Consider the following 144,179-nt stretch of genomic DNA (forward strand, 5'->3'; position numbering starts at 1 on the left):
AAGGACAAGGCCGTTGCCTGCTAACACCCTACTGAGCTTTGGGCCATCCGCCTCGAAAGGACACAAGCCCTGCGAAGAAACTAAGAGGAGTGCCACACAAGAATCATCCAGCATCCATCTTTTAAGGACAATTTCGAGTCAGTTGAGTCCTCGAAACACATCCGGCTGCACTGCTGACTGTTGTCATGCCACAGCTGCCAGAGCGTACAAGAAACCTCGACCAGCAGTCCAGATCCACCAACCAGTACCGAGACAACAATTCTTGGCCCTGAGCTGCCGCGCCGGCCAACCTGCAGACATCTATCCAGCTTCGCTTGCCATACTGCCTGCAACCTGGTACCCACAGCTGTCTCCCGCCACTAACTTTGTCTCAAGGGCTGCAAAGTGCACTGGAACCGCCTCAATGCTCTCCAGCACCAAGAACTTCTTCAGCACCAGTTACATTGTGGTTCAGCCCCCCTGGTCCTTCTCAGAAAGCCCCTAGAGACGGTTAAAACCCTTTGCCTCTTGGGTGTTGAAACCAAATATTCTTGGACTATAAGACTGATTACATTACCAACTACCCTCCTGTCAGTATCCAGAGTGCATCCCTGTCCTTCGTGAAACTGTCTGTCCTCTGTGTTCCTTTACAGTGTGGGTTGTAATTGCCGTGTGGTAGAACTGTCTATTGTAGTAATAATAAAGTAGATATTTTTATACAACCTTGACTGGATAGTTCCTTTCATCATTGGGTAATTGTATTTTCGCTGTGTTGCAACTGACCAACGATCCACGACCTTGCAGAGACAAGCCTGCTGTTCCGTCCACGTTATAAAAATTGGACAAAGAGGTCTTATAATTGACTTGTGTTCCAATCTGTTCAGATCCCTTCTGGTGTACTAGAGGTGTGGGGCTGATTGATGGTTTACAAACCAATATTCATCCCTGGACCACTGGTGCGTCGGAAGTCGATTCGAAACATTGGTGGCAAGCGGTCAGATCAGTTGAAGCCCTGCGAACAGCTTAGTCACCCAAAGATAAAAGTTCTATTACAGGCAACATTTAGTCACTGCTAGGTAATAGTAGTAGTCATGGAGCTTGACATGGAGACTATAAAAAGGCATGACCAAGTATGTCCTGCATGTCTTATGTCAAGAGAGGGGTCTTCCCCAGAGCACTAAGGTTAATAAACCTGAGTTGCTGACCAGCCTCCAAGCTTGGGTACCCCAGGGGACGGACTAGGCACTGTGTACCCGAACGGACAAGACCTTCCAGAGGGGGTAAATGACGAGGACGACTGCACGAGCAGTGTCTCTCGCCAATCATCCCACTGGGGGGCAAGTGTGGTTTCTCTACACTCAAGAATGTCAGTGAGGACGGGCTAGTGCGGCACCCAACAGGTCCCAGGCCTCAGCACAGTCTCTAAGTGGCCCAGTAATTGTTCCGGCTGTAAATGACGTAGCAGCTAGGAAGCTCCTGCTCGAGGAGAGGAGACTAGTGCTAGAGGAACAGAAACAGCAGGACAATGTCACCACAGAGCTGCGCAAGCTGGCGCTTGAAGAGCAGAAAGAGGCCAACAGGTCCGCCTCTAGCGAGAACAGCAGTAGTTGCTCAAACCAGAGTGCCCGGGATAAGCCCAGATGTCATATCTCCAAAGATTTAGTACAGGCTTATGAAGCAGGGAAGAATATTTTTGACTGGTCTGAAGCACTCAAGCTGGCATTCCAGCTGCAGGTGGTGGATGAGGTACTGTAGGGTGCAGCCCATATGAGTCGCTTACTGACACCAGGGACTGATGCAAAACTTCAGTTAACTCCTGAGGAAAGGCCAGTTTATGAGAGCATGAAGGCAGCCCTTCTCAGGAAGTTCTGTAAAACCCCAGAACAGTATCTAAAGAGCTTCAGAGAGCTCAGAAAGAAAAGTGGGCAGACATTTGAAGCGTTCACACACTTGTTGAAATATCTGAGAAGGTGGGTGATATCTGTGTGCGTGGGTGACTGGTAACAAAGTTGACACATTTAAAGGGGTGTACAATTTGATTGCATGTGAGCATGTGTTGAAAAATTGTGAGGCTGACCTACCCCAGCCTCTAGTGCATGGGTGCACAACATACGGCCCGCCATGCTCTTTTGTCCGGCCCACGAGGCACAATGACTTTCCTAATGGAGGGCGGCCCGCGGCCGCCCTCCATTAGGAAAGTCTGTTGTCTTCCGGGCCGGACAAAACACTGGCCCTCATTGGCTCAGCACACACACGCACCACGTAATGCGTGTGTGCTGCACTAATGGAGGGCCAGCACTATGGCTGGCGTGTTCCATAAGGCTTGATGCCGGAAGGCATTTCAGCCTTGGACCACGCTAGCCGTAGTAAGATTCCAGCGTTCCAGCTTACCAGCCACTTACCTGCCTTCCAGCACGTCGCCGGTAAGTGGTCTGTTTGTGTTTGTGTGTCGGGTCTGTTTTGCTTTATGTTTGTGTGTGTATGTTGCGATGGGGGGGTGTTGGATGTGTATGAATGTTTGGATTTGAATGTATTTTGTGTGTATGTTGAGATGCGGGGGTGGGGGGGTGTCGGATGTGTATGAATGTTTGGATTTGAATGTATTGTGTGTATGTTGAGATGCGGGGTGGGGGGGGGTGTCGGATGTGTATGAATGTTTGGATTTGAATGTTTTTTGTGTGTATGTTGAGATGCGGGGTGGGGGGGTGTCGGAGGTGTGTCGGATGTGTATGAATGTTTGGATTTGAATGTTTATTGTGTGTATGTTGAGATGCGGGGGTGGGGGGAGGGTGTCTGATGTGTATGAATGTTTGTATTTGAATGTTTTTGTGTGTATGTTGAGATGCGGGGGTGGGGGGGTTGTCGGATGTGTATGAATGTTTTGATTTGAATGTTTTTTGTATGCTGAGTTGGGGGTGGGGGGTTCGGGTCTGTATGGGTGCATGTTTGTGTGTGTGCTGAGTTGGGGGGTGGGGGGTTCGGGTCTGTGTGTGTGCTGATTTGGGGGGTGGAGGTTTGGGTCTGTATGGGTGCATGCTTGAGTGTGTGTGCGCTGAGTTGGGGGGTGGGGGGTTCGGGTCTGTATGGGTGCATGTTTGTGTGTGCTGAGTTGGGGGGTGGGGGGTTCGGGTCTGTATGGGTGCTGGTTTGTGTGTGCTGATTTGGGTGGTGGGGGTTTTGGAGTTGGGGGAGGTGGGGGGTTCTGGTCTGTATGGGTGCATGTTTGTGTGTGTGCTGAGTTGGGGGTGGGGGGGTTCGGGTCTGTATGGGTGCTGGTTTGTGTGTGTTCTGATTTGGGTGGTGGGGGTTTTGGAGTTGGGGGTGGGGGTTCGGGTCTGTATGGGTGCATGCTTGAGAAAGTGTGTTCTGAGTTGGGGGGTGGGGGGTTTGAAGTTGGGGGGTGAGGGACATGGGGCATAATGTTTGGTTGGGGGTGAGGGGCCATGGGGCATAGTGTTTGGTTGGGGGTGAGGGTGCCATGGGGCATAGTGTTTGGTTGGGGGTGAGGGTGCCATGGGGCATAATGTTTGGTTGGGTGTGAGGGGGCCATGGGGCATAGTGTTTGGTTGGGGGTGAGGGGGCCATGGGGCATAGTGTTTGGTTGGGGGTGAGGGGGCCATGGGGCATAGTGTTTGGTTGGGGGTAAGATGGCCATGGGGCATAGTGTTTGGTTGGGGGTGAGAGTCATGGGGCATAGTGTTTGGTTGAGGGTGAGGGGGCCATGGGGCATAGTGTTTGGTTGGGGGTGAGGCGGCCATGGGGCATTGTGTTTGGTTGGGTGTGAGGGGGCCATGGGGCATAGTGTTTGGTTGGGTGTAAGGGGGCCCTGGGGCATAGTGTTTGGTTGGGGGTGAGGGACATGGGGCATAGTGTGTGGTTGCGGGTGAGGGACATGGGGCATAGTGTGTGGTTGGGGGTGAGGGTGCCATGGGGCATAATGTTTGTTTGGGTGTGAGGGGGCCATGGGGCATAGTGCTTGGTTGGGGGTGAGGGACATGGGGCATAGTGTTTGGTTGGCGGTGAGGGGGCCATGGGGCATAGTGTTTGGTTGGGGGTAAGGGTGGCTCTGGGGCATAGTGTTTGGTTGGGGGTGAGGGTGCCATGGGGCATAGTGTTTGGTTGGGGGTGAGGGGGCCATGGGGCATAGTGTTGCACTCCAAGAGTGAACCCAATAATAAAGCTAAAACAGGCACAGTTAGGAGATGTTCATCTTTTGCTTTTTGAGGAAACCTGACTCAACGAAGGCCACACTCCTCTTGGGCAACCCAAAGGGCAAACTGTAGCAGTCCAAAATAACGGCATGTCCAATCTAGGGACAACATAAGTTAATTAAACAGGCGAGATACAATAACTATATAGAAATAAATTATAACGATGGAAAATGTGTAGTACAAAATGTAAGTTTGAAATGCAAATAAAAATTGTTACCCCTCAAAAACATTCTTTTTCCACGTGTTTAGTACAAATTGGGGGTTTAAAAAGCCTCCTGCCACGCCCCGCCTACCGCCCCGCCCACATTTACTTTTCGGCCCACTATAGCCCTCGAGTCCAGAAGAAGGCTAATGCGACCGCACCCAAACTGGAAGAGAAATCAGCAGACAAAAAAGTAAACAAGGATGGGAAGGACAAAGGTCGAATCCTATTCAAAGTCATGTCCCCAAAAGATCCCCAAACTCTAGTTCAGCCATGCACACCAAAAAGAAGAGCACAGGCACCCCTAACACTGGGACACCTGTGTTCTCACCACGGAAATGTTTTTTCATGTGTAAGGCAGGGCCATAGGAAAGGGGTTCCTGCTTGCAAGGGCTTATCCAGGCAAGCCATAGTGAATGTTGGACTCATGGAGGAGGCCATCATTAGTGTGGGCCTCTCAGAGGAGGATTTCCCACTAGGCCAGGGAGTGGCCAAATGTGGATCGGTTATACTGAGTGGGAACGGTACCAGATCTCCAGAAGAGACCCCCGTTGCTAATAATACTCAACTATCTGGAGCATGTGTACTTCAATGGACACAAAACTCCTGCGGTCAGAGGCACAGCGGCTAGCGTCACCTCAGTCACCCGGCAGTGGGTACAGGCAGCCAGTATACTGATGGGCCAGAATTGTGCGTAAGTGGATTTGAGGGTAAGAGTAAGTGCCCCTTGGCAATAGAATTTAGTTGGCGAGGTGTAACGACCCAGCGATGTGTAGTGGTGAAAGACTCCATCCCTGTCCCATGTCTGTTGGGTAATGATCTTCCTGATCCCAAAATAGTCGCAGCGGCTACACGATCGAGGGCCAAAGAGAATGCCAGATTGAACGCTCTGAAAGCCTTAAGGCCTGGAGTGCTTCCAGGGGGCTTGTTGGAAGGACCAGCTTGGCCGGTAGCCCCTAGTCCAGTTCCACAGACTACTGAGTTGCCTACTCCTGTGGGAGAGGGGCTAGTAGCCAAGGAGGACCCTACTTTGGTAGCAGGGGAGCCAGTGACTTTAGAGTTGCCTGACGCAGTGCAGGAACCTGAGGTGGAGGACCAGATGGGTGCAGATCTGAAGGGTCTGCCCAAGCTGGATGAGTTTGCATCAGCTGGGGGCCAGATCAGACTGACTTCTACAAAGCCCAGAAAGAGTGTCTCAATCTGGCGGGTCTGCGGAAGCAGGCGTAGAAGCAGGCTAAGGGCGAGGCCACGCAGTTCGGCGTAAAAGGTAAGGAATTTGTCCGGTCCTGACCGACTTGTCACACTTCTGGCAAGTTGGGTGGTGCCACAAAGGCCCCCTTAATTCCACTACCGTGGTTGAGTGGCCTTTCGAGAGAATAGGCATGGAGATTGTGGGTCCTTTGAATCCTCAAACCAGCTCACGGAACCAATAAATCTTGGTGGTGGACCACGCCATGAGATACCCTGAGTCTGTCCCTCTGAGGAGCATCAAAGCCCCCATGGTTGCGAAAGCTCCGATTGGGATATTCTCCCATGTTGAATTCCCCAAGGAAGTCGTTTATGACAGGGGATCAAACTTCATATCAGCAAATATGAAGGCTATGTGAGAAGAGTGTGGAGTCACCTACCGGTTCTCTGCCTCCTCCATCCACAAACCAATGGGCTTGTTGAGCGGTTCAATAAGACCCTGAAGGGCATGATAGGTGGCTTGGAAGAGAACCTGAGGAGAAAATGGGATATTCTCTGCCATTCCTTCTGTTCACCTACAGGGAGGTGCCACAGAACGGAGTAGAGTTTAGCCCCTTTGAGCTTCTGTTTGGACACCTTGTACGAGGTCCCCCTCAGTCTAGTGATGGAGGGATGGTAAAGCAAACCCTCATCCCAGTCACAAGATGTGGTGGACTATGTACTCAGCCTTCGGTCTAGAAGGGCAAAGCACATGGAACAGTCGACAAAGAATCTAAAGGCCGGTCAGGTGCCGATGAAGCACTGGCATGACCAAAAGGCCACAGTGACAGTCTATTCTCCAGGGCAGTGGGTGTGGATTATGGAGCCTGTCAAACGCAGTGCTCTTCAAAGTTCAGTGAGGTGAATTCTCTCATTGATGTGAAAGGACCTAAACAGACGTGCAGGGTCTTTCACGTCAACCGGCTAAAACCCCATTATAGCCGGGATGACAAAGTCATAGCGTTAGTGACTGACGGAGAGACTGACAAGGAGACCGATCCCCTCCCAGACCTCCTGCACACTGAAGCCACAGATGGGTCAGCTGAAGGTGTCAACCTTGCAAAAGACTCGTCAGAACACCAACTGATAGACTGTCATCATTTACTGGGACAGTTCGCCAGTCTGTTTTCGTGGACTCACAGTCACGCAGATTGGTGCACCCATGATGTGGACACTGGAGACAGTAAGCCGGTGAAGACTAGAATTCACTGGATGTCCGATAAGGTCAGGGAAACCATCAAGGAGGAAGTTTCCGAGATGTTGTCCCGAGGAGTGATAGAGCCATCTCACAGCCCCTCGGCTAGCCCAGTGGTACTGGTCCCTAAAAAGATCAGTAGTGGGAAAACTGAAGTTCGCTTTTGTGTGGACTACAGAGGGCTCAATTCTGTCACAAAGACAAATGCTCACCCCATTCCTTGGGCAGATGAGCTAATTGATAAGCTCAGTACTTTTGACCTCACAGCAGGGTATTGGCAGGTTGGCTTGACAGATGGAACGAAAGAGAGGTCGGCATTCTCAATCCCAGAAGGAAATTATCAGTTCACTGTGATGCCCTTCGGATTGAAGAATGCCCCTGCCAGGTTTTGTCCAGACAGGAAAACTTCAGCGTCGCCTATCTAGACGACAATGCTGTGTTCAGCCACACCTGGGAGCATCATGTATCCCACCTGAAATAAGTGCTTCAGGCGCTGCAGAATACAGGCCTGACTATCAAGGCCATGAAGTGCCAGATAGCGCACAGTACCATGACTTACATATGCCACCTGGTCGGTGGAGGGAAGAAACAACCTTTTGAAGCGAAGGTACAGGCTGTGAAGGATTGGGACATCCCCAACACAGACACAGGCGAGAGCCTTTCTAGGTCTCACAGGATACTACCGGTCATTCATCAGAGGGTATGGGACCATTGCCATGCCCCTGAATGATCTAACATCCAAAAAGATGCCAAAAAAGGTAAGGTAGACCCCTGCCTGTCAAACCTCCTTTCAGGATTTAAAGGATGGATTGTTCAGGGCCCCAGTTCTGAAAGTGCCAGACTATGGTCAGGAATTCATTATCCAGACAGGCGCCTGCGATTTTGGGATTGGAGCAGTGTTAGCGCAGCTGAACTCTGAAGGGGCAGAGCAACCTGTCGCCTACATTAGCAGGCAGTTCACAAAAAGGGAAAGGAGCTGGGCGGTCGTAGAAAAAGAGGAGTATGCAGTTGTGTGGACCGTAAAAAAATCACAAACCCTACATCTTTGGGTCTCACAACACGATCCTGATAGACCACAAGCCTCTGCAATGGTTAATGGCCATGCAAGGGGAGAACCCTAAGCTTTTGCGGTGGACCATATCCCTACAGGGATTAGATATGGACATCCAACACAAGCCAGGCTCCCAGCATGGAAATGCAGATGGCCTCAGCCGGTACATTCGCCTTGATGACGAACCAGACACTCAGTAGGGTGGTGGCTGACATGTTGAGGCTGGGGGCATGTGAGGAATTTGACCATCTACACAGGGAGAGTGTGCTCGCCTAGGCTTTTTGATTTATTTAAAAGAATGAATGATGGGAGATCAACCTCCGGAAAATATGTGGGGCCATTCCCGCAGATATTTTCCATGCTCACTATACAGCAGAAAAAAAGTCATGTATTCCGGAAGGACACAGCTTACCAGCGCCACCCTCCCCCCATCACGTGTAGCTGACACTTGGCAGCTGTGGGTACATCAAAAGCCTCTGGCCGTGGGCAACCTGATTAGCATTTCAAGGCCACATAGATTAGCATCTCCATTGTTAAACCTTGCTGGTGGTGGCGAATACTGAAGAATGTTAATTATCATGCCTCAGGGAATGCCTGGGTGCAGGAAGTAACAATGGAGCCCAGAGACCAACACCTCTTTGTAATGCAATGTGTCAACTTGGTACTAACACCCATCCTTGGTATGAAAGGGCAGTGAATGTCCTGTCTGGAACCACTCCTTTCAGAGCAGGGAAGTATGTGAATTCTAGGAGACGAAAGTCTGCCTGCAACCCCCTACTTCAAAGGAGGCCCATGATGTGACCAAGAACTGCATATGGCACAGTTAATTAGGGAGACGCTTTGATGTACAGCATACAGCAAGATGGGTGGGACTTAGAAGAACAAGTTACTTACCAACTGCAACGTTCTTTCGACTGGATGTTCCTCCCACATATTCCTCATCTATGATATTCGTATCTCACCAGCTTCGCTGCTTCGGAATAAGAGAATTCGGCAGAGAGCGCTGTGCACATGGTCGTGGCATTGATGTCCCTCAGCGGTCTCCCTAGTGTGTCGACATCAGTAGTCGTATAAGTAGCTTGTGCTCGCCCGTTGGATTCAGTTCTGTTTTTTCGTGGTATAATTCGAGGAACACCCAGGCGTGCCTCAGACTGTAAACTCTTTGTGAACGAGAAGTTTAAATAACGTAAACTGTACTGCAGGGTAGGATGGGAGGGGCGATGAGGAATATGTGGGATGAACATCCAGTCGAAAGAATGTTACATTTGATAAGTAACTTGTTCTACGAATGGATTGTGTCCTCCCAAGTATTCCTCATCTATGATAGACTCCCATAGCAGTAGTAAAATTTGGAGGGGGGAGTATGAATTATTTTTTATCATGTACGGAATGAAGTACAGCTTTTGCAAACAGGCCTTCCTGGGAAGAAGAGGCATCAAAGCAATAATGCTGAATAAAAATGTGCATTGATGCCCATGTTGCAGCTGAACAAAATGTCAATTACAGGGACTCCCCTCTGCAGAGCCGTGGAAGTTGCCATACCCCTTGTGGAATAGGCATGTAGTCCCTCCGGTGGGTCTTTCCCAGCTAATCTGTAGCACTCTACTATAGCCAAAGTAACCCAGTGGGATATAGTTTGTTTTGTCACCGCTAATCCCAGTTTATGGTCAGTGTAACCCACAAAGTTGGTAATCCTGGCGCAACCTTGTCATTCTTGAAATATAAAAACTCAAAGCCCTTTTTGGGTCCAGTCTGTATAATCTCTCTTCTCCTTTGCCCAAATGAGGAGGAGGATAGAAGGTTGGAAGTGTGATTTCTTGTGACAAATGAAAGTCAAACTACTTTCGGCAAGAAAGAAGGTTTAACTCCAAGTACCACCTTATCCTTGTAAGAGGTAGTATGCAGTGGTTTGCATGAGAGAGCCTGCGATTCACTAACCCTGCGGGCTGATGTTAAGGCCACAAGAAGGACAGTTTTGAGTGTTCAAAGACTTAAAGGACAGGAATGTAGGGGCTCAAAAAGGTATACAGGTTAGGAATTTCAACACAAGATTCAAATCCCAAGTAGGGACATGAAAAGGTATTGGGGGTACACATTTGTGAGCCCCTTCAAAAACTGAATAATCAAAGGAATCTTAAAATAGGAAACTCTTCCGGGGAGCGCTTGAATATAGAAAGCGCTGCCAAATATCCTTTTATTGTCCCAATCTGGAGCCCCAGATTGGCTAGATGTAATAGAAAAGATAGCACTGTAGGAGTGCCACATTGAAAAGGGTCCACATTCTTATCTATGCACCAGTTACTGAATTTATTCCAATGACACCGGTACAGAGATTTAGTTGCTGGCCTTCTGGTTGAAAGCAAAATCTCCATTACGTCATCCGTGAGGTCCCAATACTTATATCTCAACCCCTCAGAAACCATGTGTGAAGGTTGAGTGTCTTGACCTCTGGATGGAGAACTCGACCTTCCGCTTGCGAGAGAGAAGATCCTCTCTTTGTGGAACACATAGTGGAGGGCAGATGGACATGTCTAGAAGGTCCGGGTACCACGTCCTCCTGGCTCAGTCCGGGGAAATTAGGATCATGGTTTTCCTGAACTTTCTCAACCTCCGGATTACGTGAGGAATCACGGGGACTGGAGGAAACACATACAGAAGTTGAAATTCCCAGTCCACTACGAATGCGTCTCCTAGAGCTCCTCTTGGGGGAAATTCCCTTGAGCAGTACTGATCGCACTTCGGTTGGCCGAGGTTACGAACAGATCCACCTGAGGGGTTCGCCTAAGGGTGAAGATCCCTTGAAGGACTCCGTGACCCAGTTCCCACTCGTGGGAGACTGTGCTCTGCCTTCTCAGAGCGTCCGCCGCTGTGTTCTGCTCTCCGGCTAGGTGAACTGCCGACAGAGAGATTTCTTCTACTATTGCCCAGAACCAGAGTTGCATTGCCTCTCTGCACAGTGGTAGTGACCCTACGCCTCCTCTCTTGTTTAGGTAGTACATGGCCACTGTGTTGTCCGTCATTATCAGGACATTCTTTCCCTGTACAGAGGGCAGAAAGGCCTTCAGCGCTAGTCTGATCGCCCTCTGCTCCAAAAGGTTGATGTGTAGTTTGGACTCCGATGGAGACCAACGACCGCTGATTGTTAGATCGTTGGTATGGGCTCCCCACCCCGTGAGTGAGGCATCCGTCACTACTGTAATCTCCGGCCATGGTTGCCAAAAAGATTCTCCCTTGAGGATATTGTCATTGCAAGCCCACCATAGTAGTGCCTGAGCAACTGTGCTCGGGACTTGCAGAAGATCCGACATAATCCTCGAGAATTGGGACCACTGAGTTCTGAGGGCCCATTGAAGAGATCTCATCCTCAGTCGAGCCTCTGGCACCAGAAAAATGCAGGACACCCTGAGGCCGAGCAACCTCACAAAATCGTAGGCCATTAGACGCTGGCCATTCTGGAATTTTGTTACCATCTGCAGAATGTGCAGGGCTCTCACCTCGGGAGGCGAGGCTTTGCACGAGGAAGTATCTGGGACTGCGCCGATAAATTGGAGTCTTTGGAATGGTATCATACGGGACTTCTTGTAATTTAGGGAGAAGCGCAGCTTCTGTAGGGAGTGGCAGGTGATTGCAAGATGTTCCTGAGCTTGTTCGGGGGAACAAGCTCTTATCAACCAATTGTCCAGGTAGGTGTAGATGTGAATTCCACCCCTCCTGAGATTCACTGCCACAACCACCATCAGCTTGGTGAAAACCCTCGGGGCGGAGGTCGGCCCGAATGGCAGTGAGAGCCGCCAACCGCGAACCTCAGGTACTTTCTGTGCTTGAGATGGGTTGGCACATGAAAGTAAGCATCCTGAAGGTCCAACAATACCAACCAGTCTTGGAGTTGGAGAGCCTGAAGGATTTGACCATCTTGAACTTGTCCTTCCTGTGGAACTTGTTCAAGTTTCTTAAGTCCAAGATGAGTCTCAGTCCTCTGTCCTTCTTTGGGATGAGAAAGTAAGGGGAGTACCAACCCATGTTCCTCTCCGCTACAGGTACATGTTCTATTGTACCTTTCTCTAGCAGGGTTAAGATTTCCTGCAACAGGAGCGTATCTGGAATTTTGACAGAGTTGGTTCCCGGTGGATGGTTCCGAGGCCTTTTTAGGAAGGGAAGGCAGTAACCTTGAGATACTGTTTCCAGTGCCCAAGCATCTGAAGTAATGCCCCGCCATTCGCTCAGATGCTGGGAGATTCTGCCTCCCAATAGGGTCTTGTGTGCTAAGGTCTCAGAGATTTGGAGGCGGCTGCAGGAGTGGCGGAGGGCAAAGATGCCGCTGCTGAGGCTGATTTCTCACCTCTTCCTCATCCACTACGAGGGAAATTTCTTTTACCTTTCTGTGCGGCCTGTCCACTTCCTCTACAAAGTGAGTAGTAGTATCGAAAAGAATTACCTATCCAGGAAGATGGGCCCGAATAAAGTTTTTGAGGCTGTCGCATAGAGGCGCTAAGTGACTTAGCCGCCGCCTTGGAGGTCTGTAGTTTTTCTTAGTGCCGAACAGCCTCGAGCCATCGAAAGGCATGTTGAGTAGCCTGGCCTGCACGTCTGGTGCAAACCCCGACTTCCTCAACCACGCAAATCAGTACTGTGCTTGCAGCAAAGGATCTGCTGATGCTGTCAACAGTATCCAATCCAGATTGGAGACATTCCCCCATTGCCTCCTTAGCATCGTTCACAATATTCAGAAAGCCTTCCCTTTCTTCGCCTTCCTGGAATATGTTCAGCCGCCGCCTTTACGTAATCCCGCAGGGTATGGGTAAACCTGGCCATGGTACAGGTAACATTTGCTGATTTAAGGGCCATACTGCCTGAGGAAAATACCTTGCAGGCCCAAGCGTCCACCTTTTTATTCTCTCTATCTGGGGGGATAGATGGATAAGCTGATTGCCTCGTGGAAGTAGCAGCTTGTACTACTAGACTTTCTGGCGTAGGGTGTTTACTCAAAGTCAGGGTCACTACGTGATGGCCTATATTTTTTGGGAAAGTCTTTATTGACTGCTGCAACAGACTCGGGGGTCTCCTGACCTCCTTCAACCACTGTCCTTTTAAGAGCCCTATGAAAGGGAAGAACTGGGTCCTTTTGGGGGCCCTGGTCCAGGATATTGGTCATATCATCTTGTTCAATGGTTGGTAAAGACCTACCCCAACCCATATATTCCACAACTCTGTTCATCAAGTTCCTGTACCCAGAATCTGCATGTTCTGCAGGATTAGGTTTTTGAAACTCTAACTCAGGTGATGTATCAATGCCACTGGCAGAGTGAAGGGTGTCACACAGCTCTCTCAATCTTGACTCAGGGTCAATCAATTCCTCTGGCACATTTCTAGCACCAAATTTTACTCCAAATGGAGAAATTTCTTCCTCGGAGGCACTTTCTTCCTCAAAAATAGAGGATCTGGACTTTATAAAGTCTGATTTGGGTAAAGGTGTATACCATTTTTCCTGTTCTGGAATTTGCCTCGAGGGAATCGAAGGATTCTTCGAAATCGTTGACGCCGACTTCCATAAAGGAGCCAATATCTCCTTTGGCTTCTGCGTCGAGGTAGTTGGCACCGATGGCGTCGATGAACTCGCCGAGTGCTTCGACAGTTTATGCTTTCTAGCCATTACCGGGGAATCACTTGAATCTCGAGGAGCCTTCGACGTTTTAACGTTGGGCCGAGATCGTCGAGTTTCCTCCTTACTGCTGGACTTGGCCTTAGTAGTTTGACTCTCCTGCGTCGTCCAAGGGAGCGACCGGTGTCCGGCTCTTACGAGGTTTCTTTGAGGGGGTCGGGCCGCATTCTCAAAGACCTTCATCATTTGTTTTCTGAATTCTTCCCATTTCCTAGGAGAATCCGACTTAGTCAGACATTTTAACATCTCAGTAGATGTGTCTGACGAAGAGGAAGGAGATCTATGTCTCCTCTTCGTCATCTTAGTAAAAGACAAATGACGTCTCGATCTACTCCTAGATCGAGACCTCTCCGAATGTTTATGCGTATCAGAGTCTCGATTCTCCAGACTCTCTCTCGAAGAGGCCCTCTAAGATTCCCACCCCACCGCTAGTTTACCTTTTCGTTCGCAAAGAGCTTTCTTCGTCATCGATTGACAGGAGCCACAGTCGCCGGTCCCAACTGTTAGGGAGAATTCTCATTTCATGGCTAATTTCCCTTACCTAGTGAGTCCCTCAGCAGCTTTGCTGGATCTCTGGAGTTATTTCTTTCCACTTGGTAAGAGTGTGAGATTTTCACCACTCTTACTTGTGTTTTGCTATGTGTTTTTACCTGTTTTTGCGATTGTGGACTCTGGAGTGCACCACTTCAGTAGCGCCCTTCTTTTGTGTCACACAGCACAGTCTGTGCAGTGACACAGGGTTGTCGTTCAGACTTCCCACCGACTCCATTTCTGAGGCTTACTACTGTCCCCCAGAAAAGGGTAAAGTTACCATTAACTTTACTTAGTGTCATGATGCCTACCTCCAAGGAGCCAGGTCCGACCCAGCAACCCCAGAGGCAGGCATCATCCCCCCCCCCGCCCCCCCCCCAGGGAAGTGCCAGCGGGCCCAAGCTGGAGCCCTTTGGACACAGTCCTGGCGCCTTAGGCGCCAGGTTCATGTTGGACCCCTGTCCTGGCGCCTTAGGCGCCAGGCTCATAAAGCTAAACATGTTTTCAAGTGTTTTAATGTGCACTTACCTGATGCAGACCTTGCTGCTACATCCAGGCCCTCTTGAGGCCTGAATGGAACTACTTTACCTGTGGGACTACTTTCCACCTGTGTGTGGTCGGGGAAGGATACATACCTGATCGGTGGAAGAATACATGTCTGGAACTTCTTCCAAAGCTATTTAAACCACGCCCGATCAGCAACTCACGCTTCGCGTTGTTCTGCTCCTCGCAGCTGGACGCTCACTGTGTCAGCTCCTGCATCTGGACTTCAGCCACGCCTGTCAGCATCCTGGGTCGCCTGCAAAGGGAGATAAGAGAGAATTGGAGAGAAAGAAGACCTTACCTGCTAAAGCTGCATCACAGAGACATCACACCGACGATCCTGAAAGGGAAGACATCATTTTAAAAGCATTTCGCTTCGATCGCTGCAGCGCTGCATTTCACTCACCTTTCCTGGGCGCCTCCATCTTCAGCAGCGATCATCCGGATTCGCACCCACTTCCCAGAGCCTAGAGAGAAAAGACAAGAAAACAAGGTGAGAGAAGGAAGGGAAATAGGAAAAGCTCAGTTTCCTTCTAAGACTTACCTGTTGGGTCATTCCCATTTCATTTCGGGTCCTGCCGCTTTCTGGCATTCCAGACCCCGGCCCCAATGGGGAAAAAAGACAAAGACATTAAATGAGCGAATGTAAAGACATTACCTGAACGCTCATCCAGAATTTACACTTTGGGTCGGCGCCATATCTCCGGCATTCCGAACCCGGGCCCCTAAGGGGAAAAAGACATAAGCATTAGCGCTTGCTGCAATAAGACAATGAACATTATTATTAGGCTTGAACTTTTGAACTTGCAACAGAACTCTTACAGCGCCTCACCTGAATAGTCAAGCTTATTTTGAACTCCCATCAAACCTCAATCCAGTGAAGTAACTGGGTTTCAACGCGCCCCTGCATCAGAAGCAGGATGGAGTACTCATCCTTCCAGACCCTAAGGTGAGACTTCATGGGGAATTTTTGGAAGGGTACCGAGGAGGGTTGGAAGGGAGTGGGAGGCTTGAGCATTATTCCGTCAGTAGGTAATACTCCCTTTTCACGCACAGGGGAATATTCCTGCGAGCCAGAAAAGCCAGAGTAGAGGGGCCCTTCCTGTCCATCATCAGAGTCCTGCGCTTCACCATTGAAGAAGCATCAGCACTCGAAGCCAGACCTGCACCTCCGTGGGAATCAGGTGAGCGTGACAGAACGCGAAGCCTACCCACAATTTCCCACCCGGGCGCTATGGAGACTTCCGAGACAGATCAGCTGGCCCAGCTTTTGGGGGAATTACGGGCAGAAGTGCACTCAGCCCGCCAGGAGACTAATGCTCTCAAAAGAGAACTGATCCTATCCAAGGAAAGAACTGATGACCTGGCCAAAAGGTCATTGCAGGCCCAGGCAGGGCACACTCCTTTACCTAATTCCGGAGGTACTTTCACATCAATGGGTTTGAATAACCCGGTACAAATCAATCTACCTGGACACATGCCTTTGGCCCCGCCTGAACGCTTTGCGGGGGATCCCAAGAAATATGCCGTCTTTATGAATCAATGTCATTTACACTTTCTATGCATACCCGGGGCCTACCCTAACGACCAGACCAAGGTAGCCTTTATACTATCTTACCTCAGTGGCAGTGCTGCCGATTGGTCTATTCCATTGGTAAATCAGGATGATCCCATTCTCCAGGATTTTCAGGGCTTCCAGGCTAGCATGGAAAGATTGTTTGCTCGACACTCTCAAGGACAGGCCCTTGATAACAAACTGCTATCCTTACGACAAAGTAATCAGGATCTCCTGTCCTACGTTGCCACCTTTAATAGGCTGGTTGTGGAAACTGGATGGCCAGAAAACAAAATGATCACATTGTTTCATCAAGACCTGCGCGGAGAGCTTAAGGATGTTCTAGCTCAGATAGTAGATCCACCCCATGTCTGTGCAGACTACATAGACTTGGTGGTTCAACTGGATCACAGACTTCAAAATAGAAAAGCAGATCGATTCAAGTACGAAACCCGAGTACCGATCAAAACCCACGCTAACTCCAAGAGTACCGACGTATCCGAACCTATGAAAATCGGCAGTGTTAAAGGACCATTAACGCAGAAGGAACGAGCGAGAAGGCGGCAAATGCAACTTTGTCTGTATTGCGGGACTTTCGGTCACTTTCTTCTAAATTGTCCGGTTAAACCACCTAAGAAGGTGGTTGGAGCCACTGATAACGATTTATTGACACCTGATTCGGGAAACAACCTAGCCCGACAAGCGTAGGGGTCCGCTTGCCGAGCTTGAAAACAAACTCTTTGACCTCGCATTTTGTTATGCCAATGGTGCTCGTGGACCCAAAACAGCCTCAGCAGTTGCATGCTGTAAAAGCATACATCGACAGTGGAGCTATTGGAAACTACATAGACCGTGAATTGGCTTCCAGGATTAAGCTCCCTCTCCGCCCGAAAGTAACTCAAGATGTCATTACTACAGTAGATGGAACCGAAATAGCCTCAGGGCCTGTAACGCATTCCACTGTTGAAATGACACTGGTGGGACAGGATGGACATCGGGAAGCAATCGTGTTTGATGTGATCAAGGCCCCACAATTTCAAGTAATTTTTGGAATTCCTTGGTTAGAAACACATAATCCCAGAATCGACTGGAGAGCAAAGAAGATAAGTTTTCCTGATTGTGAACCAACTTGTTATCCAAGAAATCCAGTTATGGGTCTAGCCTCAGCAACTTCCACCCCTGTAAAGCTACCGTCAGAATACCAAGAATTCCAAGACGTTTTTCAGAAGGAACAGGCTAACACGTTACCTCCCCATCGGTCTTATGATTGCCAAATCGATCTGGTACCCAATGCACAACTACCTTGTAGTAGGATTTATGCTCTTACGGAACCTGAGAACCTGCATTTGCGTCAGTATTTAGATCAGTACCTAGCCAATGGTTTTATTCGCCCGTCCAAGTCTCCTGTCTCCTCAGCTCTGTTCTTCGTGCCGAAAAAAGAGGGCGACCTTAGAACATGTATAGACTATCGTGCCCTAAATCCAATAACGATTAAGAATCGTTATCCTCTGCCCCTGATCCCTGAGCTTATCGACCAGGTGAAAGACGCTTGTGTGTACACCAAGTTAGATCTCGGAGGAGCTTATCACCTGGTGCGTATAAAAGAAGGCGACGAATGGAAGACTGCATTCCGCATCAAATTTGGGCTCTTCGAATATCAGGTGATGCCCTTCGGTTTGTGCAATGCACCTGCCGCCTTTCAGTACTTTATGAATGATGTTCTTCGGGAACTTATCGATGTCTGTGTCATTGTTTATATTGACGACATCCTGGTGTACTCTTCAGAATCCGATCACAGAAAACATGTTAGGGCAGTTCTTGAGAAATTGCGCCAGCACAGACTATTTGCAAAGCTCGAAAAATGCGTTTTTCATACCACAGAAGTTGAGTTTCTCGGATTCATCCTGACACCTCAAGGAGTCCGAATGGACTCGCGAAAGGTGGACGCCATCCTCAAATGGCCATCTCCTAGCTCGGTGAAGGGAGTTAAGAGCATGCTCGGCTTCGCCAATTTCTATCGAAGATTCATTCCGGAATTTCCCGACCAGTCCAACCCATCACAGCTCTCCTAAAGAAAAACAAACGCTTTGAATAGACTCTTGAGGCCGAACAAGCCTTTCAGGACCTGAAAACCAAATTCACCTCTGCACCTGTATTGAAGCACCCGCGCCCAGATCTCCCTTACATTGTGGAAACCGACGCATCCAGTTCGGCCATGGGAGCTGTCCTGTCGCAAAGAGACCCAGAAACTAACCAACTACACCCTGTGGCCTTTTGGTCCCGGAAATTTTCTCCTCCTGAAATCAACTACGCAATTACCAACAAGGAGTTACTGGCTATTAAATCTGCTTTCAAGGCTTAGCGTCACTACCTTCTCGGGGCAAGACACACCATCACCGTAATTACGGACCACAGAAATTTACAATATTTAAAGACGGCCAAAGCTCATTCTTCACGACAACTCCGATGGGCTCTATTCTTTGCGGAATTTGATTTCGTAATTACCTATCGCCCTGGCTGCAAGAATGGTAAAGTGGACGCCTTATCCCGGATTAGCATGGAAGAACCCAATTCGAGTTTAGAACCTGTGCCAATCATACCTGAACAAAGAACCTTAGGCCTAACTTCATTGCAAACTATTGAGGACATCCAAACGCAAGTAAAACAACTTCTAGACTCTTCAGCCTTACTGGAATGGAGTCAAAAGGGTCCTAAAGAATTGCAAGAACTTGTTATTGCCCATCATCATGAATCATTAATGGAAGGACACCCTGGTATCGCTAAAACAGAGGAAATATCAAACGCCACTTCTGGTGGCCTTCTTGGAGAAAAGACAAAGACTTTTGTATTGTCTTGCGGAATTTGCGCCCAAAACAAGTGTCAAAAGAAAAGGCCAGCCGGCCTACTTCAACCCTTGGATATTCCACCGGCACCATGGCACACCTTGTCAATGGACTTTATAACTGACCTGCCTCCTTGTGCTGGTTACAACACTATCCTTGTAATTGTGGATCTATTCTCCAAAATGGCCCACTTTATCCCTTTAAAAGGTTTGCCTTCAGCTTCCACCTTGGCCAAGGCATTTCTGGAGAATATAGTTCGCATACATGGTTTTCCTTCCATATTAGTCTCGGATCGTAGAAGTCAATTTATCTCCCATTTTTGGAAGAAGTGTTGCCAACTAGCACAAATAGATGTGCGGTTATCCACCAGCCACCACCCCCAGACCGACGGACAAACCGAGAGAACCAATCAGACTCTCGAGCAATATCTTCGGTGCATGTTACACCAAACCGAGTTAAATTGGAAAGACATCCTTTGGATCGCAGAATATGCATACAACAATTCAGTGCATTCTGGAACCGGACAAACTCCTTTTTATACTTTGTATGGTCACCATCCTCGGACCTCTGACCTAGATCCACCTCTGACCCTGGAAATGCCCGCAGTAAATCATCTGCATTCCACAATAACCCGAGCCTTCAAAGAAGCTGCAACTCATTTACAGCAAGCCAAGAAAAAGTATAAAGAAAACGCTGATTTGCACCGAAGTAAAACTCCTCCTTACCAAGTAGGAGACCAGGTATGGCTAGCAAAGAAACATTTACCCCTCAAGGGCCCGCGAACCTTCAATCCCAGATTCATAGGACCTTATCCCATCAAGGCTATAATCAATCCCGTGGCCTTTAAACTGGATTTACCGTCTAACATGTGTATTCATCCAGTTTTTCATGCATCACTTTTGAAGCCAGTACAACCAGGGACACGACTGTCCAAGCCTCCAGACCCAGTTCAAATTGAAGGAGAATTAGAATTCGAAGTTAAAGACATTTTAGACTCCAAGGTGTTAAAGTCAAAACTCTTCTATCTTGTTGACTGGAAGGGATATGGACCTCAGGAGAGATCGTGGGAGCCTAGTAACCATGTTCACGCACCTCGATTAATACAAAGGTTCCACCGGAGATTTCCGAACAAGCCAAAACTCCCGGAGGGAACAACCTTGGGAGGAGCCTTGAGGGGGGGGTACTGTCATGATGCCTACCTCCAAGGAGCCAGGTCCGACCCAGCAACCCCAGAGGCAGGCATCATTCTTCTTCTTCCTCTTCCTCTTCCTCTTCCTCTTCCTCCTCCTCCTCCTCCTCCTCCTCCTCCTCCTCCTCCTCCTCCTCCTCCTCCTCCTCCTCCTCCTCCTCCTCCTCCTCCTCCTCCTCCTCCTCCTCCTCCTCCTCCTCCTCCTCCTCCTCCTCCTCCTCCTCCTCCTCCTCCTCCTCCTCCTCCTCCTCCTCCTCCTCCTCCTCCTCCTCCTCCTCCTCCTCCTCCTCCTCCTCCTCCTCCTCCTCCTCCTCCTCCTCCTCCTCCTCCTCCTCCTCCTCCTCCTCCTCCTCCTCCTCCTCCTCCTCCTCCTCCTCCTCCTCCTCCTCCTCCTCCTCCTCCTCCTCCTCCTCCTCCTCCTCCTCCTCCTCCTCCTCCTCCTCCTCCTCCTCCTCCTCCTCCTCCTCCTCCTCCTCCTCCTCCTCCTCCTCCTCCTCCTCCTCCTCCTCCTCCTCCTCCCCCCCCCCCCCCCCCCCCCCCCCGCCAGGTTCATGTTGGACCCCTGTCCTGGCACCTTAGGCGCCAGGCTCATAAAGCTAGACATGTGTTCAAGTGTTTTAATGTGCACTTACCTGATGCAGACCTTGCTGCTACATCCAGGCCCTCTTGAGGCCTGAATGGAACTACTTTACCTGTGGGACTACTTTCCACCTGGGTGTGGTCGGGGAAGGATACATACCTGATCGGTGGAAGAATACATGTCTGGAACTTCTTTCAAAGCTATTTAAACCACGCCCGATCAGCAACTCACGCTTCGTGTTGTTCTGCTCCTTGCAGCTGGACGCTCACCGTGTCAGCTCCTGCATCTGGACTTCAGCCACGCCTGTCAGTATCCTGGGTCGCCTGCAAAGGGAGATAAGAGAGAATTGGGGAGAAAGAAGACCTTACCTGCTAAAGCTGCATCACGGAGACATCACACCGATGATCCTGAAAGGGAAGACATCATTTTTAAAGCATTTTGCTTCGATCGCTGCAGCGCTGCATTTCACTCACCTTTCCTGGGCGCCTCCATCTTCAGCAGCGATCATCCGGATCCGCACCCACTTCCCAGAGCCTAGAGAGAAAAGACAAGAAAACAAGGTGAGAGAAGGAAGGGAAAGAGGAAAAGCTCAGTTTCCTTCTAAGACTTACCTGTTGGGTCATTCCCATTTCATTTCGGGTCCTGCCGCTTCCTGGCATTCCGGACCCCGGCCCCAATGGGGGAAAAAAGACAGACATTCAATGAGCGAATGCAAAGACATTACCTGAACGCTCATCCAGAACTTACACTTCGGGTCGGCGCCATATCGCCGGCATTCCGAACCCCGGCCCCTAAGGGGAAAAAGACATAAGCATTAGCGCTTGCTGCAATAAGACAATGAACATTATTATTAAGCTTGAACTTTTGAACTTGCAACAGAACTATTACAGCGCCTCACCTGAATAGTCAAGCTTATTTTGAACTCCCATCAAACCTCAATCCAGTGAAGTAACTGGGTTTCAACGCGCCCCTGCATCAGAAGCAGGATGGAGAACTCATCCTTCCAGACCCTAAGGTGAGACTTCACGGGGAATCGTGGAAGGGTACCGAGGAGGGTTGGAAGGGAGTGGGAGGCTTGAGCATTATTCCGTCAGTAGGTAATACTCCCTTTTCACGCACAGGGGAATATTCCTGCGAGCCAGAAAAGCCAGAGTAGAGGGGCCCTTCCTGTCCATCACCAGAGTCCTGCGCTTCACCATTGAAGAAGCCTCAGCACTCGAAGCCAGACCTGCGCCTCCGTGGGAATCAGGTGAGCGTGACACCTAGTCAAATTTAACCACAGATCCAGTACACACCATCTTACATGGAGTACTGGAAGGGTTAATTATTAGCGCTTTTTATCTGTACCTCGTAGAGCATTGTTTCGCTCTTTTAACATTTAGACATGGCTGGTGGCAGTGGTATCTACCCTAATTTTCTACCGCGGTTATTTTATATAACCGTGGTAATATTGTAGGCTATTGTGTTAGCCTCGAACTTAAACCCGCTCGACCAAATACTTTTTCTTTTGGCTCCGGTGCGGTTTATTCGCCATTTCTTTTTGTTAAAATCCTTCTTGTGTTTTACTTTGCGTGGCAAACCAGGTTTGCCCTTTTTATTCTGTCTTTTGGTGGGCGTCTGCCAAGAAGCCCTCCTCAAGGCGCCTGGGTGTCTAGGTGGGCTGAATGTAAGGGAGGGGTGTAGTCACCCCCAGCACAGGGTATCCTAGGAAACTCAAGTCGCACTTTTTCATGATTGGCTGAGGTGATTGTCTGGGCTGGACAACCCCCCTGCTGGGCGATTGACATCCAGGCTGTGTGAAAGGGGGATTTTCGCATAAAAGGCAGGTCTCTTGGGCTGGAAGTCAGAGAGTCGCCACTGGAACTACAAGAACTGACGAGAAGTGGAGGAGAGGTTGACTGCTGCAACTACCCCGTACCGGTGAAGCCCTGCTGCAGTCCATAGCTATCTACCCTTCAACGACTAAGGAGATCCAGTCCGGAGTCTTCTTCCCTTGAGCCTGGTGGGGATAACCAGCTTGTCTTCTTCAGCCAGAGGTCGCCTTCGTGGTCGAAATCGCTGCACACTGCTGTAGTGGTCCGGATAGCCACCTGAAAAGCCTCTCCTGTTTTTAAGAAGCACACCTTTTATTCATTGTCGCTGCTGCCGGCCTCATCCCTGTGTGGTGTAGACCCCCTTCATCGTCCTCCTTCATGCCGAAGCCAAGAATCGTCGGTCTATGGGAAACTACCAGGAACAACTGCCGTGGCACCAGCTTCTTCTTTGAAAAGGTACTGTGTCCTGCTTGAGGAATTTTGGGTGAAATCCCTATTTCTCGCTTATAAGGCTTGCCCTTACTTTTCCCTCCTTCTTATAACTTTTGCTTCCGAACATTGACAATATCAAAGTACTCTTGGCAACGTTGAATCTCGAACTGTCCGACTGTGTGATCCTCAACCACAGGCACCCGGTGTCACTTGACTTTGGCTCCGGCCCTTTGACTATTGAATTACTGTCTATGTGTGTTCTTCGATTCTGACTGCCTGACCAACATATTGCCTGTGATTTTTGCCCCCGACTCGCTCTGGGTATCTCGGGTGCTAAGTGTGTTTTTGCCCCGTTAGCATTTCTTGCCGCGGATACGCGTTTATCTAGTAGACCAATCTCTGCTACTGCTCATATACTCTTGAGATAATCCTGGCTGCTCTGCTACTGCTACCACTATAACCTAGTAGTACAGGGTTGTACCAAAGGTAAAACTTGTATTGCCACCTGTGTTCTTAATTGTGTGTAGTGGTCCATAAGGGCACTGCACAGGATTCTGCCCAACACTGGTGTACAGCGGTGAGGATTTGAAAGTAGAGTGATTACACTTAGAGTGCTGCTATTGCTTGGGTTCAACTAACCACAAGGTTAACACCACTAATTCTATTTTTCTGAGAAATCATGTCAAATATGGAAAGCTACACTGAAGAGAGTCTCTTGAACTACCCCGCTGAGGTTTTGAGAACCATGTGTAGGGAGAGGGGTCTTTCTGGTAAAAGAAAGAAATCTGAATTGATTTCAAAGTTAATAGGAAAGCAAAGTTAATAGGAAAGCAAAGTCTGGAGAGTGGGTCAGAAGGGCCTACCCCTCCAGCAAATGTGGATACTGATGTTTCTGATTCTGAGAGTAGTATCGATTTGGAAGAAGTAGATGAGTCCTTGTTAGGTAACCCTACAACTCCTTTGCCTGCTCAGAAAGCACAACCTCTGTCCACTGGGACCCCCACAGGTCCTACACTTACTCCTGAATTTATTGCACTTGAGAAAATGAGACTTGAATTAGAAGTGAAACGTATTGATGCACAAACTGCCATGAAACATCAAGTGTTAAAGCTCAGAGAAATGGTGCTGAATCATTAGTTAGAGATGAAGAAATTGTCTGTAGAAAATGCTTCTCTCCCCGAGTCTTCTAGGTCTGCCAGCCCTAAGAGACCCTGTATGCCAAAGGAGATGATTGGTATGTATGAGTCTAAACTTGACGTTTTGGATTGGTTAGCACTGTTTGAGTACAATCATGGGATTCAAGGTATCTCAGGGAATCAGTTGATTCCCTGGCATTTCTCCAGGCTTCCCCCTGTTGAAAGTGATTCTGTAATGGAGTTGGGGGAGGAGGAGAAGCAGGATTATCAGTGTGTGAAGCTAGCTTTAATAGCTAGATTTGGGAAGACCCCTTCCCAGTACCTTAAGCGGTTTAGAACCCTCAAAAAGCATGATGGTACCCCTTGGGCTACCTGGGTGTGAAAATGTTTGAAAAACCTAGATGGTTGGGTTAAGGGTTACAAAGTGAACACTTATGAAGGTTTGAGGAATCTTGTAATTTTGGAGTCTATTTTTGATGTCTGTTCCCCTGAGCTTAGACAGCACTTGGCTGATTCAAAGGAGATAGATCCTAAGAAGCTGCTGTCATGATACCTGCCCCTCATCTCCCCAGCCCTCCAAGATGTCAGGCCACAATCACCTACATGGCCCTCAAGGGCCTCTCCATCCATCCAAAGACCCACTTGGAGTCAGAGTTGGCACTTGTGGCACCAGACTCACTCACTCCCATAGGATAACATTGGGGATTGGACTTGTAGTGCATTGATGGGGACAAGATGGATACCCCCACATATTTCAGTTCCCAGAACTGCATGTGCAGTCTAGTTTTCTCTGGGCGTGCTTCAGCCCAGAGACACCTGGAATACCCAGAGACTATTTAAGCCACGCCCAGACTGAGAAACATGCTTTGTGTTTTCTGCACCTGCAGCGTGACACTTGCTGTGTTCGGATCGGTCTCCAGTAGGCCTGCATCTTTCTTCTGCGCTCAGCTCCTGCAAGAACAAGAACACTGTTAGGAACAGCCTTACCTTGCAGCTCTTCTGCCCATCATTCATCGCTCCTTCTGTTCTGCGGGCATCTTCAGCGGTGTCATTCCCATCCTGGCACGCAGCTTCCTAAGGAAAAGGGAAAAAAACAGAAAAAAGGCATTAGTAAGCATTCAGCAAATCTTCGCTTATTTTTAAAGACTATACAAGCTTCAAACGCTTACCTGAATCCCAGCCGCTCTGGGGGAACTATGTCTCTGGAAATTCCCATCCATCTGCAAGAGGGAAAAGACTCCAGGTTAGTGTAGAAACATCTGGAGGAGCTGCATACCGCACTTACTCACCGCATTTCTTCTTCATAACCGGCATCCACGCTGAAAACGTTGTGGCACCTAAAAGACACTGAAAAATAACTCAGTTTAATACAAATACAAAAGGGTCGCATCACGCTCTCACTCACCTTCAGCGCTACTCATCTCAGCAGCACGTCGCCATCCCCAGACGCCGGCCATCATCTAAGGAAGGAAAGGAACAAAGTTAGAGAACTGTTCAAAAGACTCATTATACCTACCTGTCGGACTCTTGCCAGTGAAGTAACTAGGCAGCAACGGGCCCGCATCATTCAGCGCGCCCCTGCGCTGAAAGCAGGATGGAGCGCACACTTTCCAAGAAAACAAGGCCCAGTCTCCATTCGAGTAGACTCCAGGGAAGGGTACGAGGTCGTAAGAGGTCAGAACAGGCTGAGTGACGTCCCCGTGGATACCAGGTGAGTGTTACAGCTAGCTAAGGCTGTTGACGTGTGGGTTGCCAACAGGGCTACTCACAAGGATTCTGGGGCAACTCAGAAGAAGGATGAGGGAAAGCAGCCAAAGAAAGACAACAAAGAATTCCAATAATTCCAATCCAAAAGAGGGCCCCAAACATAACCAGGGTAGCCACCTGACCATGTGAAAGGAGATCCCAGATGAAGGGTAAACCTTCAGGGATCAACACGGTCTCCTTAGCCTTCTCTCAGGTGGATGAAGTATCTATGACCAGTGTAAACTTTGTTACTAGCTGATGAGCCCATAAGAGTCTCAGCTAGTGTTTCTTAAGTGTTCTTGGGTCTTTGGGAACAACAGAACTTAGATGTCTATAACTCAATCCCAGATAACACTAGAGAGTATTACAAAGATAGTGTTCTTGTGAATGGTCAGGAGACCCCTGCCATCCGAGACACTGGAGCCAGCATAAGGGAATAGTTTCTTACCTGTAACTCCATTTCTCCAGCATTGGTATCTTTCATGGATTCACATGCTTAGAATATTCCCCATCGACAGACTGGGAACCCTCGGTACGCATATAAAGACGTTTCCCATAGGAAAACATCCGACACTTTTGTGTCCTATCTACGTCGTTTTTGAGGCCGCCCACGCACGCCCCACTAGGACGTAGCGGTATAAATGCCCCGCGGCTCCCTTCAGATTTCGACCCCTCCAAAGCAGAATGGGGTGAAACCTAGTTATACAAGTAGATTGCATTCCGGGGAGGCCAGGGGGCGCATGTGAATCCATGAAAGATACCAATGCTGGAGAAATGGAGTTACAGGTAAGAAACTATTCCCTTCTCCTGCATTGGATCTTAGATGGATTCACATGCTTAGAATAGAATACACAGCAGTGATCCTGAAAAGGGGAGGTGTGAATGCATTCCGGCACCCCCTAAGCATACGTATACCGAACTATGCATACGTAAACTGCCAATTTATAAATACGCAAAAGTACATGCATATATATATATATATACACATATGATACATTACTCACCGTAATCGTATATTTCTGATGCTTGTATCTGCTTAGATTCACATGCTGTGCATAGGCCGACATCTAGTGGAAGCTGCGGAGTATTACAGTTTGTTTTTCGAAACTCGAAAATGGACGTCGACACAGGGCGTGCCAGTAATACTATCCCTAGTGTGACGTCCAATGTACCCAAGATCCCTCACGCGTCTAGGATCCTCAGATTGTATTTTTTCTGACTTGAGGTAGCATGAGGAGTAGCGTGAGTACAGATAATGCAAGCAGATAGACAGAAAGGTAAGACTACAAGCAATCATGCGCCTTCTCTCGGAGGGGAGGAAGGGTGGGTCGCATGTGAATCTAAGCAGATACAAGCATCAGAAATACGATTACGGTGAGTAATGTATCCCTTCTGAGGCTTGTGGAATCTGCTTAGATCACATGCTGTGCATAGATTAGCGAGCAGTACCAGAAGAAGGAGGTGGGATGTGAGAAGGGTCATGAGCAAATAAGTGTCTTAGAACCGCTTGTCCCACTTGTGTATCTGCCTTGGAATGGGTGTCAATGCAGTTATGCTGAGTAAAAGTGTGAATAGAGCTCCAAGTAGCTGCTTTGCAAATGGTGTCAAGGGGTACATTTGCAATGAAAGCCAGAGTGGCCCCAATGCCTCTAGTAGAGTGGGCCCTTGGCGTAAAAGGCAGAGTCTTTTCAGAGAGTGAGTAACACAGCTGGATACAGTTAATAATCCACTTTGAGATGGCACCTTTAGAGACGCGATCCCCCTCTCTTCCTGTAGCTATGGAGACAAACAGTTGATCTGTTTTCCTTAGCGGTCTTGTTCTATTTACATAGTAGAGGACCGCCCTACGCACATCTAGGGTGTGTAGTTTCACCTCAGCCAAGCTTTGCGGGTTCTGGAAGAAAGCCGGAAGCTCGATGGACTGGTTTACATGGAATTTTGATATAAATTTAGGTGAGAACCTAGGGTGTGTGCGTAAAACCAGTTTGTCTTTATGGATAGTAAAGAAGGGATCCTGCACTGACAGAGCCTGAATTTCACTGAGCCTTCTTATAGAAGTAATAGCTACTAAGAAGGCCGTTTTATAAGTCAGGTGTTTGAGACTGCTTTTATGCATGGGTTCGAAGGGGGGGCCCATGAGCTTGGCTAGCACCACATTAAGGTCCCACCATGGTGGTGGGTTTGAAATAGGAGGGTGAAGTCTCTTTACTCCTTCCATGAAGGCTTTAACTACTGGTACTTTCCACCACGACACCTTGCTATGGGAAGTGGTGTAAGCCGAGAAGGCTGCCGGTGTACTTTCAGTGAGTTAAAAACCAATCCTGCATCTAGCAGGTGGAGCATGTATGTAACAATAGTGGAAGGAGTGCAATCAACTGGGTTGATTTGTCTACTCTGGCACCAGATAACGAACCTCTTCCACTTGTCAAAGTAACAGTGCCTTGTGTTTGGTTTCCTAGATTCCTTTAGGATGTCCATACGCCTCTGTGGCAAATTGAGGTGTCCAAACTCTATGACCTCAGGAGCCATGCTGCCAGGTTCATTGAGTTGGGTTGCTGGTGCACTGTTTGACCTTGGTGCTGGGACAGTAGGTTGTACCAGGCTGGAAGTTTGATGGGCTCGCACACCGCCATCCTGCGTAGGTGTGGGAACCAGGGTTGTCTTTCCACACATGGGAGCAACTAGGACGAGCGTCATTGATTCCCTGTTCATCTTGTTCACCACTTTCCTGATGAGAGGAGTTGGTGGAAAAGCGTACGCAAACATCCCTGACCAGTTCATCCACAGGGCGTTCCCCTGGGAGTCTGGTTGGGGGAACCTGGATGAAATCCTGGGCATTGTCTGTTTTCGCTTGTGGCGAATAAGTCTATAGTGGGGAAACCCCACTGAGAGAAGAGATCTTCTACGACCTCTTTGTGAAGAACCCATTCGTGTTCCTCTGGGAGGGAGTCTCTGCTCAGAGCATCCGCTAGGGAATTGAGCTCCCCTGGAACATGTTTTGATGACAGGAAGATGTTCCGTCTGAGTGCCCATCTCCAGATTTTCTGGGCAAGCTTGGACAGATTTGGCGAGCGAGTCCCTCCTTGCTTGTTCAGGTAGAACATGGCTGTAGTGCTGTCCGTCCGGATTTGCACTGACAGGTTTAGTAGGTGGGGCTCGAACGCCTGAAGCGCTCTGAATACTGCCAGAAGCTCTAGCAGGTTGATGTGGTTCTTGGCCACTGAGTGAGACCAGAGATCCTGAGCTGTGTGGTGGTGATGGTGAGCTCCCCACCCCGTCAGACATGCATCTGTAGTGACTACTGCCTGTACTTCGGGATCGTAAAAGGGTTTCCCCTGTGTGAGATTTCCTCTTGTCCACCAGTGAAGGCTTTGTACCAGTGTTGGCGAAACAACCACTAGATCGTCCCACTGACCACTTGCCTGAGACCACTGTTTCGCCAACCATTCCTGCATGGGACGCATGCGCAGGCGCGCATGGGGGACCAGGTAAATGCATGACGCCATCATGTCCAGTAAACGCATTGCTTTGCCTACCGTTATTTGTTGACCGGACTGATAATGCGGAATTTGCAGTAGTATATTCCAAATTCTTTCTTCTGAAGGAAAGGTCAACCCCTCCTGGGTATCCAGGATTGCTCCTAGGAATTGTTTTGAGGTGCTTGGCACCAGGCTTGACTTCTTCTCGTTGATTGAGAAGCCTAACTCGTGGAGGAGGTCGATAGTCCTTTGAATGTTTGTCCTGCAAATTCTTGGGGTTTCCCCCATTATGAGCCAGTCGTCCAGATAAGGGTACACTGGGATTGCCTCCCTGCGTAGGTGTGCAGCCGCCACAGCCAGTACCTTGGTGAATACCCTTGGTGCTGAAGCTATCCCGAAGGGCAGTACCTTGAATTGGTAGTGCCGACTGTCCACCTTGAAGCGCAAGTACTTTCTGTGCGCTGGGAACATGGAAATATGAAAATAAGCATCTTTCATATCCAAGGTTGCCATGTAATCCCCCTTTTTTAGGAGGGGGATTACCTCTTGTAGCGTGGTCATACGAAATTTTTGGGGCTTGACATACTTGTTGGCAGGCCGCAAGTCCAATACTGGGCGCATTGTCAAGTCTTTCTTTGGCACAAGGAAGTAAGTTGAATAAATACCCTTGTTTACCTGGTGTCCTGGGACGAGTTCTATCGCGTCCTTTTGTAGAAGAATGGCGATCTCTTCAAGGAGAATCTTCTGATGTTCTAAGGAGTGTACTCTTTCTCGTGGAGGATGGTTCCGGGGACGCTGCAGTAGCTCTATACAATATCCCGTGGATACTGTTGACAGCACCCATCTGTCTGATGTGATCCCTTCCCAAGCCTGGGTGAAGTTTGAAATGCGTCCCCCTACTGGGGTTGCGTGAGAAGGGACCCTGAACTGAGCATCACTGCTTTGATGGAGGCGTGCCGCCTCCCTTGCTGGGGCTGCCTCTGCCTTTACCACGACCTCTCCTATTACCTCTGCCGTAACCCTGGGTAGACTGTTGGTTGTTGTTCCACTGTGTACCCTTGCCCCTGGGAATAGTTAGATCCTCTCTGGGAATTTTGGCCGCGTGGGCGACGAAAATTACTATTCCCTCTCTGGTTAGGGGGTTTATTGGTTAACTGGCCAAGGGATTTGAGTGTCTCGTATTCGTCCTTGGCATTTTTCAGTGCGTCTTCGACCGCCTTACCAAACAACAGATCGGCTTCCACCGGTTTGTCTAACAATGATGCCCGAGTTTCTGCCTTAAAACCAGACTGCCGTAACCACGCATGTCTCTTGATAACAGTACCTTCTGCTATCAATCTGCCTGCGTTGTCCGCGGCGTCGAAGGTTGCTTTCAAAATGCAACCAGACACGGCTCTACGCTCTGCGGAAATCCGAGCGAATTGGCCCTTTAACGGTTCAGGAGCAGAGGCTATGAGAGCCGCGACTTCTTCCCACTGATGGCAGTTGTAGCTGGCCAACAGGGTGGTGGAGTTAGCGATCCTTGCTTGATAGGCGGACGTTGAGGCTACCTTCCTGCTGAAACCGTATAGGAGGAGCTTCTGACGAAGACAAGGGTGTCCCAGCCCTCTTACGAGTGTTGGTGACAACTAGGGAGTCTGGCTTCAGATGTCCTCTTATATAGAGAGGGTCAGACTGAGCTGCCCTGAAAGGTTTTTCAACCCTGGGATTGACTGCTCTGGTGAGGTTTGGGTTCACCAGGGACGGATCTATTCTCCGCTGAATGGATTTAAGGATAGGGATGGTCTGGGCAACAGGCCTCCTTTCTCCCACTAACTCTTCTGCGAAGTCCCTTTCCTCCTGTACACCGTGGGTGTCAATGTGGAAATGTTGTGCTGCGCGAGCGAGAACCTCATTTAGGAGGGGTTGGTTATCGACCGGGGAGTCGGTAACCGGGGCTTCGTTCTCTACCAGTGAATCTACTCTGTATGTTTCCGGGTCATCCTCTTCTTCTTCCTGGTCCTCATCATCCCCATAGTAGCCCATCCCGGTTTGCTCTTCTATCATACCAAATTCTTGGTCTCCACAAAAGGAAGCCTCTCCTTGATACCGTGAGTATGGTGTTGCATAAGGTTGTACCTCGAAGGTTTCAGACCACATCGGGGTTTCAAACCGGGCCTTCTTACTCGGGGGGATCGGATCAGTAGAGCCTGAGGGTGTGGCCCCTTGTGGATCATACAAGAGGAAATGTTCTGGATTTTTATCATAAAAATCAGCCAAAGAAGACATTCTTGACATGACCCTATCTATGTCTTCACTGGACCATTTTTTGGAACTGGGAATGACTCTCTCAGCAAGTCTATGGGATTTATCTTGAGTAGCTTTGCTGGTTGTGGACCTATCAGCAGACCTGGGCTTGTCTGTCTGTTTAGGGGGGGTGGATTGTTTCACAGGTGTGGAAGAATGTACAGGTAGTTTCTTCTGCTGGCGTCGAGGATCGGGAGAGGTGTCCCTTACCTTCGAGCGTGGGGCCTCGCTGGCTTTAATTGCGGGCTCCGACTCCTGGAGCGTGGCCTGGGGGTGGAAGTCGTCTTCGTCTTCCGACGATCGAACTTCTGTTAGCCTAGGGAGCGAGGCACTCTTGGCAAGAGTGGATGATTGCCTGGGTTCATGCAGCGATCTTGATCGAGAGCGCCCAGAGGACACCGAATCGGACCGTTCTGTTTGTCCCTCTTTCCGAGAACTCGACGTCGTCGAGTCTCGGTTGGACTTAGTGTGTTTAGTGTGTGTAGTATGTGAAGCGCTTGTGTCGCCAGGGGTCTTCCCCATAGCCGCCCTGCCGGACGACCTTCCGAGGTCGGGGACCTGCGCTCGGCTGTCTTTCGACGCCGTAATGCCCTTGCCGTCCGAAAGTACGGCGTCGCTGCCATCGCTGAAGGCGGCCTCCGCTGCCATGGCCGCCTGCCTGGCGTGGTGGGCCCAACGCTTCGTCATACGGTCCTTAAGTGTCTTAGGTTTAAACCTACTACACGCTCTGCAGTTCGCTTCGGGGTGGTCCCTCGGCAAGCAGAGATTGCACGTGGCGTGCCCGTCGACCCAAGGCGATTGCACTTGGGGCAGAATTGAAAAGGGGTACCCTCCATACGCACCTTGAGGCAGCGGGCTGTTAAGTGTAGGAAATGTATAAGGTGTACCTATATACCAAGAGTGTAGAGTATGTACCACCCCCCACTCTCCCTACTTGCAGGGCCGAGGCCAGCGGCCTACCAGGCCCGGGCCGAGGCCAGCAGCCTTCCGAGGCCCAAATCCGCCATGCAGCAGCCGACGGTCGATTTCTTCTCCAGCCGGCGTCGAGTGTCGAAGTTCGACGTTGGGGTGGGGAAGGATGTCAATAGATTATTATTTTAAATTTTAGCAAAAGTATGGCTAAGGCCAGGGGACTCCGCAAAATGCTTCCGACCAGTATGGCGGAAAAAAACAATCTGAGGATCCTAGACGCGTGAGGGATCTTGGGTACAGTGGACGTCACACTAGGGATAGTATTACTGGCACGCCCTGTGTCGATGCCCATTTTCGAGTTTCGAAAAAACTGTAATACTCTGCAGCTTCCACTAGATGTCGGCGTATGTACAGCATGTGATCTAAGCAGATTCCACAAGCCTCAGAAATATATATATGTTAAAACAAGTACAGAACCTTCTTGAAAAGGGCTTACCTTATTGAAACAGATGGCGGAAGACTGCTCTTCCCATTTGTATCTCGTCCGCATGCTGCCATTCGAGGCAGTAATGTCGGGTAAACGTGTGAGGCATTGACCATGCCGCCGCCTGGCAAATGTCTGCCAACGGGATTCTTGCCCACAACGCCGAAGACGAAGTTGCCCTCGTGGAATGAGCTCTCGGACGCCCTTGTAGCGGTTTTCCCGCTTTGGAATGACAGAAGGCAATCGTCGACGAGACTCATCGGGCCAGTCCCTGCTTTGAAATTGCTTTTCCTCTTGTCGACGGGCCATATGCAATGAAGAGTTGCTGCGTAGATCTAAGTTGCTGAGTCCGATGAAGGTAAAATTTCAGAGCTCTCTTCATGTCCAAGGTATGGAGGACTTTTTCCGCAGCTGATGAGGGGGTCGCGAAAAAGGTAGGCAGGACAATGGATGAGTGTTTATGATAAGCCGTAGGAACTTTTGGAATGAAACGAGGATTAGTTGACAGAACAACTTTGTCCTTAAAGAACCTTAGGTACGGCGGGTCCACGACCAACGCTTGCAATTCTGATAGCCGCCTAGCTGATGTTATAGCTATTAGAAAGGCCAATTTCCATGACAAGGACTTCATCGATGATGTGGCCATTGGTTCAAAGGGTGCTTTCATTAACCCTTCTAGCACCACATACAGACTCCACGTTGGTGGAAACCGTTTAACCGGCGGGAATGTTTGGAACAGACCCCTCATGAAGTGTTTCACCAGCCTGTCACTAAACAAGGGAGACGACAGCCTCCTTCTCGTGAACCTAGAGACGGCCGCCAGGTGTACCTTTATTGATGAAAAGGATAATCCGCTCTTCGCCAGGTGTAGCAGATACGGTAGAAGTTGCTCCGGAGTTACCCTTAGAGGTTGCACTCCCGGCTGTCCTTGACACCACGTACAGAATCTTCTCCACTTACACGCGTACGACTTGTTGGTGGAAGGGGCCCGTGCTGCTTGCAGGATTCTCCGACAATCCGACGAAATGCTCAAGGCACCAAATTCCGAAAAGTCAGGAGCCAAGCTGTGAGGTTGAGACTGTCTGGATTGTGATGCCACACTGTTCCTTCGTCCCGGGACAGGAGATTGGGAACGATATCGGTTGATCTACTGACAGGTGAAGCAGGTCGGAAAACCACAGCTGCCTCGGCCAACACGGTGCCACTAGGATGACCCGGCACCTGTACCTGCGTATCCACTGCAGAGTTCTCCTTATAAGAGGGAACGGCAGGAAGGCGTAGAGGAACTTGTCCGTCCACGGGAAGGAGAACGCTTACCCCAGAGAACCTTCCTGTGGCCATCTGCTGGCATACATCTCGCACTTCTTGTTCCTCTTCGTTGTGAAGAGTTCAAGCGGAGGCCGTCCCCATTTCTCAAAGACCTTCGACAACTGAACGCGGTCTATCTCCCATTTGTGTATTTGGTCCATTTTCTGCTGCGTGAGTCCGCTTACTCGTTCCTTACTCCCGGGAGATGATGAGCTATGATGGATATATCGTGTTTCAGAGCCCAATGCCACACCTTCTGAGCCTGAGTGGAAAGGGTTCTGGACCGGGTGCCTCCTTGCTTCCTTAAGTAAAACATTGCCGTCGTGTTGTCTGTCAATATTCTCACTATGGACCCTCTGATGTGCGGCAGGAAAGACTTCAAGGCCCAGCGCACTGCTCTCAGTTCCAGAACGTTGATGTGCAGGAGTGACTCCCTTCGAGACCAACGACCTTGCGTTTGTAGGGGGCCCATGTGCGCACACCAGCCTGTCAGGGATGCGTCCGTCACTATGGTTAGCCGAAACTCCAGCTCCTGTAGGGGTACCCCTCTGGATAGATTCTGAAAGCTCTGCCACCACTGAAGAGCTAGTAGGATCTAGTCGTCGTCGACGGTCAGTTTGTCCGACCAGAGTCTTTGGGCCTGCGTCCACCGGTCCGCCAGAAACTCTTGAACCGGCCTCATGAACAGGCGGCAGTTGCTCACCAGAGGAATGCAGGACGCCAAAGCGCCCAGAATCGACACATATTTTCTCACTGACAGTCTGGTATTGATTCTCGGCCGACCTGCCAATCGATTGAGTTTGAGGATTCTGTCGAGGGATGGCTTCACTTCACTAACCCTGACTGAGTCTCGAATTGCGCGCCCAGGAATACCAAGCCTCGACGGCGTCAACGAAGATGTCTCGAAGTTTACCGCAAACCCCAGCTGTTGTAAGAGTTGCATGGTGGCCTGCAAACTTGTGCGAGTCGACATAGGGGATGACCCCCTCACCAACCAGTCGTCGAGATACGGGTACACATGATGGCCTTGCCTTCTCAGCCAGGCCGCCACCGGGGCCAAACATTTCGTGAACGTTCTGGGAGAGGATTTTAGCCCAAAAGGAAGTACTGTGAACTGGTAGTGAGTACGTCCTACCACAAACCTTAGGAACTTTCTGTGTCGCCGACACATTGGAATGTGGAAGTACGCGTCCTGCAGGTCCAGAGACGCCAGAAAGTCCCCTTCCTGAGCTGAACGGATCACTTACTGGAGCGTGAGCATCTTGAATTTTAGGCTTTTCAACGTCTCGTTGAGATCGTGCAGGTCTAGAATGGGTCGCCACTTTCCGTTTGGTTTATTCACCACAAAGTATCGGGAATAAACCCCTTGACCCCTCTGTGACAACGGAACCAATTCTATAGCACCTTTTTGTAGCATAAGTGCTACTTCCTGTTGCAACACGCTCAGATGGGGTTGAGCTACAAACGCCGGTGGAATGTGCGGAGGGTTGCTTTTGAATTGCAGGGAATGTCCGTATCTTACTGTGTCCAACACCCACTGATCCGTTGTTATTTGTTCCCATTCGTCGATGTAGCACGATACTCTGCCTCCCAGAACGTTCCGATGCCCGTCATTGCTGGTCCTTGGTCTGCTTATCCCTCGTCGACGACGACGAGTAACCTGTTCTCTTCCTGGAGGTCTGGTAGTCCCGGCGTCGTTTTGCCACTTGAGAAGGCCGTCTGTATCCCTGGGAGGGGTACGCCGGCCTACTGAAGGATCTGTCTCTCGATGCCGAGAAGCTGGAGTTTCCCGATGCTCCCCTAAAGGGACGAAAAGACCTGAAACTCCGACCACTCTGGAGGGCACCCAAGGAACACGCCGTGTCAGAGTTCTCCTTCATACCCTTCAGGGCCTCGTCCACCTTCTCGCCGAACAGAAGGTCTCCCTTAAAGGGCATATTCAGCACCTTGTATTGCACCTCTGGTCTAAAGTTGGTGCATTTAAGCCATGCTTGCCTCCGTAGAACCACCCCTTTGTTCACTTGTTTAAACCCCGATTCTGCGAGGTCCACAGCGATGTTAATAGCATGATTGGAAGCCTCTTCGCCTTCCCGGACGAGTAACATCGCCGCCTTCCGATGTTCTCCTGGAAGATGCTCCAGCATAGGTGCCAGTCGGTGCCACATCTCTCCCTCATATCTGGCTACTATAGCCAGAGAGTTGGCCGCTTTCACTGTGGTTGCTCCTACCGACAGCACTTTTTTGCCAAAGGCATCCTGTCTTCTGGCCTCATTTTCCGGGGGGGTCGTGCACTTGTGCTGGGCCCTCGCCTTTCTCGCCGTCGCCGCTGACACCACCGAGTCAGGGGTCGGTTGGGAGGACAGACACTTGGGGGTAGCTTCTGGGCCCTTAAATTATTTCTCCAGGCGACCTTTTATTGCCGGTTCCGAGAAAGGGTGACGCATGGTCTGTAACCCCTCCTGTCACACATGATCCAGGATGGGTACCAAAAACACCAACCTTCTCTTTCCCATGTGGTCGAAAAGAAAGCAGTCCTTTTTTTCCTCTTCCTGGGCCAACCCGAATTCTGTACACGCTTTGGCCATCATTGCGTGAAATTACCCAATGTCGTCCAGGGGAGACGGCTGAGCCGGGCTTCTCAGGGTTTCTAATTCCACCTCAGACTCCCAGGTTGGATCCCTGGAGGGGGAAAGTGAGACATCCGATAAGGTTCTTCTGTCCGAGTCCGAATCTATCAGTTCTCCTTCCTCGTGGCGTGGAGCCGAGAGGTCTCCACCCGCTGGCACTGCCGTGGGGGTTGACGTAGGTGGCCGACGAGACGAGCCCAGTTCGTCGATGGCCGACCTGGCCGGAGTTGCTTGAGGTAGCCTCTCGTCCAGTATCTTCAGCAACGTTTGTAACGTGGATAAAACCTCCAGCGACAAGAGTGACTGCGGATTGAGAAGAGGGGTAGACCCCGGAATGCTCCCGGAGAGAGGCCTGGGAATCCCTCGTAACCCGAGGTCTGCAGGGCCAGCTACTCTCACATCCTCATCTCCCGAGGACACCGACAAGGCCTCTTGCTGCAGTAGGGTCTCCGGCAAAACCGGGTCGAATACTTCTGGTCGCCAGGCCGCTTGTGGGATCTCCGTCGACGAGGCTAAAGCTGGCCCCGTCGTCGTCGCCATCTGCGGCCCAAGAACAGTTGAGACCAATTGTGTCAGTGGCAGAGAGGTGGTCGACGACTGCCCTGCCGTCGACGACGGTGGTGGTGGTGGTCGTGTAGGTCCCTGAGGCGTTCCCGCCTTTTCTGAACTTGACCTACGCTTCTCCGCTTCTCGACTCGAGGTCGATCTATGATGATCGCCCGAGGAGGATTTTGACTTTTCCTTTCTGTCTTTTTTCGTCGAAGATGAGGATGACGGGGCTTTCTTCGACAAAGACTCCTTAGAATGGCTTCTCGATGATTCCTTTTCCACTGGTCGTGATTTCTTCACCGGGGGTTCCGACGATGTCGAGCGGCGCGGGCCCCTGAAGATTTTGACGCCGAGGCCACGCTGCGCGTGGAGCCTACCTCCGAAGGCGGGTATGCCCCCGCTCCATCGTTTAACCATGACACTAGTCGTTGACTTCGATCTTTAAGAGTCTTCTGGGAGAAGCCCTTACATATGTCGCACTTGTCTGCCGAATGATGAGGGTGTAGACAATATATGCAATCCATATGTCTGTCCCCCGACGTACACCTTCTTCAACCCGCACGTAGCGCACGGGCGGAACAGCGCTTTTCCTGACATCAGGACAAAACTCCAACAGCACAACCTAGACAAAATAGTAGACTACACGAGATGCTCCCACTACTTTTGAGACGGTTGAAATCTGAAGGGAGCCGCGGGGGCGGGGCATTTATACCGCTACGTCCTAGTGGGGCGTGCGTGGGCGGCCCCAAAAACGACGTAGATAGGACACAAAAGTGTCGGAAGTTTTCCTATGGGAAACGGCTTTATAAGCATACCGAGGGTTCCCAGTCTGTTGAAGGGGAATATTCTAAGCATGTGAATCCATGAAAGATCCAATGCTGGAGAACTGTGGTTGATGAATGTTTTTTCAAAGTGGAGGATGTTGCTAAGGCACCCAAACACTTAACCAAGTTAGCTGGAGGCCCTGTGCAAATGGTTCCCCAGTTACCAGCTCTCATCCAGTGTAATGACATGACTGTCAGGATACCTGTAAGTGTGCAAAATAATGTACCTGGGAGTGTCCTGCTGGGTAATGACCTTAAAACTCTTGGAGTTGTGTCTAGTACCCCCAGTCCCCCAAGCAGAAGGAAGCAGGAGCTCACAAGGTCTGCAAGGGAGAGAACCCTGAGAGGCTCTCCTGGAGACATGATAGAGGAAACTATCACCCCAAGTCCACAGAGCTTACTTACTGCCATTGCAGGGCAAGGAAAGACCAAGCGGAAACCCAAGTCTGCCAGCAAGAAACCAGCAAGCACTCCTAAGCCCAGAAGGACATCTCCGAGACTGTCCAAAGTCACATCTGTGACTCCCACACCAGCTGAGGCTGAGTGTGAGGTTCAACCCTGTATGGTCAAACTAGATACTGAGGAATCAGATCTAGACGATGATCTTACCTTGGTAGGCGATCTAGACCCTGTTGACCATCCTGAGCTGCAGTCTTTACTGGCAGAAGGTGGACCCAACAGAGAAGATTTCAGCAAGGGACAAAAAGAATGTCCTACCTTGGAAGGACTTCGCCAACAGGCAACTTCTCAGCTCAATGGGACTGAGCCAGGGAAGTATAGGTTGCACTGGGAAGGTGGCCTCTTCTACAGCGAACCAACTGAGTCAACGCCTGGAGACTGCAAAAGACTTGTAGTACCTCTAGTGAACTGACTCCAGTCTCTACAGTTAGCCCATGAGATACCTTTGGCTGGTCACTTAAGTTTTAAGAAGACCAAGGAAAGGCTCTCGCTCTACTTCTATTGGCCTAAAATGGGTTCAGAAGTAGACAAATTCTGCAGAAGCTGTCATACTTGCCAAACTTCTGGCAAGAGTGGATCCAAGAATGTGGCACCCTTAGTGCCTCTCCCAGTAGTGGGAGTTCCTTTTGAGAGGGTCGGGATTGACATTGTTGGTCCTCTAGATCCTCCCACATCTTCAGGCAACAGGTTTATCCTGGTTGTAGTGGATCATGCCACTAGGTTTCCCGAAGCTATACCTATGAGGACTGTTACGGCTCCGGCTGTGGCTAAGGCCCTACTTGGTATTTTTATCAGAGTAGGTTTTCCTAAGGAGGTGATATCTGACAGGGGATCAAATTTTATGTCCAACTAAATGCCAGCCATGTGGAAAATCTGTGGAGTTACCTACACGTTCTCAACTGCCTACCACCCCCAAACCAATGGGTTGGTAGAGAGGTTTAACAGAACTATGAAAAGCATGATAGGTGCTTTAGAAGGACCCCTTGAGAGAAAGTGGGACCTTCTACTGCCATGCCTTCTCTTTGCATCTAGAGAAGTCCCTCAGGAGGGAGTAGGGTTTAGCCCCTTCAAACTTCTTTATGACCATCCAGTCAGAGGTCCATTGGCCCTGATTAAGGAGGGGTTGGAGAGTGCTCTTTCCCCCAAGCCAGTCAGAGTGACTGACTATGTGATAGGTCTCCGGAGGAGAATGTCACACATGATGGCAGAGGCAACTGATAACTTGAAGGCTGGTCAAGCTCTGGTCAAACATTGGCATGACCAGAAGGCTAACATGGTTGAGTTTACTCAAGACGAGCTTGTTCTTGTTATGGTCCCCACAAGGCAGAGGGCCTTGCAGGACAAATGGATAGGACCCTTCAAGGTTGTGGGTAAACCTGAAGAGGTGAACTATCTGGTGTACTTGGATAAACCTAAGGAGGCTCACAGAGTCTTTCACACCAACCGTTTGAAGGCATATGCCTCTCAACCTGGCATAGGAGCTTTGCTTCTAGCTTCATCTCAAGAAGAGGAGGAGAGTGAACCTCTGCCTGACCTCCTCAGAGGCTTACCTTTAGATGAGCAAGAGCAAGTGGAAGGAGTTAATCTCTATTCCAGTCTCACATCTAACCAACAGGATGAGTGCAATTTACTGTTAAATCAGTTTGCCTCCCTGTTCTCACTTTCACCAGGCTTAACCCCTTGATATACTCACTGGTCACTGTTTGCCTGTCAAAAGTACGGGTTATTGAATGTCAGACAATGTAAGAACCCATATAAGGAATGAGGTCAACAAGATGCTTGATCTCGGGGTTATAGAGCCCTCTACTAGCCCATGGTCTAGCCCAGTTGCGCTTGTGCCAAAGGCAGGATCCAAGGAGTTGAGATTCTGCGTGGACTATAGAGCTCTGAATGCAGTCACCACGACTGATACCCATCCTTTATATAGGACAGATGAGCTGGTGGACAAACTCGGTGCAGCCAAGTACCTCAGCACATTTGACCTAATGTCAAGCTATTGGCAAATAGCCCTGACAGACCATGCCAAGGAGAAAACTGCATTTCCTACCCCAGCTGGCCTCTACCAATTCAAGGTAATGCCTTTTGTATTAAAGAATGCACCTGCTACATTTCAGAGGATGGTCAATCAAGTTCTGAATGGGATGGAGGACTTCTGCATGGCATACTTGGATGACATTGCAGTGTTCAGCCCTACATGGAAAGAACATATTGAACACATAGGCTATGTATTGCAGGCTCTGGAAGAGGCCCATCTAACCATAAAGGCAAGCAAATGTCAAATTGGTCAGAGTTCAGTGGTCTACCTTGGACATGAGGTAGGAAGAGGTGAAACAAGGCCACTACCTAGCAAAGTACAAGCTGTACAAAACTGGACCACCCCTACTACTCAAACCCAAGTGAGAGCCTTCTTAGGTCTCACTGGGTACTAAAGGAACTTCAAAGAGAACTATGGGAGCATAGCTTCTCCCTTGAATGTCATCTCCTTTCCCAAATTTCCTAAAAAGCTCAAATGGAATGAGGAGTGCAATCAAGCATTTGAAGGTCTGAAGAAAGCCCTTTGTCAAGCTCCAGTCCTAAGAGCTCCTGACTACCACCAACCCTTCATTGTACAAACTGATGCTTCTACTGTAGGTATAGGAGCAGTCCTTAGTCAACTGGATGAGAACACCCCATTTGTTTCATCAGCAGGAAGTTAAAGGATCCTGAGACAAGGTGGGCAACAATAGAACAAGAATGTTTTTCTATTGTGTGGTCAATGAAGAGGTTTAGACCATACTTGTATGGATCTACCTTCATCATTCAGACTGACCACCAACCCTTGAGATGGCTGATGCAAATGAAAGGGGAAAACCCAAAGTTACTCAGATGGTCAATCTGCCTGCAAGGATTTGATTTTTCCATTGAGCACAGAGCAGGAAGTCACCACCAAAATGATGATGGTCTCTCTAGGATGTTTCTAACCGACTAGAGGTATGAGAACCATCAGGAGTAGATGAAATCCTCCTGTCCCTTAGTCTGGGGGAGGAAGGGGGGGTGAGTGTTAGGGAGAATTCTCATTTCATGGCTAATTTCCCTTACCTAGTGAGTCCCTCAGCAGCTTTGCTGGATCTCTGGAGTTATTTCTTTCCACTTGGTAAGAGTGTGAGTTTTCCACTACTCTTACTTGTGTTTTGCTATGTGTTTTTACCTGTTATTGTGATTGTGGACTCCTGATTGTGGGCTACTGAAGTGGAGTACACCACTTCAGTAGCCCCCTTCTTCTGTGTGTCACACAGCACCGTCTGTGCAGGGACACAGGGTTGTCGTTCAGACTTCCCACCGACTCTATTTCTGAGGCTGACTACTGTCCCCCAGAAAAGGGTAAAGTTACTATTAACTTTACTTAGTCAAATTTAACCACAGATCCAGTACACACCATCTTACATGGAGTACCGGAGGGGTTAACTCTTAGCCCTTTTTATCTGTACCTCGTAGAGCATTGTTTTGCTCTTTTAATATTTAGACATGGCTGGTGGCAGTGGTATCTACCCTAATTTTCTACCGCGGTTATTTTATATAACCGTGGTAATATTGTAGGCTATTGTGTTAACCTCGAACTTAAACCCGCTCGAACAAATACTTTTTCTTTTGGCTCTGGTGCGGTTTATACCCCATTTCATTTTGTTAAAATCCTTCTTGTGTTTTACTTTGCGCGGAAAACCAGGTTTGCCTTCTTTGGTCACTGTCTTTTGGCGGGCTTCTGCCAAGAAGCCCTCCTCAAGGCGCCTGGGTGTCTAGGTGGCTGAATGTGAGGGAGGGGTGTAGTCACCCCCTGCACAGGGTATCCTAGGAAACCCAAGTCGCACTTTTTCATGATTGGCTGAGGTGATTGTCTGGGCTGGACAACCCCCTTGCTGGGTGATTGACAGCCAGGCTGTGTGAATTGGGGATTTTCGCATAAAAGGCAGGTCTCTTGGGCTGGAAGTCAGAGAGTCGCCACTGGAACTACAAGGAACCGACGAGAAGTGGAGGAGAGGCCGACTGCTGCAACTACCCTGTACCGGTGAAGCCCTGCTGCAGTCCTGAGCTATCTACCCTTCAACGACTAAGAGGAGATCCAGTCCGGAGTCTTCTTCCCTTGAGCCTGGTGGGGATAACCAGCTCGTCTTCTTCAGCCAGAGGTCGCCTTCGTGGTCGAAATCGCTGCACACTGCTGTAGTGGTCCGGATAGCCACCCGAAGAGCCTCTCCTGTTTTTAAAGGAGCGCACCTTTTATTCTTTGTCGCTGCTGCCGGTCTCATCCCTGTCTGGTGTAGACCCCCTTCATTGTCCTTCTTCGTGCCGAAGCCAGGAATCGTGGGTCTAAGGGAAACTACCAGGAACAACTGCCGTGGCACCAGCTTCTTCTTTGAAAAGGTACTGTGTCCTGCTTGAAGAATTTCGAGTGAAATCCCTATTTCTCGCTTATAAGGCTTGCCCTTACTTTTCCCTTCTTCCTATAACTTTTGCTTCCGAACATTGACAATATCGAAGTACTCTTGACAACTTTGAATCTCGAACTGTCCGACTGTGTGATCCTCGACAACAGGCACCCGGTGTCACTTGACTTTGGCTCCGGCCCTTTCACTCTTGAATTACTGTCTATTTGTGTTCTTCCATTCTGACTGCCTGACCAACATATTACCTGTGATTTTTACCCCCGACTCGCTCTGGGTATCTCGGGTGCTTAGTGTGTTTTTGCCCCGGTAGCATTTCTTGCCGCGGATACGTGTTTATCTAGTAGACCGAACTGTCAAAAAGTGATCGCAATTGTATTCACGGTAATGTGTTCTGTTTCGTAACACTGGTCCATTCAAACTCAGGGGACTTACCTCGAATAGTACTGTACAAAGTGAATTGGTTAGTTGTAGTGTATTTTACGTGTGGTTTTAAATTTTAATAGAAGTGTTGTATTAATAACAAGTGGTTTAAAAATAAATGTACTTATATTTTTTACCTGAAACCTTGTGTCAGTGTTTGCTTGAGCCACAGTAATTGTGTCCCTTTGTGTAATCTCTGCTACTGCTCATATACTCTTGAGATAAGCTTGGCTGCTCTGCTACTGCTACCACTATAACCTAGTTGTACAGGCTTGTACCAAAGGTAAAACTTGTATTGCCACCTGTAGTCTTAATTGTGTGTAGTGGTCCCTAAGGGCACTGCACAGGATTCTGCCTAACACCAACCCAGGCATCAAAGGCAGAACACAGTGAGGGTCAGTTGTCGACAGTTTAGAACCACAGTCGACACTTTTTGAACCCAGTCTTAGGAGTGGAAGGGGTTGAAAAAGATGACATTTTCTCTGAGGAAAATATGAAGCGTGCCGTTAACTCGAGCGCAAAGCTTTCGGAAAAACAGAACTGAAGCCAGCGGGTGCGGCATGAGCTACTTATACAAGTGACGTCTATACGCTACGGAGACCGTCGAGGGACATAGACGCCACAACCTCGTGCACAGCGCCTTCTGCCGAAATTCTTTTTCCGAAGCAGCAAAGCTGGTGAGATACGAATATCATAGATGAGGAATACGTGGGAGGACACAATCCATTCGAAGGATATGTTGTCATCCTTCCCCTGTCTGTTGCGAAGCACTCTGATTCTGATCTGAAGCATCACTGAAGATTGTTGGTGGGGACCCAGGATTGGTTCATTAAAGTGGGCTTAGTCTACACCAATCGCTGGGGCCCATTTGGCTTTAAAAGAGGGCTGAACCCCTCACTCATCAGATCATCTGAAGACTTTGCAAGGAGTAACAGGAAGGACTAATTTGGACCCGAGCTGAAGGTACAGTCTACCTTACATCTTCCGCCAGTGAAGGAAGGCCAGGAGTTCCAAAAGGGAAGCAAGATCCCTCCCCTAAACATCTCCCAGGGAACATAGGGAGATACTGGACCCAGAGGACCCGTCCATTAGCTCCAGAACCGATACCCAGGCAGCACACAGTGTGCCCAGCTAGGTTCTGACAGCAAACTTCATAGGTGGGAAGTGCCGGAGAGTCTCTGGACAAAGGACAAGGCTGTTGCCTGCTAACACCCTCCTGAGCATTGGGCCGTCCACCTTGAAAGGACACAAGCCCTGCAAAGAAGCTAACAGGAGTGCCAAACAACCATCATCCAGCATCCATCTTTTTTAAGACAATGGACACAGTCAAGTCCTCGTACTGCATTCGACTGCACCGCTCACTGTTGACACGCCGCAGTCGCCAAAGCTGTCCGAGACACCTTGTCCAGCAGTCCAGATCCACCAACTAGCACAGAGACAATGATTCATGGCCCGAGCCACCGCGCCGGACAGCCTGCAGATGTTTGTCCAGACTCGCTTTCAGAACTGCCTGCCGCCTGGTACCCGCCACTGTCTCCCACCACTAACTCTGTCTCAAAGGCTGCGAAGCGCCCTAGAACCGCCTCAAAGCTGTGGAGCACTAAGAACTTCTTCAGCACCAGGTACATTGTGGGTCTGCCCCCTGGTCCTTCCCTGAGGGCCCCCAGAGACAGTTACAAATCTTTGCCCCTTGGGTGTTGAAAACAAATAAACTTGAGCTATAAGACTGATTACTTTACCAGCTACCCTTCTGTCAGTATCCAGAGTACATCCCTTTCCTTTTTGAAACTGTCTGTCCTCTGTGTTAATTTACAGTGTGGGTTGTAATTCTAGTGTGCCAGAACTGTCGGTTGTTGTGATAATAAAAGTAGATATTTTTATACAACCTTACCGGGACAGTCACTTTTATCATTGGGTAATAATTGTATTTTCGCTGTGTTGCAACTAACCAACGATCCTTGCGGAGATAAGCCTACCGGTCGGTCCAAGTTATCAAAATTGGACAAGGAGGTTTATCATTGACTTGTTTTCCAATCTGTTTGGATCCCTTCTGATGTACTAGAGGTGTGGGGTTGATTGATCGTTTAGAAACAGTTATTCATCACTGGACCACTGGTCCTCGGCAGTTGATTCATCACAAAAGTATCCTGGCTGCTTTGCATAAAAACAAAGTGCATTTTGGGAACATAAGAATGACCACCAATTTATCAAACATATCTGTGATAGTAATTCTAATGTGTATTCCTTCTGAGCATGCAATGCACACTTGGAATGGTGCACATTTCCTCTGTAAGAATAGTCACCCTGAGACATATACACAGCTTTGGACAGTTTCATTGTATACGTTTGCACTTTTGAGCAAAGGACGACTGACACGCAGTCTATGAAGACGTGCCCGTATTGAGACAGTGTTCAGCAGACTCATGCAGTCATGGGCAGAGAGTTTTATGAACTGGGAGGGGTTTTGGGCCTTGCGTTTAAACAAAATGGCACTCCGGCAAGACAGTTTTTGCTGGCACGCAGCTCATCTTATTCCACACAATTTCCACCCATGCCATTACTTACTCTGGGACCCCTGCCTCCTGGACTATTTCTTAATTTCCTTAATCTTTGCTTGCCCAACCCCCTTTCATTGGGTCGTGAATATCCCGTCCTCTCTGGCCCCCATCCAGTCCATTTGTTCCTGCCTATGGTAGGCACCCTGTGTGTGGATGGACACACCTATTAGCCCCTTTCTGCAGAGCTGAGGGGCACGGTTTGGGGCTGTGCTAGATAAAAAGGGACCTCATCAAGATAACCCATGTCCCCATCCAATACCCACAGACTATACACATGCCCCCTTGTGCTGATCAACCTTCAATCAGCAGTCGCTCACGCCGCAGAGATCGCCAACCTCATCTTGTACAACAATCTTGATTTCATCACAGAAACACCATCCCCCGAACGCCCACGTTTTCAACATCCTTCTAGCCCCAGGCTACAGCACCAAACATGCCAACCAGCCAGGAAGGGAAGGAGGCAGAGTGGCAATCATACGCAGAGCCAGTTGGCCATGCTTCACCATCCCCTTTACCTAAACAAGCTTGTTCGAATCACTCACCTGCTGGTTCCCTCTCTCACAAGGAATCCATCACCTTCCACCTCACCTACAGACCGACTCACAGGAGTGACTCATTGCTGACCTCTCCAACTTACTCTGTCAAATTAGTATACACTGTCTTTCCCAGGTCTCGCGTCAATCATACTCGAAGCATGATTTTCACACTGATCCATCGACCATAAGCAAATTGTGCGCCCCCCTATGTATAACAAAGGCAACGCCCTAAAATGTACGCAGTCCTTCCATATAACCTGCACAGACCCTATCCCACTCGACTAATCTGACCATGCCACCATCCCATTGTCAATCCACCATGGCTCACAGCAGTCAGGTGAACCGCCCCCCTCATTCAGCACCACTCATCCAAAAAACTTCCCTGTCCATGAGACTTCCCTACCACAGGGAATACCTCAGTCCTCCTAGAATCATTCAACAACGCCACTTTGAAACAGGTGAGCATGCATACCCCCCCTTAAAAACACTTGCTCTAATACCAAACCCCCACCCTATGGTAAACCACTGAGCTTGCCTCCAACAAATGCTCAAACAGGGCTTGAGACACACAGTGGCGCAAAATCCTAACTCTTGAGATCTCACAGACCTCATATCTTTCCATGGCAAATGCAGGATTCGTATTACTGAGGCCAAAGTTGCTTACTACTCCACCACAACCGAGGCAGGAACAAAGCCCTCTTTAAAGTAGCAAACAATTGTACCAAACCCTCAACAACCCGCAGCTACCAGCAACCCAGGAAAAATGCAACAGAATCACCAACTTTTTAAATTGAAAAAATACTTCCAACAGATTATCCAATCAACCACCAACAGCATTGGCTCCCACTGCACCACAGCATGCACACTGCCCCTCCTAACCAAATGATTTCCCCCAGACATCCTAAAAATACTAGTCTCCCTCAAATCTACCTCCTAGTCCGACGATATCATCCCGGCCTCAATCATTAAACAATGAATGGGCCCTGCGCTCAATGCACTACTCAGCATCATTAATGCCATCCTGACCAAAGGGTAATTCCAGCACATCCTAAAGACTGGCCTCATAGGATCCCTTTTGAAAATACCAACACTAGACCCAGACGACCTGGCCACTACCAGCCTATTACGAACATCCAGTTTAGTGGCAGAATCCTGGAAAAAGTAGTCGTTAAGCTCACCAGAATCAAACACCTACACCACCCAAACGACTATCTGTTGTTGTTCCGGCAAAGTCCCCGGGGAAGCATCAAGATCGTCGCAATCCAGATGGTGGGCGATGCCCTCCAAATCATGGATAATAGCGACTCATGCCTCCTCCTCCTAATCGACCACTGGGTTGCATTCGACACAGTTGATCATTGCATACTCCTTTCAGACAGGATGGGATTCTCTGGCACTGTCCTGAATGTATTTATTTATTTATTGAACATTTGATGGTGCCTAAACAGCATAAAGTGTTTCCATGCATCACAAGACAAAGAAGGGGAAAACGGGAGAAAAAAAAACCCAACAATAACGGTCCTACTAGGCCTTGTGACATTCGGATTGTGCAAGTGCAGTAACAAGAAGTGCAGTGGTGGGGTTGATACGGAGGAGAGATGGAATAAGGAGGGGAGGATAAAGTGCAGGAGTATGGGGTCACATGGGCTGACCAAGTGCTAGTGGGAGCCCAGGAGGATAAGTGCTATGGTAGGGGTAAGCAAGTGCGAGGGCGGGGTGGACCAGAATCATAAGATTGGTCAGGGAAGGGTGCCCGGGGGGCAAGCGCTGGTAATTGGTAAAGGGGAGGACTGGTTAAGGGCAGGCCTGGCCACAGTAAGACTCATAGGGCACACAGGAAACCAGTCGCTGTAGCAGGTGGAGATCAGCAAAGGAGGGGGAGAGTGAAGAAGGAGGAAAAAGGAAGGTCTTGAGAAGTTTCCAAGAGAGGGGCAGGAGGGCATTCCAGAGGGAGGCTCCTGCAGAGGAGAGATCTACCACCCACTCTCTGCTTAAAGAAACGTCTGAGCTAGAGAACCAAAGGACTCTAGCAGGGAGGTATTTAGGGAGAGAAAGTTGGATGTAGTGTGGTTTCAGACCCCAGAACGCCTTGTGGATGATGCAGAGGGTCTCTAAGAGGTCCTGGATCTCACCAACATGTCTGGCAGAGGTGATGGACCAAAGGAAAGCCATCCTCCACGAAAGAAACTTGAGTGGGGCCCGACGTGTGGGCTTGAAAGGTGCACCATGAGTCTTGAACCCTGTTGAGTTCCCACGCCGGGACAGGAGCCTTCACCGGCGGGAAGAATCGGAAAAGCCCCTTGAAAAACTCGACAAGTCTGTGGGACCACAGTGAGGATCTCCCCGGGGATCTGGTGTAGCAAGAGATGGCAGCCAGATGTACCATGATGGATGCATGAGCCAGGACAGCAAGTATGGAAGGATCTGTGGAGCCGTGACCCTCAGAGGGGTAATCTTCTGCGACCAGCAGCATGTAGCAAAATGCGCACACATATGGCCATAGCACTTCATAGTCGACGGAGCCCTGGGCCTTGGTGAGGACTTTCCTGCAGCCCGCTGGTAACCCATAACCTCCAAACTCTAAATTGCAGGAGCCAAGCCTGCAGGTTCAGCAATCCTGAGTCTTGATGAAGGATTGCGCCTCCCTCTCTAGTGAGAAGATCCTGAAACACCAGCAACTTGACTGGAGGCGACGCTGATAGGCCGAGAAGAACCGGGTACCAAATCTGCCTCGGCCATGCCAGGGTGATGAGCGTCATCTTGCATCGACACGGAGTGTGCTAATGACACTTAGCAGGTCTCAGATTCTGTAGGTTTATCACTCACACTTTCCTTCCCACTAGCCCACTCCTCACCTGATGATTCTGTGTGGGTCTTTACAGATTCGTCTGATGAGCTTTCCGGCTTTTCCCTCCAGGCTGTCTTTGTCTTGACAATCTTATTCTTCTGTTTGACGAAATAGGAGCGAGCTCCCCTGGAGGCCACTTTGCCTATAAGCAATTAGCCCGGCAGCGGGGACTCCGGGGAGCCCACCCCAAACCAGGGAAAAGCCTTGCCGAAAAACCCTGGAAGATTGTGTAGCTGTAGTAGGCAGGAAGTTGTCAGCGTGTATCCATACTTCAATAACCAGCATGCACTGGTAAGTGTTCTTTGTGAATAGGAAATAACGATCCAGTGCGGAACAGCACAAACAGTACAGTACTCCAAAGAACTTGGACAACGAAGTGTTCCCAGCAGAGAGCGTCCGATGGCAGATGAGACGCTGAAGCAGGTGTGAGTATTAGAAGGCAGCGCGGAGCGCGGATAAACAGCGGAAGCAGAAAACAAACAGGTAAGCAGAATAAACGGGAGGAGGAAACCGCGAACAGCGGTAACGGAAAGGCATGGGCAGACAAACAGGGAATGAAGGCAAGGAAACACAGAGAAACAACTGGAGGCAGAGCACAAGCGAGGTGTACTCACATAGGCAGCAAGAAAGTTGCAACGCACAGGTGCTCTCCATTTTCAGGTACTTGTAGGCAGTACAACAGAAAGACTAGACCGCACCTTGCAGTGACTCAGAGTCTAGTCCTTCTTCCATAGCGCCCATCTGCTCCATACTTTCCATGGGCGATAATGACAGTATGACCCCTTCTCAGCGGTCCTCCTCCCGGTTTACCCGGGTGTAGCCGATGAAACCTTCGGATAAGTTGGGCTGCAGAGATGTGACTGACCGGTTCCCATGAACTCTCTGACCTTGGGTATCCTTTCCATAATACTAGGTACTGTAAGGTGCCTTTCTTGTATCTTGAATCCAATAATCTGGATACTTCATACTCCTTCGATGTTTCAATGGGTAGGTTACCGGTTCCTCTCTTCCTTCTTTTTCGAGGATCTTCCACATATTCCTTTAGTGAAGAGGTGTGAAACACTGGATGTATCCTTTGGAGCTTTGCAGGAAGAGCCAATCGAAAGGCAACTGGATTGATTTTGGCAGTAATCTTGAAAGGTCCGATAAAACGGGGAGAAAACTTTCCTTGATGTACCCATCTGGGCAAAAACTTAGTGGATAACCATACCTTGGTACCAATGTCCCATTGTGGATTGGGTCTTCGCTTGAGATCAGCCCACTTCTTGTTCTCTAGACGGGAGGTTTCAAGATTAGACCTGGTTCTTTTGTGAAGGGTCTGAAGGGTGTCCAAAAGATGGGCCACAGAGAGAATGTTAGTAGACACTGGACCAAACAGGGGAATGTGTCTAGGATGAAAACCGTAGGTACAGAAAAAGGGACTCATGCCTGTCGAGGAATGTCTTGTATTATTATAAGAGAATTCTGCCATAGGAAGTAGGTGAAACCAATCGTTTTGCTCCTGATTACAGAAGCACCTAATGTATTGTTCCAATGTTGCATTAAGATGTTCAGTTTGCCCATTGCTCTCAGGGTGGAATCCTGATGACAGTGATCTTCTTATACCCAAGGTCTTGCACAAGGCAGTCCAAAACTTCGAGGTGAATTGTGAGCCTCTATCCGAGACTATGGATTGCGGAAGACCATGTAACCTAACCACGTCTTTCAGAAACACCTCCGCAGTGATACTAGCTGTCGGTAGACCATTCAATGGTGAAAAATGCGCTAGTTTACTGAATGAATCCACAGTGACCATTATGGCCGTATGTCCATTGGAAACTGAAGGTCTACAATAAAGTCTGTGGAAATGTGTTGCCACGGCCCATCTGGTAGAACGTCCTGTTGAATTAAGCCTAATGGCTTACAGTAAGCATATTTATTCGTAGCACATATGGGACACATAGCCACATATTCTTTGATGTCTTTTTTCATGGTAGGCCACCAAAACTGTCTAGACACCAGTTCCATGGTGGCAAGTTGACCTTTGTGTCCTGCTGATGGGATGTCGTGACACCAAGCCATGGCCTGTTCTTGTAGATCCTGAGTGGGTAAGAATAAAGCATCTTTCATAAACGTCAGATTTCCTCTTTGGGTCATTCCATAGTCGCCTATCTTTCTGTTATTCTTTTGGGCTTTCTGTACTTGTTGAAGGAACGTATTAACCATATTGATGAACCTTTTCCCTGCTAGAAGAATTTCTGGACCTTGATATCCTCCACAGTCACTCCCTTGACTGCGGGAAAGGGCATCTGCTAATGAGTTATCCTTTCCTGGTAAATAGGTGATTACAAAATCAAATTGAGAAAAAAAATAAGCCCATCTGGCATGTCTGGAATTTCGGCATTCCATTTTCCGTAACACCTTTAAATTCTGGTGATCTGTACGAACTTGGAAAGGACAAACAGCTCCTTGTAATAAGTGCCTCCACTCCTCACAGGCCTGTCTTATGGCCAGAAGTTCTCTTTCCAGCACTGAGTAATTCCGTTCACTGGGACTAAGGGTTCTGGAATAATAAGCTATAGGGTGTTCCAACCCATCTTCTTTCTTTTGTAACAAAGCAGCTGCAAACGCTCCTCCTGAAGCATCGGTCTCCACAATAAATGGTAAGGATTGATCCGGTTGTCTCAGGATAGGCGCTGTCACAAATGCTTCCTTAAGCCTTTGGAATGCCTGATCCGTCTTCTGGTCCCAGAGAAACTTGACTCCTTTTTTTAAGGAGATTTGTAATAGGAAGGATGATGTCCGAAAAGTTTGGTATAAATTTCTGATAAAAGTTTGCAAGTCCCAAAAACCTTTGTATATCCTTAACTGAATTGGGTGTGGACCACAGTGTTATAGCCTGAGTTTTGGCTGGATCCATCTGTGCCCGATCTTCGGAGAGGATGAATCCTAAGTAGGGTACCGTAGTAACTTCAAAAACACATTTTTCAGGCTTGGCCAATAGACTATTGTGTCTTAACCTGTGGAGAACTTCTTTGACGTGTTGACGATGTTCAGTCAGAGTGTTTGAGAATATGAGAATGTCGTCCAAATAAACCACAACTGAGGAATACAACATATCTGCGAATATCTTGTCCATGAAGCGTTGAAACTGGGACGGTGCATTTACCAAACCAAAGGGCATAACTCTGTACTCGTAGTGTCCCAGGGGAGTCCTGAAAGCTGTCTTCCATTCGTCCCTTTCACGAATACGAAGTAGGTGATAAGCTCCTCGAAAATCTAATTTGGTAAAGAGGTGTGCCCCTTGGACTGCCTCAATAATGTCTTTCATTAAGGGCATAGGATACCTGTCTCGTATAGTCACACTGTTCAAACCCCGGTAATCTATGCAGGGTCTTAGTTCTGTGGTTCCTTTTTTCGAGATAAAAAAAAAAGAGATGCCCCTGCTGACGATGAGGATTCCCGTACGAGGCCATTTTGTAGGTTGGTTGACAAGTATTCCCTCAATGCCTCCTTTTCAGGTAGAGATAAAGGGAACATCCTTCCAAATGGTACTTCAGCCTCCGGAATTAGTTCGATTTTGCAGTCTTCTTTCCGATGAGGAGGAAGATTCCTCGGTTGGGTGTCTAAGAACACGTCCTCATATTCCAGGTACTGGATGGGAATTCTATTGACACTGAGGACGGTATTTTGTATTGTTGGAGCACACAGGACAAAGCGGGTTCATTAGTCAAACACTGTTGAGAGCAATACGTGGATCTGAACTCTACTGTGTTAAGTTGCCAGTCAATTGCCGGGTTGTGTTTTCTGAGCCATGGTATACCTAATATGACTGGAAAATGAGCCGCTCGAATGAGATCGAAAGATAGGTACTCAGAATGATTTGACACTTTGACCCGTAATTCCTGTGTTTCCTGACAAATGGGTCCGGATGTCAAAGGTGTGCCATCCATGCCTTCTACTGGAATTGGTTTGATCTTAGGGCGTCGAGGCAGGTGGTGTTCATTAGCCCACTTATCATCTACAAAGTTGCCCGCAGCTCCACAGTCCAGCATAGCTAAACATTCAACGGGTTTGGTAGAGTGCCAGTCTAACGTAATCTTAACCACCATCAGTGTGTTATTGCTGATCAAAGCTGGCTGAGCATTAGCACAGGGATGCATAGATGTCTCCCCTTCCTTATCCCTGTTCAAGGTTGGGGTCTTTCGTTTCCCTGCTTTCTGGGAGGGACTTCTGGGCAATTTCGCAGCAAATGTGTGTTGGACCCACAGTACATGCAAAGTCCAAGATCCTTGCGTCTCTTCCGTTCGTTGGCTGTAAGTGGTCCTCTAGCAGTTCCTATCTGCATTGGTTTTTCGTGTTGAACCCTTTCAGGAACTGAGGGTAGGCTACTGAAGGGTACTAAAGACCGGGGCTGCTTCTTCTCAGCTTTCCTTTCCGACATGCGGAATTCTATCTGCAATACCAATGACACGAGTTCCTGAAATGAAGCAGGTCTGGCTACTCTGGCCAGTTCGTCCTTTATGTCTTCATGCAGACCCCGACGGAAAATAGCCTGCTGTGCCGTTTCTGGCCAACCTGCTTCACTTGCCACCTTCTGAAAACAGGTAACATATGTCTGTATGTCTGAGTTTCCTTGGCGTATGTCCAACAGGTTTTGAAAGGTGGAGAATAAGACTTCAGGTCTCTCGAATCTTTCTTTGAAACGTGTTACAAAGGCACCATAGTTATTTAACGTTGGGTCTGAGTTTGTCACTAGTGGGGTGGCTCAGGCTAGGGCATTACCAGCTAAGTTCGAAATTAGAAAACCCACTTTTGTTCGATCCAACTCGTATGTCTTGGGCCGAAAAGTATAGTGTATTGTGCAGGCATCCAGAAACTCCTTTAATTTCCTGGGGTTTCCCTCAAATTTACCGCAAGGTAGGGATAAAGGAGGTAGTTCTCCTCTGGAGTCTTCTCTCTGTTGCCTCAATGCAGCATTATCAGTTTTTAGGGTTTGTACTTCAACCCTCAGAGCTTGTATGGCGTTAACCATCTCCTGGTACTGTTCAAGACTAGCCATCTTCTCTTGGCGTTGCAATCTCTCAGATTCTGTAGGTTTATCACTCACACTTTCCTTCCCACTAGCCCACTCCACACCTGATGATTCTGTGTGGGTCTTTACGGATTCGTCTGATGAGCTTTCTGGCTTTTCCCTCCAGGCTGTCTTTGTCTTTGTCTTGACGATCTTATTCTTCTGTTTGACGTAATAGGAGCGAGCTCCCCCGGAGGCCACTTTGCCTATAAGCAATTAGCCCGGCAGCAGGGACTCCGGGGAGCCCACCCCAACCAAACCAGGGAAAAGCCTTGCCGAAAAACCCTGGAAGATTGTGTAGCTGTAGTAGGCAGGAAGTTGTCGGCGTGTATCCGTACTTCAATAACCAGCATGCACTGGTAAGTGTTTTGTGAATAGGAAATAACGATCCAGTGCGGAACAGCACAAACAGTACAGTACTCCAAAGAACTTGGACAACGAAGTGTTCCCAGCAGAGAGCGTCCGATGGCAGATGAGACGCTGAAGCAGGTGTGAGTATTAGAAGGCAGCGCAGAGCGCGGATAAACAGCGGAAGCAGAAAACAAACAGGTAAGAGGAATAAACGGGAGGAGGAAACAGCGAACAGCGGTAACGGAAAGACACGGGCAGACGAACAGGGAATGAAGGCAAGGAAACACAGAGAAACAACTGGAGGCAGAGCACAAGCGAGGTGTACTCACGTAGGCAGCAAGAAAGTTGCAACGCACAGGTGTTCCATTTTCAGGTACTTGTAGGCAGTACAACAGAAAGACTAGACCGCACCTTGCAGTGACTCAGAGTCTAGTCCTTCTTCCATAGCGCCCATCTTCTCCATACTTTTCATGGGCGATATATGACAGCAGGAGAGAGAACAGAGGGAGCGCGTACAGAAAAAGACCTTCCCATAGGAAGGAGAACGTGTCCCCCAAGCTCCTCAACTGGTGGAATCTGCTGGCAAACCTCTGGCATTTGGAGTTCACCACCGTGACAAACAGATCGATCTGGGGTCCACCCCATTCGACAAACAGAAGGTCCACCTGATCCCACTGAAGTTCCCACTCAAGGCAGGAGTGCTGTTCCCAGCTGAGGGAGTCTGCAATGGGGTTCTCAAATCCTGCCAGGTGGAGGGGGGCGAGGAACATCCCCTGTCTGATGGCCCAGTGCCACAAATTCTGAGCTTCCTTGGAGCGTGCTGGAGATTGCATGCCCCCTGCTTCCTGATGCAGAACATGGTGGTGGTGTTTTCCGTGAAGATCCTCACCACCTGAGATGGTAGGAAAGACTTGAGGGCCCAAAACATTGCCGTAGCTCCACGATGTTGATGTGCAGATCCTTCTCCTCTGGAAGCCACAGGCCTCTGGCGTGTACATGTCCAGTGTGTCTCCTCCAACCTCCCAGGAAGGTGTCCGTGGTGATGGTCTCCTGTTATGTTTTTTTTTTTATCTCGTGCCTTGGGCGCTGTGGGCACAGAACCCCCCACCACTATCGCCCACCGGAACGCCTCATTGAGAGGGATCTTCTCCGTGAAGCTTCTGGACACCTGCATCCAACGGGCATCAAGAATTCCTGTAGGAGCCGCATCTGCAACCTGCAGAGACGGACGAGGTAGATACAGGACACCATGCCCAGTAACGACCTGATGGCCTGCACCGTAGCGATCTTTGCTGACGACAGCCGCTGCACCTTTCCTTGAATGGCTGCTAGCCTCTCCTCTGAGGGCGACGCCAGGCAAACCACTGTGTGGAGCCTGGCGCTGAGGAACAATGCATTCTGTGATGGCGTTTAGCAGGACTACGGAGTGTTGACGGAGAATCCCAGATTCGTCAGCAGTCAGAAGGTTGCCTTCATGTGTTCGTCGGCTAGCTTCTGCGAACGGACGCGTATCAGCCAATCGTCCAAGTATGGGTATACCCTGCAGATGTAGATGGTGCCAGGCATTTTGTAAACACTCTTGGGACCGACTTCAAGCCGAATGGTAGGGCCTTGAACTGGTAGTGCTGGCCCTGCACCACGAAACATAGAGATTTCCGATGTTTCTTTTGATTGGGGACGTGGAAATAGGCATCCTCAAGGTCCAAGGACGTCAAGAAATCCCCCTTTCCAGTTGGCCAAGCACAAGTTGCAAGGTGACCATCCTGAATTTTTGGGATTTTAAGTATTTGTTCAGACTGCGTAGGTCCAGGATGGGCCTCCAGCACCTTGTCTTCTTTCTGACTCGAAAGTATCTGGAATAGGGCCCTGGAGCCGTTAGGGAACTAGCTCTATCGCCCCTTTTTGTAACATGGCTCGTACCTCTTCCAGGAGCTGAGGGACATGCCACTCCTGCCGGGGAACGAGCGGAATGTGAGGATACCTGCATTGAAACTCCAAGGTGTGCCTCTGGGCAAGAGCATCCAGCACCCATCTGTCGGTGGTGATCTATCACAACTCGCTGATGAACCTGTAAACGAGTGGGGGCCAGACGTCTTGGACAGTTCAGGCTTGCTTGGGCGCCGGCACCCTCCCCTGTGACGACAGCAACACTGTCCTCCGCCACTGCAGGCCTGGGAGCGGCCTCTGTAAACTTCTTGCATTGAGGAATGGGAAGGCTGTCTGTAAGACGTGGAGAAACCCTTTGATGACCTGCTCGATTTAACCCTGGAGGAGCAAAAAGAAGAGGAGCAGTGCTGCTGGAGAGTGCCAAGGGAACATGCTGTCTCCATATCTGTTTTGATGGCCCGGAGGAACTCGTCGACCGCCATCCCTCCAGTAGTCGCAGGCAGTCAAAAACAGGCTTTCATGTCTACCAGACCCAACTAGACTCATCCTATGAGCAAACCGGGTCAAACAGGAGGACAGCAGAAGTTCTGACGCCAGGCCCAACATCAGTGGTTTCACAAGGACTGGAAAAGTATTTCATTGGATGTGTGGCTCAACAATATCATATGCAAGTATGCCCTAATGGAGGGTATAAAGATATTACTCAGAAATAAGGCCAAATTCCGGATCCCGCATTGAACAAAATGGAAGCAGGTTTTATGCAATATTTTTGGGTGCCCAAGCCAAATGGGGCATTTCGACTGCTACTGGACCACAAGAATTTAAACAAACGTGTAACCTCCGAATGGAAATGAAGATGCAGGACTGTATACTTGTAGGACGCCTACTACCATGACCCAATTCAATGGATGCATCAGAAATATCTGAGTTTGAGTGGCGAGTACCATTTTCGGTTTTAGGTCCTTCCCTTCAGATTGAAGATGGCATTGAGTGTTTACCGAAGCCATGAGTCCAGTGGTGGCCCAGCTGCACAAATAGGGGATATATTTTCCCTAAGTAGATGAATGGTTGTTGAGACCTCCTACATAATGATTGCTGATGGAAGAGAAGAAGGAAATGTATGACGTGTTACAGAAGTTTGGATTCTTGATCAAGCGTCAGAAGTGAAATCAATTATCATCACAACATCTCCAGTTTATTGGGGCCAGGTTCTGGATAGCAACAAATCTAGTACTGCTTCCAGAGGACGGGGTGACCAGGTTACAGGACTTGTTGGCCTACATACTCACAGACAAATGGGTATTGGTAAGGCAGATTAAGCAGCTGCAGGTTCATATGGTAGTTTATGACTTTGTGGTGCCATGGGCAAGGCTCCACCTGCAACCCCTGTTCTATTTGTTACATTATTGGGATCCCTAATCAAGCAACTTCGATGGGGTGATTCAGATGCCTTCCACCCTGAAGATCAAAACTGAAGTTGTGGATGGACACACAAAAAAACTTTAAGAGTTTTGGGAAACCACTCTTTTAACAGATGCTGGCAGAGTGAGGTGGTGGGGAAACTCTGCGGAAACTACAGGCTCAGTGTGGATGGGAGGTTCAGGAAGAAAATAGGTCCTCCAATTCGAGGGAGCTATGAGAAACCTTCAAGTTACTACAGTTTTCATCCCTTATGTCCAGGGAAGGTCGATAGACAGGAGGCAGGACAACCTCGTGACCATGCCATATGTGAATCACCAGGGAGAGTCTCAGTGAAGGTCCCTGAATCAGGTAGCAGATTAGATCGGGACATGGGCATAGCACAATCTGTTGCATTTGAGAGCTACACATGTTAGGGGGGGACGGACAGCAGCAGGCCGGATCGATTGAGCAGGGTATGCCCGTACTCTTGGGCACGCAATCCAAGGGTGTGCCATAAGATTTGCGGGTGGTTTGGGGGAACGGGTACTTTTACCTCCCTGAAAAAGGCCATGGATCCCATATTCTTCTCGAGGTATCAGACAAAGGGATCTTAGGGATAGATGCTATGACAGCCTAGAGGCAGGAGGCACTCTTGTATGTCTTCCCACCCATGCCTCTGTTATCCAAAGTCCTGATAACACCACCCTACAACCCAAGTACATGACTTTTATCAGCCATGGTGTGGCCCAGGAGACGACTACGTTCCCTCTTCTTGATGTTATCCTTGGCGGAGGAGCTGGGTCCAGTAGTACTAGGAATCTCCCCACCCCAAGGCAAGGTGGTGGATGCAAGGGTTGACGTCTTAGCTAGCATACTATTGCAGGACCCCAGGAGGGCTACTACTAGAAAAGCTTAGGATCGACACTGGTGCTCTTTTGCATCAGGGTGTGCATAGTTAAATACTGATCCACTTAAGTTGCCCAATTACTACTCATTTTTTCTCCTTCAATTTTGAAGGAAGGCTTCAACATAGGGCAACATAGGGCTTTCAATCTCATCACTAAGAGCTTACTGGGTAGCCATAAAGGCAGTACATGAACCTTGTGGGTCATGGCGGAGAAGGGGAGATTATGGGGTCAAAACTGGAGATTATGGGGTCAAAACTGTTAAAGAGCTGCACTCGGTGCACAGGAAGAGTGCTGACATTGGATATACCTTTAGTTTTAAGGGTACTACGGGGTTCTCCATATCAGCCTCTGGGGTCGGATGCTGTGAAATGTCTCACTATGAAGGCACCTTCAATAAAAGAGGAGCTTAACAACTGCACTTTCAAAACTCAAACTATATAATCACTCACTAGAAATATATACTCGAAAGTCTTTGAGTTTACTTTCATTGCATCAAATTCATGAATGCTGATTATTGCACATATTTTTATAGAAAGTTCTCAAATCTCAAACAGCATATAAAGACAATACAATTCAGGGGTGGAAAGAAGAATTTGATGAACAGGAGCTGAAAGCAACTACTTGGTATCAGGCTTCACCCAATAAGCAGGAGCTACATCAGAGGAACAAGGAATTAGTACATAGCAATAAACAGCTAACCCAATTCTATCTTCCTTATGATAAGCACACTAACCTTTTGTTCAATATATATGGCCCAATTGATTTTTTTAAATGTCTTCTAAATCAGCCCCAAGAATCCTTTGTACACATCCCAAACACAGAGTTGATGCTGGTAGCTATGGGTGTCTAGCCAACCAAGCTCTTCAGGGCTACAAGCAGAAAGTAGAGAAGCAGATGTACAAGTCATTGATTAAACCAACCCTCAACTCCAACATACTGGATGAAGAACAATAAGACACTGCACATGACACCAGGTATTATTCCAATACTGCATTGAGTATATGAGAGACGTTATGTACTCAGACAATCATACCAAATGTACCCTCGAACTGAAGTGGGTGCAGGAGAGTTGCGGACAACGGACAACGTTGAATATCAAAGAGCTGTAGAGGAAATCTGACAGGTGCAAAGTGATGTCATAAGGAGAAGACACAATGACTCACCAAAACGATATGAGAATGCTTAAAGAATGAAGACGTAGCTGAAGTAAAATAAACATCTATACGAGAAAGAAGAAACCATATCTACAAAGAAGATAAGTAACCAGATGAGTAGTAAATATATATATATGCAGAAACGCAAGGTAGATGAGTCACATAGAAGCTTTGTGCAGTACAAACGTTTTTGAATAATAGTACGCAAAAGGCTTGCAGTATAGAGATCAGGGCTGCACAGCTGGTAGACGCTAGAAATGCAAATTCGTGCATTAGCAAAGAACAGCTGTTGGCCAGAGATCAAGGATGCCACAGCAAAAAGCATCTGCAGGGTACAAAGGGAGTGAACGAGAAAAAGCAATATACACAGGACACATTTCTCTTAGATGCCAAGTATTGAACAATTGAAGATGCAGAAAGCATATGTGAGACGGAGCAACCAAGTCTCCAGAGGGCGAAGAGTCTAATGGCACCCGAAATAATTGAATCAACTTGAGGTACAGATGTCATTTCATGCAATTTAGACTGAACCTATATCCAACTAAGCAAATTCTACATCTACACATTTGTGAATGAGACAAGTTGCAGATTCTGGGCCAAAAGGGAAGTGAAGGAGACACTCAAGCATGTTACACTGTTCTGTCCTGGGTTGACTGTATTAAGAACTAGGCACTTGGGCAACTTGATCCTAGACAGGACATGCTTGGGCGCAGAAGACCTTTGGATGTTTCTCCTTTTGGGGGAAAATTTCCCAGCAACATTTTGCTTTACAAATTTTTTAAAGGACGTGCTTTTTTATGAAGTTGAGTTGCACTTGAGTTAGTAAGGGAAGGAATACATTTAACGATGGAAGAAACTTATGCATCTTGTTATTTGTTTTAGGACAGGAACATGTTTTTTTGGGATAAAGGTTTGTAATATACAATAAATCAATAATGAAAAAATTCATAAAAAAAAGAGAATCAGATAGCACTAAACAGAAAGGTGAAATGGACAAAATCATTGGGCATCATTACGAGTCAGCCGGTCCGGAAAGAACGGTGGTGGTAAATCCGCCACCATCGTTCTTTCCGGACCGGCTGATCTAGAGTTCTGCAGGCGGGAGGTGTCACTCCCGCCAGGTCTGACCTGGCGGGTTTAACACCACCCTCCTGCAGGTGGACATGGAAACACCGGCACCATTACAACATGGTGCCGGTGTTTCGACTTCCCCATTCCCATGGAGTCCTATGGGACTCCATGGGAATGGGGACTTACAGAATTCCGCCTCCGGAATTCCTGGGTCACCGGGGTCATAATGCCCCGGTAATTCCGGGAATCACAGAGGCGGAATGGTAATACGAGTCTGGAGGTAACCTGGCGGTTGTTCCGGCTCTGTTACCGCCGGACTCGTAATGAGGCCCATTGTCTCTTCACACGTGGAGTAAGACCAGGAAACAAGGCCTATTCATTAGCTCCAGACAAAGATAACAATGTAGCTTAACTCCCCTTAAAGTTCCAGAGAAGAGAACATCCAGCAAGGTAAAGTACAAAGAAGAGGTCTTGGCTGATGACAGATGGAAGACTAATTGGGCAAGTGGGCAGTAGTCTGACATTCTCTGCACCAGATTTTCGCTTTGTTTACGTGCTGCTAAAGAGCTGAATGTTCAAGGTTAGAAGAAAATGCCAACCAATCGTAAGGGCCTATGCAATGGTGAGCATACAATGTTACAGGGGCCATCTGCTCCTGTTATGCTACTGTAATCTGTATTATACATAGAGGGAAGTTCAAGGCTTGCCTACCAGATAAAGGGCATCCAATTATGTTACTAACACTTATAGCTTATATAAGTAGATATGTTCCCCTAACCAATCCCTACGTCCGATAGGTTTGATTATTTGACACGTAGGATGATGTCATAGTTCATGTATATCAAGGTATGAGGCCTCTGTGTAACTGAAATGTAGTCGAGATCGCGAAGACTACGATTTGCTGTTCGCAAGGTTTCCCTACTTTATTGAGCTGATAAAGTAGTATTTTGCGATATCCTTTGAGTCTATCCCGTTATTTTGGTCCAAGAGCATTTATTATGGTAAACCCTTTCTGCGCATGAGAACGCCCAAAGGTGCTAGAGTACATTTTGGTAGCAGAAGATGGTTCAAGCTCCAGACCCTCTGATGCTTGACATCTTCCACCACCATTAGCCGTAAGACAGCCAAATTTCTTGCTCAGAGCAGTGCTACAACATGTGTGATCTGAGATGGTTGGCATGTGCCCCTTTGAAGAAATTCAATGAAAAACTTGTTAAAGGGACGTTATGGTAAAGTTGCACCAATAGAAACCTATGAAATTCAGTAAAAAAACGTTGTTAAAAGGACGTTATGGTTACAAGTAAAATCGAAAAACCCCTGAAATTCGCCAGTTATGGTAAGCTAAGCAACCATAACATGCGCCACCACCGTGCACTGCTAAGACTAACACCCAGGACATCAAAGATGACATCACAAATATCATTGATGACATCACTGATGACATCACATGTCTAGCCCCTTCTTTTTTGTTCACTGCCATATCTAGGCGAGGTGGGTTTATTTACTGACAGTCAGAAACGTAACTTTCTAAAGGTATTACATTTATAGATATTGCTATTCTCACATGTTCTTACACTACTTTCCTTAGAATTTAATCGCATTTTATGATGTACATATATAGGGGTAGAAGCAGGCCTGAAACACAGAAATCATTTTTGTGCGTGAATACAATCATGTAGATTATACACAATTGCTAAGGGTACTGCCTCTTGTTTGCTTACTTTACTCTCCATATATAAGCCCCATATGTGTATGCATTGTAGTCTATTTATGTTTTGTGTGCATTAGTAGAAATATGTAGTAAGTGATGCATTATTAGCTACTTACTACATGTTTCACAGTACGGAAAAGTCTGATACAGGAGCATTCACCGTTTTATTATATAACTTTGGAAAATTAAAAATATAGCACCTCTGTGGTGTATGCTGCAGCCAATACCTACATTTCTGTATGAGTAGGTTCCTGTACAAGAAAGACCACTGCAATAGAATGTTCTTTAGAATGCTACATTGCGTGATGAAGTATGTAATTTATTACACATCTCCCGATAATCCCTGATACTTTTTTGCCAACATTACATTCACAACCCTTTGTATGAAAAGTAAATGCACATATGATGTCATCGGTGATGTCATCAATGATATTTGTGATGTCATCTTTGATGTCCTGGGTGTTATTCTTAGCAGTGCACGGTGGTGGCGCGAGTTATGGTTGCTTAGCTTACCATAACTGGCGAATTTCAGGGATTTTTCGATTTTACTTGTAACCATAACGTCCTTTTAACAACATTTTTTTACTGAATTTCATAGGTTTTTATTAGTGCAACTTAACCATAATGTCCCTTTAACAATGTTTTTCAGTGAATGTCATGGGTTTTTACCAGTGCATGCTATTTTCCTACAACTTACTAATATCATACTTACCAAATATAACAATATTTGTGTCCAATTTACGAAGTGTCATGTTAAAACTCTGCCATTTCCCACCTTCTAGAATCATTGTTAATACTTCTATACACTTTTTCAGTTTTGCATCCGTAGATATCTACGAACATCTGACTTCATTGCGGACCTTCCGGACAGTGCCACATGACCATACAATGGCGCGCGGCATGATGACGTGTCCGAGAACCCGTCTACACTTCACGATAAGATCCGTCCTTCGCGGACAGTTCGGAACTGCATTTTCTACTGATCTAGGAACTTTCAACTTCAAAATTTCCCTTGCACACCTCCGACACCTTTTCATACTCATTATCCATTACCAATCTAGTACACAGTACATACTTGGAAGAATTTTATCAAAACTGCTATTTATCTTAAAAATGGCATCAGTTATTGCCATCCCTCATCCCCAAGAGCCACCACCACCACAGGACCTTCACAACAAAAAAAGCACAGTACTTTCAAAGACAATGAAGAGGACCAAGAAGATGAGGTAGAGGAAGTGTCTACTTCTAGCATCAAGATCAAATCATGGGTGTACCAGTTCTTTGGTACTGTTGGGAGTGTACCAAAGGCTAAAGCTACCAAAGTGAAATGCACTGAGTGTACTCAGTCACAGACTACGGGACCACCTCCATGCGCCGCCACACCAAATCCAATGACCGCAATGCTCTCAGAAAGGTTATTCCTTTCTCAGCAAGTAGTAAGCTGTCTTCCCCCACCTCATCTTCCTCAACAAATACTGTAACCACACAGTCTGATGTCTGCGGGTATTGGTGCGTTATAAATAGATAAATAAATAAGGAGGGCTACGGACCATTATCGTCCATTGCAGCCCCTGAAATGGGGGATAAAGGCCATTAGCACCCCTGGTTCCCAAAGCGGGAACCCAGGGTGCTAAAACATAGATTTTTCTTCCTATAGCGGGACGCCTGCGGTGTCCCGCTGTAAGAAGGAAGGATTGTTTTTCCTACAGCGGGACGCCTGTGGCGTCCCGCTGTAGGAAGGACAATATTTTTCCAAGACAGCCAACATGGAAAGAGAAGGCGGCGCTCCATACACCGCCCCTCTTCCCTTGCCATGACAGCCCGCAAAACCCTATGAACATATCATCATAAGCACTTTTTTTTCCCTTTCAAACCTATCCTACCTTCGCACATCTTTACCACATAGCCGGTCCCAGGCAGACATAGCCACTTTAACACCATTTTTCGTCCCTAGCGGTCATGGCCAGTAGCCGGATTGTCCAATAATAACCTTATGCCATGACCCAGACAATCTGGCTACTGCCCATGGCCACAGGCTATACCTCAGTCACCAAAGGTATATGACTATTTTTGTACCTACATTATTACACTTGTCAAAAAATAAAACACGGGCACATTTGCAAATCCACGTTTTAATGTCCTTGCCAATGCTCCTCACGAATTTGCTCGAAATCCGCCCATGTTTTATTTTAGTTTAAGTGTCAAAATGTATATACATACAATAGTCAAATAACTTAGCCCACACTCGACAAAATCCATTCAGTCTTTACACAAACATTGAAGGTTTGGTCTATAATCTTTCTCAAAACCTTTGTCCACAAACGTCAAATAGCAACAGTTATAAGCCATCATAAAATGTTGAGAACCCCCCTCTAATTTCGCCCCCTCTTGAGAAAATACCACCAAACTTTAGAAAACCATTTACATCTAGATCCAAAATCGTTTTGCCAAATGTTGTGCAGATTCGTCAAATGACACCACATTTATATGCCTTTACAATATTTTGGGACCCCGCCTCTAGTTTTGCCCCCTCTTGACAGAATCCCCCAAAAAATTGCAAAACCATTCAGGATTAGTTCTAGAATAAAATTGCAAAATTACATGCAGTTTCATTGAGTTGCGCAAAAGTTATAAGCCATCCAAAAACTGCTTTTCCCCAACCGTGTAATGCAGAAATAGGTACAGATGTCCTAGGACATCTGAAGTGTCCGCAAACACCACAGGACTGTCCCAGGACATCCAGAGTGTTCGCAGAACTTCGGGGGGTGAATCAGACCGTTTTTTGGCTTCTAATGGCCATATCCAATCGAATAGTCACCCCCCCCACCTCTCCAGAGATTGTTTGTGGAGTTTGACAAGTGAAATGCTGCTTTTTCTTTTTAAAGTCTTCACTGCGCTGTTTGCGGACCCCCAAAAAGTCAGCGAATCCAAGATGGCGGGCGTTTCAAGAAAACAGACGCATTTCACGTTTTCTCACCATCCAATCAGCGGATGCGTCCCGGTGTTCGCGGACTATGCAAAAGTCAGCGAATTTGTCTGGCCAATCGGAGGCCAGTCCGCGGACAGCACAGCCAATCAGAGGCCAGTCCGCGGGCTGAACAAGGAAGTGAGTCCACGGAGCGGACGGGAGTAGTTTCTTACCTGTAACTCCATTTCTCCAGCATTGGTATCTTTCATGGATTCACATGCTTAGAATATTCCCCGTCGTCAGACTGGGAACCCTCGGTACACATATATATAGTCATTTCCAATAGGAAAACTTCTGCCCTATCCCCGTCTGCGTCCTCTACGGGGCCGCCCACGTACGCCCCGTTGGACGTGATGGTATATAAGCCCCGCCCCCGCGGGTCCCTTCAGATTTCGACCCCTCCAAGATAACGGGGGGAAAACTTGCTTGCATACCAATCTTCCACATTGCAGTCCGGGAAGGCCGGAGGGCGCATGTGAATCCATGAAAGATACCAATGCTGGAGAAATGGAGTTACAGGTAAGAAACTACTCCCTTCTCCAGCATTGGATCTTTCATGGATTCACATGCTTAGAATAGATTGTAAAGCAGTAACATCAAGAAGGAGGTGAGAGTGCAATGTAACTTACAGTCGTAGAGACACCCCCAAACACTCCCGTTTACACCATGTATGTAAGCAACAACTTTTTATACTGATACGAAACGGATTTTCGCCATACAATGCTATGTCATATGACTCAGTATGCACCCCTTGCGCACATATCTACCCAACCACTTATGTTTAGGTCAATAAACTATGCACCTCCATGCATACACTCAGAAAAACCAGCTGAGGCCAAATAATAATAATAATAATAGGCAGCATTTTACTTGAAACTTTGGCTTACCTCATTGAAAAAGGTGGCGAAGCACTGCCCTTCCCATTTGTACCTCATCCGCGTGCTGCTTTTCCAGGCAGTAGTGGCGCGTAAACGTGTGCGGAACAGACCATGCCGCCGCCTGGCAGATGTCCGTCAGCGGAATTCCTGCCCATAGAGCCACGGAGGAAGATGTCGATCTCGTGGAATGGGCTCTGGGACGATGCAGTAGAGGTCTCCCGGCCTTGGAATGACACAGGGTAATCGCCGAGGAGACCCAGCGAGCCAGACCTTGTTTGGAGATAGCCTTACCCCTAGCCGAGGGGCCGTAGGCGACGAATAGCTGTCTGGTGGTTCTGATATCTTGCGTTTTTTGTAGGTAAAATTTTAGTGCCCTTTTGACGTCCAGAGTGTGAAGAGCCTTCTCCGCCGTCGACGAAGGAGATGCAAAGAAAGTAGGGAGTACCAGGGTCGAGTGCTTATAATAGACCGACGGTACTTTTGGGATGAATGAAGGGTTAGTTGATAAAATAACTTTGTCCTTAAAGAACCTCAGATATGGAGGGTCTATGACCAATGCCTGTAGTTCCGACATTCTTCTAGCCGAAGTGATGGCAACTAGGAACGCGAGTTTCCAAGATAGAAATTGTAGAGATGAAGAGGACATTGGCTCAAAGGGAGGCTTCATTAAGGCAGCTAGAACCGTGTTCAGACTCCACGACGGTGGGAACCGTTTTTCCGGAGGGAAGGTCCTAAACAGACCCTTCATGAAATGCTTCACTAGCCTGTCACTGAATAGTGGAGGGGACTGTCTTCTTCTGGTAAATCTTGAAACAGCCGCCAGGTGTACTTTGATTGACGATGATGACAGTCCGCTTTCCGCAAGATGAAGAAGATACGGGAGGATTTGCTCCGGAGTTACTTCCAAAGGTTGTATATTTTGTTGTGTTTGACACCATATACAAAACCTTTTCCATTTGCTTGCATATGATTTGTTAGTGGACGGGGCTCTGGCCGCCTGCAGAATCCTTCGGCAATCAGTCGAGACTTTTAGGTTCCCGAACTCCGAGAAGTCAGGAGCCATGCAGTTAAGTTCAGGCTGTCCGGATTGTGGTGCCACACGGTCCCCTCGTCCCTGGACAGGAGGTTCGGTACTTTCCTGAATGGTATCGGCTGATCCAGCGACAGATGAAGGAGGTCTGAGAACCATGGTTGCCTCGGCCAGCGCGGGGCCACTAGGATGACCCGGCAATTGTACCTGTGGATCCCCTGGATCGTCCTCCGTATGAGGGGAAATGGAGGGAAGGCGTAGAGGAACTTGCCTGTCCACGGAAACGAGAACGCTTCCCCCAGGGAGTCTGTTTGGGGCCATCTGCTCGCGAACTGAGCACATTTTCGGTTTCTTTCCGTGGCGAAGAGATCGATCGACGGGGTCCCCCATCTTTCGAAGATTTCCCCGAGTTGAGTGGAGTCCAGCTCCCACTCGTGTATTTGTGACATCGTCCTGCTCAGGGAATCCGCCTGTAAGTTCTTCACTCCCGGTAGGTGGTATGCTACTAGGGAGATGTGGTGTTTTAAAGCCCAATGCCAGATCTTTTGAGCTTCCTTCGAGAGGGTCCTGGATCTGGTGCCACCCTGTTTTATCAGGTAGAACATAGCTGTCGTATTGTCCGTGAGCACTCTTACTTTTGACCCCTTGATGTGTGGGAGGAAAGATTTCAGGGCCCATCTCACCGCTCTTAGCTCCAGGACGTTGATATGTAGGCGAGATTCGGTCGACGACCACCTGCCTTGGGTTTGGTGACGTGACATGTGTGCTCCCCAGCCCGACAGAGAGGCATCTGTAATGATGGTGTTCTGAAATTCCGGCTCCTGCAAGGGGACCCCTCTGTCCAGGTTGCGCGCCACTTTCCACCATCGGATGGCTTTGATAACTCGTTCGTCGTCGACTATTATCTTGTCCGACCAGCGGCCTGTGGCCTGCTTCCATCTGTCTGATAGGAACTCCTGTAGAGGTCTCATGAACAACCGGCAGTTCGCGACTAGGTGGATGCACGATGCCATGGAGCCGAGGAGAGCCGCATATTTTCTTGCTGACAACCTTCTCTGTAAACGAAGTTGGCTTGTCAGGTGTTTGATTTTCAACAACCTTTCCCGGGATGGTTTCACTAGTCCCGTGTGGGTGTCGAATTGAGCACCTAGGAACTTCAAGCTCTTCGAGGGCTTTAGTGAAGACTTTTCGTAGTTCACTGCAAATCCCAGACGCTGTAGCAGTCGCAAGGTGGTCAATAGGCTGTCGTTGGTCGACGCTGGGGAGGATCCCCTCACGAGCCAGTCGTCGAGGTACGGGTAAACGTGATGCCCTTCCTTCCGCAGCCAGGCTGCTACGGGTGCTAGGCACTTTGTAAAGGTTCTTGGGGAGGACTTCAGGCCGAAAGGGAGCACAGTAAATTGGTAGTGTGTTTGGCCGACTAGGAACCTCAGGAACCTCCTGTGGTGAGTGCGCACCGGAATGTGAAAATACGCATCTTGGAGGTCCAGAGACGCTAGGAAATCGTTCTTTTGGACCGATCTGATTACCTCCTGTAGAGTAAGCATCTTGAACTTTTGACTCAGCAGGGTTTTGTTGAGGTCCCGTAGGTCGAGGATGGGGCGCCACTTCCCGTTTGGTTTCTTTACTACGAAGCAGCGTGAGTAAACCCCTAAGCCTCTCTGTGAGGCAGGTACTAACTCGATGGCGCCTTTTTTTAGCATGAGCGCAACCTCTCGACGCAAGACGCTTAGGTGTGGTTGAGACAGGCATATCGGTGGACGTTTTGGAGGTCTGGATTTGAATCTTAGGGAATGTCCCAGTCTCACCGTGTCCAGAACCCACCGATCTGTCGTAATAGACTCCCATTCCTCGACGCAACTTGACACTCTCCCTCCTAGAACGTCATTGTTGATCTTTTTGTTTTCCCGTCGACGACGAGTAAGTGGGACGTCTCTTAGAGGCCTGGAAATTTCTGTGTCGGGTCGAGGACTGAGGCGCGTCTATAACCTTGGGACGGATATGAAGACCTCCCGAATGCTCTATCCCTGGATACCGCAAATCGTGCGTTTCCCGTAGCTCCTCTAAAGGGGCGAAAGGAACGAAAGGGCTTACCGCTTTGGAGGGAGCCCAGCGAGCGCGCCGTCTCAGAGTCCTCCTTCATTCCTTTCAAGGCCTCATCCACCTTTTCGCCAAACAGGTGGTCACCTTCGAAAGGCATGTCGACGACCTTATATTGCACCTCGGGTCTAAAGTTGGTGCATTTGAGCCAGGCCTGGCGTCGTAGAACCACTCCATTGTTAATTTGTTTGAACCCCGAGTCTGCCAGGTCCACCGCTATATTGATAGCATGGTTCGAGGCTTCTTCTCCTTCACGAACCAGGGACATAGCTGATTTTCTGTGTTCTTCGGGGAGGTGGTCCAAAATGGGTGCCAGTCTGTGCCACATCTCCCTGTCATACCTGGCCATGATTGCCAGGGAGTTCGCTGCTTTCACTGTTGACGCTCCCACTGACAGGATCTTCTTACCGAAAGCGTCTTGGCGTCTAGCTTCGGAGTCCGGCGGGGTAGAGCATTTATGCTGGGCCTTTGCCTTTCTCGTCGCCGCCGCCGATACCACCGAGTCAGGCGTGGGTTGCGCAGAGAGGCATTTTGGCGTCGAATCTGGAACTTTAAATTTTTTCTCTACGCGGCCTTTGACCGCAGGTTCCGAGAATGGATGCCGCATGGTTTGGACGCCCTCTTTCCATACGTGGTCCAGTATCGGTATCGAAAAAACGGAACGCCTATTCTTGCCCATGTGGTCAAAGAGGAAGCAGTCCTTCTTTTCTTCTTGTTGGGTCAAACCGAACTCCTTGCAGGCTTTTTCCATCATGGAATGGAAGGCCCCTATGTCGTCCGGTGGAGATGGGTGAATGGGACTTTTCGGAGGATCCACCTCCACATCCGAAACCCATGACGGGTCTCTCGACGGCGAGAGGGAGATATTAGAAGCTGACCCCTGTTCAGAGAGGGAGTCCGAGAGCTCACCTTCTTCCTGGACTGTTGGAGCAGTTGGGCCCACGACCGATCTAGTCGGGCGGTGTGAAGGTCCGGGCTCGTCGACGAGGGGAGTCGTCGGGGCAGGCGGGAGCCTTTCGTCCAGGGACTTCAAGAGCGAGTGTAAGGAGGAAAGTACCTCCATGGAGAGAGTAGCCTGGGCGTTTGGAGGCTGGGTGAAAACTTGAGAGCAGGTTGCACCAGAAGGAAATCTGGGCCGTAGCCCCAGGTCTTCCGGGCTCACTATTCTGAAGCCGTCGTCCTCTTTGGAGGCGATCGAAACTGGCTGTTCTTGTAGCAGTGTGTCGGGTAGCCCCATGTCGAACGTTTCTGGCCTCCAGGCCTGGAACTCCGTCGACGAGGGAATCGTCGTCGACGATGAGCCCGTTTGAAAGGCGGGGGACTGTGACGGAGTGGGCACTTGGATCGTCGCCATCGTCGTCGTCGACGGAAGGCCTGCAGGTGGCTTAGGCGGTCCCGCCTTCGCGGAGCTCTCCCTGTGTTTATCCGCCTCTCTACTCGTAGCTGATCTTTTCTGATCGCTCGAGGAGGATTTTGGCCTGTCCTTGTCTTTCTTCGACGAAGAAGAAGAGGAAGATGATTTCTTCGTCGATTCTTTCGATGAGGCCTTAGAGGAATGACTTCGAGGCACGTCCTTCCCCGTAGGCCGTGATTTTTTGGCCGGAGGTTCCGACGGATGTGAGCGTCGGGAGGCTTCTGATGTTTTCGCTGAGGCGATACTGCGCACCGATCCTACCTCCGATTGAGGGTACGCTCCAGCGCCGTCGTTCAGCCACGAGACCAGTCGCCGATTCCGGTCCTTCAGGGTTTTTTGGGAAAACCCCTTGCAGATATCACATTGGTCCGCCGAGTGGTGGGGGTGAAGGCAGTAGATGCAGTCAAGGTGGCCATCCCCTTCATAAACCTTCTTTAGATCGCACGTGGCACACGGGCGGAAAAGAGGCTTACCCGACATTATTGCCAGATTAACTAACAAAACTCGTAGGAGTTGGAAGCGGACCAAACAGACCAACTCGCAGGAGTTAGAAACAATCGATAAGTATTTGAAGAAAATACACGAAGAGATCCCACTATCTTTGGAGACGGTTGAAATCTGAAGGGACCCGCGGGGGCGGGGCTTATATACCATCACGTCCAACGGGGCGTACGTGGGCGGCCCCGTAGAGGACGCAGACGGGGATAGGGCAGAAGTTTTCCTATTGGAAATGACTATATATATGTGTACCGAGGGTTCCCAGTCTGACGACGGGGAATATTCTAAGCATGTGAATCCATGAAAGATCCAATGCTGGAGAAATAGATATCACTAATTTTTTTGCTTTACATTTCGGTCATTTAAAAAGAAACTACTGGACGGATTTATTAATGTTATTTGTGATGTCATCTTGGGTGTCCTGGGTGTTAGTTTTAGCAATGCACGTAGATGGTGCGAGTTATGGTTGCTTAGCTTACTATAATGTGGGAATGTGCAGTGGTGTTTGGTTGCACTGTGAAGTGTAACATGCCTTTAGTGAAATTATTTTACTGAACATACATATATGTATGGCAGGGAAGGTAAAGAAAGGGGCTAAACAAGTGATGTTCTCATTGATGTCATCATTGACATTTGAGATGACATCTTTCATGGTCTGGGTGTTAGTGGTAGCAGTGCACAGGGGTGGTGGCAGGGTTGGGGGCTTAATTTACCATAACTGTCGAATTTCAGGGGTTTTTCGGTTTTCATTTGAAGCATAAAGGGGAGGGGAACTTTTTTTTAGTGAAGTGTACAGGTTTTTGTTGGGGCAACTGAACCCTAACGTCCCGCTATCAAAGTGTGTTTTGTAGGGAAATGTACAGGTTTTTGGAAGGTGGAACTTAAGCATGAAATTGTGGCAATGAAGTTGGTGAGCAGAATATGCACTGTAATCATGTGATTTTGAGAGATATGTAGTATAATCTATGTACTTGCCATACATTTAACATAGAACATTCAGAACCCCATCCCCATTGACTTTAGAAGGGGACGGACTGAGCGCCTGTTTGCGGACGGGGGCAGACAGGATCAATCAACATTACCCAAAGAGGTGGGGGGTATCTGAAAATGTACTATTGTCTTACACAAAAAGTGTGAAACGGTGAAGAAGGGCATAAAGATATTGTAAGTAGTAATAAGTAAATTTGGAAATTTGAAGGTAGGAAATGGAAATGACATTTAATAATCATGTAGAATTAAGTGGATGGTACCAAAAAAAAAAAGAAAGGATGCCAGCACTGTAGTTACGTCACAGAAACTCGGCAGCCTGGAACGATAGTGGAGGGACGCATTTGGAAGAAGGGAGATTACAGCAAAAGAGTGAGTGCAGGTCATGTTTTTGAAGTGGGTGTGGGTCTCTTTGGTATGTGGTGCAGAAATAATAATTTTGTTCTGTTTTGACTCAGAATTACCAGGTTACTCACCGTAGTGACCACCTTACTCCTAGTCCACAGTCCCCTTTCCCCCATACTTATGGACATCTCTCCGTCCTGTGGAACGGGACCGGAGCACTTTGTAAAAAGCAGCCACATTTTTTTCAAAAATGTGCCCCTCCTCTTTCCTGCGCGGGGCCCGGCACGCGGCCGTAACCCCGCCCACCTTGGCTCCGCCCCGTGCATCGCCCATCAGTCCTTTTCTATTGCAGGGTCCAAGACCCATTAGCAATAACAGAGGAACCTTATTAGAGGGGACGGCGGGTGGGCGTATGGAGGAAAGGGGACTATGGACTAGGAGTAAGGTGGTCACTAAAGTGAGTAACCGGGTAATACTTCTACATCCCGTCCCCTTTCCTAAATACTTATGGGAGATTCCCAAGCACTCCTTACAGGAACTATGGGTGGATGGAAATACCCCTTACTGAAACAGGTTCTTCAGCATTACTGTCTCGATAAAGAAACTACTGGACGGATTTATTAATGTTATTTGTGATGTCATCTTGGGTGTCCTGGGTGTTAGTCTTAGCAATGCACGTAGATGGTGCGAGTTATGGTTGCTTAGCTTACTATAATGTGGGAATGTGCAGTGGTGTTTGGTTGCACTGTGAAGTGTAACATGCCTTTAGTGAAATTATTTTACTGAACATACATATATGTATGGCAGGGAAGGTAAAGAAAGGGACTAAACAAGTGATGTTCTCATTGATGTCATCATTGACATTTGAGATGACATCTTTCATGGTCTGGGTGTTAGTGGTAGCAGTGCACAGGGGTGGTGGCAGGGTTGGGGGCTTAATTTACCATAACTGTCGAATTTCAGGGGTTTTTCGGTTTTCATTTGAAGCATAAAGGGGAGGGGAACTGTTTTTAGTGAAGTGTACAGGTTTTTGTTGGGGCAACTGAACCCTAACGTCCCGTTATCAAAGTGTGTTTTGTAGGGAAATGTACAGGTTTTTGGAAGGTGGAACTTAAGCATGAAATTGTGGCAATGAAGTTGGTGAGCAGAATATGCCCGGTTACTCACCTTAGTGACCACCTTACTCCTAGTCCATAGTCCCCTTTCCTCCATACGCCCACCCGCCGTCCCCTCTAATAAGGTTCCTCTGTTATTGCTAATGGGTCTTGGACCATGCATTAGAAAAGGACTGATGGGCGATGCACGGGGCGGAGCCAAGGCGGGCGGTAATACTTCTACATCCCGTCCCCTTTCCTAAATACTTATGGGAGATACCCAAGCACTCCTTACAGGAAATATGGGTGGATGGAAATACCCCTTACTGAAACAGGTTCTTCAGCACAGCCTGGCCGAACTGAGCGACGGCCCTAGAGCTCATATCGAGACAGTAATGCTTACAGAAAGCAGATGGGGAGGCCCAGGTAGCCGCTCTAGCGATGGACTCCCAGGGAACATACTTCTGAAAAGCAACCGCAGCTGCCTTGCCTCGCACCTGATGCACATGAATACCCTTAGGTGGTTTCAGCTTTTGGACGGTGAAAGATTCCGTGATATAGGCAGCAATCCATCTGGAAATGGATGCCTTAGACACCGGCCTGCACTGGGGTTTACCGAAGGTCACAAACAGTTGGGAAGAGCTCCGAAGCTCGGCAGTCCTGTCAAGGTAGAACTTAAAAGCTCTTCGGACATCCAGGCAGCGCAGAACCCTTTCCGCCTCCGAGGCAGGGTTTGGAAAAAAGACCGGAAGGGAAATCGACTGACTCAGATGGAATTCGGTCACTACCTTTGTTAGGAAAGCCGGGTTCGTCCGAAGGACTACCTTGTCCTTGTGAAAAACCAAGAAAGGATGCTCCACCGACAATGCCTGGAGCTCACTCACTCTCCTCGCTGACGTAACGGCGACCAGAAAGGACACTTTCCAGGACACGTACTTGAGGTCAACCGTAGCCATTGGCTCGAAAGTTTTATGGCACAGCGCCGTCAGGACTACGTTTAAGTCCCAGGGCGGGTGCAGAGTACAAACCGGAGGGTAGATGCGTGTCAAACCAGCAAAATGTCTCTTTACCACCGGGTTAGTTAAAGAATAAGAACACCGGTATGTAGAGAGGTAGGCGGAAATCGCCGAGAGATAAGTCCTGCAGGACAAGACATGAACCCCTGACTCTGCTAAGGAGGAGACAAAGGACAGCACTGTGTCAATCGTCGCCACCCTCGGGTCCAATTCTTTCTTCAAACACCAATTACAGAACCTGAGCCATTCACTCTTGTATTGGGATCTGGTCGAGGGCTTCCTGGCTGCCTGGATAATGCGCATGTTATCCGCAGACAAACCCAAAGGCTCTAGCGCCGTGAACTCAGGCAACATGCCGCCAAGTTGAGCGATTGTGGGGAGGGGTGCCACATCTCCTGTTCCCCTTGGTGAAGAAGATTGGGAGTTACTAGTAACCTGATCGGCGGACACGCCGACAGGTGTTAAAGTTCTGAGAACCAAAACCTGGCCGGCCACCACAGAGCTATCAGTAGAAGAGAACAGTTGACAGAACATTTAAACTTCCAAATTGCTCGATGAACCAGAGGAAGAGGAGGGAAGGTGTAAGCTCTCATGTTGTGCCATGGGATCTCGAGTGCGTCCCCCAGAGATGAGGCTCCCAGCCCCCCTCTGGAGGCGTACTGAGGAAGCTTCTTGTTCATCGTCGTGGCGAAGAGGTCCACCTCCGGTGTGCCCCAACGCGAGAAAATCCATGATAGGATCTCCGCCTTCAACTCCCACTCGTAGCTGACCACTGTCTGCCGGCTGAGGGCATCCGCGGTGACATTCAGCCGGCCCGGGATGTGCACTGCAAGCAGCCAGACCCCATGAAGCACAGCCCACTCCCAAATCTGAATGGCCAGATCCACGAGAGGGGGAGACTTCGTTCCCCCCTGCTTGTTTATGTAGTACATTGACACCACATTGTCCGTTCTTATGCGGACCACCTTATTGACAATGAGAGGTCTGAACGCCTTTAGCGCCAGAAAAATCGCCAGAAGCTCCAATTGATTCATGTGCAGGAGCCTGTCCTGAGGTGCCCAGAGGTCCGAGACCTGAAGAAGATCTAACGTTGCACCCCACCCAAAAAGGGAGGAGTCTGTCGTGATCGTCACCATGGGGCTTGGGTCCTGGAACCCTCCGCCCACTGACAGGTTGCTGAGGGAAGACCACCAGTCCAGGTCCACTCTCATGGAATCCGGGTCCACAGCCTGACGCCAGGAACTCCGAAGAGCCATCTGGATCTGCCTCATTTTGAGACGAGCAAGAGGAAGAGCCAGCACACACAAGGCCATGAGGCCCAGAAGCCTCTGGAACCACCAGGCCGACATGCTCTCCGAATGCGTAAACATCTGACACGTGGCCAACAGATCCGCCATTTTGTCCCCGGTCAGATACACACGGAAGTCTATTGTGTTCCAACCAAAACCCAGGAAAGTCAGGTCCTGTGAGACCGTCATGGAGGATTTCCGCCAGTTCACCGACAGCCCAAGATGGAACAGGAGCTGAAGGAGAGACTAGAGGTTGCCCGCTGCTGCCAACGGGCAAGGGCTGGCAAGGGCTGCGTAGGAGCCAGTCGTCCAAATAGGGATACACATGGATACCCTGGAGACGAAGATGGGCCGCGATCACCGACATCATCTTCGTGAAGACACGCCGCGCCGAACTGAGGCCAAAAGGAAGCACCCGAAACTGGAAGTGCTCCTCTCCAAGAGAGAAACGGAGATATCTCCTGTGTGGGTTCCAAATCAGGGTACGCATCCTGAAGATCCACTAGGCTGAGCCAATCGCCCGCCTGCAAAGAGGAGCGAATTTGGCCGGGGGTGATCATCTTGAATTTCTCTTGGGGTAGGGAAAGATTGAACTGGGAAAGGTCTAGGATGGTGCGCAGGCCAGCCTGGTTGGGTTTGGGCACCGTAAACATCCGGGAGTTGAAGCCCTCCCCTCGCTCCCCAAGGGGAACGGGTTCCACAGCTCTGAGGAGCAGAAGTTTCTGAACCTCGGCCTTGAGGGAGGGTGAGCCCGACAGCTGAAAAGGAGGGTTGAGGGGTGGGGTATGGGGTACAGGTAAGCGGAAGCCCGCTCGAGCGACTGACAAGACCCATCTGTCTTCTGTGATGGTCTGCCAAGCCTCCCAATGAGACGCAATGCGTCCTCCCACTGGGGTCTCGTGCGAGTGCTGAAAACCCTCATTTGGCAGGTTTATCGGTGGCGGTGCCACCTGAACCTGATGAGGAGGCTGAGGAGCGGGAGAAATACTGCGTACGCCGTTGTCTACTGCGGTTATTCCCCGCAGGAGTATCCACTCTGCGATTTTTGTGGTCGAGGAAGCCCCTAAAACCAGAGGAAGGTCGACCTTGCGACAACGGCCTTTGAGTCTTGAAGGGAGGTTTAACCAGAACAGACAAAGATTTAGCCGTCTGAGTGCTGTCTTTGGTTTTGGTGAGCTCTACATCAGTAGAAGAGTGAAGGAACAAGTTACTTACCTGTAACTGTTGTTCTCCAGCATGGGTCTGGCATGGATTCACATGCTCATGAATATTCCCCGTCGTCAGGCTGGGAATCCTCGGTAAAGAAAAAACCAGTATCAGTTTCGTTTCTGATCTGTCTTTCGTAGTAATAACCAATCACTGGTCTCTGCGTCATACTGACCACAGCCAATGACTGCCCTCTACCTAAGCACCGCCTCTGGCAGCCATCTTCAGATTTGGAAGCACGTGAAGTGGCAGTATGACCAAGTGAAGAGCCGCAGAGGGGTAGGCGGGAGGGTTCGCATGTGAATCCATGCCAGACCCATGCTGGAGAACAACAGTTACAGGTAAGTAACTTGTTCCTTCTCCAGCATGGGGTCTGGCATGGATTCACATGCTCATGAATAAAGAATACATAGCAGTACACACATGCACAACCACGGGAGGTGGCAAAGGCTCAACATTAAGCATCACATCAACTCAACATTAAGGGCCTCATTACACGGAAGGCGGTGATCCAGGGTGCTATTAGCACCCTGGACCATGCCGGTACCGGCACCGCCTTGGCGGAAAGGGGATTTACCGCCCCATTCCAAGGTTGGTGGGGCGGTAAATCCCCCTTCCGCCATTGCCCTTCCCCATTCCCATTTCTGCCCCATAGGGCTCTATGGGAATGGGGAAGGCGCTAATTACGGCACCGCAATTTTGCGGTGCCGTAATTAGCTCCGAGGTCCCTTAGCGGGTTGGTTTTTAACGCCTGCAAAAAGCAGGCGTTAAAGCACCAACCCGCTAAGGGACCTCGTAGTAAGGCGGTAATGGTTAACGGTCACCGTTACCATTAACGGTGGCCGTTAACCATTACCGCCTTCCGTGTAATGAGGCCCTAAGCATCTTACCTCCTCACCAGGCTCACCTCAGGCGAACAGGTTGCGCAGCACTGCTTGGCCGACCCTGGACTCCTCCCTGGAATCCCGGTCGACGCAGTAGAATTTCGTGAAGGTGTGCGTCGACCTCCACGTAGCAGCCCTGCATATGTCCAGCAGGGGCACACCAGATAGGAACGCCGTGGTAGCTGCGATCGCTCTGGTGGAATGGGCTCTCGGACGGCCAGGCAGCGGTCGGTTTGCCAACCGGTGACAGCACATGATACAGCCGGAGAGCCATCTGGAGATGGAAGCCTTCGAGAGAGCCTTCCCCTGATTGACAGGTCCAAAGTTCACAAAGAGTTGTGACGTCTTCCGAAAACCCTTCGTGCGGTCCAAGTAGAACTTCAGCGCTCTAGCTACATCCAGCGAGTGCAAAGTCCTCTCAGCCGGCGACGAAGGCGACGGGAAGAACACAGGTAACACCAAGGGTTCGTTGAGATGGAAGTCCGACGGTACCTTGGGCATGAAGGAGGGGTGCGTCCTGAGCACTACCCTCGTGTCGTGGAAAGTCAAGTACGGGGCCTTGCAGGAAAGGGCCTGGATCTCTCCCACTCGTCGTGCGGAGGTGATGGCCACAAGAAAAGCTGTTTTCCACGATAGAAACTTCAACGGGGCCGAGTGCAGAGGCTCGAACGGAGGTCCCATGAGCTTGGTCAGCACCACGTTGAGCTCCCACGCCGGGGCCGGAGCCTTCACCGGCGGGAACGATCTGAACAGTCCCTTCATGAACTCTTTCACCAGACGATGAGACCACAAGGACGTCCGCCCCGTGGTTCTGGTGTATCGGGAGATCGCAGCAAGATGAATCTTGATGGACGCGTGTGCCAGACCAGCTTTGGCCAGCGTCAGCAGGTACGGCAGTACTTGGGGAGCCGTAATCCGTAAAGGGTTAATCTTCTGTGCGTGGCACCAGACAGAGAACCTCTTCCATTTGTGTCCGTAGCATTTAAGAGTCGAGGACGCCCTGGCCTTTGCAAGAACCTCTCTGCAATCGGCCGGTATGTCGTATCCTCCAAACTCTAGCGCTGCAGGAGCCAGGCCTGCAAGTGTAGCGACTTCGGGTCGTGGTGGAGGATGGCGCCTCCTTCCCTGGAGAGTAGATCCGCGTCCGCCGGCAGCTTGATCGGCGGGGACGCTGACAAGTCCAGAAGGTCCGGGAACCATATCTGCCTCGGCCACGCAGGTGCGACGAGGATCATCCTGCACCGTGACCTCTTGAGCTGGTTGACGAGCCGGATTAGCAGAGGCAAGGGAGGGAACGCGTAGAGGAACAGGCCCTCCCAGGGGAACGAGAAAGCATCGCCCATGCTCCTCGTCTGGGGAAACCTGCTGGCGAACCTCCGGCACTTGGTGTTCGTCGCCGTCGCGAACAGGTCGATCTGGGGTGTGCCCCACCGTCGGAAGAGGCGATCCACCAGATCCTGCCGTAGTTCCCACTCGTGGCACGAGCGCAGCTCCCTGCTGAGTGAGTCGGCGATGGTGTTTTTTATCCCTGCCAGATGAAACGGCACCAGAAAAATCCCTTGGGCGACGGCCCAATGCCACAGGTCCTGCGCCTCCTTGGACAGCACTGGGGACCTGGTTCCGCCCTGTTTCCTGATGTAAAACATGGTGGTGGTGTTGTCGGTGAAGATCCTCACCACCTTGCCCTTGAGGGACGGAAGGAAGGACCTGAGGGCCCAAAACACTGCACGGAGCTCCAGGACGTTGATATGCAGGGACTTCTCCGTCGGGAGCCAGAGTCCCCTTGCGTGCAGATTTTCGGTGTGCGCTCCCCACCCTTCCAGGGAGGCATCCGTGGTCACAGTCTCCTGGTGGGCTGGGGTCTGGAAGTCCATGCCCGCCGTCAGATGCGCGCGGGTGCCCCACCACGGTATCGCTCGTCGGAAACTCTCATCGAGCTTGATCCTTTCCTCGAAGCTGCCCGTCGTCTGGATCCAGCGCGCATCCAGGAATTCTTGCAACGGGCGCATCCGGAGCCTGCACATGGGAATGAGGTAGATGCAGGAAGACATCATCCCGAGGAGGGACTTGATGGACCTCACTTTGGCCGCGTCGGCCACCAACATCCGTTGCACCTTGCCCAAGATGGTCCTGGCCCTCTCCTCCGACGGGGAGGCCAGAAGGGACACTGTGTCGAGCCTCGCTCCCAGAAACAGTGCGACTTGCGCGGGCACCAGGTGGGATTTGGCGTAGTTCACGGAGAATCCCAGGTCCGTGAGGAGTTGGACGGTCCTTGCCGTGTGGACCACGGCGAGCTCCCTCGTCTTGGCGCGGATGAGCCAGTCGTCCAGGTAGGGGTAGACGTGAATCCCCTCGCGGCGCAGCTGCGCCGCCACCGGTGCGAGGCACTTGGTGAATACCCTGGGTGCCGACCGTAGTCCGAAGGGAAGGGCTTTGAACTGGTAATGACGCCCTTGGACCACGAATCTGAGGAATTTTCGGTGCCCCTTTAGGATGGGAATGTGGAAGTAGGCATCCTCCAAATCCAACGACGATAGGAAGTCTCCTTCCTCCAGCTGACCCAGGACGTGCTGGAGGGTGACCATCCGGAACTTCTGCGCCTTGTCTAGGATGGGGCGCCATCCTCCCGTCTTCTTCTTCACGAGGAAGTATCTCGAGTAGACTCCGGAGCCCCGAAGCCTCCTTGGGACGAGTTCGATGGCGCCCTTTCTGAGCATCGCCTTTACCTCCAGGAGAAGTTGAGGGACGTGAAGTTCTTTCCTGGCCACGGGGGGGACGCACGGGCACCTTCTTTGAAACTCGAGCGCGTGGCCCCGGGCCAGGGCGTCCAGCACCCAACGGTCGGTGGAGATGGACTCCCACACGCTGACGAAGCCCGCCAGCCGGCCTCCCACCGGGGTGCTTCGGTGGGGGCCCGACCCCACGGCCGGTTCAATCCTGCTTGGACGCGGCCTTGCCGCCTTGGCGACGACGGCGGGGTCCGCTAGACTTGCCTCGTCCTCTGTAGGCCTCTTGCGACGACGAGCGGGCCGCTTGACGGTAGGAAGCGAAACCGCCGCCGGAACCTTTGGAGGCGCCCTTGCCTCTGCCGCTCCGAAAGGGCGTCCGTCGTTGCAGGACTCCAAGGGCCCGGGCCGTCTCAGTATCCGCCTTGATGGCCTGAAGGGAATCGTCCACTGTCTTCCCAAACAGGTTGTTCCCGTCGAAGGGCATGTCCAGGACTCTGGTCTGGACGTCCTGCCGGAAGTCCGTAGCTTTGAGCCATCCACGACGTCGAAGGCAAACGCCGTTGCCCAGCTGGCGGAACCCAGTGTCGGCGATGTCCGTCGCCACGGTGATGGCGTGGTCCGAGGCCACCTCACCTTCCTGCAGGATCTCAAGGGCCTCCGCCCTCTTGTCGTCCGGCAGAAAATCCAGCAGGGGAGCTATCTTGTACCAGAGCTCCCTGTCGTAGCGGGCCACGATAGCCAAGGCGTTGGCCGCTTTAATCGTCGTCGCTGCCGACGAGATGACTCTACGTCCCATAGCATCCAATTTCTTTCCCTCGCCGTCCGGCGGGGAAGTCTATGTGGAGGCCGCACCCCCCCCGCTTTCTTCCTGGCTGCCGCGGAGACGACGGAGTCCGGGGTAGGCTGTGCCCGGAGGCATAGGGGGGCCGTGTCCGGGACCCGGTACTTTTTCTCGTACCGGTCTCTTCTAGCTGGCGTCGTGGAAGGGTTCTTGAGGAGGGAAAGGCCCTCATCCCAAATGTCGTCCAACAGAGGCACTGCGAGGACCGTCTTCCTCTTGGCCTCGCGCCGCTGATAAAGGAAGCCTTCCTTTTTCTTCTCCTCAGGGCAGAGTTGGAAAAGCTCGGAAGCCCTGGAGATCATGGAGTGGAAAGATCCGATCTCGTCGGGCGGAGAAGCCCTGGTGGGAGGCGACGACGGAAAATCCTCGTCGTATGCCTCGTCGTCCGTACCCGTCGCTGCCGTGTCAGTCCCCGTATCATCCCCTCGGGTGGACGGGGAGGAGGGCTGGACGGGGCGCGACTGTTGAAAAGGAGGTGGTGGATGGATCCTTCTTTTCTTGGTAGGGGGAACACCAGAAGGTCCCGGTTCTGGATCCCCCGACGGGAGAGGTTCCTCCGTCGGTAACGGTAGCCTCGTCCTTATCTCGGAGCATAAGGACTGTATGGCCAACAAAATGGCCGCCGAGTTGTCTTGCGGCGCTGGCAGAGGGGAATCCGACGGGCGAGCAGGGGCCCCGTCGGTATCCTCGACGATGTCGTCGTCGTCACCTGCGTCGGGGTCCATTCCGACGGGCTGGTCTTCTTCCACGCCTAGGCCGTGGCTTAAGACCTCGATCAGCTCCTCTTCTGAGGTTGAGGCCGAATCTACGACAACGCCCTGCCCCCCCTTCTTCTTCCCCACGGAGGGTTTCACGGGGGTCCTATCGATGGGCACAAAGGAAGACTCCCTCCAAGGAGGCAGGGAGATTCTGGGCCCTGAGGTCGCCACCACTGGTGCAGCCACCACAGGCTGAGCCAGGGCCGCCGCGACCGTTTCGATAGAGGGCTTGGTCAGATGGATCAAGGCCTTCACCACCTTAGGTGCGCTCACCGCCTTATCCTTGAGGGAGGGGGCACTGCCACGCTCCTCCTCTGCCTTAGAGCTCGACCGGGGCCTCTCCAGGAGCTTCGCCGGGTGCTCGGCCTTCCTCTTACCCGACCCAGAGCGTTGGCTCGTGGTTGATGGTGCCGGGGAGGGTGCGCCCTGCCTGGCGCCCGTAGAGCCCGACCGTTCGGCGCTCCCGGTGCCAGCGGACTCGCGGTGCTTGGCCTTATGTTGGGCCCCCGTCGCCGGGGCGCCCTCAAAGGTCTTAGAAGACCGCTCGGATTTCTTCTTCTTCTCGCCAGACGGGCTCTTACCCTCCAGCCAGTTGGCGAGACGTTGATGGCGGTCCTTCATGGTCCGTTCCGACATGTTGCCGCAAAACGCACAGTCCTTCTCCACGTGCGTCTTGTCCTCATGAAGGCAGTAAAGGCAGAAAGAGTGTTCGTCCTCCTTGAAGACGTTCTGCAGCTGGCATCCAGGGCAGACCCTGAACAGCTTTCCGGGCGTCGAGCTTCCCTTCTCCTGGGCCATCTCCGAGACCGGGCCTGAGAAGCTTCTGGAGTCCTCCGAAGTGTAGCTCGACGAAATCTTCACCCTTGAGGGGCACAGATGAATCCGACACGGGTCCCCGTTGATCGGATGTAGGATCGGTGGAGCTTGAGGCTCTTTTGACCGAAAGAATCGAAGTTTTTTGTGAAAAAGCGCGAAAAATAGCACTAACGCTCGAGAGCAATAGCACGAGGATCCCAACACATGAACGTGCGGTAAAAATCTGAAGATGGCTGCCAGAGGCGGTGCTTAGGTAGAGGGCAGTCATTGGCTGTGGTCAGTATGACGCAGAGACCAGTGATTGGTTATTACTACGAAAGACAGATCAGAAACGAAACTGATACTGGTTTTTTCTTTACCGAGGATTCCCAGCCTGACGACGGGGAATATTCATGAGCATGTGAATCCATGCCAGACCCCATGCTGGAGAAAAAGCTCCTTACCATCAAATGGAAGGTCCAGGACCTTGTCTTGCACCTCCTTCGAGAACTTAGTGGAATGCAGCCATGCTTGCCGCGAGGTATCAACCCCTAACATCAGACCCTGAGCCGAGGTGTCTACGTGATGAGCCGCAGCCTCCAGGAGATCCTGGGCCAAAACCCTGGCATCGGAAAGGCCTCCTCTGAAATCCTCCAGCTTCTCGACCTCTCCACATCCGCATGTTAGCTCCCGCCAAAAACAATTTTGCATTGGCCTGCCTGAGCTGCAAGGCCGAATTGGCAAAGATTTTCCTCCCTAGGGAGTCCAGGCGCTTGTCCTCCTTCCCCAAGACCTGAGTCGCCATCGCGGAGGAGGAAGCTGCAGGTCTGGATTGCAACGTGGCCGCAGCCACCACTGTGGAGGAGGGAGGCGGACAAGACGACAAGGCCACTTCTTCCAAGGAATGTAGCCTGTACCTCGCGTCAATCTTTTTATTGACAAAAAGTCCAGAGTGTGGCTTTTCCCAAACTCTTCGGACCTCGGCCAGAACGTCCTTCTGCAAGAACAGGCCGTTACACTCTAAAGGAGACAAGGTGAACACCCCAGAAAGCATGCCCTCCTGCGGAGCAGGTGCCTCGGGCACTGGACATCCAAGAAGCTCATCATGTCCAGCACCCGGTCATGGAAAGCTCTGGTAGAGTGGGGCAGGTCCTTGTTGTCCTGATCGCCTTGAGGGTCATCTGACAGGTCCGGCTCCTGCTGAGCCGAGTCAGGCACTGCCTCGTCCACTGAGGACAATGGCGGCACAGGCGGAAGCGCAGGGGGAGGCACCACGGGCAAGGGAGGCGCCGGCGGAACCACCGGCGAAACCACCGACGGAACCACCGACGGAACGGTTGGAGTCGGAGGCGCGGGTGGACATATCTCCTTGAAAAGCCCCTTGAAATATTCCCTCATGGGGTCGGTGCGCATAAGCGCTTGAAACTTACCGAAAAAGGCGTCCGCAGGAGATTGTTTCGGAACCTGAGGAGGCCTCTCATGAGGTGGACAAATCCAGGGACGCAACGGGGAAGGGCGCCACACAGGCCCCTCCGCCGACGTATCCACATAAATCAAGGGAGCCGCCCCCGCGGGCAACGAACCATTGTGCAGAATAGGCATTCGGGCGTTCCAATCATAAACCGTCCGGTAAGGATGCGCACAAGGGACCTTAGGTTCACCCGAAGGACCGAACCCTACACCAGGGGCCGATGGCGTAGTTGTAGGGGTAGTACCTAAAATGGCCACCGTGGTCGTGGCGGGAACGGGCGCCATTTTGTCCTCATCTGAGGGAAACTACGGCACGTGAGGAAGTGAGGCAGGGGTCCCCGTCGATGAATCAGGGGTCTTAATTTTAGCCTTAACGTAAGGAACCTCGCAAGAGCCGTTACTATGAGGCCTGGAATGTTTCTGCGACATACCAACCGCCAGCTGAGCCTTTGAAGGAAGAGCCTCGGCACTGCCGGTAAAAGAAGAAACTTTCTTCTTTACCCCCTCAACAGATCTGGTGTCACCACAAGAGCAGGAACGGTGCGCTGTCACCGACAAGGCATTGCCCGGCCCCTCAGAACTGTTGGTAGCCTTAGCCTCTGTACGAGGGACCTCGGACGTAGGCCCGGTAGAAGCCTTATCGGCAAGACCTCGCGGCATACCCCGGTTTTGTACTCGGTACTCCACGACTCAGTAGAACTGGGTCTACACACAGCCCCCACAGGAGGAGCCTCGGAGTGTACTCCGGTGAACACAGGCCCCTTACGGAGACCCTCGGAAAAAACTCTGGTAGAATTATTAGGCCCGACAGGCACCTCAGGGCGAACCCCGGTAACAGACCGATCGATGCCCCTCCCGGCTCGAGAGGAACCCGGGAAAGTATACCCCGACCGGGGTGCTCTGAAAATCAAAGAACTTACCGGGCGTTTTTTCTTCTCGTCGATGAACGCCTGAAAATGCGAAGGAGGAGTCCGACCGAACACCTCCTCCCACCGTTCCAACCGACGCTGAAGAGCCCGGACCGAAAGGGAGTCACAGTAAAAACATATTTTGTGAAGAAACATCCGATTGCCTGCATATGCGAGATGGACTCCATCTCTGAGGAAAATGAAATTGCTACGAAACAAAATGTTTTCATTGTGGAAAGAGGACATACCAACATCTCAAAAAAGGCACACACAGCCTTATTCACATTGCGTCTCGCTTTCTCCATTTGTGGACCAAATGCAGAAGAACGCAACCATATTTGTCTTTGGGCAATACGGGAAAAAAGTATTTGACAATTTGGAAACATGTCCATGAGCTTCGCGAGTCCTTCCTTCATAGAAAATTGTAAAGAAATTCCAGATACATGGCCTAAACTGTTTCTGCCACAATGAATGATGAGTATATCTGGAGGACGCTGTCTCTGTAAAGTAACACAAAGAGGCACCAAGTCCAGCCATCTCATGCTGCGCACGCCATGCCAGTGCACTTCCGCATGTGTAAATCCGAGATTTGTAGATAAACTGCAGCTTTCGGCATGCATCTTCAACCAATGTATCCATGAGTCTCCCACAATCCAGACAATCTGTTTTCGAGCATGGAAACCCATGGCTGTGTGGTGTCCTGTGAGGGAGAAGACGGTCTTACTAAAGTACATTGGTCAGAACACACCTACTGAACTTTATGGACCAATCCCTAGCGCCGCTCATTCTCATTTACATGCGGCTCCACCCCTCAGTCCCCGGTGGTGATATGTGTTGGCAGTTAACTACTGCCATGTTCGCGGACATGTAGAGGAGCAGAGCGCGACGACGGTACATTAAAGTACTAATCCCCTTTTTCCCCTTAAAAAGGTAGGCTCTGAGAAGAGCCTTTTTTTGGCCACATATCGTACAGACATGTGGTATTTCATGCATTTTTTTTGTCGTTTTTGTCCTTGCTTTACTCTTTCAAACATTACAGAACCTTCTCTAAAGCAAGCCTTATGTTCCAAAAGAACATCGCATTTCCCAAAGAGGATAGTGCAACGCCATCTCCTTCAAAGTAATGCGCATTGCTGGGAGCAATGTTATCATGGCTACAAAAAAAACATACCAACTTGCAGCATGAATGCACACATGCCGCGATTGATGATGCACCTCCCAATGCTTTGATCTGGACAGAAAACAGAAGTGTTGGTCCACTGTAGTCTGGGGAGTAAAGCAGAAAAGATAACTTTGGATGTTGGGAAGATTGTCATGATTGCTTCAACCAACAGTGCCAAATCTGCCAACAAAGTACGTGAAATCAGGTATCCCAAGTGGCAAGCACCGTAGTGCAAAATTACCACATGAGGAGTGGTCATTCTACGCACGTCTCTGCAAACTTGCAGAATTGCTGCAGTATTGGCATCGGTGTCAGCGCTCCGGACCACCTCCACTCCTCGCACATCGAAATGGTGTGCCACATGCCTACTCTCGGCATAGTGTTGTAAGCCTTGCACAAAAATGTCTTCGAGCAACAAAACACGGACCCTCTGCACCTCTGCCATTTTCAGTGTGTGCACCGTCTTTCGACACAAAAGAGTAATGTGAACATCTGATTGGCTGATGGCTACAGTCGTCTTTCCATGCAGTATTAGCTGTAGAAACCTGTATGTGACACGCCCTACATGCGGACAAGCGTTGCCTACATGCAGCACGTAACTCTTACCCAGTCCTTCCACCCTTTCTACAGCGGTACCAAATCGAGTCCATCATTGGACACAACTAAGCGGGCGCACAATAAGCCACCAATCACATAGAACCTTGCTAATTTTAACTCTGTCATCATCATTGTGCACTTCAAAATTACTGTCAATGATTCTTAATGGAAATCGCATACCATTGCAAAGCACCTACTTCACAAGCTACTGTGCAAGGATTGCGAATTTCTACGTACAGCTCCATACATGTCCACATGCATCAATATAGAGTGCAGGTATGTTCATTCTAATCAGAGTACATGTGGAAGCCTTATAATTTAAAATAGACAAAATAATACCGGTAAATTTCCATAGGAAGCACATAACGCTCCCCCTTGTGAAGGGCAAGAATGCCGATTTGCCATTAACAATTTGCATGACTGCTTACTTTCTTCTGCATAACCTGTACATACATTGCAAGCATGCCTATTTAGGCATAGCCCTCAACCATTTTTGTGTGAAGTGCGGGTGAAATGGGCCGATTTTGTTTTTGGCGGGTGACATGCCCATTGGAATGAATGGCCGTGCAGGAGGCTTGGCGGGTGAGTCTGCCCTTTACAAGGTGGGTGGCAAACAGCAACAAAAACAACATAGATATATTAACACCTGGAGAACTTTGCTCTCTTGATCCAGTTAATGTCTCAAGATATTTCCATCATCGTTTCATTGCAATGCTACACTTTATTTGCAATAAATGTGTTCCTCCCCTTGGAGAAGTGCAACACTTCTTTTGGAGAAAAGAATATCAAGCGAGAGGAGCACCACATATTCACATGCTGTTATGGATCAAAGGTGCACCAACATTGGGCCACAACAGTGATAGCACTGTTGTGCAGTTTATCCAAAAATATGTCACATGTGAAATCCCTTCACTACAGAGTCGTAGTGAGCTGCATGGGCAGATTTTACAATTTCGAAGACACAAATGTGGCAAATATTGTCGCCGTAAATACAAAAACAAAGATAAATACTACACCAAATGCTGCTTTGTTTTCCCTAGACCAGTTATAGAAACAGGTGAAGTAAACAACTTCATGTCTTCAGTTCGACATAGTGTTAAAGGTAAATCACCTAAAAACACGTATTGCATAAAAAGAAGTGAAGAATCAAAATATATCAATGATTATAATGCAATCATTGCCCTATTATGGACTGCAAACATAGATGTGCAGTACATTGCAGACAATTCAACTGCTGTTGCACGATATGTTACAGCCTACTTAACAAAAGCAGAAAAAACAGAGCTTCAAGACCTCGGGGATGACCTAGCATCAGATAAAACATTATCACAGAAATTGTACAGCCTAGGCATAAAAATTCTCTCTCATAGAGAATGTGGGGCCTATGAAGCAGCAGATCGTTTAACCAGCACTGCTTTGTACGGAAAATCAGACAACATAGTATGGCTCAGTCTTGGTCCTGCAAAATCTAGAAAAAGAGTGCCAAAATCATATGAGGACATAGAAACTATTGCCAGAAATTATCCCAACAGCCAAGACATTCTGAAAAACAATTTACTGGACACATACTATCCGAACAGGAGTACCACTCTGGAAAGCATGTGTCTGTACCACATAGCTCAAAACTTTGTATACAAAAATAATGTAAAACCTGATGAAAGTAAACATAGATATAGAGTAACCGATTGTGACGTGAGCTTAGTGAAACTTAACAAACAAAGCTTAATTAATCATGTGAAGTTGTCATCAAAAACTCCTCAACAGAAAGAACTATATTACATGTCTCTTTTACAACTTTTCAAACCATGGAGAAAAGAGGAAGACATACTAGATAATTATGAGTGCTATGAAGATGCTTTCAAAGCAAATGAAAGCACTATCACCGATGTTAACTTTACGCAGTACAAAACAATGTTACACAATGAGCAGCAAGAAGAAGAAGAAATTCAGGCCCAACTAGATAAAGACTCTTCCGACAGTAGTCAACCTTCTGTAACAGGAAGTCAAGAGCCATTAGGACAACCACTGATAGCAAATGAGGCTGAAGTTGCTATGGCAGAAGTAGAGAACACCATGTATCAGTATCAAGAAGATACAGAGGACTTAACTGTGCAACAAGGAAAACTTAACAACGATCAGCGCACCATTTTTGAAGAGGTAACAAAACATATTGTGCATGGCGTACAGCACGAAAATAAAGAATGTACCTGCCAAAATTACAAACCTATACTGCTGTACGTCAGTGGGAAGCTGGATCAGGGAAAACATTCTTAATCAAAATTGTTAGCAAGTTCCTGCAGCAATTGACAAACAACAAACTGTCAGCTGTTGTAACATCCCCCACAGGTTTAGCGGCCTACAACATAGGCGGTGTGACTTTACACCGATTACTACTGCTTCCAGTAGAGAATCAACATAAGTTATACTACTACAAACTTTCTGCAGAAGCTGCAATGGAATTACGGAGAGTATTGAAGAAAATGAAAATGCAACTAATAGTTGAGGTGAGCATGGTCTCCAATCTAATGTTGGCTTTGATTCATTTCAGATTGCAAGAAGTACTTAAAAGTAATAAGGAAGAACTCTTTGCTGGGAAACACATTATCGTTTTCGGAGATCTTCTACAATTGACACCAGTAAAAGGTGAACCGATTTTTAAAACCTTAGGCCACAAACTCTGCCGGAAAACTGTTGGTAGCATAGGTAATGTTAACCTTTGGCAACATTTCCAATACAGAGAATTAACTGAGAACATGCAGCAATCTGCAGATCTCACTTATGCCAACATCTTAAAAAGTATTAGTTGGTGTATTATCGCAAGAAGCACAAGCTGCATTGAAAAAGCGGCATATACATGCACTTTATGGCGATAATGCATGCGCAACTGATGTTATGGAACAAATAGCGCACAAAAATGTAAATTGTATGGCCTTAATGCCAGCTCTTGCAAGCTGTTTGAAATTCAATGAAACAATGCTAAAGAAAGAAATGCAAGCAATAATAGAAATTAGTGCCAAAGACAAACTAGACATACATGGTTTGACATGTGTGAGCAAGCAACAACAAGACTAAATAGTTTAGAACATTCAATCTCCAACACAGCGGGGTTGGAAAAAGTATTGAAATTATCATTAAATTGTAGAGTAATGCTTAAACGTAACCTTGAGGTACAGCAAGGGCTAGTTAATGGAGCACTGGGCACAGTTGTTGGCTTTCAATCATACCCAGGTGATAACAGCACTCAGTTTGAAAATATTCGCTTTGATAAAGTTTCAGAAGTAAAAAGGATAGGGCGCTCAATGGCTCGATTCCTTCTCTTCAAAGACATATATGTACGTAGGGAGCAATTTTCTCTAACTCTTGCATATGCAGTTACCATTCATAAATCCCAAGGTTTTACCCTAGATAAAGCATTGATAGATATAGGAAAGACAGTGTTTAAGGAAGGCATGACCTGCGTAGCATTATCACGCTTACGTACACTTGACGGTCTTTTGTTAATTAACTTTGATTCAAGTCAAGTCGAAGCTGATATTCCTTGCATTCTAGAATACAATAGATTGCGTTCACTGTACACCCCTCATCTGAAACAATACCCTGTTCCAGATAAAGTGAAACGTGGTAAAAGAAAAGTAAATGAAACAGAAATGCAATAGAATGAAACAGGAAATTCTGCAAAAAAAAGAAAAGAAGCTAAAGTTTCATCAATTGCCGCAAACATAGAAGAACCTATTAGGTAATGTGAACCAGGCACGTCGGCAAAGAAGCAACAGAAAAACTGAAAAATGCACTCGGGTACAGAACTTGCTGGCCCATTCAAATTTACAAATGAAAGTGGGGTAAATTGTTATGCAAATGTTGCAATGAATATTCTATTTCAAATGCCACCAACTGTTAACAATATTTACCTGCACAGCACAGACCAATTGTGTTTGCAAATGTTAGTGCTGCATAGAAATGCAACAAGCAATCCTGACAACACTGTTTATGGAGTAAGGCAACAATTGGATGACTGTGCTGGAATGGTGAGATTCACTATGAACTCACAAGAAGATCCACAAGAATTTCTAATGTACATACTATTAGTATTGGAAAACAAAAACATACCTGTAAATGAAATCTTCCAAATTTCGTACATGTGGAAACATCCATGCACTCTCAGTAACAAAGTGATACAGGAAGAAATCCCAAATGAGCGATATGTATATTTCCATACCAAATAGTGAGAGCATTCCTTTTCAGCAACTTGTACAAAATGCAAACCATGGCAGATTATGTAGTATTTGCAATTCAGACAATCGCTCTACCTTACTAATACAATCACATAGTGCCTACATAATACTTATGCTTCTACGTTATAATGCAGATGGCACCAAAAACAACTGCAAACTAACTGGATTTACACATGGTCAAGTGTCACTTGGAAAGAAAACCTTTACAACAATAGGAATAATCTACCATGCAGGAGCTACAACCAATGCAGGTCACTACACTGCATACATTAAAAAGAATTGTGGATGGTTTGAATGTAATGATAGCACCATTACTCTAAAGCAGAGGTTGCCAGCTAACCTAACAAATGCGTATTTAATGTTCTTGAAGCCAAAATTTACGAAATAATGTGCACTTCAAAATTGTGAACAAAGTAAGTGAAATACTACAAACAGAATACGCCCACAGGTATCCAACTACCCAACAGGATGGAAGAATGACACAATAAATGATTTATCTTTACAAAGGTCTACCGTTCCCCTTATTTTAACATTCCCTCTCTCTCACGGTTAGGGGATAACCAACATTTTCATCATATAAAGGAGACAGAAAATACATTCCCCACTCAACACTGATCTTTACATATCGTGTGATGCTGAAAGACCCTCTTTATACCAATAGTCTTGAAAAAATAGACCTAGTACTTATTTGTTTTTTTATAATATCAAAAATAGTTTATTTTAATAGGTTGAATCACAACCCAACTTGTTCTTTTATAAAACTAACTCTAAAACAGAATCTTCAGTAAAAAGGACCCCACAACACAACATACAGTGGATACATCTACAATACAAATTACTAGTTTCACTCACATCCATTCCTATAACATGACAATACAATACATAAACATATAAAATTTATATAATGATTTAAACATTTCCAATCACTGAGTGTTATTAACTCAGAATAAACAGCCCCGACATGTTTCAGTTCCTCATGGCGCTAAATGCATGAACCTTCTCCAGGGGAAGAACACTTTTAATTTTTTCTCCACCATGTAATCCAGGGCCCCAACAGTACTCTTCAAACCGTACTCCTCACAAGTAGGATTACTGCAGTGTAGGTGTGCCACAGTGCACCCGAATGCCCTCCGACCTCTTTCAATAAGTCTGATACTGTTCTCTAAATGGTTCTTTGGTAACCAGGAACCTGATTTCAGCTATTACGCCATGCCAATACTCCTGCGTGGATGAAGAGATTGTTTACATATTCTTCGTCGCTGTTAAATTGTCCAAAAAATTGTAACCTTAATTGAGGACGGAAACTTCACCCAATGTAGCTCCGGCAACCAGGGATCGATTCCAGTAAGTGCGGCGGTTCGGCTGCTAACCCCATGTTTTCGTAATGAGAAGCAGTTCAAGTTGACAAATGCTAATTTGCAATAAATGATTATCACAGATTGTTGGAAACCAATGTACAGGCAGAAAACGCCTATACGTATCCAACTGTAGTTGAAAATGGGCAGGAAGGCAACAAAGAAAACATTAATGGGAAAGATACAGGAAACAGGATATGTCAACAACACAAATGAATGAGTATCACAAATCTGTAGGAACACATGCACAGTTAGAATACCCCTACAGGTATCTAACTGTTGATAAAAATGGCCAGGAAGGCAACAAACAAAATATTGATCAGAAAAATGAAGAACGTACTGAAAGGAAAAAATGAAGTACTTAGTTGCATAAGAAATGAAGGTTTTTTTTTAATCCTACAAGGATTCTTTTCCCCAGACCCAAGGATTAGAAAAGCAAACACAGAAACTGACCGCAATGCACAGTACACTGGTTTGTAAAGTAAAAATGAGGGTCTAAAAATAAAATTAACTGTCTATTAAGCAATGTGGTAAATGTGGAAAATCTGCAAACATTAACACACCTTTTTCTTTCATCAAAGAAATGGAAAAAGTGATACTTACGCCAAGTACGAAAACCAAACACAAAGAAATGTTTCTGGATTCTAAACAAAGTAAGGAGTAAGTATATTGGCAGGCATTTTCTACACACGGGAATGTACTCGCCTAACGTGCGGTAGTAATATGCTGCAGTGCCTGTAGGCTGGCCTTTCGTCTGCGGTGAGTAACCTACCACCTGCGCCTTACAACCAAGGCACAAGGAGTATAGTTCCTATCCACAACCATCACTGCATATGTGAAACATGGTGCTTGTAAAGTAGCTTCTTATAAATGTACTTTTCGGACCATCGTCTGCAGCCATGAAGTGAAGAAACTAAGGCATCAAAACAACAACCAGAATCCACCACACCCATATTAACTTGGAGCTCCACTGCTTATGACTTCAGTATTGCATGCATGGGCTTTATCCATGAACCTAAGACTGCAGGGTCTCCCCACAACCACCTCAATGATGTGTGGTAGTGGGGGTTATTCTATAGGTGTGTTATCCTGCTGTACCTCTGCCCAGAGACTTCCCTCCTAGGTGTATGTCTGTAGATCTTACATGGGATGGGTGTGCAGTGTCTTCCAAGTGTAGTACTGACCACTTTCATGTTGGGGGCATGGGCTTCTGCCATGGACCCAACACTGCACGTACTCCCCACAACTTGCTAATGAAAATGCAACACAAGGGGTGTATGCATGGTTTCCACATGCGGCGGTGGTTGTGGCCAGGGCCTGCAGTCTTGGAAGTAAGGCCTTCGGCCGAAGGCCATGCATCAAAGACTCTAGGCCCTGGCCACAACCACTGTGGCATGTGCCAACCATGACAGCGTACTAATGAAGATAATAATAGCCATTGGAAACAGTAATGCACGTGTCCCTAGAAATCCATCAACTCCCCCGTGCACTGCACGGGCTGAAATACTGACCCTATTGTGCCCCTCATTTTCTGTGCGTACAAGGAGGCCACAGAACATACGTCATAAAGTATGTATAAGTGTTTTATTGGGTGCATGGCCTTCGGCCTTGCACCCAAGAGAGCAGGATGTCCCCACAACCACCTCTTTGTTTGTGGGTACATGGCCTTCGGCCATGCAACCAACACTGCACGCACTCTCCACAACTTGCCAATGAAAATGCAACACAAGGGGTGTATGCATGGTTGGCACATGCTACCGTGGTTGTGGCGAGGGCCTAGAGTCTTGGAAGTAAGGCCTTCGGCCTTTGGCCGACGGGCATGCATCCAAGACTCTAGGCCCTGGCCATAACCACCGTAGCATGTGCCAACCATGGCAGAGTACAAATGAATATAATAGGCATTGGAAACAGTAATGTATTCACAGCATGTAGGCAATTTCAATGTTCCCTAACACCAGACATGTCCGTACAAATGTAACAACTCCACCGTGCAATACACGGCCTCAAATACTGCCCTTATTGGACCCCTCCTTTTCTGTGCGTACAAGAAGGCCGTAGAACATACGTCAGTAAGTAGGTATAAGTGTACTGTGCGTACAAGATGTCCATACACATTAGATCATGACGACCAACCCCCAGAACAAGTGCATTAATCACCCATATGTGAAGACTGTAGCCCCTGGCCACTACCACCGTAGCATGTGCCACCCATGGCGGCGTACTAATGATTGTAATAATAGGCATTACGAAAAATAATACGGTCACGGCATATTGTCAATTTCAATGTTGCCTACCTATACCCGTGTGCTTTCAAGAGTTACAGATTTCCTATCCACTACATGCAGTCAAGTGTTACAAATTTCCTGCCCACTATATGGACTGAAGTGCTATCGTTATTATCCCCCACATTTACTGTATGTACAAGGTGTCCATAGAAATTACATCATGACGGCCGAAGAAAAATGCATAGATCACCCATTTCCTACTGTGTGACCCTTTCCAAATGCTCTGTGCCATAGCAAAATAGGGTAATGAAAAAAGCATGTGTACGCTGTTTGTTACTCCGCTTTCCGCGGATCCAAGATGTCGGACGCATGCAAACCATCTGACGCAGAAGACGTCTTGCAGCAGCCAATGGACAGAGAAGTCATGTGTACGCGGTAATGACGGCAGCTCCTTAGCCAATCGGTTTCTTGTTCGTCGACCGAACAGGGAAGTGTGACCGCCGTGCGAACATAGATATCACTAATTTTTTCAGACCTACTTTTTCATAATTATGAATGAACGTACTGCATGTATGGTGACAAAATTCACAAAAGCACGCTTTCTGGACCAGGCCCCTATACCTGCCGCAGATTTCGTCAAAATCCGTCCAGCGGTTTCACCTGTAGCCGTGCGCAAAGTTTTCCCCCCATTCAGTCTATGGGTAAAAAAGATGTTTTGGAACCCCCCCCCCCCTATGACCCTCTTCCGCCTGGACGATTTCTCACCAAACTTTACAAATAAATTCAGAGTGCCCCATATACTTTTTTTGCAAACTTTGGAGAGGATTCGTCCAGGGGGAGCGGAGTTATAAACTGCCCAAAAAGTGCTCTTCCTATCGAAACAGCAACTTAACCATAACCATATATATATATAGTGGGGGAACGTAACAGGATTTATTAGGGAAAAAGAGATCCCTCGATACCGTTCCTCAAGGAGGCAGAAGGGACCGCACCAAAACGCTTTATTATTTAAGGGATTTGTATGGCTAAAGCCAAATAAGGATGCGCGACACACTCCAGAATAGAGTAAAACGAATGAGATGCTTCTATCAGGAGGCTAGGACAAGACAATCCTAGAAAAAGTGTGCACACGCGTTTGTCTTTTTTGGGAAAAATATATCAGTGTAAAAACTATATTTACGTGTTTATTGGTAGTGATAAAATAGGTTGAAAATGTACAAACTATAAGAACGATGGTAATAAAATTTGACAAAATCATTAGACACTCTAAAAAGCAAGCCATTGGCGCCAATCAAAAGTAGGACAGTAGCATTTGAGAAAAAATAGAATAAAATAAAATTCTTTAAATTATCAAAAATAATAACAGGATAGTACAAATTAATAAGGTTACTCACCGTAGTGACCACCTTACTCCTAGTCCATAGTCACCTTTCCTCCATACTTATGGGACATTCCTCCGTCCTGTGGGACGGGACCAGAGCACTTTATAAAAAGCATCAAATAAAAATAAATTGTCCTTTCTCTATTTTTACGCGGGGTACCGAACACCGCCGTAACCCCGCCCTCCTTAGCTCCGCCCAGCGCATCGCCCATCAGTCCTTTTCTATCGCCAGGTCAGAGACCTTTAAGCAATAATAGAGGAACCTTATTAGAGGGGACGGCGGGCGGGCGTATGGAGGAAAGGGGAATATGGACTAGGAGTAAGGTGGTCACTACGGTAAGTAACCTTATCATACTCCTACGCCCCGTCCCCTTTCTTCCATACTTCTGGGAGATTCCCAAGCACTCCTCAAAAAAACTACGGGTGGATGGAAACCCCCTACTGAAAAAGGTTTTTTAGCACAGTCTGGCCAAACTGAGCATCATACCTGGAGCTCAGGTCCAAACAGTAATGTTTCAAAAAGCCGATGAGGAGGCCCAAGTAGCCGCTTTCACGATGGTCTCCCAGGGGACATACATTTGAAAGGCAACAGCAGCTGCCTTGTCCCGTACCATATGTGCATTAATCCCTTTAGGAGGCTGGAGACCCTGAACAGTGTAAGACTCCATAATACAGGCAGCAATCCATCTGGAGATAGTCGCTTTGGAGGCATGCTTACCTTGCGGATTACCAAAGGTCACCAATAGTTGAGAAGAACTCCTAAATTCAGATGTTCGGTCCAGAAAGAACTTAAGAGCTCTTCTAACATCCAGGCAATGCAAAACCCTCTCAGCTTCCGAAGCCGGTGTTGGAAAGAAGACAGGCAGGGAGATTGACTGATTTAGATGGAAATCAGAAACCACCTTTGGTAGGAAAGAAGGATTTGTCCTTAGGACAACCTTATCCTTCTGGAAAACCAAGAAGGGATGCTCCACTGACAAAGCTTGGAGCTCACTCACACGCCTTGCCGAAGTAACAGCGACCAAGAAAGACACCTTTCAAGGCCGTAAGGACCACATTCAGATCCCACGTCGGGTATGGTTTGCGAACAGGAGGGTAAAGAAGCATTAGACCCGCAAAGTGCCTTTTAACCACTGGATTTAACAATGAAAAAGCACTGGTCCATTGGTTGGTAGGCGGCCAGAGCCGAAAGATAAGTCCTGCATGACAGGACATGAATGCCGATTCTGCTAGAAGAGAGACGAAGGACAGCACCGTGTCAATCGTAGCCACCCTGGGGTCCAGCTGTTTGGCTAAGCACCAGCGACAGAACCAAAGCCATTTGCTTCTGTACTGAGACCTCCTAGAGGGCTTCCTGGCTGCCTGAATAATGTGCATGTTGTCAGCAGACAGATTGAGATGTTCTAAAGATCTGAACGATTGTGGGGCGGGATGCCACAGCTGCCGATCTCTCTGGTGAAGCACATCGGGAACCAACAAAAGCCTGATCGGTGCACACACCGACAGATGTTGAAGCTCTGAAAACCAGAACCTGGCCGGCCACCACAGAGCTATGAGCAGAAGAGAACAGTTCACCGTGTTCCTCAGCTTGCAAATCGTCCGATGAATCAGAGGCAGAGGCGGAAAAGCATAGGCCCTCATGTTGTGCCAGCGAATCTTGGAGCATCTCCCAGAGAGGGGGCTCCCAGCCCATTCCTGGAGGCATACAGAGGAAGTTTCTTGTTTGCAGATGTTGCGAAGAGATCCACTTCCGCCCCAACACAGGAATATCTGTAAGAGGACCTCCGCTTTCAATTCCCACTCGTAGCTGACCATTGTTCGTCAGCTGAGGGCATCTGCCGTAACGTTCAGCTGGCCCGGGATGTGTACTGCCACCAGCCAGATGCCATGCTGAACCGCCCATTCCCAAATCGGAATGGCAAGATCTACAAGAGTAGGGGACTTGGTGCACCCCTGCTTGTTGATGTAAAACACGGACACCACATTGTCTGTGCGGACACAAACCACTTTGTTGGCAATGACCGGCCAGAACGCCTTGAGGGCCAGGAAGATCGCCAGAAGCTCCAGATGATTTATATGAAGGAACTTGTCTTGGGGCGACCAGAGTTGGATACCTGAAGAAGATCCAATGTCACACCCCACCCCAGAAGGGAGGAGTCCGTCGTGATTGTCACCATCGGAGCAGGGTCTTGGAAACCCGCACCCACCAACAGGTTGCTGAGAGACAACCACCACACAAGGTCCATTCTCATGAAAGCCGGAATTGATATATTATCTTGGAGTCCGGATCCACAGCCTGACGTCAAGAACTCCAAAGAGCCATCTGCGTCCGCCTCATCTTGAGCCGAGCAAGAGGAAGAGCCAATACGCACAAGGCCATGAGGCCCAGAAGCCTCTGGAACCACCAGGCCGACATGCTCTCCAACTGCGCAAATATCTGACACGTGGCCAACAGATCCGCCATTCTGTCCCCGGTCAGTTAAACTCTGCAGTCGAGCGTGTTCCAACGAAAACCCAGAAAGGTCAAGTCCTGAGACCGTCATGGAGGATTTCCACCAGTTCACCGACAGCCCAAGGTGTAACAGGAGCTGGCAAAGAGACTTCAGATTGCTCGAGGCTTTCAGCGGGCAAGGACTGCGCAACAGCCAATCGTCCAAATACAGATACACATGGATACCCTGAAGCCGAAGATAAGCTGCGATAACTGACATCTCGTAAAGACACACGATGCCGAGCTGAGGCCAAAAGGGAGCACTAGGAACTGGAAGTGCTCCTCCCCTACGGAAAACCGTAGGTATCTCCGGTGTGGATTCCAGATCAGAATATGCATATACGCATCCTGAAGGTCCACCACGCTGAGCCAATCGCCCTTCTGCAAAGAGGACTTTATCTGACAAGGCGTGATCATCTTGAATTTCTCTTGGGGTAGAAAAAGATTGAACTGGGAAAGGTCTAGGATGGTGTGCAGGCCAGCCTGGTTGGGTTTGGGCACCGTAAACAGCCGGGAGAAGCCCTCCCCTCGCTCCCCTAGGGGAACGGGTTCCACTGCTTTGAGATCCAGTAATTTCTGAATCTCGGCTCTGAAGGATGGCGACCCTGACTGCTGGAAGGGAGGATTGATGGGTGGGGTGGGGTTAAGGGGTAATCGGAAGCCCGCCTGAGCGACTGACAAGACCCACCGGTCCTCAGTGATGGTCTGCCACGCCTCCCAATGAGACGCAATGTGTCCTCCCACCGGGGTCTCATGCAAGCGCAGAAAACACTAATTTAGCTGGTTTCTCGGTGGCGGCACCACCTGAACCTGAGGAGGAGGCTGAGGAGCGGGAGAAAAACCGACTTTGTTGCCGCCTTCAGCGGGAATTTCCCAAAGGGGTATCAACCCTGCAGGAGTTTTGATCCCAAAAAAACCCTGAACCCAGAGGAAGGCCACGGCTGCAACATCAATCTCTGTGTCCTGAAAGGTGGTTTTACCAGGACAGACAAGGACTTGGCGGTCTAAGTGCTGTCCTTAGTTTTGGTCAGCTCTACGTCTGTTGTAGAATGAAAGAGCTCCTTGCCATCAAAAGGCAGGTCCAAAACCTTATCCTGCACCTCCTTAGAGAACTTGGTGGCATGCAGCCAAGCCTGACGAGAGGTATCCACGCCAAGCATAAGACCCCAGGCCCAGGTGTCAACATGATGCGCCGCAGCCTCCAGCAGATCCTGTGACAGGACCCTGGCATCCGACAATCCCGCTTTGAAATCTTCTAGCTTTTCAGAGGGAATAAACTCCTCAAACTCCGACAGACTTTTCCACATTTTCATATTCGCCCCCTCTAACTCCAGTTCTGCATTGGCTTGATGCAGCTGCAGGGCTGAATTAGTGAAAATCTTCCTCCCAAGGGAGTCAAGAAGCTTGTCCTCTTTGCTCAGAACCTGTGTAGCCGTCGTAGAAGAGGATGTCGCAGGTCTGGATTGCAAAGTGGCCGCAGCCACTACCGTGGAGGAGGGGGGTGGACATGACGCTAAGGACACCTCTTCCGAAGAATGGAGCCTGTAGCGCGTGTCAATTTTCTTGTCGACAAACAGTCCAGAGTGTGGTTTCTCCCAGACTTTACGGCCCTCGGCCAAAATGTCCTTCTGCAAGAACAAGCCGAACGTCTCCAAAGGAGACAAGGTGAACGCCCCCGAGGCACCCTTGGAGCGGGTGCCTCGGGTACGGGAAGATCCAACAGACACATGTCCAGCACCTAGTCGTCAAAGGGTCTGGCAGAGCAGGGCTGGTCTTCGCTGTCCTGATCGCCCTGCACGTCGTCCGACAGGTCCGGATCAGGCTGAGTCGCATCAGGCACCACAATAGCCTTGTCCACTGGGGACAACGGAGGCAGGGGTGGAAGAGTTGGGGAGGCCCAGCGGTTAAAGGCGGCGCCAGCGGAACCACAACTGGGACCGTCGGCACAGGCGGGAATATCTCCCTAAACAAGCCTCGAAAGTACTCTTTCATGGGGTCAGAATGCATAAGTCTTTCAAACTTGCCGAAAAAGACGTCCTCCACCGATGATTCAGGTGCGACTGGAGGAGGCCTCTCATGAGCGGAGTAATTCCAGGGACGATAGGGAGAGGGTTGCCAAGAGGGCCCTTGTTAGGCAGAATCCTAAGCAGTACCCTTAGGGACCACTGCACAGAGTTAAGACTACAAGTGGTAATACAAGTTCACCTTTGGTACAAGCCTGTACTACACAGAATGAGTGGTAGCAGTGACTGAGCAGCCAGACCTATCTCAAGAGCAAATGAGCAGTAGTAGAGATTACACAAAGGACTACAATTACTGTGACTCAAGCAAACACTGAATGAAGGTTACTGGTTAAAAAAATATAAGTACATTTATTTTTAAACTATCTGTTCACAAAACACTTCACTTCTAGTAAAATAAAACCACACTTCAAATACACTACACACAACCAATTCCCCTTGTGCAGAACAATTCAAGGTAAGTACCTTAGAATTTGACAGACCGGTGTTATGAAACAAAGAGGTTACCGGGAGTACATATACAATCACTTTTTGACAGTAATGACAGTTTGGTCTTACTAAAGATAAGCGTACCCGCGGGAGGAAATGTAACTGTAGTCAAACACATTAATTAACACAAGAGAGTTGGGGATAAAAATCATAGACAATACTTTTGTCAAGGCAGAGAGAATTAGAGGGCACTTTCTAACAAGAAGATACAAGTCAATAGGCCTGCGTCAGTGTCAAGTGGAACAGGGTTCCTGTTGCCGAGGATCACACGGTTAGAACAGTTGACAATTCAAGATTGCCAGGAGTACTTAGATAGAGGGAAGAAATAAAAGCACAAGCCTCTGGTGAGGAAGAAGGGTTCACCCCAATTCCTCTAAGTCGGACACAGTACCTAATTTTTTGAAGAACGCTGGTGCCACGGCAGTTGTTCCTGGTAGTTTCCTGCAGACTCACGGTTCCTGGAGCTTCAGTCATGGAGACAAGGAGGACGACGTCTGGAGTGATCTGCACTACCCAGGGATGAGGCCAGCAGCAGCGACGGTGAATAAAGGTTGCACGCCTTTAAAACAGGAGAGGCTCTTCAGATGGTTATCCGGACCACTACAGCAGTGTGCCGGGATTTCGACCACAAAGAGGATCCTCTGGCTGTGGAAGATGAGCTGGTTGACCCAACAAGGCTCAAGGGAAGAAGACTCCGGACCAGATCTTCTCTGGTCGTTGAAGGGTAGATAGCTCAGGACTGCAGCAGGGCTTCACCGGGACTCGCGGATGCAGCAGCCGTCTTCTCCTACGCTTCTCTTCGGTTCCTTGTGTACAGGAGGGTGGTGTTTCCACTGACAGGCCCACAGGTCAGTGCTCACCCTCTAGTACTTGTAAGACAAGATAGCTGCACCATGTGAGGAATGGGGGTGCAGGATTCACTTACTCCAACACGTCTCAATAATGAGGACTCAGTAGTTTGGCAAAGGGAAGTCTGTTTAATGACAAGTACATCAAACAGGGAAACAATTGGAAATCAGCATCGTGGTGATCGCCTGTCTCGCTCCAACTTCCTCGAGCTTCAGTTGAACAGCAACTTTTATGCATAAAACTCGTCATCACTGACGTCCACCTCTACAAATTCGTTATGCAATATAATTGGTTAGGAAAGGTAACTTAAGTATAGGTGCTATATCTGTATATGGTAACAGGGCATGCAGATTGGATAACTTATCGGGTGGCAGTCTATGCCCACCCTCTACATCACGCGTGATGGACGTCACTACAACGTCCCATTGGTTCTACTATCTATAGGACCCTTGATAACTTGGTCCATTGTGATTGGGCAGGTTACACCCCTAGACGTAAGTCTCTATTTTAATTAGCAGCATGCAGACTGGACACCCAGGTGCCTAGTGTCCTAAAATTCACCCTGCCTCCCTTCCATCAATCAGGGCTTTTGAGCTATGTGTCAATTAGTTGGCTGGGCATGGCCTCGAAGCTGTAGCCTCTTATCTGGAGAAGTTATGGCACCCTTGGATCTGGGTGACATCAGATGTTGGTAATTATTCGCGCTTGACTGGTCACATGTCTGTTCACTGTGAATCTGCTTCAGTTTCTAGCTTTTCGTGTATTTGATTCTTCTTTAGCCTCGCCACCTGCCTGGGCCCCCCTTATCTTGACCTTCATGGGGCAGGCTGGTATGCTCTGAAGTTTCGATTCTCTAGTGTTGCTGCTCTCCCCCTTTCCTTGACCTCGAATTCCCAAGCATGAGCTGCTCTTCGTTGAGTTTTGATTCCGCTCTTCTTTCTGGCATCAGCTGGAATATGAAACCTGGCCTAGTAGGCCTCTGGCCTCCTGGGCATACTTCTGCTTAACAAAATGGAGTCACACTTGTATAATGTGCCTTATTGAGGTATATATCTGGTTGGCGCTTGCCACTCTATTCTTCTACTAAGCATTGCAAGCAGTATCGTTTTCTTAGCTTCTTGCGTTCCAAGTCTATTTACACGCGTTAACTGGTTGGTTACTTCCATCTTGTCTCATAGCAACGTTTCCTTACATTTTAACATCATCCCTTTCCTGTGTCCATTACATCTATTTTCATAGCTGCTTGCACTGGCACGCTATCCTTGATAGCCGTTTTCGTTCATTAGCGAGCCTGTCCAGGCCCTTGTGTCATTTCCACTGGCCATCCATTAAGGCTCTTTGGGTCTCTTCGTGGACCATCTGTAGGTACTCTTCATTTCGTCTCAGCTGCTGGTATGGTTGCCTAAGAGGGTATTGTACAGCCCATGGCTGTCTGGTTATGGGCGCTTCAACCGGTTCGGCTCTTCTGATGTACACTGGGCAGAGTCCAAGCACGGCTCTCTGTTGGTTCATTTGCTCCTCATACGCCAGATACCTTGGCAAGTACGCTCCTTGTACCTCGAAATGGGGGGCAGGGGTGCAGGCCATGCCTGGGACCTCCTCTACAAACCCCCCTCTGGTCGGTTCATCGACCATTTCTGCTTCTTCTTTTGTATTTATTTCCTTAGTTTCTTCAGTGTCCTGTTCATCGTCTTCAGGGTTTGTACATGCTGGCGTGATTGCATGCGTCTTTGGAGTCCATATGTTTATCACGCCCTTCAAACTTCCTGCGGTTTTTACATGTTCATCTTTATTCCATGTCATTAGCTGGCATTGTCCATTTGGGCTGCAATAGATCCATTTCCCTTCATATTTTCTTAGTTTCCTGGGATATGTAAACTTTGTTCCTTCTGGCGCAAATTCACTAGCCTTAACAAAGTCTCTTATTTCTTCATCAGTCAAATCTCTGGGCTTCCATCCTGGTTCGACATTGATCATTATTTTCACCCCAATGGCTTTCTTCGCAGTTTTCTGGCAACTTGTGATGATTATCTTGATAACACAGAATCCTAGCAGTATCATTGCTAATAAGGCTCCCAGAAACTTGAATATGTCTGCCATCCATTGTGGGACCCATGAGAACAGGGCTCCAAACCAGCTGTCATCGTCCACTTCATCACTTTCATTGATCATCTGGTTCTTTAGATTTGTCAACATACTTATGGCTTCTGTTAGGGTTCCATTTTCTTCATCGTGCGATGGTATAAATGTGCATCACGACTCTCCGATTTTTGCGCAAACACCTCCATCCATCGCTGTGATCATGTCTAGTACATATCTGTACTGGAGGGTCATCAGTCGGATTGCTCTTAGTTCCTCTTTGATCGCTTTAAATCCTTTTATGGTAGAGTTGATGGTCTGCAATAACTCCCATCTGGTTATCTGCAACCATTTAGCATTCAATCCAACTTGGATGTGCGGCAGGAGTAGTGTTGTGAATACTGTTGAGGTGAGGCTGAACAGCCTGTGCTCGTATTGGATTGCATGGAATGCCTCTTCTGATTTGGCAGAAAAGTAATTTTCTCTCTTCATCCTGGATACCAGTTCCACAGATCTCCTTTTTCTTAGATGAGCATCTGCCTTCGGGAAACTGTCCAATATCAGGTACGTTTTTGAGATCACTAGTGCGGGAACATGGACATTCACCAGTGTGCATATGCCTCCCCAGTTCTTCGGTAGTCTTATATATGCCCTGGATCCACACGCCCAGTAATGGTCCATAATAACTGCGGTTCCTGGTGTCATTCCTGGGGCCTCATAAATTCGTCCGCAGTTTTGATTCTCCCCCATCTTTCTCATGCTGTTGCTTCTGAAGCATAGTTTCGGGCTTTACAGTGGTAGTATTTGCAGGGGTCCTCTTCTGTCATGACCCATGTCAGCAGCTTTACCAATTTTGGCCATAGAGGTTTGCATAACCTCTGCAAATTCTCTATTGCTTCTTGGCGAGCTCCAAGGACCATCCAAACTCGGCAGATAACTACTCCTTCCCATCCATCTGGGGAAACAACTGTACCCCAGATCTGCATTTGGCCTCTGTTCTTCCAGATTTGAGCCTCTTCTACAGTTTTTCCTTGAACATTTAGTCTCAGGTTTATTTCCCATCTTGTTCCTGATCCTTTGACGTTAGGGTTCTCGTATCTGATCACGCGATTCCTGGTGTGCGCCCGGTTTCTTGTTTTATAATGTCCTGGACGTAGCCATCTTCATCTGGGTAATCCTTTTCGCTGGCCCATATCAGTGAGGCGTCTCTTCCCATAAATTGTCCTCTGGTGTTGCACATTGCTACGTGTCACATACAGTGTGCGGTGGGGACATCAATTTCTACAGCTACAAAGATCTTGGATTTTCCCATGCTGTACGGTAGGAGTGCACAGACAAAGCATTCTCCTTCTGATTGCATTCGTCCTACTTCCTTCATGTGCTGGTACCATATGTTGTTTCCGAGTTGGGCTGTGAAGTCCAGGTAATCGTTGAGTTAATTGTTACCTTCATGCAGGCTTCTCTCGATTCTTGTCGTTCTTCTGTAGTTTGCTAGAACTATGTCCTTGAATGCGTCTGTGCTGCTTTTCCACTCTGGGCGTCTTGGTGGAGGCAGGTTGCCTTGGCTCTATCGCTGTAGTAGGAGAAGGTTTTGTGTTTCCTTTCCTTCCCTTTTGTAATCTTCCATAGACTTCCGCTAACCACCATTGGCTCACCAACTTCCCAACGCGTGCCTGTGTCATGGACCTGGTGCTTGTTCCTTGCGTTGGAGCGGCGTGCTTGTTGCTATAGTCTCTGTAGTTCTATTTCTCAGCTCCTCGTGAAGTTTCTTTGCTCCAAATATGAACGGGAACAAATGATCTATCAGCGTTTGTGTTTTCTATGCGAGTTCCTTTGTGATTACTGTTCTTGCGAGGGATTTTGCTATGCCCTCTCTCTTTGGTTTCTCACTTGATTCTTCCTGGTTACTTCCACTATTTTCTGGGGCTGGTCGTGCGGTAGGCAGTTTCTCTTTTTCCGTTGTCCTTGTTTGAGGCTCTGTTGCCATTGACACTTGCCCTTGTTCGTATGCATTCAGTGTGTGCGTGCGTGCAGTGGTCAGTGCTACATTCTCACTCACTCCGTGCCGACCCTGTCTCCAGTTTCTCTCGTCATTCATCACCTCGAGTGTGTATATGCCACTGCTAATTACATTAAATTTTAGTTTGTTAACTTTACCTTCAGCTTTTCTTGGAACCGGGATAACTATATAGGGTCTGGGTGCTTTCGTGGGACCCGGGCGTTCATTATCTGGCGGGTGCACTGAAGTTGGGACGCTTCGTGCACCGATAAAAAATGCCGTTCTGATAGTCAAAGACAGAAACACAATAATTACTGCACATATACACATTATTGACTTGTAGAACAGCTGGCAGCATTTCCTTCCAGGGAAGCGGGGGCGCCCCTCTGTTGGTGGTAAAACCAAGTTACTGTTTTGGGGCCCCATCCCGAACATAAGTCTATTTTCAGTGTTTATTTCCTTTTATTACTCTGATTTCGTTGCTCAAGAGTTTGTGAATTACTAAAGTGACGAGTGCTTTTCAAGTGTCCCCCGCTTGCGAGTGATGACGTTAGTCTCTGGATATGGAGTACAGTTCTTTTGCTAAACTATGGAAAAAGGTTAGGCCAGCATCTTTGGCACATCACATTCATGATGTATATCTATAGTAGGTAAAGTCCCAGTGCACTCCTCGAATTTGCCTCGGTCCTGAGTACATGCTGGAACCAGTTCAATGTGAAGGAATGAAAAGATGGAACTGCTAAAAATCACACAAAATAAAATGTTGTAAAAATAAAAACAAAAATAAAAGTAAACATGGAAAAATAAGAATGAAAATAAGAAAAGAGAAAAGAAAAGTAAAAAAAAATAAGATGGTGTAGTTCTCGTTTCTGCTCTTAATCTGTCCCACGGCGGAAAGTCTCACTGTAATCTCCTCAAGTTCTCTCGCTGGAAGGTAGATGGCTCTACCTGGAGCATAATTCCGTGAAGGAGTGTGCCCATGAGTGGGATATTGGCAGGATCTCTAAGGAAGGTGATGACGTCAACATCTGCAGGCCTTCCCACCATTTCCGGATAGTCTGACTAGTCAGAACAAAACGTTATGTGCCAGCTGGGTGTCCTCGGGTGACAGGGACATTTGTCCAGTTTTGCTGGATCCTGATCACAAGCTTTTCTTTTGACTCAGTCTCTGCACTTTCCTGATGCGTGGATTGCCACTAGATAGTTTAGCTTAGTCCACAGCTGGTTTAATCGTTCAATGTTTCTTGGATCTCTGATGAATGTGCGTGTATCAGTCGTTCTCCCGACGAGTCCCGGGCACTTCTCGATTAATTGAAAGAACACCGTGAAGGTGTGTTCTTCAATGTTTGTCTGTGGTGGAAGCATTTGTGTCCTTTTCACTGTGCTCGGGGAGCTCGGCGAAGGCTTCTGCGATGACAGTCAGCAGTTGGCAGATTACTTTCATGTTAGCAGGATCTCGAATAAAGTCTGTTACACTGGTTTCTCTCCCTACGAGTGACGGATATGATATCACCACCAACTGGAAATAAGTGAGCACATGCCACTTGAGGTTTCTGCTGGGAGATACCATAAGTTCTGTAAACAAATTCTTGACACTGGTTGCTTCAGGATACTGTGTTACACTCTCAGAAAATGTCTTATTTGCAGACTATCAGAGTCTTGATTCTTTATTCTACTTGAGTGTGACGTGATTCAAAAGTTTGTTTTATCAACGTTGTTTTGGCTTTGGATGTGTAGTCCTCTTCTTCACCCTGCAACTGTGGTGCACAGAGTGTCCATATTATTGTTTTATCACCTTTCTCTGGTCTGAGGAAATGTCCTGTTTAAAAGCCACAATTTAAAACAGAGTTCTTTTGCCTTTATTTTGCTGCTCATGCGTCCTACTTCCTCGCCATGGATCTTGTCTGCACGTGCTGAGGTTCTTCCCCGTTGTCTGAGGTTTCTTTGCGGTTAGATGCAGCTGGAAGGCTCTCCCCTATGTATGGTTTAATGTCATTTAGGAAGAGCCATGCCCTCCTGCCCTGGAGTTTGACAGCTGAAGGAGTGCAGTCTTCCATGATGAAAGGGCCATTAAATCGTGGCTCGTCCCACCTTTTCCTTGGAAAGTTCCTTATAAGCACAGCATCACCAGGGAAGATGAGAGGCGCACATAGACCTTGTGCAGTGTGTTTCAGCATTTCCTGTTGTGTTTTGTACTGCGCTGCACCCTCTTCGCCGTGGCTGCTGTTGGCCTGAAATGACAGACGCTGTATGTCATACAGCTCTAGTATTCCTGCATCTCTGTCCCCAAGACCTCTCTTGTTGGCTGGGCATCAAATCTAGCTCTATCTCAGGGGGTAAGAGGGGTTCTCATCCTTCTGCCCGTGACTATCTCGTGCGGCGGGAAAAGACGGTTGGAGACGGGTTGGTTCCGAAGTGCATACAATGCCAGTGGTAGACAGTGCAGCCATCCCTTTTTTAATGTGAATTTCAGCTTGGCTATCCTCTCCTTTAATAAGCCATTGAGCCTCTTCACATATGCCATTCCCCTCCGGATGATCCACCGACGAGAACTTGTGTTTTATACCAAGCGACAAGCTGATCTGCTCGAATACTGCATTGACAAAGTGAGTCCCGTTATCTGACCTCATTACCTCGCACCCCCCCCCCCCATCTAGGGAACACTTCCCTCACCAGAAATTAAGCAGCACAGGTAGAGTCTGGGTGTGTGTACAGGGACCTACTTATATCCATCTAGAGAATGGACACACCACCACAGTTAAATACCTGTACCCATTGCACACTTGAATCATGTCGACATAATCGATATGCAAGTGCTGGAATGGCCCACTGGGCCGGGGGATAACTCCTCTTACTACTTTCAATGTGTGCCCAGCGGTGAATTGCTGGCAGATAATGCAGTTCACCATGAAGAATGCAACATGCTCTGCTAAATTCAGTGTAAACCAGTCTTCTACGAGAGTTGCAGGGAGATTTTCTTTTGACATATGTATAGGGTAGTGTAATTGCTCCAATGCTACCTTCAGTAGGGCGACAGGCATTACTGGTTTACCAGTGTTGTCTTGCCTCCACAATCCGTCAGAGGGGCTTAAAGAGCACCCATGACGCTTCCATAAATTCTTCTCCTCCTGAGGTGCCTCACCTTGGAGCTACATTAGCTGAGTCTGCCCCATGTTGTTATAGGCCTCGGGTGTGGCTCGTGTTACCATCATCCTCTCATGGGTACGTGCCACCTCCACGTCCATGATTGTTTCCCTCTTGGATGCCATACGCTTGGCTTCCGTGTCCGCTTCATGATTTCCACGTGACAAGAAATCTGTCCCTTTGGTGTGGGCGCCGCATTTCACGATCACTATGCCCACTGGGAGCTGTAGTGCTTTTATCAACCTGTCCAATAAGGCTGCATGTTGCACTGGCGTACCGTCTGCTCGGAGGTAGCCCCTCCTTTTCCAGCGTGCTAAGCCTGCGTGCACGGTAGATGTCACATAGGCAGAGTCACTGTACACTGTTACTTCCTGGTCTGCATGATTCTCAATGGCAGTATCAGTGCCAATAGTTCTGCAGCCTGTGCTGAGTAATGAGATGGTATTCGCGCACTGACGAGTACCTGAAACTCCATTCACTAGGTGTTTCACCACGGCCACGCCTGTGTATATCTTTGTCCATCCTCTTGGTTGATTCTTGATGAACCGTCAATGAACACGATCTCACCACCCGCCAGGGCATTTTCCTTTACCCTGGGGATTTCATCATAGAATTCCTCATAATTCGCACAGTCGTGTATAGGTTCTCCCTCTGTGACTGGCTCAGCGATGAACGTAGCTGGATTTACAGTTTTACATCGAACTATTTTGATCGATGGGTTAGAGATAATCACCTCATAGGCGGATGCTCTCTGAGAAGTCAGCGTGCCCTTTGGTTTTTCTAGTATGGCGAATAGTGAGTGCTCAACGTACAAAGTCATGGAGCACCCCATCACAATGGATGATGCCTTCTCGATGGCAGATGCGGCAGCAGCTAAATTTTGTTTGCATGGGAAGTGGCCTCTCATAACCGGGTACAGACTCCCGCTGTAATATGCCTTATACCCCAGCGAGGTTCACTGAGCGAGTACCGCCGTCAGAAAATTGCCATTGGTGTGTGAAAACAGGAAGAATTCCTCTGCATAATTTGGAATCCCTAGAACTGGGGCCTTACAAATCGCCTCCTTGAGTTCTGCAAACCCGTTCTCCATTGCCTCAGTCCATTAAACGTTTTGTTTTGTCGCCTGGGCCTTCTTTAGGGCTTGGTATACGAGCTGTAATCGAAGACCCATGCTCTGACATAATTACACAGGCCTAAGAAGCTTTGCATTTGTTTTATCGTGAGCGGCTTAGCCGTGTTCATGATAGCTTCAGCCCTTTCTAGGGTTACCTTTTTTCCTTCGTGTGAGATTAGCTGGCCTATGTACAGCACCTCTTGTTGACAGTATTGTAACTTTTCCTTATCAACTTTATATCCTTTCTCAGCAAAGATAGTCAGTATCTGGACAGAGTCGCGCCTGCATTGTTCCTCAGTGACGCTGCAGACCCGAATGTTATCCACATACTGCAAAACGACACGGTCTACCGCAATATTGCTTAGGTCCATTTGCAGGACACAGTTGGAAATGGACGGTGACTCACAATACCCCCGTGGCAATCTTGTGCTTTTCAGACGCATTTGTCTGAAAGTAAATGAAATCAGGTCTGGCGAATCATGGTGCAACAGGATTGAGAAAAACAAGTTTTTCAAGTCAATCACCGTGAAATATTTTGCCTCAGTGGGTATGTTGCATAAAACTGGATGGATTAGGAACTAGAGGGAACTCGGCTTCAACTATATCGTTTAATGCTCTTAAATCTTGGATTAAACGCCAAGAACCTCCTTTCGATTTCTTGACGGGGTAAATCACTGTGTTGCAAGGTGATTCTGACGTCACTAGGATGCCCTGCTCCATCATGGCGGAAATTGTCTTCGTGATCCCTTCATCTGCTTCTCTGCACATGGGATATTGTTGCGCTCTTGGTAAAATTGCTCCTGGTTTCAATTTAATTTTCACTTCACCTGTCCCCTTCAAGAGGCCTACGTCATAGGGCCCTGTAGTCCATACTGTGACAGGCACTTGGGCCATTTCATCATCAAAGTATTCTGGACGTATCAGTGCCAACATCATTCTTTGTGGCACTTCTCGTTTGATCATTTTGACCCAAAATATGAGACTCACTTTGACCCTTGTCTCTTCTAACTCATGGTGTTCTTCAAACAGATCGTCATCGGTGACGTCAGTCACTCGTTACCCTTCTTCGATGGCGATAATCGCGCAGCATTGTCTACCTTCGTCATCGTATCCTTTGACCAATACCACCATCCCTCGCACTGTGGCAGATTGCATCTTTAAGGGAAACACTTGCCCTCTTCTTCATGCGTAGGTATTCTTGGTCTAAATAGGAACTCATCAGGGGTTCTTATAGTTTTATCTGCGAGGCCTGGCAATCCCGCCATAAGCACACACACGCCATATGCAAAGACTTCTGGTTCTAAGGGTATAGCTCTCATCATTTTGCGTACGTTTGAATAATGCATTCCTGAAGTGGAGCACACTATACCATTCTCGGTAAATGCGATTGTCAAATTCAACTTTGTCATCAAGTCCCGACCCAAGATGTTTACTGGGGTCTGATGTGAATACAATAAGGGTACATTCATTTCGCACTCTCCTACAGAGACTGGGAGCGCGTCTGTAAAGGGAACTCTACTGTGAGCTCCTGTGAAACTGAGTATCTATGGCCTCGCCGGACAAGGAAAACTTGCCTTCTCGTATGCACGAGCGCGTTGCACCCGTGTCAACTAAGAAGGAATATTCTTTGCCCCCTATGACGACATTCACCCTAGGTTCCCTATTAGGGTCTGATGTCACTGATAGGATAGAGCACATCAGAGTCCCCTGTGAGCTGTCCTATTTCATGTGGAAGTTCGGCCCACTGTATACTTGTGGATTTCCCCCCATTTCCAGGGTTGACTCCCCCTCCGGAGTTAGTGCGCTGAGGCATTTACAGCGGTGCCTGTTGGGATTGTTCCTGTGGCAAGTTCCCCATGTTCGAGGGTTGAAACACTTGCTGTGCACCTTGCTGCAAGCCTGACGCCTGCTGCTGCACTGTGATTTTGTGCACCGCCCTGTTTTGGGACGGCAGGCTGATTCACCATGCCTGCCCCACTTCCTTAGCCATTTTGCCAAATGCCTTGGCTTCTGCACACGCGCGCCACATGTCCTGTCATTCCACACAGCCAACACACTGGCAGCGGTCGGGCCATCTGTCCGTCTGGCGTAGCTGGACTGCCCATCTGCACATTCTGAAATCCACCTTGGTTAGTCTGAAAACCTCCCTGGTTACCTCGAAACCCTCCCTGGTTACTCTGCCAACCCCTTCCTCCGAAACCCCTAGCCCTCGGGTAAATTCCACGCTACCCTGGTTATTCTGGGATGGGTTAGCAGTTGATTGTGTGCTTGGTTCAGTTGGGCTTGTCAACATGGCTCCCTCAGGGCATACTTTGAGAGTTTCTTTTGCACTAGCTTCGCCTCCTCACCCTTACGAGTTGCCTCTTTTTTTCAGTTCTTTTCTGCAACAATCAACAGTAGTGCGCAAATGTCAACTGTATTTCGGCCCAGGGTTTAGCTTCTACTCCTACTAATTTCTTGAGCTGTTTTTGCACCGGTTCAGGCAACCCTTGACACCATGGGCCTCATTACACGGTAGGCGGTAAGGGTTTACCGGTACCAGTATTTTACCGGTACCGGTAAATCCTTACCGCCTTAATACGAGGTCCCTTTGCGGGTTGGGGAATTTAACGCCTGCTTTTTGCAGGCATTAAAAATCCAAACCGCAAAGGGACCTTGGTGCTAATTACGGCATCGCAATTTGCGGTACCGTAATTAGCGCCTTCCCCATTCCCATTATGCCCTATGGGGCAAAAATGGGAGTGGGGAAGGGCAATGGAGGAAGGCGGAATAAAGATTTTCCATAATACCTTACTAGAAAGTCTTGATTCTATTAAAGACACGGAGGCGAGCATTATGCTTCTCTTTCTTTATTTACATATTTAAAGAAAGGCTCAGCAGCAAGGTATTTTTGTGCACCAAGTGTCGTATGAGTAAACATAGAAAAAGGGGGTGCACTAAATATACAATATAACAAGTAAACATAATATAACAGTAGTATTTCCAGAGTTCTGAATGAAACAAACTCCATTTCCCAGAGTTCCCTAGTGTCACCAAAGAAACATCAACATGTGACTTAGTCCTCCAATGGGTGTCCTGATCCCTTCATAAACAGTCCTAAACATGATGCGACTTCCTCTTTCGAAGCTGCGAACTTGGCTGTCCATGATAAGGTAGTACTTGTAGTTGGTAGATCTGTTGAACAGCTGATCAAGCGGATTTGTCGGCAGGCGCTGTCGAAAAAGGAGATTGAAAGTAAAATTACTTCATGTATATAACAACCCTAGTTCCCTTATCGGGGTGGGAGAAAATGTCATTGGGTTATTTATTTATTTATTTCTTATAAAATGCAATCATTTCTTTTGTGAGTTTTAGTAACTTATAACAATACATTGTCACAATTAGGAGAGAGGTACAGTATTATTTTCTCTTTGGGTGGGATAATGCTCGCCTCCGTGTCTTTAATAGAATCAAGACTTTCTAGTAAGGTATTATGGAAAATCTTTATTCTATGTCAAGACCGGAGGCTCCCATTATGCTTGTTTAAAGCTTACTCACCACAATAGATGCCGGTTGATCAACTGGTTTCAAGTAGAATTGTTTAAATACTGATTCACTTGCCCAGTCTGCCATTCTCATGATGTCTTCTAGTCGAATTCCGGCCTGAAAGGCTTTGGAGGCCATAGCTCCTCTCACAGAGTGAGCTCCGAAGTGCTGGGTATCTATCCCGGCTTGAGTTAGTGTCCAGCGCACCCAGCGCGATAAAGTGGGAGCGGAAACTGGTATGTGTGGTTTACGCAGAGCTATCAGTAGTTGCCCGTTGGGGGAGGCCCTAAGGGGGGGGCTGTCTTTTCTTCATAAACTTTCAGGCATTTCACCAGACAAAGTTTAGGTTGGTCCTTGAAGGCGGGGTAAGAAATTACCCTAGAGTTACATTTCGTCCTTCTGTGTATGTGAAATACAATACCGTCAGGAGAAAAAGTTCTGCCCGCTAGGTCAAGGGCTCTGACATCAGAGACTCTCCTGCAGGAGACTAAGCAGAGTAAAGTAGTAAGCTTGCCCGAGAGGGCTGTACGTGATAGCTCCTCATTATGATGCCATGAAAGGAAAAGATTCAATACTTTGTTAACGTCCCAAAGTTTGTCATAGCGGGAAAGGGGCGGGACTGTAAGTCTGACTCCTTTTAATAATCTGCAGACGAGGTGGTGTTCACCAGCTGGTATTCCTTCAATGAGGTCGTGACCAGCTGAGATCGCTGAACGATATGCGTTCACTGTCCTGTAGGCGAGCCCTCTTTCTACTAGAGATGCTAAGAAATTCAAGATTTCCTCTACAGGTGCTGAAATTGGGTGTAAGCCTTTTCTCCGGCACCAGGTGCTCCAGGCGCCCCAAGAGTTGGAATATCTCTTAAGGGTGGTAGGAGCCCAGCTTTCCTCGATGAGACTGATCGCCCTGCGTGACATGCCTGGAGTTCTCCATCTTGACCTGAAATCCTCCATGCTGCCAGGGTCAGAGAACCGTTGAGAAGAAGGGGATGCCTCTGCCCCGAAGGATCTAGAAGAAGATCCGGAAATTGGGGTAGTAGGATTGGAAAATCCGAGGAAAGTTCCAGAAGAACTGGATACCAGGTCTGAGATGTCCAGACCGGTGCTATGAGGACTAAGTCTGAATGTTCCAGACGGGCCTTCGCCAGGGTCCTCGCTATCATGGTGAATGGGGGAAAGGCATAGAGTACCCCTTGGGACCATTGTTGGAGAAAAGCGTCTGTTGCTGCTGGATCCGGTCTCCAGCTGTAAAACATTGGTAGCTGTGTATTGAGTCTGGAGGCGAAAAGATCTATGGACATTGGGCCCCAAATCTCCTGGAGGCGGAGGAAGACTCCTCTGTCGAGCTTCCAGTCGCTGTAGTCTGTGGAGTGGCGGGAGTACAAGTCTGCTACCACATTTGATAGGCCGGGAAGGTATTCTGCTGTAACTGAGATTCGATGTGCCAGACAGAAGTGCCAGAAGTCCTTGGCTAATTCTGCTAGAGGTCTTCATTTGGTGCCACCTAGATGGTTGATGTATCTTACCGCGGAAATGTTGTCCATTTTTAGCAAGATACAGCAACTCGCTCTGCCTCTGGCAAAGGAGCGTACTGCAAAGGAACCTGCCAGAAGTTCTAGGCAGTTGATATGCAGGTCTAGCTCTTGATAAGACCAGGTCCCTCCTGTGGCTATGGAGCCGCATCTCGCTCCCCATCCGGAGCGGCTGGCGTCTGACTCGATGATGATATCTGGAGCAGATCCGAAAATGGCTCTGCCGTTCCAGGCCTCCATGTGAGTGAGCCACCAGTTGAGTTCTGTCCTCGCTTGAGGAGATAATGTTAGGAGTTGAGAGTATGAAAGACTGTGTCTTAAGTGTTGGCCTTTCAGTCTCTGCAATTCGCGATAGTGAAGAGGGCCGGGAAATATCGCCTGAATGGAGGAGGATAGTAACCCTATCACTCTTGCCAGTTCTCAAAGAGAGAACAGGTCCTTCTGCAAGATCCTGCGTATCTCCCTTTTGGTAGAATGGATCTTGGCTGATGGGAGTCGGAGCTGACAATTCTGGGTGTCCACAACAAAGCCCAGAAATTCCATGCTCTTGGATGGAAGAAGAACTGACTTTTCCCAATTTATAAGGAAACCGAGACTGTGTAGCAAGTTTATGGCTAGTTTGGTCTGTTTCTGAACTAGTTCTTGCGACTGTGCCATGAAAATGATGTCGTCTAGATAAATAATAAGACGAACACCTTGCTCTCTTAGATGAGCTACTACAGGCCTTAGAAGCTTGGTGAAAACCCAAGGCGCTGAAGAGAGCCCGAAAGGTAGGCTTGTGAACTCCCAATCTCGATTTTTCCAGGAAAATCTCAGGTAATTTATATGTGCCTGATGAATTGGTATTGTTAAGTAGGCGTCTTTCAGGTCTAGACGCATGAGCCAATCGTTCGGTCTCAGAAGATCTGAGCATATGTATACCTTCCATTTTGAAATGGCGGTAAATGATGTATTCGTTGAGAGCTTTGAGGTTTATGACTGGTCGTACTTTTTCTTTCCTGCGAACTAGGAATATGGGACTGAAAAACCCTCCCTGGCTTTGACAGGGGCGAATTGCTCTCTTCAGACAAAGATTGTGTATTTCGCTGTCTAAGGAGATTTGATCTGTCTGAGACATTACTATTGGAGTAGGGCGACATGTCTGGATGGGCTGTTCGAAAAACTCTAGGCGCAGGCCCCGAGCTGTGTCCCTGACCCAGGCGTCTCCTGATAAGGTATCCCAAGCATTTATAAACATCATTAACCTCCTACCTATAGGAGTCAGTGGCGCTGGCGCTGCTATAAGTACACTGACCTGTAGATTGTTGTTGGGCTGGGTATCTGGCCGCTCTTCTCCAGGGGCGCCCTCTTCCACGACCTCTTGAGGGAAAGAAAGTGTCGGAGCGCTCTTGCCAGGAGTTATGCTGGCCTCTGGAGTGTTGAGATCTTTTGTCGAAAAAGTAACGGCCGGAGGAGCGACCTCTGCCTCGTCCGGCCCTGGTGAAAACCTTGGACGCGAAGACTCTTTTTATGGAGGCCTGTGCTTTGTCCAATGCTGTAAATGTTCCCACGAATTTCGCCATTTCCTTCATAAAAGGATCTCCAAAAAGCAGGCCTTGTGCTGTTGGACCCGACTCTGTGTCTGCCAGTTCGCTCAGTTTGGCGTCTATTTTATATAGGATGCCTTTTCGGCGTTCTGTCGAAATAGCACAACTGGCGTTACCTAACAGGCAAATTGCCCGTTGAACCCAACCAGAGAGTATTACCGGGTCAATGGGATTAGAAGAGTTTATTGCTTCTTCCGCTAGATCTGAAATCTTGGCTAGTGGCCCCGCCACGTCTAGTACTTTGTCCTGACAGGACTTCCAGGCACGGTCTATGCCTTTCCTTGGGTCTTTTACGTTTTTACCTAGGAAGGTAATCATCTTTGAATCTAGCTCTGGTGTTAGAGCCACTTTGTCCGCAATATCTGGATGTGGACATTCCGCTCGAAGTCTAGCTCCGACTTCTTTATCCAGTGGCTTACGTAGTCTGAAATGAATGTATTTTGATGTCTTTGAAGACTGTTCCCAGTCTGTGGATCTGGGGTGCATAAGGTCTTCCGGAGTGAACATCCCCTCTGCAGGAGGCTTGTTTCCGGTTGTGTTCTTGGGGATGGGGTCTGCCGCAGTCCCAGAACCTGAGGGCTCTGAACCCTCTATTTGAATTTCCTCTTCAGATGAGGATTGAGAAGGATCAGCGTCGTAGACGCTCTTGTTTTGGTCGTCCTCTGTGCCCTGTCCATATCTCTCCGGGCTTGAGGGTACATTTCCCCTCATTTCTTCCTCTGGGTAAGAGGGTTCATGGGAAGAGGTTACCTTCCTGTTCATAAAGGCTTGTTTCAGCCTGGAGAAGGCGTCCGAAACGGCAGCTGTGGCATCTGTTGGCTGGCTCGGGGGGGGGGGTCGTAGAGCTTCTGCTCTTGCGATCCGGGATACATCCCCCTTCCGTAAGGTGCTTCCTCTTTTGCGTTCTCTTCCTCCCAGGAGGGGAGGTCCCTCTTAAATGCTCTTCCATAGTTTCTAGGCGTTGTTGAATGGGAAAGAGCATGTCTGTTACTGCTTTTCTAATACTGGTCTCCCCAGAGGATCCCAGTACCTTTTGTAAGCTGTTAGCCATCGCCACCTCATCTATATAGCAGTGATCTTCCTCAGTCTCAGACCAGGCCTGATCTGATTGAGGTGAGTACTGCGCTGCCATAATAAAGTTTAAAGCACCTTACTCACTTTTTTTTTTTTTTTTGTCTTCTGGGTTTTAGAACGCCTTCTCTCACTGCCCAGTAAAATCAGTTCAGCTTAGTGTTATAGTCTTTAGAGAATGCTGAACGGGAGATTTTCTCTCCCCCTTTTTTTTTTTTTTTAATTTATGTAGATTATGTATTTAAATATATATTCAAGCACTCGCGTGCGAATTCTTGTTGATCCGCGATGAAATAAAGTGTGTATTTGCTGTCGCCTGAGGAGAGATTCCGGCGCTCGAGTTCGCAAGACCGCTATAACTTAACGGTCATGCGCACTCGAGCGCCGGAATACAGAGGAAAGGACCAGGAAGAGCAGGAGCTCCCCTGGTGGTTAGTGGGCGGCGTTGCGGGCTGTAGTAATGCCGCGCCGGCCTCCCCGTGCCCGAGGAGAGTACCGATGGGTCGGGGAAGCCGACGCGAGCCCGCCGAGAGGTCCGCTTGTGAAGCGGAAGAAACAGTTGATAAATTGTATTAGCGCGAAGCGAAGCTTCGAATCACGCAGTCTCCGACGCCAGCAGAAGGCAGCTGGCGTCGGAGTTAATAACAAAGGTAATGATTAAAAGGAAATCAATTCAATATGAGGCAGAGTGCACTCTTAATAACAATTAAACATATATAGCAATGTCAATTACTATGAAAATGAAATAACGTGTCATAAACAGTGGTAAACATGAAGGTACTTATCTCTTGCTGTGAGCAGCAAAGAAAGAGGAAGTCGCATCATGTTTAGGACTGTTTATGAAGGGATCAGGACACCCATTGGAGGACTAAGTCACATGTTGATGTTTCTTTGGTGACACTAGGGAACTCTGGGAAATGGAGTTTGTTTCATTCAGAACTCTGGAAATACTACTGTTATATTATGTTTACTTGTTATATTGTATATTTAGTGCACCCCCTTTTTCTATGTTTACTCATACGACACTTGGTGCACAAAAATACCTTGCTGCTGAGCCTTTCTTTAAATATGTAAATAAAGAAAGAGAGCATAATGGGAGCCTACCGGTCTTGACATAGAATTACCGCCTTCCCAACCTTGGAATAGGGCGCTAATTCCCCTTTCCTCCAAGGCGGTACCGGTAAATTACCGGCATGAACCATGGCGCTAATAGCGCCATGGTTTACCGCCTACCGTGTAATGAGGCCCAATATGTGGTAGAATACAGGGATAGATTTCATCCAAGACTCATCCGTTTTGAGCACCCACGCGTCTTGAAAATTCTGGATATAACTCAACAGGTCCTCTGACTCTTTCATTTTCCGAGTCATTATAGCTCCCATATCAGAAGTGTCTGGGTATAGAGTTTGTAGCGCTTTCCACACTGCTGCTCTACAATTAAATGGCGCTCCGTCATGGGAAGTATTAATTATGGTTACCCTAGGATAGCCTGCCCGTTTCCATACATCATCTGCTCTTTCACCGAGTATGGTGATCAGGAGGCCCTTAATGTCCCCTATAGCTAAGGTGACACCCCTGGTCATTTTCTCTAATTCATGTATCCACTTCCCATCTCCCGATGTCAGCATTGGAAGCTTATTTTTCAGGTTCTCTCGATCCATGTGTGGCAATGGAATATATTGTGGTCTTGCTCCCCCCTTTTCTAGCAACGGGAATTGGAATGCGCATTGCCATGTACTTGGCAATGCCCTTAATCTGTCTGCATAGGCAGGTGCTGACGCCCCCCCTCTGACCGTGGGGTGTTCCTTCATGGCGGCCGGACTGCGTGGCAGACTTCGGTGTCCTAGTTGCGGACTCGCTGGCGTCCGACCATCGTACCCCTCGGTCCCTTGGGAGCCGTTTTTCGCACCTTCTCCCTTCTTTGTGTGCCTCATCCTCCGTTTACCCACCGGAGTCAGATTCTGAATGCTCCCAGTTTACACAACTCCTTGCATCTTCTTCATTCTGCCCAATCTCCAGCCTGTCTAGGGACAGTCCCCTGCTCCCACTACTTCACGCGACACCCTCAGTGTCATATACCCGAGTGCTTTCCAAGCGCTCCTCTTCCCTTCCCCCTTGGGAAATTTGTTCCAACCCCATCTCATCATATATTTCATCGATCGTTTCCCCGATACTTCTGGAGTCGAAGTCATCCTCAATATTTGTTCCACTTGCACCTGGTACCGAGTCATTTGCAGGAAAGAATTCTATGTCTTCCCATTCTACAACAGGATTGGATTTTTTTACTTCCCGCTCCAAATATTCAAGGTCCCGTGCCCTCTGTCTGCTCTTACGTTCTATTTCCCCATCTATTTCCTTGCGCTTCGTCACTTCTTCTCTAGCCTTATCTACTTCACTCATACTTTCGTTTCTACGTTCCTTTGCCCTTCTAATTTCCTCATCTTCTCTTCTCTTCACTCTCTTCTCATGTATTCTTTGCTCTTCTTCCAACTTGTGCTTGTTCTGTTTGTACTGGTCACAGGCTGCCTTCTGTTTGCGATCGAGCTGTTTCTCTTGCTCTTCGCAATATAGTTGTTCTCACCTCAGCCTATCCTTCCTCCTCATCCTTTCGTCCCTTATTTCCATCTCTTTTTCTCTCTCCCTCCTTTGCGTCTCATCAGACTTCTCTCTCGCTCTCACACCATCACTTCCTTTTCCATCAAGTTTCAACAATATCTGTCCTCTCATCCATTCGTCTTTTGCGAATGCTATCTCATCAGTTCTGTCTCCACTTCCTTTCCATTTCTTTCCCTCTCTCTCCTTAATGAGAGGTGTACAACTCTGTGCCTGGTCCTTCCTTTCATCATCGCGTCTCTCCTTGTCCCTCGGGACTGCGGAGGCAAGATTGTTTTCCTGTTCCTTTCCTTTATTGTCATCAGTAATGTACGTAGGCGACTCATATGCGGGATTGCTATACCCCGTGGCTGCCTTAAGTTCTCTTAGCGGGTAGAGTCCCTCTGACTTACTTCCCTCGATGACTGGCTCAGGCAGGGCTGGTGGCGCAGTAGGCGTCTCACCCCCATCCGTGCATACGTTTAATATCCAGTCTGCGGGCGGTTCTTCCTCTTTCGTCTGTTCGAACATTTTCCAAAGTTCTAGAACACTGAGGCGTTTCTCCAATTTTTTGCCTGTGTATGTGGCATGTAGGTAAGTCGTCATATGTTGTAAGACGCTTTAGATAGGGACCCATTCTGTGGCCAAGGCATAAACATCTTGTGGGTGGTACCCTTAACCCACTCTGTGCTGTACTTTTTAAGTTTAGGTGCATGTTTGGGTAACTGCTTACACAGATGCGCAAGTGGGGTAACCTCTTCCATTCTCAATTTCGTCACCACCAGTATTTATGCAGGTTTTACCCTACCAATATTATGAGCGAGCACCAAATACACAAGCTCCAATCCACTCTTTTCCAGCCAGAATTTATACTATCAATTTACTTAAAACCATCAAGTCATTGGCGATTCCCTCTTAGTTACAGAATCGTGTAAAACCAAATTTCATTTCAAACAACCAATGATACAGTTCTTTTGCATTTGGCGTATAACAGAACACATATGACAGACACTTGACAGACTAGACGGACACCAGCTTGTCATACATATACCTGCCTTCTAATCAATACCCCGTCATGGAGTTTAAACAAACTCCTTTGATGTGTCTTTAAACGTCACCATAGAAGAAAGTTCACGTTTCTTCTGACTGCTGTATTAAAGCGCAGGAACAAGGCAAATCCTTTCATTTTTATCTCAGGTGCCCCCCCTCCCCCCGGTACCCACTTTTTATCTCTTATGCTCGAGTCATTACCCCTTATATATATATATATTCTTCTCTACTTCTGACTATTTTATTTTTTCTCCGCCACCCTTCGTTACCTTTCCCTTACTTGTTCTAATGCCTACAAGATATTTGCCAAAGTAGCGAGTTTATTGTTTCACTCACCGCTCGCAACTTTTCCTCTCTGGAACCTCGGGATCACAGACCCTTCCTCTTCGGCCTCTTCCGGTCTTTTCGACCGATTGGCTGCCCATGGGAATGAGAAGGGTTATGTTTGGAAAGGCGGGTTCCATCAGACCCACTGCAGATTTTATGGATTTACACAATCATTGTCCACGGGAAGCTTCTCAGTCTACTCAGCCGGAATGGCGAAAGGACTTGTGAAATTGCCGAAGGCCTAGAGTTACTTTGTGCCGTCGGTCTATAGGTGTCTTAGAATTATATAATCAATAATCGATGGCCGAAACCATCCTCACGCTACCAAGTGTACAGGAGGGCGGTGTTTCCACTGACGGGCCTATAGGTCACTGCTCACCCTCTAGTACCTGTAAGACAAGATAGCTTCACCATGTGAGGAATGGGGGTGCACGATTCACTTACTCCAACACGTCTCAATGAGGACTCAGTAGTTTGGCAAAGGGAAGTCCGTTTAATGACAAGTACATCAAACAGGGAAACAATTGGAAATCAGCATCATGGCGATCGCCTGTCTCTCTCCAACTTCCTCGAGCTTCAGTTGAACAGCAACATTTATACATAAAACTCGTCATCACTGACGTCCATCTCTACAAATTCGTCATGCAATATAATTGGTTAGGAAAGGTAACTTAAGTTTAGGTGCTATATATGTACATGGTAACAGGGCATGCGGATTGGATAACTTATCGGGTGGGCGTCTACGCCCACCCTCTACATCACGCGTGACGGATGTCACTACAACTACGACGTCCCATTGGTTCTATTATCTATAGGACCCTTGATAACTTGGTCCATTGTGATTGGGCAGGTCACACCCCTAGACGTAAATCTCTATTTTAATTAGCAGCATGCAGACTGGACACCCAGGTGCCTAGTGCCCCAAGATTCACCCTGCCTCCCTTCCATCAATCAGGGCTTTTGAGCTATGTGTCAATTAGTTGGCTGGGCCTGGCCTCGAAGCTGTAGCCTCTTATCTGGAGAAGTTATGGCACCCTTGGATCTGGGTGACATCAGATGTTGGTAATTCTTCGCACCTGACTGGTCACATGTCTGTTCACCGTGAATCTGCTTCAGATTCTAGCTTTTCGTGCATTTGATTCTTCTTTAGCCTGGCCACCTGCCTGGGCCCCCCTTATCTTGACCTTCACGGGGCAGGCTGGCATGCTCTGAAGTTTCGATTCTCTAGCGTTGCCGCTCTCCCCCTTTCCTTGGGTTGACCTTGAATTCCCAGGCATGAGCTGCTTTTCATTGAGTTTCAATTCCGCTCTTCTTTCTGGCTTCAGCTGGAATATGAAACCAGGCCTAGTAGGCCTCTGGCCGCCTGGGCATACTTCTGCTTAACAAAATGGAGTTGCACTTGTATAATGTGCCTTATTGAGGTATATATCTGTTTGGCACTTGCCGCTCTATTCTTCAACTAAGCATTGCAAGCAGTATAATTTTCTTAGCTTCTTGCGTTCCAAGTCTATTTACACGTGTTAACTGGTTGGTTACTTCCATCTTGTCTCATAGCAACCTTTACTTACATTTTAACATCGTCTCTTTCCTGTGTCCATTACATTTATTTTCATAGCTGCCCGCACTGGCGTGCTATCCTTGATAGCCGTTTTCGTTCATTTGCGAGCCTGTCCAGGCCCTTGTGTCATTTCCACTGGCCATCCATTAAGGCTCTTTGGGTCTCTTCGTGGACCATCTGTAGGTACTCTTCATTTCATCTCAGCTGTTGGTATGGTTGCCTAAGAGGGTATCGTGCAGCCCATGGCTGTCTGGTTATGGGTGCTTCAACCGGTACGGTTCTTCTGATGTACACTGGACAGAGTCCCAGCGCGGCTCTCTGTTGGTTAATTAGCTCCTCATACGTCACATACCTTGCGCAGTACGCTCCTGGTAGCTCAAAATGGGGGGCAGGGATGCAGGCCATGCCTGGGACCTCCTCTACACTTGCAGTTCCAGTGGCGACTCTGACTTCCAGCCTAAGAGTCCTGCCTTTTATGCGAAAATCCCCCATTCACACAGCCTGGCTGTCAATCACTCAGCAGGGGGGTTGTCCGACCCGGACAACCACCTCAACCAATCAATACAAAGTGCGACTTGGGTCTCCAAGGAGACCCTATGCAGGGGGTGACTACACCCCTCCCTCACATTCAGCCCACCTAGACACCCAGGCGCCAAAGGAGGGCTTCTTCGTAGAAGCCCGCCGAAAGATGGTGAACAAAGAAGGCAAACCTGGTTTGCCGCACAAAGTAAAACACAAGAAGGACTTTAACAAAAAGAAATGGTGACTAAACCCGACCGGAGCTGAAATAAAAAGTATTTGGGCAAGTGGGTTTATGTTCGAGGCGAATACAATAGCCTGGAACAGTACCACGTTTATATAGTATAATCGCGGTAGAAAAGTTAGGGTAGATACCACTGCCAGCAGCCAAGTCTAAAAGTTAAAAGAGCAAAACAAAGCTCAGAGAGGCACAGACAAAAAGGGGTAGGAATGAGCCCTTTCAAATACTCCATGAAAGATGGGGTGTACTGGGTCTGTAGTTTTAAGTGACTATATAAAGTTAATGGCAACTTTACATGTTTCTGGGGGACAGTAGTCAGCCCCAGAAAAATGGAATTAGAGGGAAGTCTAAAAGACAACCCTGTGTCACTGCACTGAAGGTGCCGTGTAACACGCACAAAAACTGGGGCTCATGGAGTGGTGTGGCTCCAGAGCCCAAGATCACACAAAAAGTAGAAATACACAGGAAAAACACACGTAAGAGGGGAAAAAAGGCTCATTACCAGGTGGAAAAAATAAACCCCAGAAATCCAGCAAAGCTGCTGAGGGACTCACTAGGTGAGGGAAATTAGCCATAAAATGAGAATTCTCCCTAACAGCCCTTCCCCACCGGTGTCCACATAAATCAAGGGCACCGATGTTGCAGGAAGAGAGACATTGTGCGGTAGGGGCATCCGAGCGTTCCAGTCATAAACTGGACAAAACGGATGTGCACAAGGAAACCAATGTTTGCCCAAACCCCCCCCTACACCTAGGGCCGATGGCGTAGTTGTAAGGGATGTATGCAAAATGGCCACCGTGGTATTGGCAGGAACGGCCGCCATTTTGTCGGCACCTGAGGAGAACTGGGACACATGTAGAAGTGTGGCAGGGGTCCCCACTGGTGGGTTAGGGGTCTTCATTTTAGCCTCAACACAAGGAACCTCAGCCGAGCCGTTACTGTGTGGCCTAGGATGTTTCTGTGACATGCTAAAAGCCAAACTAACCTTCAAAGGAAGGACCTCAGCACTGCCGGTAACAGAGGGATTACGATCTAAAACCTCACTCCGTGCCCCCTCAACAGATCTGGATTCACTGCAAGAGCGGGAACGATGAGGAACACACCTCACCGACAACACTTTTTGTCCCACCACCATAGGGATAGGAGACACAAGAATTAGGACAAGGGACTCTGCATCACCCATTTGAGAACTTTGGGAGCACATAAGTGTAACGGCAGCCGTATACCAGGCTGAGAGACGGCCCGGGACGCCAGACCAGATACAACCCAAGACTTGGGATTAAGCTATCGGTAGGTAAAAAGACACCACCGACACATTAGAGGTACTTTATTCTTAATTTTACATCATGGAGTCAGACATACACTGACTTATATTGAGAGAGGGAATCTTAAAATGTTCCATTGTTTCTCTTTTTTCTTTTTTCTTTCACATCCATACAGGGTCTTCAAATAAAACGCCCTGATGAAGGCAGACGAACAATAAAGAAGATTGACCGCCGAAACATGGAAAGTTTGGTGGAAAATCAAGCCCCACGTAGGCAAAGAATTCTTTTACCAGATAAGTCCCAGATACGTGGCTAAAAACAAAGCCTCGGAACAATTCTTAGAACTCCCATTAACCCCTGCCTCGTCTTCCACAACAGAATAATTATAAGGAAACTAAATAGGATATTTTCAAGATATCTACTACAGGGGGTCAAATCAGGGAATTCAATTCATGTTTTTCCCTTTCTCAACTCACTTTGAATGTCACACTTTGAAATTTTGATTTTGTTTGGCAGATTGTGTAATGTTTTTTCGTGATGAATCATGAAGATAAATGTTTGTTTTTCTCTTGTTGATTAAGATATGTCCACTACAGAATTCATCAAGGACATCTATGTTGAGCACTAAGTGCTTTTGTATTTCTATTTACATGAATTAAAAGCACATGTTTTCTCTCTCCAACCAGCTCAATTATTCTAAAATGTTTATAAACAATTCTACTAGATGGTTGATGCAGTTTTAAGGTCACCAGCAAAGCAATAATTGAGTGATCACCCCAAATTTGCCTTTTCTACTGAGACAATGGGGAGGGTTACATCTTTATGTATATACTTGGATGTTTCTGTGACATGCCAACAGCCAAACTAACCTTCAAAGGAAGGACAGCGGCACTGCTGGTAACGGAGGGATTACGGTCTAAAACCTTACTCTGTGCCCCCTCAACAGATCTGGATTCACCGCAAGAACGGGAACGATGAGGAACACACCTCACCGACAAGACCTTACCAGGCCTCTCAGAACTGTTGGTCACCTTAGCCTCTAAACAACAGACATCAGACTCGAGTCCCGTAAAAGCCTCTTCACGACAGGCCTCGAACTTCCGTTTGGTATCAAAAACCTCAGGGCGTACCCTGGTGTTTTTACGGGAAGCTCCAGTCAAGATGACCTTGAAACAAGCTCCGGTACTCGATGCCTCAGTAGAACTGGATCCATAAATAGCCCCCACAGGAGGGGCCTTGGAATGTAATCCGGTGTCAATAGGCCCCTTACGGAGGTCCTCAGAGAAAACTCTGGTACACTTTTTAAGCCTAGAAGGCACCTCAGGGCAAGCCCCGGTAATAGAGCTTTTGACGCTCCCCCTGGACCGGGAAGACCCCGGAAAGGAGTCCCCCGGCCGGGGTGCTCTAAAAACTAAAAGAACTCCCTGGGCGTTTCTTCTTCTCGTCGATGCAAGTTTGAAAATGCGCCGGGGGAGTACGGTGCAACACCTCCTCCCACCGCTCTAAATGACATTGAAGCGCCCTGACCGAAAGGGAGTCGCAATAAAAGCACAAGTCCCACCGGTGGTCCGGACCCAAAGACTCCAAACAAAAAGGATGGGGATCCGTCCTAGCGAAGCGTCGCTGACAAGAACAACAATTTGGAAAGTCTAGCTGAAACGGCATATACGGATTACCATGCGACCGCTAAGTCAGAGAAAGAGAGGAGGAAACTGGAAGTAAAAAATCTTCCGAAGATGCAAGTGCGTCCAGTGCCAAACGAGCGGAGAAAAAGACTGATGGGCGATGCGCTGGGCGGAGCTAAGGAGGGTGGGGTTACGGTTGCGTGCTGTAGCACGCGTAAAAAGAGAAGGACAATTTTTTATTCTTTGCTTTTTATAAAGTGCTGCGGTACCGTCCCACTGGACGGAGGAATGTCCCATAAGTATGGAGGAAAGGGGACGGGACGTAGGCGTATGATAAAAACTATAAAGAGACAAAATGGATGTTGTATAAATTTGAAAAGTGTTTGGAAAAATGGTTGTTTGGAAATGGGTGGCGATTGATGTGCTGGCCTAAAGTGATTGTTTAAGTGATTAAATAAATAATAAATGAAAAAACAAGTATTGAAATTATGGGGGACACACCCCTTTTACAACTATGCAGGACATTGCCGAGATACACACCTAAGATTAGAAAGTAGCGCGCTAAGTGGGTAAAAGGCACGACTAATAAAACACTCATACCGCGGCCTCAAAAAGGCTTGTTATCAAAAACAGTACTGCGACACATGACAACATGCTTGCATGCAACATATACAGGGAAGAAGCTACAGAAAAGGTTAGCTGTTTTAGAACTATGGAAGATGTTTAGTTTAGTTTTGTTTACTATTTGATATTGCGCTCCAAACCCAGGGGTAGCCGGGCCCAGCAGATACAAGAATACTTAAGCTTGGGTTACATGCATAGGAAACATACAGAACATAAACAGCAATACAAGAGTACAGGGTATAAGAAGGACTGTTATTGAGTAACAGGGCAGTAAGGAGGTCGTCATTAGTCCAAAGCCAAATTTTCACGTTGTGTCTGAATCTGGTGTAGGGTAGATTAGCTCATAGTGCAGAGGGTAATGCGTTCCAGGCATGGCCAGCTTTAACAGGGAAGCTTACTCCACCCGCTTTGGAAAGTCTAAATCTGGGAGTTTCAAGTAGTGGGTGGTTAGAAGCTCTAGTATGTTAAGTAGTAGTTTTTCTGGTCAGTCTAGCCGCAATGTAGGGGGGGTGCAGTGTTATTCAGGCCTTTGTAGGTGAGGGATAGTGTCTTGAAGAGGACTATCACTAATTTTTAACCACTGGTAGTCTTTCCTGATGTTAGAGATGTGGGCTCTACGGGGTATGTAAAGGACTGCTCTCAGCACATTATTCTGGAGTATTTTCAATTTGTTTATGACTGTTTTACTGGCGCACGCGTAGAGGCGTTACAATAGTCTAAGTTAGACATTACTAGGGCATTGGCTAGTGTGATACAATTGGTTGTGGAAAGGTAGGGTCTACAGGATCAATTAGTTTGCAGGTGTAAGCTGTGGATGAGGCAAAGGCATTAGCTTGTTTTTTAAGGGATAAAGTGGAGTCGAGGTAGAAACCTAATGTTTTAACCTCGGTTGCTACTTTAATTATGTTGCTGTCTATGTTGAAGGCACGGTAGTTAGGATTGAGTTTTTTGAGGTTGGAGTCGGAACCCAGGTTCAGTATCTCTGTCTTGTCGTCATTCAGGCAGAGGCCGTGGGAGGCCATCCATGCCTGAATGAGGAGGTAGATCTTGTTTACTAGAGCCGAGTGTTCTACAAAGTTGCCAGAAAGTGGTATGAGGACCTGTTTGTCAACCGCATTATTAGTATAGGTTACCCCCAGTCTGTCAAGTTTGTCGAAGAGTGGCTTAGTGAAGCTATTGTACATGGTGGGAGAGACACATGAACCTTGTGGGACGCCACAGGGGATTTGAATTGGGTTCGCTGATGCTAAAGGGGAGAACACTCATCGTACGGTTGGCTAGGAAGGATTGTACCCAATCTATAGCTTCACTTGAGAAGTGGGCGGCAGACGCCAAGTGGTTGCATAACACTGCATGGTCCACCAGGTCAAAGGCCGCCGATAGGTCAAGGAGTAGGAGCATAGCTAATTTACCTTTATCCTTCAACTTGTCGATTTGTGTCTTAAGGTCAATGAGTGCCATTTCGGTGCCATGAAGTGGTCTGAATCCGGATTGGCGAGATCCTAGTAGTTGGTGCGTCTCCAAATAGTTTTGGATCTGGAGGTAGGCTACTCTATGATTTTAAGAAGGAATGGGACCGTAGTGATGGGCCCATAGTTGGTAGGGATAGCTGGGTCAAGGGTCTGTTTATTTAAGCATGGGCAATACCCAGGATTCTTTGAGGTTAGCAGGTACCGTGCTTGTTCTGAAAGACGTGTTAATCAGTTTCGAGATGAAGGGTGCTAAGTCTCTTGCTGCGTCCTTAATAACTTGTGCTGGGCAACTGTCGCCTTGACAGTTAGAAGGCTTAAGTGATAAGATCACCTTTACAGTTTCCAAAATGGAGATTTTGGTGAATCTGAAGGGTTCGTGGCTACTTTGGGTAGCTGAGCTAGGTGCGTCAGTTAGGTGGGAGGTATGGGTTTTTGTCGGAGAGTGAGAAGATCTGCCTGAGAAGTAGTGGATGCTCAGCATAAAGAAGAGGAATGTACACCCTCAGCTCCCATTTCTCCTCCTAAAAACGATAGCACAACAGAAGACAACCAGGTATTCCATCCTCTTAAGAAATTAAAAGCAGCGGCAAAGTATGTTAATCCAACATACGCACCTCACGCTTATATAGTGAAGACAGCATGGAAGAGAGTACGAACAAAGAACGTAAATATTTGTCCACACGCAGCGAACATAAAGAGTGTGATGAGAGGAAGGACAGATAGAAATAGAAGAAGCCAGAAGACAAAAAAGAGAGAAAGACAAAGCAAGTGGAATGACGATAGTACAAAACGAGTGTATAGGAGGGCAGATATTACTCAAATTAGACAGAAGGGGCATTGATGATGTTAAAATGGAGAGAAAAAAGGAAAAGGAACGAGAAAGGGCATACAAGGAAGAGAAGGAAAAAGAGGAAGCGAAAGGAAGAACAAAGAAGATATGAAGAGCAGAAAAAAAGAGTAGAAGCAAAGAAATTTGAAGAAAAAGAAGCCCAAAGATTGAAAGAACGTAGGTTGCAAAGAAGGCTAGAAGAGAACAGAAATGAGAAGAAGTAGGAGACAAAAAGATGACAAAATAAATCATATTGGTAATAGAAGTATGATACCCATTGAAGCAAGAGAGCAATGGGAAGAAGAGAGCGGGAGCTGCAAGGGATAATGAGAATACAGACATGGGCCGATGAGTATGAGGTAGAAGGCATAGGCAAAAGGATTGGGGATTTATATAGACAAATGAGAGAGAAGGGTGGTTACGGGGAGCATTGCGGATCTCCAACGAAGGAGACAGTAGATGGATCAGATAACGCATTGATGGACAAGCATAGAACGCTGTCCCTAAGTAGACTAGAGCTTGATGACGAGGAAAGGGATAATACCTGTAACTATTGTTCTCCAGCTTGGGTCTGGCATGGATTCACATGCGCATTCCCCGTCAGACTGGGAATCCTCAGTAAAAGAAAGTACAGTTTCATTTTCACTTTAAAACTGTATTTCTCCTCTAAACCAATAACTGTCCTCTGGGTCATACTGACCAACCAAAGACAGTTCTCTCCCTAAACTGGTGGCCATCTTCAGATTTGTTAAGCATGTAAAGTGGCAGTATGAACCAAGTAGAGGCACAGAGGGGAAGGAAATGAGGGTTCACATGTGTATCCAGGCCAAACCCATCCTGGAGAACAATAGTTGCAGGTAAGTAACTTAAACCTTCTCCAGCATGGGGTCTGGCATGGATTCACATGCTCATTAATAACAATTACACAGCAGTACATATACACAACCACAGAAGGTGTCAAGGCTCAACAGAAGCAATAAACGCTCACCACAGGAACAGACTGAACTCCAACAAACAGGTTGCACAGCACCGCTTGGCCAACTCGTGACTCCTCCCTGAAATCCCAGTACAGGCAGCAGAACCTCATGAAGGTGGTGTGTGGACCTCCACATAGCATCCCTGCAGATGTCGAGCAGGGACACACCAGAGAGAAATGCTGTTGTAGCTGCAATGGCTCTGGTAGAGTGGGCTCTCGGCCGGCCTGGCAGTGGCCTGCTAGCCAGTCGATGACCGTGCATGATGCAGCCGGAGATCCACCTGGAGATGGAGGCCTTCGACAAGGCCTTTCCCCAATTTATAGGTCCAAAGTTAACGCACAACGGAGAAGTCTTCTGAAAATCCTTTGTACGTGCCACGTAGAATTTCAAGGAAAGAGCAATATCCGGCGAACGCAAGGCCCTCTCTGCCAGCGATGGATTGGGAAAAAAGATGGTAACACCAAAGGTTCGTTGAGATGGAATTCCGACAATAACTTTGGCAAAAAGGTGGGGTGTATATGCAGTACCACCTTTGAAGCGTGGAAAGAAAAGTAAGACTGCTGTGCAAGACAGGGCCTGAATCTCCCAGATCCGCCTGGCAAAGGTAATAGCCACAAGGAAAGCTGTGTTCCGATAGAAACTTGAGCAGAGCCTGATGCATAGGTTCAAAGGGTTCTCTCCCATGAGCTTAGTTAGCACAAAATTGAGCTTCCAAGCAGGAGCCAGAGCCTTCACCAGCGGGAAAGTCCCAAAGAGTCTCTTGAGGAACTCCTTGAAGAGCCTGTGAGACCACAACAAAGGTCTGCCCGGAGACCTGGTGCACCTGGATATGGCGGCGAGATGCACCTTGAGAGAGGCGTGAGCCAGTCCCGCTTTGGCCAAGGAAAGCAAGTATGGTAGAAGTTGCGGGGTCATAACACGCAGAGGGGTAATCTTCTGAGTCCAGCACCACACAGTGAAGCGTTTCCATTTAGGTCTGTGGCACTTAGACGTTGACGAGGCTCTGGCCCTGGCCAGGATGTACTGACATTCTGCGGGTAAAGCATACCCTCCAAACTCTAGGGCTGCAGAAGCCATGCCCCCAGGTTCAAAGACTCTTGGTCGTGATGCAGAATGCCCCCCGCCCCCTTCTCTGGTGAAAAGGTGCGGGGACAGCAGCCGCTTGATGGACGAAGCCACTGATAGACGTAGTAAGTCTGGATACCAGATTTGTATCATCGTGCAGTGGCACTGTCTGTGTGTTTATCACATGTAAGAGGAGTGGAAATGGAGGGAAGGCGTATAGGAACCGTCTCTCCCACGGGAACGAGAATGCGTCCCCCAAACTCCTCAGTTGAGGGAACCTGCTGACGAACCTCTGGCACTTGGTATTCCCCACCGTCGTAAATAGATCGATCTGGGGCTGGCCCCATTTGCTAAACAGAAAATTCGCCTGGTCCTGGTGAGGTTCCCACTCGTGGCTAGATGAAATGGGATGAGGAACATGCCTTAACGATCGGCCCAGCACCAAAGGTCCTTGGCCTCCTTGGTGAGCGGGTCCCCTCCTTGTTTCCGGATGTAGAACAAGGTGATGGTGTTGTCTGTAAAGATACTCACCATCTTGCCCTTCAACAATGGGAGAAAAGAATTGAGGGTCCAGAATACGGGCCAAAGTTTCAGGACGTTGATGTGGAAATTCTTCTCCTCCGGTTGCCAGAGGCCTCTGGCATGCAGCTGTCCGGTGTGGGCTTCCCATCTCTCTAGAGGGGCGTCTGTGGTCACCATCTCCTGGTAAAGAGGAACCTGAAACAGAGCTCCCTGAACGAGATGTGGTCGTACACTCCACCAGTGGATCGCCTGACGGTACTCCTCGTTGAGCGAGATCTTGCCCGACACCTGCGTCCAGGAACTCCTGGAGAGGTCTCGTGTGAAGTCTGCACAGGGGAATGATGATGTAGGACGACAGCATGCCCAGCAGCGACTTGATGGATCGAACCGTCGCCATCTGCACCAACGACAAGTGCTGTACTCCGCCCTGCATGGCTCTTACCCTCTTCTCCGAGTGCAGACGAGAGTCAGGCACCTAGAAACCGCATGTCTTGAGATGGCATCAAGCAAGACTTTGGATAGTTTATGGAGAACTCCAACTCTGTCTGATGTGTGGTCTTCGATGTGTATTCTGCCACCAGAGCACATGAGCAGGAACGTACCAGCCAGTCATCCAGGTAGGGGTATACGTGGATGCCCTGTAGATGCAGATGTGAAACCACCGGGGCCAGGCACTTCGTAAACACCCTCAGGGCCGATTTCAGTGCCCTAAACTGGTAATGCGGACCTTTAACTACAAACCGTAAGAACTTGGAGTGTTTCTTGTGAACGGGGATGTGGAAGTAGGAGTCCTCCAGATGCAACGATGTCAGAAAATCCCCTTGCTCGAGCTGGCAGAGCCCATGTTGCAACGTGACCATCCAGAACTTGTGGGACTTCAAGTACTTGTTGAGACAACGAAGATCTAGGATCAGTCTCCACTTCCCTTTTTTTCTTTCGAACCAGAAAGTATCTCTAGTACACTCAAGAGCCCTGGAGACACATGGCAACAGGCTCTATTGTCCCTTTCTGTAACATGGCCAACACCTCCGGCAGAAGTTGTGGTGTGTGTTGTTCTTGTCGCTGAATCAGTGGGATACATGGACACCTGCGTTGGAACTCCAAGGCGTGCCCCTGTCTGTGAGAATCCAGCACCCATCTGTCTCTGTCTGTGGTGATATTTTCCTACATGCCCACGAACCTCGCCAGCCAGCCTCCCACTGGGGTGCCCAGGTGGGGGCCCTAAGCCTCGGCCCGTTCAGGCCTGCTTGGGCGTCAGAGCTCTGCCCTGCGAGCGGTACCGCCGCTGTCCTCCACTGCCTTGAGAGCGGCCCCTGTATGCTTCTTGAGAGGAGCATGGAGGCTGTAGGTACAGCGTATTATATCCCTTGGAAGATCTTTCTGTGTTACCTCTGGAAGAATGAAAGGTGACGGCCGTCACTGCTGAAAAGTTCCCAAGGAGCGTGCAGTCTCTGCGTCAGTCTTTATCACTTGCAAAGACTCGTCGACCGGCTTTCCGAAGAGGTTCTCCCAGTCGAACCAGTACCCTAATCTGAACGTCTGGGCGGAAGTGGGTTGCCTTCAACTAACCTTGACGACACAGGGACACCCAGTTCCCTATCTGTCAGAAAACACATGTCCGTAATGTCCGCTGCCACTGATGGGGTGATCCGAGGTCACCTTGCCCCTTCGGAAAGAGCTCCAGTGCCTCAACCTTCTTGTCTTCGAGCAGATAGTCCAGAATAGGACCCAACTGAACCGTAGTTCCCAGTCGTATTGGCACAAGATGGCTAAGGCGTTAGCTTCCTTGATGGTAGAGGCTGGTGTGTAAATTATTCTTTTGCCCATTGTCTCGGGAGGATAGCTCAACGGCAACGTGCTCGCCTTAGAAACAAAACGGCACGGAGCAACACAGGTTCGACCCCTGGGTCCGCACTTAGAAACCTCTGGGTATTAAGCGAGTTATAAATAACCTATTATATCATATATCAATGCATTGGGTACCATGGCTGCTGTCAACTGGCTCGCTGAGCACTTCCTAGATGCTGCCGAGACCTGAGTCAGCGAGGGCTGAGATCTTAAGCACCTGGGGGTAAATCCTGGACCCTGTACTACTTCTCCAGCCTGTCCCGTTTGGTCGGGCAGTACTCAGGTTTTTTATTAGCGCCAGGCCCTCCTCCCAGCTGTCATCCAGGAAGGGAACGGACATGATTGTCTTTCTTCTCAACTCGCGCTGTTGGTATAGGAAGCCTTCTTTCTTGGTCTCCTTGGTGGTTAACTGAAACAGCTCTGAGGCCCTTGATATGACAGAATGAAAAGATCCAACTTCGTCGGGTGGGGAGGCCCTATGGTAGTTGGCCTCGGTGGCCATGGCTGTGTCCGTGTGTCGGTCCAGGGCTCTAAGTGTAGGAGGAGTCGGATGATGGCTAGTACCATTGCCCCCTTTGGCCATTTAAAGGAGGCAGGCTTAAGCCTCGGGGGCTCCTGTGTGTCCCGTGAGGCATAGGTCCTGGAGGCATTCTCTGCTGGATTTTGGTAACCAGTGTCTGCAAGAGCGTTCGAATATCCTGCAACACGTTCCTATGTTTAGGGGTGAACGGAGCCAGCAGAGTCGGTTCTGGGCTGACCGCCTCCTCTTGCGAGCAGGTGTCCCCTTGTGATTCATTTAGCAATCGTCCTGCAGATCATTGTCCTCATCGGTACTAGAGTAGATCCGCTCCGGTCTGTCTGGGACAGTCCCCTGATCCACGCACCAGGGAAGCTCCACCGGAGGGACCATTTCTCTCCTTCTCAGGTGGCTGCTGGGTCCGTGCGGCCACCGGATCCATCCCTGACCCCGGAGTGGCCACCGCCTTCTGCAATTGTATGTCGCCTCAGGGGTAAGGACACCCGTGGAGTGGCCGCCACCTCCTTCGCTGATCCACTCTCCATCAGCACTATTGCAGCGGTCGCCGTTGACTTCGACGAAGAGCTTGTCGCTGGTGCAGTTGTCATCTCAGTTGACTTGGCATGGTGGGAGGCCTTTGCCAGTTGTGGCGAGTCCTCCCCAGACTTGTCTGTCAGCTTATCTGCAGACACACAGAGTTCTCCTGGATTTGGGGACTTCCTCTTTGAAGAGCACTCTTTCGATGTTAGGCTCACCATAGAGGTTGCTGGTGATGGCCATCGCCTTCTGCCAGACTCAGGACCCGCATCAGCAGCAAACCCAGCAGCGCTAGTGGCACAAAGCTTGGCTTTCTCTTGGACCTCAGAGGGAGTTTGCTACTCGGACTGGCTGGTCCTAGTTGAGGCTTGACTCTGCTCTGCAGCAGAGACAGTGGCCTTGCTCAACTTGCTGCAGTGGTCTTTTTTTGGTTTTCTTTGAGAAACCACGGAACACCTTGCATTCCTCCTCACCGTGGTACGGCATTCCTCCACATCATGGTACGGATGCAGGCAACACAAGCATTTATGATGCCGGTCTTCCACGAAGACGTTCCTTAATCAACACTTTGCGCAGAGTTTGAAGAGGCTTCAACTTTACTTTTCCTCACTCATGGTTGAAAAGGCGCGAAGTAGGCCCAAGGCCGGGCCTTCTCAGAACTTCTATTATGATCTGACAGTGGATGAAGATCTTTGCCAGTAGCCGATCCCCGATGCCGGCCTCTGTCCTTCATCAAATTTAAGCAAAAATCTGTGAAAATGTAAACTATTAAAAAAAGCAAAAGAAAAGCTTGGAGAGCAACTTGAGAACTACACTGAAGTGTGCATCAAAAATCTGAGATGGACACCAGGGGTGGAGCTTAGGGAGAGGCCTGTCATTGGATGGGGGCAGTATGGTTTAGAGAAGAAATACAGTTTTAGAGTGAAAGTGAAACTTTTTTCTTTTGCTGAGGATTCCCAACCTGACAACGGGGAATGAGCATGCAAATCCATGCCAGACCCCATGCTGGAGAATAGCCATACCACTTGGGGTATAAGGATGTCAGACGAAGAAAGGGAGGAAAATGAGAAAGCGTGAAGAGAAGGTGCATCCGGTTTTTCGATAGACCCCGGACACAGAGAGGGGCAAAGAGGGGACTTAGACCAGAAAGAAAAACACCAGAACCTATAACATATTCTGAACGACCACCAGCATGATCGCATAGTGCTGGGGATATGTCCCGCCTTATGTAAGTAGGTTAAGGTCACTACCAGGAAATAGACAAACGGGCAAAATCAGCCCCACATGGAAGAGCGAAGTGTAGGGGGATACGATTTGGATCAGAATTTACACAATTCCCGTTATTAGAGAAAGGGGGAAGGGCAACCACAATATATTCCGTGGCCATAAATGGACAAGGAAAATCTGAAATGTAATTTACCTAGTTTGACTGCGAGAAAAGGGATTTATGAACTAGAAGGAATGACCGAGGCCTACACGCAGCACTTCTATGGGAGAGGGCCGTCGACGACATCTGGAGATGGCCAGGAAATGCAAATGTAACAGCACAAAACATGACGGAGCGCCATTTAATAATTGCAGGGCGGACATATGTAGAGCGCGTAGAGTACAGTATCCTGACACATCAGACATGGGTGCGATTAGGACTAGGAAAATGGGAGAGGAGGAAGATCCTGTTGGTTTTATTCAAGAGATTCAGGAATGCTGGTGTCTTGAGACGAGAGAACCGTGGGATAAAACAGTGACATTATCTGATCATATTTTATGTCAAGGACTGCCCGAGCCAGTGCAACAGCAGATGAAGAAACATGTAGGGGTGGAAGCGAAGCCATGGCCAGAAATACAGTTGACTATTGTACATCATTGTCGATCATTACAAGAGAAAAATAAGCAGAAAGCCGAGAATAGAAAGCAGGAGGAAGCTAAGTCAGTTTAGAAAAAAGTGTCAGAATTCACTATAGAAGGGGCAGTATTAACAAGTGGAGAAGGCGTGGCCAAACAAGAAGTTCAGTCAGTGCAGCAAATCAATTTAGTGCACCCTATAAATCAAAGTGGGTACACCTTTTGGCCACGACGTAGGGGGAATGGACCTAGAGGATGAGGTGGATTTCAAATCCCTTAATGGGAGGAGGATTTGATGGGGGACAGCCACAACAATGCTGGAATTGTGGGAGGACAGCACATATAGCCTGAACATGTAGGAGCAAAGAAGGTGGCATGCAACCAAACTGGCAAGCTCTAAGAGGGGGGATGGGCTATTCTCTGCAGCACAGTACAGAACCACGGGAGTATTATGCCCAAGATCACACGCAATATCAGACAAGCGTGCCACAAACACAGGAAGCACAGCAGATTCCACAACAAAACAGTCACCATAAGGGCAACCACAGCAAGCACCCATGCAGGCACAACAGGTACAGACACAGCAACCACAGTACGCACCGAAGCAACAAGCAATGGTGCCACAATGGAAGGTGAATACAGGAGCTCCACAAACGTCCACACCCAGGATAGTAAGTGACACAATAGTGGGAAGGAATGCTTTTACGGGTACATAGATGAATTTATATCCACATTAGGACAGCTCACAGAGTGGCCTGATGCGTTTGGTACTATCTGTGACACCAAACCCACAAAAGGAACAAAGGGACAGGGAAACGATAGGAGGCAAGACATTTTCTTTTCGTGTGGATACAGGAGCAACTTGTTCCTGTGTTCGAGAAGGAAAATACCCAATGTCTGAGATCGCCATGAATTAGCAGGGATTCTCTAGGGCCACACGTTTGTGTCCTTTTACTAATTAATTACCACTTTCTATAGGTGAACATGACGTGTCGATGCCACTGTTAAACTCTCGGCAGACAACAGTTAACATATTAAGACATGACTGGATGACAAAATTAAACATGACAATATCCTTTACTGACGAAGGGATAGTGTGTTCAACTCCAGGGATACATTATATGAATGTGAGGGAATTTATATTAGCCTTTACAGGCCAAATGGCGTAACAAGGGGTCCCTTTCGATCCAGAAATATTTATGCATGGAGTAAAGATTTTGTTGACATGGCTTCCTGGACTGACAGGGAAAATATTGAGAATGCCTGATGAATTTTTGTTTAGACCAGAAATACCTATGGGTGATGAAGAGTGATAGGTTATTCCCATAGAGTTAGAGGCAGCAGCAGTAAATCAAGAAAGGGTGGTTGTTCATGTGACAGATGAGAGAAGAGCATGGAGAACAGTAATAGCTCTTAAGGAAGGATACAGACTGACAGACAAAGACTTGTTCAGAGATGCATATTCGGACAATGAATTAGTGTTTTTCATTAGTCTCACTTATTGGATGAAAATTGAGAATGGAGAAATACCAGAGAATGGCATTAGTAAAATAGAAACCGTCATTTTTCTAGGAAGTTTTAGAAAAGGTGCCAAGCATCTTAAAGTCCGTATGACGCGTGTCCATTGACTTGAGCAGAAGCAGTTAAAATTAAGCATAAAACCAGGAGCAATTTTACCACAAGCAATACCCCATGTCTAAAGAAGCAGATGAAGGCAAATTTGAGAACATTTCCACTTTAATAAAGTGTCTAAGTGGGAGGCAGGCCAAAATGGGAGAGGCCATAACAGAGACCCCAGACAGGGCCACAGTTTTGTACCAGGTAGTCCACAGACAGGGTGGGGGTACGTTGGGTACGCGGGCGTACTGGTCCCCACTCTGGCAATAACGGGCAGGCTGCACTGAAAAGTGGGAACACAATGAAGGCACCAAAGTCTTTGTAGAAAGCTGCACCAGATTGATTATAGGAAGAGGAGTAAACTCATTACCAGCAGGACAAATCAGACACATTGGACACAGGTGATGGCCTACACTGGGATGCGGGCAAAAGGCAGAGCCTTGATGACAGGCACACTAGCTAGGCACACCCACTGGCGTGAGCCAGGGGAGTACCCTTGGATGCCCAGGGGAGCAGGGACTGAAGGGAAGTGTTGGAGAGGAAGTGGGAGAAGGAGGTTGGTAGAGACAAAGGGTTGAGAGAGGGAGAACAAAAGAGAAAGGAAGCGCACGCGAGAGAGAAGGGTGGGAGGGAGAGAGAGAGAAACAGAGAGGGGGGGCACCCAACTCATTGGTGGGTAGGGAATGTAGGTTCCCAGCAGGAGTCAGCTTGGTGACTTGCAGAGGGCAGGCCAACAGTCACTGGGTAGCGGAGGAGGGTTTCATGGTAGGGGAGTAAAGATTCAGCCCTAGGCAGGAGATTACATTGGAATTGGTTTCTGGTTCAAGGAGGCTGCTGAACAGGTTTTCTGACAGGGGAATTGGCCAGGCTTTTGGGAGGGTTGTGATCATTTTGTTACTGGCTCTAGGCTGGTTGCCTGGGAGTGGAGTCCCCAAGTAAACGCTGTCCAGTCTGCCAGAAACAAGCAACTATAGGGATTATGAGGGTACAAAATATAGTGATCGGTCAATGTTAGGGAACATGCAAGCACTTGACAGAAATAAACAGCTAGAATGAACAGTGCAGTGAATATACAGTCATATGCAATGCAAGGTGGAAAATACATTTGGGAAACATGAGTCACAATACATTGGTAAAATGAAAACCCACAGTAAACAAGTGACATTTGGATACTGCCATTTCCACAAAAGCAAGGAATATTAGTGCCAACAGAATCCCTATGTTACACAATTGTGTACCCAGTGAAGAAATCAACCGAAGGGTCATGGAGATTTATTCAGGATCTCCACCCCTTAAACAATATTGGTGAAGAGGCGTTTCCTCTGGTTCCGAACTCCACTACAATATGTAACATTCCAACTAAGGCCAAATAGGTGTCCAGTCAAAGTTTCGAATACATTTGTTTCGAAATGCAATAGTTTCGAAACAGAAAGGATGGAAAAAAAAATACGAATGCCTTTTTTTAAAATGTCTTTTTTTTGGGGCTTTCGTATAGGAAGAAATACCGTTTTTTCCCCAAAAAAAAGGGGTTTGGAAAAAAAAAACGTGCATTCGAATTATTATTTTTTTTTGGTCCTTTTGTTTCGAAACTATTGCATTTCGAAACAATGTATTCGACCCTTTCACTATAAACCGGCCAAATATTGTATAGTAATAGATTCAGAAAATGCCTTAGTTTCAATTTCCCTCATGAAGACTCAAAGGATTTAACTTAGTTTTCATATAGAAATCAGGGCGTGAAACACACAAGACTGCCTTAAGGGTACTACGAGTCCCCACCAATCTTTAGTAGAGTCCTTCAGAAGGCCCTAGGCAATGTACAGCTCAAGAGCACAGTATGTAGATGATATATTATAGATAGATGTGCAAAGCTCAATGTGCTTGTTTCAAATCTTCAATAAAGACTATGGTTGGTTGAGTTCAAGATATTGATAGAACCACAAGATAAAATAATAGCCTCAGGAGAACTTGGGGTAACATTTGTAACACAATATTCACATGAAAGTAATCTTATGTATCAGATGTTGTTAGGAAACCGGCATCTTTTATTGTTGGACAAGGACTCGAGCCAATATATTGGAGGATAAACCTAGATTTGTTTACACTCGTGCAATGACAATTAAAAATAGATTATGTCCATCCTTCCTGAAATTGATTACAGAAATGGAAAGTGGCACTGATTGGCTAAGGACCATGCCAAAGGGGTTTCACAAATTTGGAACATGCAGATATGCAATGTGTAATGTCACAACATGTATATGTCACAGAGGAATTCAAACAGAGATAAGAGTATCAATTGCAGATCCAAGTATACAGTGTATGCGATTCTATGCATTTGTAACCAGGTGTATGTCAACAGCACTATTCTCGAACTGCGCGTAAGAATTAGAGAACACTTGTCTAGCTTGAGGAGCCAAGCTCCCAAACTGTCTTTAGCAGAATATTGGCAATAACATCATCAGATGGACAATAAGGCGGATATCAAGTTTATTGGGATTCAGAAAGTTTCATGTAGGAAAAGAGGTGGAGATATGGAACAGCGTCTAAGACATTTGGAATCCAAGACAATATGCATATTATGATGCACAACGGTGGGACTCAACAAGGAACATGAAATTCAAGTGTTTCCGTAGCTTTCATAACTGTTTTGTATTAAATCATCTGATCGTGTCACTGAGAACATTCTAATTTTTCTTGTTTCTTTTCTGTCTCTGGATAATACAATAGCACATTTTAGTGTAACCAGAATGGTGTTCGCTTTAGAAGTTAGTAAAACCTACATGCTTTAATGAAAATGGATTCCAGTCGGTCACTGCTACTTATCCGCGAAATAGTATTAAACAATATGCATCACAGTGATGTGACCATATTTGTGCAGATATCAATAGAGATTGGGGAACCCTCAAGTAATGTGTTTGCTACCGTATATATACGGATTATAATATTTTGACTTTTTTTTAAATGTGAGAGGTTTGATTTCAGGACATCTAATAAGTCCATCATGAAGGATTGGGTGACCCTCTATTCATATGCTTGTATGGTATTATTCATTGTGTGTAACAATGTGAATAAGCCAGGTATGCTCATGTGTCTGAGAGCAGAGAATCACTCAATTAATATTTAGGTTCACTTTGAGACTCCAGCCATAGAAAGAATTGTGGGCTAAAAGTAGATTTGATAATGCAACAATAAAATCTAGATGAGACATTTCAAGGGCATGTGTTTTTTTTTTACATTGGTCCTGCGTACGGTCAGTGTCATGCATTAGCCACAAACTTGTTTGTGAAACAAGTCCAAATGCGTGAGTCGAATTGGATCATTTGTATGGTTTTTAAATAGACAAAAGACCTTTAAAATATACTAAAACGCCAACAGAAGTGTTTTGTTTGTGATATTTGTCACGACATGGCATTACAATCAAGCGACAAGGAAGCAGATCTTTGCTAAGAAAATTAATTAGATATTGAATTAAATATTCTGATTATGGATGGCTAAAAGTATTTTAAGGGCATGAGTGTACTGTTTCTTTAAACAACGCAGCAATCACGTGATCATGTCACGCATAGGAGCTTACTCATGTGACTTTGATTTCTTCTTAAAAAGGTTGCTAAAATGGCACCCGCGAGAGTTGTTCGCAGACGCCAGACTAAAGCAAGGACTTGGGATGAGAAAGGACCCTTGTTAGCTTTGTGCAAAGCTATGGCCTGAGGTAAGAACATTTAAGAATGAAGACGTAGATTATATGGTGTGGACAAGGACATTGTGTCAGGTGACCACCACTCTAACTATTAGAGGTTAACAGTTGCCAGATGGGGATTGGGAGCCTGAACCTATTTAGGAACTGTGTAAATATTAGCAAAACATATCAAGTATAGCGGTAAGCTTACAACCCTTATTAACAAATAATTATCAACTGACACTAACATTATGCAGGGCATAAGACTGTCTGAATGT

This window comes from Ambystoma mexicanum, chromosome 8 (genome assembly GCF_040938575.1).
Source record: "Ambystoma mexicanum isolate Mex_15411 chromosome 8, UKY_AmexF1_1, whole genome shotgun sequence".
NCBI classification, from domain to species: Eukaryota; Metazoa; Chordata; class Amphibia; order Caudata; family Ambystomatidae; genus Ambystoma; species Ambystoma mexicanum.